The 118182-nt window shown below is 39.5% G+C and overlaps 3 protein-coding genes and 3 long non-coding RNA genes across 8 annotated transcripts; 3 read left to right on the top strand and 3 right to left on the bottom strand.

Moving 5' to 3' along the window:
- Positions 1-4173: 4173 nt before the first annotated feature.
- Positions 4174-10648, bottom strand: LOC306803100. Its single transcript, XR_013774554.1, has 4 exons — positions 10520-10648; positions 5898-5933; positions 5085-5177; positions 4174-4314 (listed from the first exon to the last, which is right to left on the bottom strand). It is a non-coding gene; the product is annotated as an uncharacterized lncRNA (long non-coding RNA).
- Positions 10649-12389: 1741 nt separating this feature from the next.
- CHP1 (calcineurin like EF-hand protein 1) lies at positions 12390-32184 on the bottom strand. The gene is made up of 7 exons (XM_079307997.1): positions 31934-32184; positions 25922-25994; positions 18991-19071; positions 17661-17788; positions 16707-16768; positions 15639-15761; positions 12390-14333 (listed from the first exon to the last, which is right to left on the bottom strand). Exons 1-7 carry the CDS (start codon positions 31998-32000, stop codon positions 14280-14282), a joined length of 588 nt encoding a protein of 195 aa, XP_079164123.1. The 5' UTR covers positions 32001-32184; the 3' UTR covers positions 12390-14279.
- A 171-nt stretch (positions 32185-32355) lies between these two features.
- Positions 32356-39035, top strand: LOC306803709. Of its 2 annotated transcripts, none has more exons than XR_013774665.1 (3): positions 32356-32465; positions 33580-33741; positions 38342-39035. It is a non-coding gene; the product is annotated as an uncharacterized lncRNA (long non-coding RNA). The 2 variants fall into 2 exon arrangements; XR_013774666.1 differs by lacking the exon at positions 32356-32465 and adding an exon at positions 33134-33221.
- Positions 39036-40169: 1134 nt separating this feature from the next.
- Positions 40170-43361, top strand: EXD1 (exonuclease 3'-5' domain containing 1; the record flags this gene model as incomplete). Its single annotated transcript, XM_079309093.1, has 2 exons — positions 40170-40712; positions 43177-43361. Coding segments are annotated over 2 exons (687 nt in total), but the record flags the coding sequence as incomplete, so codon positions are not given.
- A 1878-nt stretch (positions 43362-45239) lies between these two features.
- On the bottom strand, positions 45240-46066 carry LOC306803289. Its single transcript, XR_013774595.1, has 2 exons — positions 45948-46066; positions 45240-45506 (listed from the first exon to the last, which is right to left on the bottom strand). It is a non-coding gene; the product is annotated as an uncharacterized lncRNA (long non-coding RNA).
- A 428-nt stretch (positions 46067-46494) lies between these two features.
- On the top strand, positions 46495-108352 carry INO80 (INO80 complex ATPase subunit). Of its 2 annotated transcripts, none has more exons than XM_079308500.1 (36): positions 46495-46790; positions 52899-53084; positions 54335-54501; positions 54598-54665; positions 56165-56323; positions 58023-58143; positions 59378-59592; positions 60584-60637; positions 62069-62272; positions 63531-63726; positions 63920-63987; positions 64248-64457; positions 65037-65117; positions 66270-66365; positions 68889-68948; positions 69526-69668; positions 70731-70815; positions 71318-71435; positions 71813-71898; positions 72828-72995; positions 73453-73586; positions 74256-74323; positions 75435-75528; positions 76613-76790; positions 82145-82285; positions 87137-87362; positions 92512-92639; positions 96815-96909; positions 99047-99119; positions 100516-100674; positions 101887-101989; positions 102545-102633; positions 103399-103554; positions 104656-104815; positions 105560-105769; positions 106370-108352. In XM_079308500.1, exons 2-36 carry the CDS (start codon positions 52942-52944, stop codon positions 106585-106587), a joined length of 4674 nt encoding a protein of 1557 aa, XP_079164626.1. In that variant the 5' UTR covers positions 46495-46790; positions 52899-52941; the 3' UTR covers positions 106588-108352. The 2 variants fall into 2 exon arrangements, with proteins under 2 accessions (XP_079164626.1, XP_079164627.1); XM_079308501.1 differs by lacking the exon at positions 46495-46790 and adding an exon at positions 47163-47576.
- The last annotated feature ends 9830 nt before the right edge of the window (positions 108353-118182 follow it).

Genomic DNA, 118182 nt, shown 5'->3' with positions numbered 1-118182 from the left:
GTGCTATTTTGCATTCCAGTTTCAGAGGTATTTTTCAATTGATTCTCCCAAGCACTAAACTACTTTATTCAATGGTACAGCTACATCCATTTAGAATTGAGCCTGACTCTTAGCACAGGTCCCCCAGAGCTCTGCTGTAAATGGCCCATCTATCCAATTTTCTCAGAAATTTATTAGATGCAGAGGGTTGTTTGGTTGGTTTTGTTGGGGTTTTTTTTCCCTGTTACATACATTAACTCTGCCTGGATTACTATCATTGCACGGAAGTACATGCTTCTTGATTAATTAAAGATACATCGTACCAAAATTACAAAACCAAGCTACCCATTCCCTCCCTCCCCCTAATGGCCATTTACAGGCAGGTCTCAGGAAAAAAAATATGCAGTATCCTCTCTAAGCTAAAAGAGAGAAATGGGTGAAGAGCAGCACTGGCATCAAATACAAGACTTATTCCTAGGAAATCAGAGGATGCCATTCACAGAGCAATGCACATCTCAAGAATTATACCAGTCTCCTATTTGACCAGTCCAAGCTGCCCATTGAGTGCTAAATAAATTTCACTTCCCTGGTCTAAACTTTCCTTCTTGAAAAAAGCAGAGGGAGAGACAGAAATCATTAAATTTGAGCTTAAGAGCTGGAAAGCAAAACTGGAAGTTACCTAAAACACAAGATATCGAATTCTCAATAATACAGGGGTGGGGAATCTCTGATCCATTGGCTAGAGACAGCCTGCTGCACAGAACAGGCTGCAACATCTTTTTCCAACAGCTTTGACCTTATCATACTCTGTCCTATTAAGATGTATGTAAATGCAGGATCCACCAAAGTTATCTTAAGATTCAATAGGACTTCAGCCAAAAAAGGTTCCCCATTCCTGCAATAATGGATAAAAGTCTTTTACGTATAATAAGCATATCACATTTTGCAACTATTAACTTATCACACAATGGGGATAATGTTTTGCTAGCTATAATAATCACATAATCAGATCTGAAAAAGGAAGATTACTTAACAGAATTTGTAAATGATCTGAAGGTAAGAGATGTATAGTGAACGCACACAAACTCCTTAGCATATTCATACTTCTCTAGCACAGAATGGGTAATAAATGGTTCAATAAAATTGAAAATGGAAGAAAACACCAACAAAGATTAATAAGAATTGCACTGGTACAGGTGAGAATTATGGATGCTTGCATACCCTAGCTTACTACTACAGCTGGACAGACAGACAAATATCAAAAAGTCAACTATGATTCTATGAAGCCCATTAAGTGAATGAGTTTCATTTCTAAGGATAGCATTGCCATTGCCAAAGGGAGGATACTGCATGTTTAGACCATGTTTGTGACATTTCTATTGTATCCTTTCTAGTGTTAATTACATTATCATCACTGTTTACTAATAAATTTGTCACTCGGAAATTGTAAAAATACTACTAGGCTCATGCACTGATCCTAACATGGCACTACAGTTTGCTACAAAGCACTAATGCTTATGGAACTATACACATCTCAAAATGGAAGACATTGGTGATTTTGTTGTTTTCAAACAACTTGTAACATCATTTTGTCCACAAGTATTAAAATATATATATGTATATATATATATATATGAGCTATTGCACATGCCCCTTGTTTTTGTAATCTTTCACATGGGAAGATTTCCAACCAACATAAAGAAAAAGTGGAGCAGGGAAAAGTGAGTCAGATGAAGCAGCATTTCCAAACACAGCAGCTCTTTAAAGGTGCTGGCCAGGAAGGTACAGCAATGGGGGTCATCTGGGCATGTACTATTGCAGTGCTATTTCTATGAAAGCCACAGATCCTTACCCTAATAAAATCCTGATGTTCTAAAATTAAAATTGAAAACTAATGTTGCTACACTGTCATGAATAGGAGTCAAGGAAAAAAAAAACAGTAATTCTACTTTTTTGTTACAATGCCGGGTTACAAAACATTGAGGTTAAGGAATTTGGATTATCAGGTCTCTAGTCAAGACAAATTTGTGATTTTTTTTATATGTCTACAGAAAACAAAAATACCTTCCTGTCCCCCAATATTTTGTCATCAAGCTATGCAAGAAACACCTGCTACCTCTAACATCAGAGGGTTAAGTATGCACAGAAGGAAGAAAAGAAAATTCCCAGATCTAAAATCAGACATTTCTTATACCAAATACTTCCCACTCACTGTAATCCTGTGATATTGACAGTATTTTCCATCACTTAGAGATGGATCCTGCTTCTACAGACATCTCCATTAAATGCTATTGACTTCAAAGTAAGGAGGCCCTAAAATGAAGTGTGCTTCTCTAGTTGCCTCCAGTGCCAGAAAGTTCAGACCATATTCAGCAAAGAAATCTCAAGTCAGGCCAAGCTGGCAGTTGCCTCATCAAGCTCAATGTTAACTTCTATCACACAGCTCACCACAATATTACCATTTTAGAGCACCTCTGCTCATTAAAGTTGGCATTACTTTGATATGCAGCATCCTTCCCACCACTCTTAAGCTTACATGTCTGTTCTTTGCTACATGGAAACAAAAAATGGGTAAAGCTGTCATTAAATCCTAATTACAAAACAAGTCTAAACAGAAACAATACTTGGAGGATAAGGACCAATATCAACGCTTGTCCTCACTCTGCTATGGAACTTGGTCCCATAAAATGACACCACATTTTTGATATTACAATACTGCCCTGGCAATCTATCACCAAGATTTAAGAAGGATTTCAATTGTTTGCTTTTCCAGCCATTTTCAGGCTGTCTGGCTCTCTCCAGCAGTTTTCTAAAAGGAAAAACAGAACAAAACAAGAAATGTAGAACACCTCCCCAACCATTTTAGTATCTGCCATATTTTAAGCTAGCAAGTCACATTTTCTAAATCACAAGCTTAGAATAAGGTGCACTAAGAAGAGTTTCAGATTTGAGGTGGAATATAATACATATCCCAATTCTGGTAGTCTTTTGCCAAAAATCTTGTTATAGATAATCCCATAGCAGGGAGCATGTAAACAATATATGCTCCCATCTTAGAATGACAGAGAACATCCTATATAATCACAAATTACGTAGATGAAGAATCTTGTGTAAACATAAGAACCACCGGATTGTGCCTTAGTTTGGGAAGGAATAAGAAGAGGCAGAAAAAGGACTGTACTAAGTATTTCTGCTCTCAACTCACCCCTCTTATGTGGCTAACATTCCATTCTCTAGGGCCTATTTCTATCTAGCTGATGGAAACATACAGGTCCTTTCAGTTCTCAGTCATGGAAGAATCAAAAAGAAAGATTCCATCAGCAGTGGGGAAATCTGAAGTTGTGTCGAGGAAGCCAGGTGGATGATCTTCAGCTTTACAGCTCTGGTCTCTTCCATCTCATCAGAAGTTAATTTCTATAATAAAGAAAGATGTTCTGCCCATCTCTTCTACTGTAGACTGGTCTTGTTCCTTTTGATGCTAAGGATTCATAAAAAGCCTGAGGAAGGGAATGATTTAATGCAAACCTAGTCATTATGCTGTTACCCCAGAGGCCTTCAAAGCTTCCTTTTCTTTTCTAAAAATGAAATTATGCAGAGTAATTTCTTCTTTAGGTGAAAGCTCTTCATATCCTGCACTTACAGAGGTTCACACATGCAAATATACATTTTGATCACATACTGGGATACACAGTATAGACAAGATAATTCTGTATTTGTTCTTGTGCATTAGCTGCTTTATGTGAGTTGACATCTATCTACAAAGTCAAGCCTGGCACCTGGGCTAGAAAATACCTGTATGAGATGCCCCTAGTTGTTTGATAAGTTTCTTCCTCATGTCAGAGCAGAAGATGTTCTGGTTTTCCTGCTGCAACTTTTCAAATATATCAGGTCAGTCTCACACAGTAATACATGCAGACACTTTATCTGCTAGGAATTCCAATTTGACACAGCGAAGTACTTAACCTTCCTAAAATTAAGAAGGAAATATCAATGAAAAATACCAGCTTCCACTTGCATCTGATTACAAACTATTTTTCATTTTAAAATAGAATGCAGCAAACTGAATGAAGAGCTGGCACAGAAAACATTTTTTCAGGAAAACAAATGCTGATTTCTGTTACTCTGCTTTTGAGTTTTGATAAAACAGTGGGCTTCTTCTGTGGTTGAAGTCATCTGGTGAATCAAATGTTGGGCGAGATGATTCAAACAGAAGTGGAGAGATCTTTGTTCGTTCAGCTCCATGGAAGTGAAGGACAGGTTTTGCTTGCTAGAAGAGTGACATCCACATTTTATAGCCTTTGAGCAAGTAAGAGGGCCACCTTCTTAGAAGAGGATCTGGAATTTCAAATTAAAAAACAGGGAAAGCAGTTCAGGAATCCAAATAAAATACATTCAACATTAAAATGCCCAGCAGTTCACCACTTAGAAGGCTTGACTCTGATGGATATAATTATCTGGTTTCACAAATGCCAATAATCCCTTAGTCTGTAAGATTTTATATCTAGCTTTAGATTTCCATAAGCTGGCTAAGGAAACACTTCAGAAATGCTGAACTATACACTTACTCAGAAGTGATGCAGCTAAAAATACACCAGTGTTAATTAGCTGTGGGGCTTCAACTGTGTCTCCAACACAGAGCATGACAACAACGAGGTAGCAGCAGAGTGCACACAGCAGAGAGCACATGTACTCTGCTCTGGCAGGTCACAGTTCAAAGAGATGTCAAGAACTATCACCCAACTATGAAACTGCCAGTGCTGGAGAGGAAAAGAACACTTACAACAGTTTTAAGATCACATACATTAGGTTCCTACTTTTACTTGTTTCTCCCCAAGTATCCACAGCATAGGCAAATTTTAGTAACTCATCCTTCCACGACTTCCTGGCCTTCCATCAGTGATATTCACCTGGTACTACCTAGTCACAGCAGCTGTTAAGACATGGTATGTTTGCATTAAGTTGTAAACTAACATGGGTGCACTCCTGCCCAGCTATTGCCAGAAATATTTATTACCACTCCCTTGCACTAAAATAAGAGATCTAAAATAGAGGGAAAAAAGGGAAAAAAAAACCTTTTCATATACAAGAACATGAGAATAACTAACCTCTTCCTCTCTTCTCCCTGTCTTTATTTTAATGACCTTAACCATTCCGTTGACCAAGTTCAGGAATAGTCTTCTGGTGGCAATTTTCAGCTCCTATGGTAGAAGCAGAGAGTAGACCATGAAAATGGAAATATACTACATGTCACTATTGATACCTCTCTTGAATCATTCAAACATTTCAGCTGATGATTGAGGGACCATCGACACTCAAGACTGTTGGGAAAGTATTATTCTTATGAAGATGTGGAAAAACATACCTGGAGAGCTGCAATAAAACATGCCAAAGGTGTGTGACAAAGCTGAGAACAGAATACAGCCCTTTGTTGCAAACCTTAACTACCAGAATACCTTCATTTCATTCACTGGGAAAAAACAAATCAAAACTACAGAAGTTTATTGTAATCTCAGAAATTTTGAATGTACTTTTTTTCTATTTGATAATATACATTTGGATTCTTCCAATCCTATCATTTAACAAATAGCACTTTTAAGATAATTATTCCAAGTTAATACAACACAATTTTTCTCAGCAGAGCAAATGACATCACAGGACAGGGATTTTACAATTTTCAAAGCATTTAGTCTTGTTAGTCTATATACTAGTCAAATCAGTATTTCTTTAAGGTGAACTCCAAGCTGAAATCTTACACTGTGGCAACATTCCAGTTCTCTGAAAGCACACTACAAAAAATTAAAATCTCAATGACAGATTTCTTTGATCAGGGAAAAGGCAACTAAATCAGCCAACAAAGTTGATAAGCTTAATACCTTATATTTAGTACCTGGATTGGATAACCTTACAATTGTACTTACCATTATTTTTGATCACTCCACATCCTCTTCAGCGGGCTTAGAAAGAAAGAGATGAATAAACAAAATTAATTTTGCATCTAGGAACCAACTCAGATCATATTATCTGCAGAAGTCACAAAAGATTAGTCACACCTTCCATGAACCAGATAACATTTTAGACTCCCTACCTAAAACATGCTGATGCTATTTTTCAAGCTGGACCCAAATGTGGAAGAGCCAGGACGCACAAACTTTAAATAAGAGCATGCACACATTTCAGTTTCATGGGAACTGATATGGACACATATTCAGTCTCCAGTAAGGCAAAAAACTCTTTCACCTTAATAACAAACTATAGTAGTGAGGATGCTGAGATGACAACCTGACTGGGAGAATAATGGATTGCTACAAGCAGAACTATCTCATCACACAGAAACTATTTAAAATTCCTCAGCAAAGTACTATTAGCTTCCACATTCCTGCACAACACAGCATTTCTACAAGCACCATGCACCTCGACCTTCAGAAAAGCCCCAGTCATCAGACAACTCCTATTTCAGGGTTCCCATGCTATCAGTTCTGACCCTTTCTAATCAAATTTTCCCTCAAGAATCAGCTAAGCACTATGGGAATTTGAGACCTTGAGGAACCAACAGCAAATGCTTCACAAAAGAATTGACTTGAAAAGGAACAGTTACCAGGACTGGAAATTAATTGGTAATAATCCCAAATTGCCTTGTCATAAAGGAAACTACATAATAGAAACCAATCCAATCTTTGAAAAGCTGGGTCTTCTTTCACTAAGACTATGAATTAACTAAACTAAACAATAAAGCAAGTCTTATAAAAAAAGCAGCTGGTGAGATTTAAAGCAACTCAAGCAAACAAATGGTTCATCCAACACTGAAATTCAGTTAGCTTTAACCTACTTTTTTTAACAAGTTCACTGACTTTGAATGCCCCAGTTTTTAACTACTCTGCTTGATACACTGTCTAGCTGACTTTCATCAATTATGTGAGCATGGAATTCACAGCAGTCCAACAGAACTTGCAAATGCAACTGATATACATCAAGGTTATTGAAAATGAGCAGGCACAGAGACTGATGGTGACACTATCAACTCTTCAGAAAAACTAGTGAACATTACAAAGAAAAAAATGCTATTGTTCTTGTTTCATACCTTACTGAACATACAATCAATTGATGTGGAGCAAGAAAGAATTGTGAAAGCTCAACACTGCCTACATGACTCCTTATTTGTTAAAAATTCAGAAAGTATTATTTTCATTAAGTCTTGACCTATTGCACATTCATTTTTTTCTTGCTCAACCATAACTAAAGATTAGTTTCCATGAACTTTAGATCTCACATTCAGTATCCAAGAAGTTTGCTAACTCCAGGAATTCCAAAGCCAAAAAGAGATGAAGAAATACCTCACAAATTCACCAGCAAAACTGCAATACTTGTCTTCTCATATATATTAACATACTGTATTACCAATCCACCAGGAGGAAAAAAAAAACCCCATAAAAGTCCATGTTCTGACACAATCAGCACACTGGAATTGGAGACTACACTAATATAACAGTACACAGCTATACAATCAACTTTCACTCCATCCCACACGCTCTGTTTTAAGGTGCAACAAAAACTGAGATCCATCAGAACTGGCTTTCCAAAATACTATCTTTGCCTCTTACACAGACACAAATGCTCCAGGAGATGAGCAGAATTAAAAGGACTCAGAAGATGATTCCTCCTCTCTTGCGAAGAGCCTGAGAAGTATGAGGAAGTGAGGAAGGAAACACACAGAAACAGGTTTATCTAAAAAGACCAAAACACAAAAAATTGAAAGCATAGCAGAGACTTATGGAGATACAGAAAGCAAAATCAGCCCTACACATCGCAAGTCACGTAGGATTTTTCCCATGGCTTAAAAACTGACAAATTTAAGCTGGAAAATGCACAATGACAAATGCTTAAATTATAAACACAAATACGATAGAAAGTAGCTTACAGTCCCACAAAATAATTAGCTGCCTTCATGCTCTTTTCACTTTATAGGGAACTTTGAACTAGGCATCAATTTCAAGCTACAAGAGAACTTGTAAAAGACAGTCTAAGAGTGGAGAAAGAATGGGAGTGCCTGAGTGTGGAGGGACCAAACCTAACACTGAGCAGGATCTGGGCTCTAAGGGGTTTATGTTAGCAGCACCCAAGTTAGCAGCCACATCCCCCTGCCACTTCAGAAGACACCCAGATCTGGAGATAACCCACAGAGTCAGGACAATGTAGGGACACAGGCCAATGTCCCCTCCACAAGAGTACACAAAGGCACATCTGAATGGCTGCCAGCCTAGGAAGAGGCCAGGAGACAGTAAGGACCTGTCAGCTGATGTCCCCTGTCAACACAGGCTGCCAGACTGTTGGATCCATAGCATGCTGCTGTAGAGATATCTCAGGCACCACACATACTCCACATTATGTTTTTTTTTGTTTCACTCTGTACCTTTAAATAAAACCCCTTTCCTCTTTTACTAAGTTTCCTGCTTCATTGTTGGTACAATACTGTAATGGTATTTCCTACCATGCAGAGAAACCAAGGAAAACTGCTTAAAGATGAGCTTCCAATTCCATGATACACACACTGCAGGAATGTGCTCTAGGAATACTGTTCAGGCAAAAAAAACCAACCCTTCTTCCACATTCTATTCTAGAAAAATCCTCTTCTTATTTTTAATTGCCTGAAAACTGTGCAGGTTTTGCATCTTGCACTCACATAACCTCTGGCATTACCAGTCTGTCAGGACTGGTTTCAAACACTGCTCCTTTTTTAGTTTTTAAGAATGAACGTGGGAGGTGTTAAGTGATACTCCAGATTCTTCACAAACTTGGTTAGGACTTTTTAGCCTTGGCTGGCCCAGGACTTTTGACACCCCTGAATAAGAGGTGAGGTCCACCATGAGATGCATAGCCTGTTCATGGAAAATTTCACACTGCAGATTCACAGCACTGTGGGCAAGACTGTAAAGCAATGCATATTGATTTGACATATACCAGAGCAACAGGAAATTCTGATCTTATTTTTTAAGATACCACTTCTCACAGCTCTTGTGCATTGAAAGCAATTAAGAACAAATATTAATCCATATGAGTTTCTTACTGCTAAAGTAGTGTACAATTTCACACAAAAGCAAACTGACTGCTTATCCTCATCTCATGATAATATAAAACAGAATTATCTTTATGTGTAGTATGCCAAAGACAAATCCCCTGGCATATTTTAAAAGTTCATACACAGACATGTATAAGTAGGAATATTCATTAGTAGCAGCATATTGTGCCATGTTCTGTTGCTCCTAAGCTGCTATTTCTGTTACTACATGAGAAATGCTGCACACGAAAATCAGTAAAATGTTCCTCAGGAAATTTTTCTCCTAAGTAGCTACTGCTTTCAGAACTAATTAAGACAGAGATGCTTATATTTCATTTCGAGTTATTTTACCAGTTGCAAATAACTATTTCATTATTAGGCCATGCATGCTAACACACCATGTCTCCACAAAATCTGAAGCTGTATTTCTCATTTAACCACTTCAACTTTTTTCTTTTACCTGACATGCAGACTGAAAATGAAGTCACAATTCTATGACCAACTCGAGATTTTAAGTACTGCTATCAAACATAGAACGTGAGGAACCTCATGCTAGTGACACCAATTCTTTTGCTTTCACTAAGAAGTGCTCATGCCCTCATCTTTTTTTTCTTCAAATTTAAACTAAGTACCATTCTCTAGCACAAAATACCACGAACAATTTTGAACAAGTCAGGGCATACCTAGCCTGCATGGGACTAACTTGGAAAGTCACATGTTTCATGGTGTGTTAAATTCTTTTTACCATATTATCAACGAGCACACGAATTTACAAGGCTAAACGAAATATAATCTCTCCACTTTCCATAGAACTCGTTTTACATGGTAGATTATTTGTACCTTCTGGTTTCGTCAAACAGCTAGGAAGCCATCCCCTTTGTGCACTCCCTTGTCAGCACTACAGACATCATAAAAAGATAAAACCATTCAGATCAGCAGAATGCATCCAGCCCACAGATCGCATGAATAAGAACGCTGCCAGCAGCGTAGCTGCATTCAGCGCTGTGCTTGCAGCCAGAGACGCCAAGCCTCATTTCAATGACAAATTTCATTCTCGTTCGCCAGGTCGCTGCCGCCGCAGCTGTCCGCAGAGGGCAGCGGGGCTCGGCTGTGCAGGGTCAGGCTCCCCGCTCGGCCATCTGCTGCAGCCCGGGCCGGAGCTGCCGCACGCCCTCGTCCCCAGCGCCGAAGTTGCTGGGAGTTTTCAGGGCGGCGGGCGGGTCGGACGGGCTCGGTTGCAGCTCCGGCTCCGGCTCCGGTCCGTCCCCACACGGACACCAGCCGCTCCCCGCTCCGGGCTGGCGCGGCCGGGGCGCCCAGCCGCTCCCACTGCTCGGCCCGGCGCCGCGGGAACGAGCCCGAGCCCGGGCCCAGCCCAATCACGGGGCGGGACGGGGAGGCGGGTGCGCGGGCGCTCGGTCCCAGCCCAGTCAAGGGTCCGGCACCAGGCTCCAGGCTGGACGCGGCCGCTGCTCCCGCCGCACTCACCTGAGCGCGGCCGAGGCCGCGGGGACGCGGCCGGCCCGGCCCCTCCGCCTCCTCCGCCCCTCACTCCGCCATCTTCCCCTCCTTCCCCCGGCCTCCCGGCGGGGGCTCGCTGCGCCCGGGCCCGCCCACTCGGCCGCGAGCCTATTGGGTGCCGTGTCTGTGCATCAGTCCTGGACTTTCGGCGACGATTGGCCAGCGGCGCCGTCCATCACGGGGCCGGCCTCCCGCCTCCAAGGCGACTCCCTCTGATTGGCCCCGGGGAGGGCACAGGGACGGGATTGGCTCGGGCGGGCGAGCGGGACTGGTCGGGGCGAGTCCCCCGGTGACCTCCACGGGGATTTAAAGGGGCCGCGCCGCGAGGCGGCCGGGCTGGGATGCCCGCCCGCACCGGCCGCTCGGGCATTGAAGGGCAGCGGGGACGCGGGTCCCGGTCCGGCGGCCCTGCAGCACCTGCTGAGCTCACCGAGCATCGTGTCGGCCCGAAAGGCGGCCTTCAGTCGTTCTGCCTTCAGTCATTCTACGGGGTTTGTGTCATCCGCAAAAATAATTATTTTTTAAATGTTTTTTTAGCAGGGGTAATTTTGCGCTTCAAGCTGACAGGTGGATTTATTGAAGAGTGTGAAGAGGAGTACGTACCCATTCAGAAAACTCTCGAGAAACACCCCCGTCTCACCGTGATTCATCCCAGATTACTACGAGCCCTTTCGCTCGAAATCGTAACACGTGTGTTAAAACATTTAATACAACGCTTTTCTGCCGCGTCACGTTTTAGAGCAGACTGGAATAAAACACTTTGGCTAACTCCAATATTCTACACACATTCTATTTACAACCAAAGCTCCAGTTTCAAAGAACCAAAAGCAGGTTTTTATGTTCAATTGTAAAGTTACGGAAAATAACATGATTTTTACTCCTGCTCTTCATGAGTCAAATCCTGGATTTTAATTATTTTCTTTTCCCAGGGTTGTCAGGCTAACAGGGCTACAGGTTTCAGTACTGATTAGATATCAAACCTATTTCTGCTTTCTGCAGTCTCACAATCTGATAACCGGCTGCAACCAGGTATTTCTGCAGTCAAGCCTCCAGCCACTCTCAGCATAAATTCATGGCTGCAGATTTGAAAAGAGATTATCCCTCAGTAGACTGGAGCATGGTTCACCTGTATTTAAAATCCTATACCTTATACTACTTTTTTAAAGACAAAGATGAAATATTTAACTATGCCTCTGAGCTGCCAACACTTTGACCTTCAAGATGACCTGGTCTCAACACAAAATACTTCTAGAAGCAACCAGGTATACTAAAAATACTACTTTTGTGGGAATCTGCTTTTATCTGTACAGCTTAGTTTTGAACAATTTAAAATTTAATAAATTTAAGATCTCAGGTTTCTAAAACTCCTCTGTCTACTGCATTTTAAGCTAGATGTTACAGTTTTCAGAATATTGAGTAAAATACTTATTTAGATATGATTTATTCTGGTAATGGCAAAGTTTGATTCTGATAGTTGAGAATTTTTTATTGTAGGAAGGTTGGTTGTTCTTTGATTTGATTGTGTTTTGGGGGGTTTTTTTTCAGTACATTTGTTAAGACCACTTGTGTTCACCTTCAAGCACATTAGCAAAAATATCTGACATCTGAGGTGGGAGCTTGTAGGAACAAATGTCATAAACAAGCCCTGCCTGTCCTCTTCTGGAGTTCATGTTGTGCACTGGATTCTGCCAGCAGAATAAAGGAGTATCAATACTCTGAATACAATCTGTTATAAGAAACTGATCTGTAAGGCCTGCTAGCACCATTATTACTGGTATTTAGCTTTTCCAGTAATTGATGGATAGTTGGTTGCCATACAGGAAGAGCTGGGGGATGGTTTGGTTTTGTTTATACAGTGGAAGGTTTATTTATGGATTGATAAATACAATATCCAGTCTCACTGGGACAATAAGGCACAACTGTAGGTTACAACTATAGTGTTCAGAAGACAGCAACACCTACTTCTAAGCAAATCACAAAGCCTACAAGCACTTTTTACTTTTCATTGGCACTGTTACATTCCTATTTTACATGAGGTGGTTATAGAAGTCTAATGTTTCTTTCTCATACAGAGTAAAGGTTTTTGATTTACAATTCTTTCTGGAACTGTGCTGCACTCTGCAAAACTGTCAAGTGCAACATTTTACTTTTGAATTCCTTTATTTAAAACAAATAAAAAAATCCTTCAGAGACTTGCAAGTTATCCTTCAACAGAAGTGGCGATTAAAGGAACAGAGAAAAAAGGAAATGCACATTTGACAGTAATTTTGAGCCTGGTTAAGTATTTATAGAAACGTTAACACATGTGTCATTACAGAGAAGCAGCTATAACACCGATTCTTCAACAATGAAGCTCCCAGGGTTTTTTGGTTTTACTGGAAGGATCTCCCAGATTGTAGAATGCTTCAGCTGAACTACACAAGATCATTTGTCAATCTAGCCACAAAAAGTTGTTACTATTGAACCTTCAAGGATTCTAATCTCTTGAATTTATCAGCATTACATTAATAGTATTAATCATGTTACACTTGCAAAGAGATTTGTATAGAAATACATTCTGAAATATCTGGGATAATATGATCTTTCCCAATTTGTATTCTTATGCCAGAGCTTTCTTAAGTACAGCTACCATCCTCAAAACAAATATAACAGACCAGAACTTTCATACTGGAAAACATTAATAATTACTCATTATGCAGGCTACTATAATTGGGAAAGAATCCCTATGAAATCAGTTTCATGATTTCATGTTTCATGACACTATTACCAGGGAGCAGTTACAGAACTACAAATACAGATTTTGGCATGACTGGTTTTCTTGCATTTTGTACACTGGTAAACAAATTTACACTTTCAGAAGCAAAACCACCCTGACGAGGGGAGGGATCCTAGACAAAAACAATCTGTAGAGGACACTTCATGGTCTACTGCCTGACAATCCTGTGAGCTATGCAAATGAATAAAACAAGCTTCTGCCTCTGCTACTGGAACAGTTCAAGTGACATAGTGCAAATTTTCTATTCCTTTTGAGAACACCACAGCCTGTCCCCACCATAGATTCTACTATTGTCCCTGTGAATTCATTCCACAAAGAACAAAATCTATTCACAGTACTTTAAAGTACTCTAAGCTATCATCATGCATTTGTGCTAGTTGTACAAGGAAGCCATTGAAATTGAGAAGTTCTCAAGTAAAAGGCAGATTTAGAAGCACTGAAGAAACAAATCTGCACATAAAGAGCCAAATAGAAAAGGGGCAAAAATATTTTTTTTTTTAAAAAGGCAGCTGTAATATGGCAAAAGTGAATAATTATCAATGCAGCTAGTATTTGAGTAGATGCTTGTCTCCAAAATGTTTCAGAGGGCACTTTTGTGGCATGTTCCCATTTTTCCATTCTCAGATTCAGAGCTCAGAAGAATCAGTTTGTAGATTAAACAGTAGTGTATAAGGAGAGACATTTTTACTGAAACAGTAGTGCAGGAGGAGACAAGATAAAGGGCAAAAAACCCAGGATGGACAACATTTAAAAAGCTCCTTTTCCAAGTTGCATGGCAGCCATTTCCCTTTGTTCCTGTTGCACAGGGAATGTTCAGATTGGTAGAACAAATCAGGGAGGGGTTGGAGATGTATATGCACCAGTAGCAATGCTCTGGGGTATGGTGCTAAGGAGAAAATGAAGTTCTATTCATTACATAGTTGGAGTAGAAAGGAATAGGTTCTCCATCCATCAGTGAAGGAACCGAATGCTCATTTTCTGCTCTACATCCACCTTCTCCAAAACCTGGAAGAAAATTGAGAAACAACTACTTAAGTTGCAGTGCATATTTCCTACAAGGTTTTTCATTCTAGTATTGAGGAAATGGGCAGGAACATGGGATGTCTTCAATTCAGTATGCCAGTCCTTCATCAGATAGAGACTGCTGTTTCTCATTGTGGACTAAGGCCTGTCCAAGGGAAGGAACTTCAGCCATCAAAGCCACAAGAAGGCTGTCAATCAAAATGTAACTGATGTGGTTTTAGACTACCAACAGCACAGAAGGGCCTGGATTTCCAAAACTAGATTGTGTGGTAATTCCCAGCCAGGAAAAACAAGGGAGAACACAGTAGAGAAAGGGACATGAGCAATCATTGAAGAGCAAAAATCAAGACTAGAGTACTACTAATGTATATTATTATAAAACTGGGGTGGCCAGTTGATTCACTAAATTGCTATTAACACTGAGGCATGAAGACATTACTGTGCTGCAGGCTGTTTCAGACTTCAGTGTTCCAAAACAAGAGTAATTTATGATTGAAGATACCTCTGGAAATCTTTTAGTCCAATCCCTCCATTCCTATTTAAAGCAGGACCTGCTAAATCAGGTTGCTCAGGGCCTTGTCCTGGTTAAGCTTTAAATATTTCCAAGGAAGGGATTTCTACATCTTCCAGAAGCTATGACCATCCTCTTAACAAAAAGTTTTCCATAAAGCAAACCAGAGTTTCCCATGTTGCAACTTGTTTCTGTCATTTTTTTGTCATCTCCACGATAAGTCTAGTTCCTCTTGTCAATAGCATCCCATTAGGTAGCTGAAATTGTTCTGCTTTCTCCACTTACTATCCACTCGCTCCCTACTATTACCTATTTCAGACTATCAAAACATGTAATTCTAAGTACCAGAGCTAGGAACTTGAATACTAGTATTAGTTGTGTTGCTGACAGATGAAATCTACAAGTGAAAGCTGACCAATGCTACTACAGCAGAATAATGAATCTAACACTGCTGGTGAGGCTACTTGTGTAGAAAGAACCAGCTGCAAAACAAAAAGTGAAAATTCTTCAGTATATTCAGGGCTGTAGCTTTATATAAGAGTATAAAGAAAGATGAGGACTAATTATTAGTACCCTGACAGTATTAAAAAAAAAAAAAACAACAACAACAAACCAAAACATGACTAATAAAGGGATGAAAAAGTTAGCAGAAGGCTTTGCCCAAAGTCAGACACAACTATTTCATTGACTTCCTCTCTGTTCCCATTTGCATTTGTCTGAATGACTTGCTCACTACTGAACTGTTTCATTTAGTTATTAAAAAAATGTTTACAAACCTTTACAAATTCTGCAAAGGAGATGGCACTATCTCCATCTTGATCAGCCTCCTGGATTGTCCTGTCAGCAATGCTGCCCAGCTGTTCATCAGAAATATTTACACCAACCATCATCCGTAATACCTGTAGCATACAAAATAACCATCACTGACATAGGAACAGAAGTGTCCTTAGTGCTTTATTTTTGTGTGTACTGTGAAAATAACACCACACAGGATTTTCACTGAAGTAATTTCTAGCCATATATCTGTTGTCCTTTGTACATTAAGTCTTTCAGAAAATACAGGTATCTTTTGCAGCCACCATTGACAAAGAATCCTGCTTTTTCACTAGGTAGCAGGAAGAGGCAGAAGCAAGAGAAAACTTTTGGAAGTAGGAATGAGTAATTTTGTCCAATGCTTCTACTTTTTTCCTCAGAAAACATACCAGCATTTGATTGAGTATCTGCTGTTTGAGATATTTGCCTACAGGAATCTTGAAAGTACATGGTTCAGTGACAACTGCCGTGACCCTCCACATTCAGTAAAGCATTTTCTGAGCAGATAGAAGAGGGCAGTTCCAGTCAAAAGCAAACCTTTTTCTTACATCAGGAACCACAAATTGCCATGTGTACTTCCCAGGATTAGCAGCATGTAATTACTCCTAGCACAAGCCTAGTTCCATACAAATGCAGCACTGATGAACTTTGATTACCTTTGATGCCATTTCAGTAAGTTTTATTCTATAGAGAGGACGCACAGAGGATCAGGCAAACAACCTAATCTACCTCAGTGATTGTCCTTTTGAGATCCTTTTAGGGGCATCTTTGAAAGTTTTAGGAGGTAGTTCTTAAGGAGCTTAATGTATTTGTTGAATACTTAGGTGTCACTTCCAACAGGATCTGCCTAGCCTACCAAATAAGAATAAAGTCCCATACCATATAAAGCTTTAAGGCAGACGTAAGCAAAGCCACCACATTACTCCAGCAGTTCTTCTGAGAAAAGTGTTGCAACACCCCTCTTCTAAGTGAGTATGAAGCCACAGAGAACATCATGACTGAGTGATTCAAAGCAGCCCTGTGCTATTTACCTGGAGAAGCTCATCTCTGGAAATCTTGTCATCTTTATCTAGATCGTATAATCGAAAAGCAACTATAGGGAAGAAAGAAAGAAAGAGCAGTTGAATTCAAGTGCCATTGTCTTTCTTCATAACAACAGACTGATCTGAAACAAAAACAACAAAACTAAGTACTTGCAAATTACTTTAAGAGAATTAGCTTAGAATTTTAATTCACATAAAACTCATGCTCAGTTCTATATAGTGTTATTACCATACACAGGAACAGCATTTTTGCTAATAGTGGAAAAAAATTATATTCACAAGCACTCTGCTTGCAGGATGTTTCCTCAAAACCCCAAGTCATGAAAGAATAATTATCACTAAGATACATACAATCCTTTAATTTCAGAGCCATCCATTTTCACATTACCATTCATTCTCTTTGACTATAAATCTGGATAAGATAGGACAAAAATTTTAAGTACTCTGAGGACTGTTGCCAACTTTAATTAGCAAGAAGGAGCATTCTGCTCATACACTGCAGGAAGACATCCAAATACTTAAGAAAATGCTCAGCTGAAGGTGGGGAAAAATACTATTATATGAAAGAACTGGAGAAATAAGCAGAAAAGCTTGTTCATGTATCGGATGTGGCTTCTAAATCTGAAATAATTTTGAATACAAACCATTTTGAAACACTTTGTTATAAGACATTTTGCAAAGTATATATATTACAATTCCACCAAATTCTGATATAACAATGGCTCAACTGTTGACATTCTGAACAGATAAGCTTCCAAGTAAATGGAATTTTTTTTTTTTTTTAAATCAGGCTTTAGAAGAGATCATTCCACAGGAAATAACTGTGCAGAAGATCCCAAGCCCCTTTCCTCCATTCCTAAGGAGGAAAAAAAAAAAACCCCAACCCAACCAAAAAGAAGACAGAAAAATAATTAATTCTATGGGAAGGTTCACATTTCTTACAGTGGAGCTTGTTACTTCTGCTGTTCAGTGGTTCTGGTCCATTCTGGTCTTTGCTCTTTTCATTATCTTCTATGGGTCGGAAGTGGGCTAGTGTCCTCATGAATCCACGGAAATTCACCTGGTCCTCTCTGTGTAAGCATTTCAGCAGCTCAGTTTTTGGAATACCTTATACAGGCTCTTCATTTCAGTAAAGACTATTAATATTAGAAGCATCAAGACCATGTGAACTCTTCCATGCCCACCTCCCCAGGTTTGGCTGCCTATGCTGTTGCAAGCTGGGATCATGCTGTTATGAAGTATGATGTGTAAAAAAAAGAAGCTGTGAGAAGTCTTACTGTGGGCTTCCCTTCCCTGCAAAGTCTATTCAAGGTGAAGCCCTGACCCATGCTGCTGCTATGGCCAAATGTAGCAATATATCTTGCTGATCTGGACTCTGATTCCCTGATTGACTTGATACTAGTTTCAGCACTGTCAACACTGGACTGTTGGTTGACCTGACAACAGTCACTGGACATGCTCTGTTTTTTGTGTTTAGGATTGTACCCCTTATTTGGCAAGTACATCACCCTTTCCAGCTTTGCTGACACCCTTGGCTCCTGCCTGTGGGGCTGCTCACTGCTCTCTGACAAAGAACTCTCTTCTCTAATTTCTGTGGAAACTGGACATGTAAGCCCTGCCTGGTTTTAGCTGATATGACGACTTGATTAGACAATTCAATCTCCATCAATCAGTAATGACAACTGTGTTCAAGAAGAGAAGCAGATTCCAAAGAACAATCCAGAGATTATAATGAAGAGAGACAATACTGAAAATTTGATCATCTCTTTGGAATTGTGTTAGAAGTGTCATAATCCATATATTAAATGTAATAAAAACCTAAAATCAACCAACCAAAAGAGCCAATCTAATAACAATGGTACACTTAGTGTATCAGATACAGTAAGACCAAATTAGTTAATTGTAATGCTACTTTACACAGAATACTTGTTGATACAAGTTGGCTTTAAGAACCAAAGTCCATACACAGCCTGTAATTTCTTCAAAAGTGTTCAGTAGTTTAGGAAGAGGAGTGGAAAACTGACAGAAGCCTGAGTCTGTCAATAAATAAAGCACTAAAAAGTCTTGTAAAGTCAAAGCATTTCTTATTAGAGAATTAAAATATGCTGAGGAAACTATCACTAGTGCACACACACTGCAGGGCAAGTTTGAAGTGGTTGGTTATTAATAAATTTAAATGCTGTGCTTTACTTATCAGCATTTCACTCCCATGAAAACTCCTGACAAACTCATATTTTGTGCCTGCTCACAAATTGAGTTTGTTGAAACTCACCCTTCTGGAAAGAAGGCGTTGATAATCCTGTCTCCCAGTGGATTGATGGCAAGTTCTGGAATCCGCTGGAAGTCTTCACGGCTAAGTAAAGCAAGAACACAACAAGTCAGCTTAAAGGGGAAGTCAGAGAAGAAGCTGCTTAAAAAGAACTCACAGTAAAATATCCATGGAATTCCATTTCAGCAGCAAGAAACTAGGTGACTTTGAAAACACAACTTTTTAAATTATGTTTTCTTTATGACTAATGGCACAAAATAAAGCAGAAGACAATGCCAAACCTATATTGCATTACAAACTAGCAGTGCTCATTTATCATGTTAACAACACTTCTCAGACACTAACATGATTTGTGCTAGAAACCTTACTGTAATGATGCCAACTACAGTTTGCAATGTAAGTAAAGGAAAGTTTCTGAAGTTCCTTTGAAAGAAATTATGGCTCCAATATGAAAATATTGATTGGAGTTTTTTAATAATTACTTTGGTACTTAATCATATAAGTTATCATGACTTTTTCCAAACTGCCTCATTTCAGATTCTGAAAGAATACCATACTTCTCCATGCATACTATAGGTGATTAGCATGTTCTAATAGATTTTTTAGTTTGTTTATGCAACAAATCCATATTTATAATAAATGCCAAATTTCAGATTATTGCAGCTTCCTATTTTAAACTGGCAAATTTACACTTTTACAGGCACCTGTACACCAGCTATAATTTCACCAGTAGAGGCAAATACTCACTGCTCTTGCCAGCCATTCTCTTTTCTAGTCATGATTGTATGTACACAGCACAATATAAACACAGTTATTCTTACACTGTTATTCTTCTGATCTGAAAGACATCATGAGTTGTACTGCATACACATTTTAGAACAGTATGACATGAACACAGGCTTCATTTTCCTATTAGAATTGCAGTAGTATTTGTTCTTTTCTTTCAACCTAACAGACTGTCTGTCAGTGACAGGAAGGTGGGCAATCTTGGTGTGACGATGGCAGACACCAAATGTGTCTTAGTGAGCAGGTTTGGTTGATTTGTTTTTCCTTACAACACAGCAACTTATCAGGTAGTACAAGATGTACTTCATAATCATCTAGATTTTTAATTGCAAACAGCAAGGGGGCTAAGCTGTAAAAAATTCCCACCCTATTCTGACTGGATGCATAACTTGACATTTCCTGCCCAATCTCCAGAAATACTGGCAGTTCTTTTCAAGTCAAATGCAGTCCTGCTGGCTTTGAATTTGGGGTCAAAGTCTCAAACTAGCTTATTGTAGGTTTGCTACTTCTGAAAACTATGCTCACTAACTAAACAGGCAACAAGGTCTAACTCATCATGAAAAAATGACTTACTAAAATAAACACAAACAAATTTTGAGATCATTTAAACACATAAGCCTTTTATAAAGCTGTGATATCAAAGACAGGCTAAAAAATAAACTGGCTGACTTTATCACCAGTCTAGCTCAGGAAAGGTAGAAAAGCAAGATGTTCTAGTTTTAAAGCACTTTTTGCACCCAGTCACCACCACAGCACTGTTAAGATTCCTAATCACAGTGCACCCGTTACAACAGTTAAACTGTCTGACCTTCTAACAGAGCGACCAGACCTTATTTCTAAGGTATCCCAGCAAACTTCTGCTCTGACCAGGTCAGTGTTATTTTTAATAGGCAAAGTTAACATCTGTTTAGCATGATCAGCTTGTTACCAGACCCTTCAGGACTGCTGCATTTTAAGCTATTGCTGAAGGGCAAAGTATGCATTAGTGATTTAAGCAGGAGATGCAGTGATGTGGAAAGCCTATGTCCTAATAACAATATTTTAACAGCAGAACTTCAATGTCAATGAAGTTAACCTAAAAGCAGCAGCTGCCCTCTCTTCCATGTAGAGCAAAATCCTAATGCTTCAGAAATTTTTCTTGCATATCATGACTTTTTAGTATTCAGCCTCAGTAGACACTTGGCATTTCAGCCTCCAGTGATTCTGTTTTCTAACAGGAGATTAACAATTAACCACAAATAACTCCCTGGTTTCAAATCTATTTGTTCTGTCATTATCAGGGTTGCAGTAGAGCACTTTTGCTTATTAAGAGCACATTACTGAGTGAGTGTTATAACTGAAATAGCTGCAACTGCCATAAAAGCAAATAAATACAGGTAAGTTATTCTCCACTTTATAAAGCTAAGCTTTCCTGCAGTCATTAGTGACCAACTTCACCTGGCTGAAACTGGCACTTACAAGAAATTTAATACCCTCTACTTCTTATGTGTTCATGGGCAACAAGGCTCTTCTAAGGTATCTTCCCATGAACGTGGCTCTTATGAAATCTTTGCTTAAATGCAACAGGCAAAGCAATCTTTAAGTGTATGATAATATTATGCAGGCCAGCCATTTAATACATATGCCAGTGTATTCACAATAAGATGCAATATGCAGCAAAGAATTACTAGATTCTAAGAAGACAAGTATTCCTAAGTATGAGTATTCCTTCCTAGGCACAGAGCAGATCCCTACTGTAAAGATGGTTCTGCCTTATCCCAAAGCCTACAAGACCTTTTTTTCCCTTTCCATTTCTGGTTGTTCATTCTTCTATTACTTCTAGATAGTAGCAAAACATTATTCCCTCACCAGGGATGAGGAGAGGTATCTACAGCTGAGGGAAAGTAAATCAATGAAAAGGAAAAAAGCCCCACATATATGCACATCAGAAGTGGTAGAGGAAAGATGCCCAGAGGATACAGGTAACAAGAAATTACCTGAAGAAGGGAAATAATTAAAAGCAGTAAGGTGTATCATGCAAGTTTGTCAAAAAGATTTAAGAGGTTACTGCTGAAGAGGTTCCATTGCTCCCTTCCCTTGATAACATCAGCTTTGTCATTTATCTAACCTTTTGGTGTTCTAATGCATCCCCCATAAAAAACTCCCTACTTTCCTCCTCTCCAATTAGCTTTCTGTTGAATTCACAACTTAAGGCAGTTCAAAAACTTCAAAAAATCTAAAAGCACCACAGCTGACAATGAGGTGTTGGAAGCATGGAGAAGTTATGGGGAAAGAATACCAATATTTCCCATCTTCAGGATTGTGTCACCCATCTCATCTAACTCCATCCTTACACATGCTCTACGTGAATGTTAAAAGTTGCTTAACTATCACAGCACTAATTGGTTTATAAACATAAGGCCAAGAAGTATGCAAAAAGGTGATAATTAGATGAGCAATAAGGAAGGAAAGAAAAAAGGGCAGCATACAAAAAGTGTGGTTGAAGATGCAAGTATAGACTACTATTGTACCCTGTCTTTTCCAATCCAAACCCATATCCTTCCTGTCTTTTCTATTTTAGATAAAGCTAAAAATGCTTTGTATTTTCTTGAGCAAAAGTAAAGAATTCCACATTCAGAGAGCTATAGCTTTTATGTTTTGCAGTCTTGCAATATCCATTTGAACTAGTAAGAACAAGCCTGACACCTTTCCAGACCCAGATGGTTCAGTCAGCTGACAAAGACTGACAGATGGCCTGGCTGGCTCATGTTACCCTTCTCTCAGGATCACAGGCTTGCCGAAGTTCTCCAGCAGACACATGTGAATAGCTTTCATAAACATGAGACATGCATAAACAGCTCATTGTGTCTATTCTCTGCAGCTACCAACCAGCTTTCAGAACATTTTCCCTTCCTTCCTTCCTTCTTCCATGCTTGCCAGGCTATAACAACTACTGTGCAGTAAAAACTACTTCTCAAGGGTTTGACCTGTCTTTTCCCCAGTGCCCAAAAAACTACTGTTAAGTGGGAGGTTCCATACAAAAGTTACATGAGAAGATGTGCTTCCTTTTATAGCTCTCTACCTGTCTGTCTAGAGCTACTTACTAGCAGATAAACTTTGGAACAAAGGTATTCTTGTGTGGTGTACATTACAGTACCAGCCCAATAGGAAGACTCACTAAGCAATCACATACTTACCCTGTTCATGCTATACTATTTCCTCATACTGGAAATCAGCATGTAAGTAAGGAAACATGCACACTGTTTTCCTCCTGAGCTATAGTTAGGATGCAGACAGAACAAGTATGTTCCAGATTTCCTAACTTAGATGTAGCTATGGACAACCAAGGGTATCAATCTTTTGTTTTGGCAACTCAGTGTGTCACAATATTGAAATCAAAGTTGACAAAAGCATTTTCAGGAACAGTTTTGTCCTATCTTTTCCAACAGTTTTGTTCAGATGCAGCAAGTCTGAGGGAACTTACTCATTTTGTTTAGAAAAAGAGAAGCTAAGGAAAAACACAACAATTTTCTACACTTTTAAAGAAAAGCGAAGGTAAGCCTGATATTTTTACCTTTACAGGTAAAAATGGCCACAGTCTCTCAGAGAATAAGTATGTGAGAGGAAAAAAGAAGCAAAAAACCAAAAACTTTTTGAAGACCAAGTTTTATCTTTATCAATAACCACCTCTAATATTTATGTAACTCTTTAAAAACAAGGTGCCTTGAAATTGCACATAGGTACACTGAGTATAAACATCTGGCTATGAAAGATTTTGATTATAATTCCAGAGCTACCAGGATTAATTATCATCTACCAGATCTTCTGTACAAATTGCTCTTTTCTTGCTCTTCTTCAGAATGTGTACCACATTTAAAGATTTTTTTTCATGCCATAAAGAACTAACAAACATTTCCTAATCATGGTCACATGAGTGATTTTGTCATGTTTGATTTCCAAGTCAAAGGTGTAAGTCATCCTTATGGAAACAATAAATCTTGCTCACAGGAAACAAACAGAAGACATACCCTCTAAACTGGTGGTAGAAAGCAAGTGGTAACTTCTTCTTACTTAAAGCAGCAAGTTATCTTTCATCTGAATCTCAGAAACCAACATCTATGACCTTCCAAGCTGTACTTCTTACTCTCTCCTCCATCTTTATTTTCTAGGAAGTAGTTTTCCTTAAACTTAATAATGTCTGAATTTTGTGGGTACCAGAACAAGTTAAAAAATTGAATGCCTCTCTTAAGTCAGACATGTTTGAGAGTGGGCTATGCTTAGGGGCCAAGACTGCAAGTTAAGGGATCGTAATACGCACACTTGCTGGGATTTTCCAAACCACCTCCACTTCCTTTCCTAAGTACCACATGATTATCAGCAATGGAAGTCTACCTCCACCTGATGCATAATGCTGTGAAACTGAGCATTGTGCAACAGACATTCATAGCATATTTAATCAATTACTACTCCTCTTACATACACTGAGTACAATCACTCTGACATTTAATTCAGGATTCAATAAGTGAATTTAGTGTTGGAGGAGAACACAGAAGAGTTGAGGAAGAACATGTCCTAGGTTAAAATTGTGGTAGATTAATCCAGTAGTCATCACCCTTTATTCATCAATGAAGTTTGAAAAGGCTGTTTATGTTCCTCAGTAAATGTCTACATAAGAATTGCCAATGCTACAATTTATATAATGCATTTGTTTTAGTGTCAGAGTGAGCTTTTGGAAGTTCCTGCATATCCCATCCCAAGCCAATTTTTTAAATGCACAATCCATTTAGCTATAGCATCTAGACTTCAGCTATGCAAGTCTAAAAATTTACCGAACAGTTACAGTCCAAATCACTGGAGTCAATCAGCTTCAAAAACTACACAAGGCAAAAGGAGAGGAAGAGTATTTTTAACCCAAAATAATCACTCTGTAGTCCTGTGTACCACACAATTCCACATCCAATTACTTAAATGCTGAGAAGTCAGCAATTTGTGGCACCAGAAGGAACTGCACATTTCCTTCAGGAAAGGAAATTGCAGTAAGCCCAAAGTACTGCCAAAGACTATGTATCTTACAACTTGCCACTTTGATCTTTTAAGAGGTGATTCCAGCATTACAGTTAGGCTGGTTTACAGGTAGGCCTATAGTTTTTCTGGGTTTATAGTGCATCCTACAGTCATATTTTACAAGATCCCATACAAAACCTCAGGTGATGCCTGAATCCCTGAATTTGACTGGGATAGAGCTGCCCTGAAATAAATTAAGATGCTGTAGTGTAACATAAGATCTGGCTCCATAAGAGCTTTTCCCCTTCCTACTCTCTCCTGCATTCTTTTCCAGATTTCCTGTGCACTGTGGCTATATGGTGAATGGGAAACAAAATCCACAAGAGTAGGGAAGGCTACAGAATGACAGCAGGCAGAGACATATTTTAACAGGCCATCATCCCACCACAGTTTACCTTTTGGTTGAGAATACTCTTTCCAGCAGACTCGGCCCAAGAAAATGAAAAATATTTTGCATCTTTATTTGACTAAGGTGTAAGAAATCAGTTTACTTCTGTAGTTTTCAAATTGTAAAAAGGAAACAAACACTAAAGAACTTGGAATGTCCTGTACTGCCCTTTAAATAATAGAATGTTTGTTTAGCTACAGTGACTTGGTTCCAGCTCTTTTTTTGTTTTTGAGCATACTAATAGATATGGGTGCTCAACAAGAGGTGCAGAGTTAAGTACAGTAAATGGATTCAAGGTTCAAGTGTTTAAAGACATTGGATATCAGAAACAAGTAAGTATAGATCTTTTTTCTTATGAAAGCCAGGATAAAGATGACACAGCAGATCTATTCTTGTAACAAACAATAGAAGCATCATACAAAGAAAGGTAAAAAATAACGATCTAAAAGTGTTGCTTCAAAATTTTGAACATTTTTAAGACTTCGAATATCAAATCTGAACTTTCTCTTATTTACTACAAACCTTCAACACTACAGGAAAGACAGTTAGTACTTAGAGCACCTCCATTCAACAATTGAACCTCTCATGTAGACAGTAGGTATGAAAGAACTAGCTGCAATAGGCTCACTGATTTACCAATGAGAAAAACACACTGACATTCTGCAACAGCAAGCCACCAACACAGAATGTCAAAGCAAGTACAGCTGAATTACCCACCTAAGAGTGCCATTTTCTCCTTTGTCCAGGCTGGTGAAGCGACTGTACAGGCGGGTGATTTGACTGTGGGAGACTGAAGAAAAAAAGAAAGATGACAAATTAGCATGTCAATGATTCCTCATAGGAGCAGACCTCATTACACTGAACTGCGCTGTTGACAGAAGCTGTGTTCAAAAAAGAGTTCACACAGAACCAGTTACATTGGAAGCACATGATAATGAGATTTAGGGACTTTAAACTATAAATCACAGTTTAATATTCAAGAATCTTCAAATTAGCTCATTCTTCAAATATCTGTCTAACTCCCGTCTTCTACCCATTTCTATTTTTGATCTCTAAAAATTTTTTGTTATCTGATTCAGTAAATGTCAATTAAAAACTATCTGATTTACAGTTCCACTTTACTTCCTTTAATTCCTTTACAGCTAGAAATAATCTGGACAAAGCATACACTGATGACCTCTATATCACTCATGACACTAAAGACCCCTGCTATAGTACCTTTCCTTCTCTTTCGCTTACTTCTACTCCCACTGTCTTTTCTCCACCTAAAGATGGAAAGTGAACTCAGTTTCTCTGCATCTGGAAAGTGGTCAGAAAGGCTTTAATTTTTGCTTTACTTTTCTTGCTTTACAGGACTGCTGAAATCTGAACATTTTGAGGTTCACAGAGTAAGAGAATAACCTGACTTGGAAGGGACCCAGCTCCTTACCCTGCACAGCACCATCCCCAAGAATCACACCATGTGCCTGAGAACACTGTCCAAACATTTCATGAACTCTGTCAGGCTGGTGCCATGACCACTTTCTTGGGGAGCCTGTTCCAGCGCCCATTCACTCTCTGGGTAAAAAACCTTGTCCTAATATCCTGTCAGTTTCATGCTTTTCTCTCAGGCTCCTATCACTGGTGACCAGAGGGCAGAGATGAGGAAGGCTTTGTTCCAGAACTTGGAGTCAAAGATAGATTTATTATTTAATAGTATTTTTCAGCTCCTGCATTAAACCAGGAATACTTTGGTGCCTAGCCCTCTGTTAAGATCTCTCTGCCTTCGAGGGAGTTTACTGGCACTGGCAAACTTACTTCCTATGTCTTCAAGTCCTGCACCCAAGTTGTTTACAAAGGTGTTAAGGAGAACCAGCTCTGAAATGGAGCCCTGCAGAACCCTGCAGTGACTGGTGTTACCCCATTCACTGTAACCCTTTGCGCCCAACCTGGAAGCGAATTGCTCACAAAATTAATTTCCAGGCTTCTAGGACAGGAATTAAAAATTAAAAAGCTTCTTTCTAAAGAAAATTGAGAAGGAGTTGGGACACAAAGCAAGCAGAAAGTTATTGAAGACTTTAAATCTGCGGTTTGAAACACAAATTACAAAGGCAATATTAAGTTCAGCATAAGTGTGTCAACATTACCAAGGTACTAGACAACTCAAGATATTAGATAACTGGATCTTTAGTCTGCGATGTGAGTGGGATAAACCTACATGGAATAGCAAATCCTTTAACACTGAAAGAATGCTTGTCCTGGTTTCAGCTGGGACAGAGTTCATTTTCTTCTTAGTAACTGGTACAGTGCTGTGGTTTTTGGATTTCACAGGAGAATAATGTTGACAACACACTGTTGTTTTGACTGTTGCTAAGTAGTGCTTACCCTAAGCCAAGGGCTTCTCAGCTTCCCAGGCTCTCCCAGTGAGGAGGTGCACAAAAAGATGAGAGGGAGCACAGGCAGAACAGCTGATCCAAACTGGCCATAGGGATCTTCTGTACCACAGAACATCATGTCCAGTCTATACTGAGGGAATTGGAAAGGAGGGCCAATTGCTGCTTGGGGACAGGCTGGGGATTGGTCAACAGCAGTTGCTCTGTGTGCTTGTCTTTCTTGGGTTTTATTTCTCTTTCTATCCCCTTTTCATTATAATTAGTATTATCATTGTTATCAATAACATTTTTTAATTATTATTATATTTTACTTTATTTTGATTATTAAACTGTTCTTATCTGAACCCTTAGGTTTTACCTCCCCTCTCCCCCAGCTTCTCCCCCACCTAGAGAGGAGTAAGTAAGCATCTGTGTGGCACTTAGATGTCAGCTGAGGTTAAAGCACAACAAGGCCCAACAGGAGATCTTGGCTTTTCAGTCTCTTCTGATGAAGTTAATAAATATATGAAGTAAGACTGAGTTGAATATTAATGTTTACTCAGTAAAGCCATGATTGTCTACAATGTTAAACCAGGACTTAATGTAAGCTTCAGATTTAGTAGTTTAAAAAGTCTTCACCAGGATATGCACAATGCTTCTCTTACTTGCTCAAACTTATTTGGGAAGAGGTTGCACAGTACTTTTTTGATCTGTGACAAATGAGGCAAATTCTTTTCAGGTTTGTTCTTTCTCGAGGCTATTTGTTTAGGTTCCACAGCTCCTCCTTTTAGCATGACCTGCCAGCAACTGGGTTTGCACACACAATCCCCTCAGCCTTCCTGTCTCCTCAGTACCTTTCATTCTTTGCATAGGATTGGGCAATTTGCTCAGTTTCACCTAAGGCAACTTCTCTACAATCAGAGTGGGCAGCTTGCTCACTTTCAAGTTAAGCAACACACATACAGAAAACAAGTACCAGCACTCTAAAGACTTCAACCTTCTGCATTTCTGATTTAATGTTGCAGCGACCAAAACAACAACTGCTGATGAAAAAAAAGAAGGCTGAAGCTAGATCTCCTGTTAGAAGCCCCATACTCCCACTCTTCCCTGTAAACAAAGAAGGTGATGAGAATTCTACTCAGCTCCCATTCCCCAACTGATGTCAGCATCTCCATTTTTGGAACACCTCTGTAACAGTTAGCATGTGAGAAATAGTAGGTAGCTGTTGACAGGAGAAGTGACATTTTCATTAACGTCACCCTAGACAAAAAGCATATCATAGCTCTGTGAGAAAGGAGGATGATTCAGGTTCACCACTGTGCTCTGGCGTAATTTCCTTTTGGCTCTCATCCCTCACAAAAGCTGTGTCACTGGACATTTTTCAGTGCATTTGCAAACAAACAAAGATTCTCCTGAATACCACAGGAGAATTAAGATCTGCAATTTATGACTGCTTCTTGAAAATCCAAGGTTAAGCCTTAAAACTAGCTGAAACACCATTTTATCGATACTGCTACCCCACTAAGGTTCTTCTAAAAATTTAGGTTCAAGACCTCTAAATTAAGAGGTTTTTACTGACATTAAATAATTGTAACATTTTTACCAATTAGACAATCTTGTCTACAACAATGGCATAAACTCATATAAATATATTTATATACTTAGTAGATTTTTCTGATGGATATTTATATATTTTTCAATCTGCTACCATGCAAACATTTTTTTTCTCCTAAATTTAGGTACAAGCATTAGTGTACTATTAATCATTAGGTAGAGTGCCTCAAAGCATGGAAAAAAAAGGGTGTGAACCAAATATTTTGAATACTACTACATTCCAATGGCTCTCAAAAAGTTTGCAACAGAATGCAGATAAGCAACACCTTGGGCCTCTCATCTTTTTTCTTTTTAATAGTTGTGACTGAAATATCAAAGCAATTAGGATGACTTCAAGGTGTTTTCATGCTTTTCATTTCAAAATGCTTCTATGCAAAGCAAACAATTTCCAGACAACATCATGTGAGATTTAGGACTGTCAACTTCAGGCTTCATACCTGATGCTGAGAAACTGATGCAGATGTCTCTGAACCTATGCTACAAAGTGCTTTTCACTACCACAAAAAACTCCAGAATTTTAATCCAAGCAAATTTCATTCAAGAAATTGTATCATTGCATGGCTTTTGAAAAACTATGCTTCAAGTGCCCTAAAAGACATGTTCTTCATCTGTTCTGCTAAAGAACATTAACATACAGTTTCTCACTCATGTCAGTATCATTAGCTATTCAGATTTGTGGTACATGAAATTTAGCAAAAGTTACATAATTCCACAATTGAACGCAATCAAATTGCTTAACTATTCTACTCAGTGATGCACATTTACCCCAGATGAACTGTAGAAAACACATTTCACAATCAAGAGGCCAAAAAAGAATCCTTGGGAGCACTTATCAGACCACCAGTTCAAGATGGACTTGTAATGCTGCTAGATTTTTTCATGTCTACAAAGTCCCTTTCCCAAACTCTTCAGTAGCTAAAGTACCATCAGTATCAAGATTCCAACAGACCACAGCAGTCTATTCAGTAACACCTGAACACCTGCCTGTGAACTTTGATCCAGATAATCAGTGTTCAGTTTTTTTCCCCACCTTGTATAAATATTTTCACCTATATGAAGTGTGCAACAGTGCTAACAGCTTGGTGGAATTTTCCATCCATCTAGAGAAATATAAAAAGCAGAGAAAAATCATATTCCTAAACTGCAGTTACAGACTGAGGAGAAGGAGAAAATGATTGATAAAGTCAATGAGACACACTGTGATGACTTACAAACAAGCATGAGTCAGAGATTAGCAGTTGATTAACAAAGTGGTATTACTTAAAAACACAGGAAAATGAACGGACCTTGGGTCACAAAGCTGAAATCCACCAGTCACAGTTTTGATTACCCTCTGATGATACAAGAAAAGCATTTAGAGGCTAACTAGACTCAAGTAGATTTATTGCTTAGGATGCCTATACAGCCATCTTAATGGTATTTATTTAACTATCACATAAGTAAACTTCTAGGAATAAAATACCACAGACAATAAATCAAGTAGCAGCATGGGGAAAAATGTAAAAATACTCCAGATTTGGGGTTTGGGTTTTGAAGTTTCTTTATAAATCAGAAGAGGCTACCTTTACTCCATGATCTTTCTGATTAAAAAGAAAAAAATACACAGAAAATTATTGGTGGTTAAGCAGGCTTTGACATTCCTGCTTGTTTATCACAGTCTTCCTGTAGGTTTTCATGACAGATGGAAAAAGGACCATGGAAACTATGTTAACTCACCCAGCCTGCCACTACACTAGCACCAGTGCTGACTTAATCTACTCCTTTTCTGTAGCCACTAATTCTCCTGACACAAATAAACTAACACTTAAGAAGAATATATGATATCATTTATATTGGGAAGAAAACTGAAGAAAGAATTTTCAAGTAGCAAGAACAGATCAGAAAGCATATTCAGAAGAAAAACTGGGTCAGCTGGGCACAGCATGTTGACCTGAGAAGTTTCCTAAGGAAACAATCAGCAAAGTGATACCTGTGATATTATGACCTCTGCTCCCCGGCTAGTCAGGAGGGCATCCTCCATTTATTATCATTTAGTATTAGCTAGAACTCTCAGGCAATCACGCTATCAGGCAAATTAACAACACTGGAGTTTGAGTTTCTCTAAGATATTTTATATTTATGGAAAACAACTCGATCAAATACTGTAGGGTAAAGTATCTAAATATTAGAGTCCAGCTTAAATAACGCTCTCCAGTTGCTGACTAGTACAGGAATTTTCACTTCTTTTTAGTTAATAACACTTATCTCTCACAAGTTGCGTTACTTCCTTCATGGTTTAAATGCACTCAGCATTCATCCTGGATACCCTTACTGCAACTTTAGCACTAGCCCATGAAACAAATAACACTCAGGAAAAAATTACTATCCAACGACAGTTTCTTTGGGTTAAAACCTGAGAAACTCAGCACCAGACATGGAGACAGACAACTCTTCAAAACTCAAGGAGTTTCCTCCGACCGAATACAATACCGCACACACCAAGAGCACTGCTTCCCTTCTATCCCGCTGGGATCTCGCTGCTGCTACCGGCAGCGGAGCGGGGGAAGCGAGAGGCGCTTCCCAGGTTTCCGCGGGCCTGCCAGACACGTCCGGCCCCGGGGGCCGCGGGTGGACGGCACCGGGCGCTGCCCCGAGGCCGCGCCGGGCAGGGCAGCGCAGGGCACGGCCCCGCTCCGAGGGGCTGCGAGCGGCCCCGCTCCGGCCGCCGACGCCGCGGCGCGTCCCGCCCCGCTCCGCTCCGCCGCGCTCAGGCCCCCGCACTCACAGCCCGTCTCCTTCTTGATCTCCTCGATCTCCTCGTCCCGCAGCAGAGTGGACGCCCGGGAACCCATCGCCGCCGCTGGGCCCGAGGGGAAGGGAAGGGAGGGGCCGCGGGAAGAGTTACGCAGCCGAACAGCAGCGACGGCGGTGCCACAGCCGCCCCCGGCACAGGCCCGAGCGCGGCCGCCCCGCTGCTCCGAGGCGGAAGGCGAGCGCGCAGCGACTGCCGCGGCCCCGCCCGCCTCCCGCCCCTCACAGCCCGGCCCAGCCCGGCCCCGACCGCCCCTCACAGCCCAGCCCAGCCCGGCCCAGCCCGGCCCCGCCCGTCCCTCACAGCCCAGCCCAGCCCGGCCCCGCCCGCCTCCCGCCCCTCACAGCCCGGCCGCCCACGGCCCGCGCACGCGTGGGGCGAGCTCTGTGCGCGGCCTCAGAGCGGCCGCTGAAGGAAACTGCGCTGTTGTCTCTTTGCTGAGGTGGTCGCGGCGCCCGGTCCTACGGTCTAGCTTTGTTTTGCAAATCGCAGAATCACAGAACAGGTGAGGTTGGAAGGGACTGCAGTAGGTCAAGTGATCCAACCTCCCAGCTCAAGTAGAGTCATCCTACAGCGCACAGCACAGGATCCCATCCAGATGATTCTTGAGTATCTGCAGTGAGGGAGACCCCATAACCTCTCTGAGCAATCTGCTCCAGTGCATGGTCACCCACAAACTACAGAAGTTTCTCCTCACGTTCGGTTAGAACTTCCATGCATCCATTTTTGCACATTGCCTCTTGCCACTCATAGTTCATAATTTTTAATCCTTTTTTGGGTAGTCACATCTGAATTACCCAGTTTCATTTTTTTCTCCTAAAATCAGTAGGCATTAGAATGGTGTATAAATCACACAGCTTTTGTTCCCCAACTATTTATGAGTGAAATAAGAATAATAACTCACTTTGGAAAGGTCTTGAGACTTTATTGCACTAAAGCTTACTGGTTAAATAGCTATGGTTAATGTCCAATGAGACTGCTAATGAAAGTAACTACTCCAAAGGTAATCAGTTAAGATCAGAGTGCCCCCAGTTTACATCCTGAAGGCAAGTAAAACATTGTGTTTGTTATTGTACATGTGCAAGACTTTCCCTTATGGAGTGTGCTAGGAAGTTAAAATGCTTAAAGTTCATGTTAACTCGGTATTAGTTTTATTCACACAGACAAATGCATCTCTATTACATGATTTGTTTATCTGAGCCTTCTTCACTAATGGCATAAATATGGGATTATTTAAGAAAAACATTTCTAATGTATAAAGGTCTGTGCATTTTTATTGGCATCTGCTTTGCTTTGGGGATAGGAGCAAAGTGCAGAGAGGGACAACTAGCTAGAAGGCATCCACTGGACTTACCAAGTTATTAACTTCCTCCACTCTGCCTTTTTTTATGTATTTGCTTTATAGGTAACAGTCTGTAACTTAATTAGTTGTAGTTCAATATTGACTTTGTTTCTGATGAGATGCTTAAGTCATTAGACTTAACTAGTCTTTAACAAGTGTCCAAACGTTGCTTTTCAGCACTAGAATATAAATTGTTTCTGTCATTGAATTTACCAGATTCAGGGAAGGGAACAGCAATGCTGTTTGAGTGTACTGAAATGCTTCCTTCCTTTCGCAGGAGGAGAAGGCATGGGATGTACTTGCTGGGGGAACTACAACTTATAGTGAGTATCATTCTGATTTTCAAACTCAGTTGTGCCAAGTTTGTTTTCCTCAGCTCTGAAGAGGTGATCAAGGTGGTGGGCATAAGGCTTCTCCCAATGTAAAAGGCTCCTTTAAGGTATTGTTTAAAATTCTTCTCTCTCACATTTTTCTCTCTCTTTTTTGTCGGTTTGGTTTGGTTTTTTGTTGGTTGGCACATTGGTTATTTGGTTCATTGGTTTTGGTTTTGGTGGTGTTTTTTTCTTCCCAGTAGTGTTCCTTGGTAGAAGAATTTCCTTGGTTTATTTCCTTGTCAGCTTGTGGTTTCGGGGAGAATTTCCTATGAGCATTTCACCTACAGTGAACAGTTCCAGAACAATTGCACAGGGAAATTAGAGTTATATAGATGCTCTCAAAACATTTATAATTGTGTCTTCAGTAAGCTAGTAAAAATATATTTCAAGCTCCTGCAGACCCATGCTCCAAGATGGCTTTGCTTTGAGTCTTCTCACAAGACCACTATTTCAGTAGTTTATTCTTCCTTATGGTCCTGTGATGCTATCATTTTTTATTATTTTAATTACTTCTATTTGACTACAGTAAAGTTTCAGTGATGCAACTGATTTTTTCATATTGGTGAGCTTGTATAATTGCTCTCCAATTACCATACCTAACTAATGGAACAGATATTATTGATTCAGGGTAAAGACTTACAGATATTTAATTTGCATGGTTCTTGGGTTCTGGTTAGGTACTTCATTCTTTGTACCTTGAACTCTAGTTTACCTTAAGAGTTTTGCTGATCTTTGCAGTAAGTATCAGTTCAGGTTCTGTTTTCACCTTATATTTTCAGAATAAGTGTGAAATTTTATCTGAGATAAATGCTTTTTTTTTTTTTTTTTTTTTTTTTTAATAAGCTTATTGTTGGGCAGCTTCAGGATCTTCTATAAGAACTGTGCATGCTAAATTGAGTTCTGAACAGAGGCAGCGGGTATTGCATGAAATATTTCTCTTTCACATTTCACCAGCATGGACATCTTAATAATGTTTAATAACTTCTGTGTTAGGTTTGGTGGTCTTGCTTGCTCAGATGCACTTTAAGTTGTTGAAGTGAACAAACAAGGAGATACAGAACCAAGCAGATTGTGACCCATGGAGTTCTCCCTGTGTTCCCTTAGAGAGCCATCTCAGGGCCTCACATAGCTCAAAATACTCCCTCTGAGGTAATGTGGATATTAGCCAAGCAATGTACTTAGTCTTTGTCAGACAGCATTTTTCCCAGAGATTGTTATCTCTTGGTTTGTCTGTATCAGAACAGGATGTATTCTGAGAGAACAATGGTAACAGAAAGGTAAGTACAGAGCTTGTTATCTGCAGACATGGGAAGGAAACAGGCCCGCTTTCCAAAATGTTTATCCTGTAGCTCTTACCAGCTATGAAAGTGGCTGAGCAGCACAACTGATCTTTTGGAGAAATCAAAGTGCTTCAGCCAGTGAGCATTCCTCTTGGTGACTGTTTTAATCTTATACTTGTTCCTGCAATGTGCATGGTGTGATAGATAACTCAAAGCTCAGTGGACTATTGCCCTTTGGATTTGTGCTGGCTGTCAGGCACGGATCTGGTTGTGTGCTTCCTGCTCTGGCACGTATATACAGGTGTATACAGGCACAGATCCAAACCAGCTCATTCTGTTCACACAGAATTGTGATGTGAGTGCAAGGCCTGTATAGGCTAAAGAAAAGTTACCTGCATTTACCTGGGTAGTGGGAGAGAAAATAGAATCGTAGAATTGTTTGGGTAGGAAGGGACCTTAAAGATCATCTAATTCTAGAGACACCTTGCATTAGACCAGGTTGCTCAGAGCCCCACCCAGCCTAGCTTTGAACAATTTCAGGGACAGGATATCCACATCTCCTTTTGTATTAAATATATGGTTTGGTTATTTTACAATAGTCTGCTGTTTGTATATTCTCCACAGCTGATATGCCATTCACAAAACTAACTGTCTGTTAGTTTTGTCTTTGCAACAATCTTTTCATTTCCCTAGCTGAACCTGGAAATTATGGTGCACTTTGGTTTTGCTGCACATAATATTTTAAGCTGAAACCTTTTTGTTTCATTGTGCATCATAATGACAAAAAGTAGTGCTGCAGTTCACTTTTAAACAGCCAGGTTTTTGTCAAACAAGAGAGTTGGGGTCATGCTCTAGACTGTAGGCATTTAAACCAGACAGTTCATGCTTCAAGTCATGTATAGCTGCCACTGTGTCTCAGACTGTCTCTTTCACCAGCACAGTGTCCTTCAGTGCCTTGGATACACAGGTACCCTTCAAAGCTATTCTGGTTGGGAACAAAAATTTAACCAAGAGAAACTTCAGGGCATTCTCTCAGAGAAGGTAAACATTACTAAAATGTTCAACAACATGAACATTCTAGTTGTTGAACCGTGTAAATATTGTGGCTTTGTTCTAGCTAGAATGAAACTGCAGGCAAGACTGATGGACTCTTGTGTAGACCCATTTTAAAAGGTAGTTACTACCCAATAATAGCAGCAGGTTAATGTGCTTTTTTTTTAAGATGCACTGGTTGTTCTTGATCAAACTCGGAACAACCTGAGGCCACTGCAACTTAAGCAGGAGCCAGGTCAACTTGTGCATTATGTTCTTTGTTCTTTCTGCCCCTTGCACAAGTGTAGAAACAGATTCAAATACAGGCATCCAGCACTGCTGGGAAGCATCTGCGGGTAAAAGCAGAAGTGAAAATGAGGGAACAGGCCAAACTGTCACATAAATCTGATTTTGCTGGTGCTGGCCCTGGTAGTGTGGTGATTAATATGTGACCAACAGGAGAATTAAGAGCCTTTTGAAGAAAAGAAAGTAACACAATGGCTATGATCCTTCATAATGGGCATGGATATGTTATACATAGTTATGTATGACTTGTGCTTGCATACATACTAACTTTTCTTGTCATAGACAGGACTGCTTGTAGTAACTCCTCAAAACCCTAAACTAGGCTTATTTGTAATTTTTATGGCACAGGTTTCTCTCAGTTACTTTCTAATCTTAGTTTGGCCTTCTGACCTTAAAAATTATGTTATTTCATTACAGATCAAATATCAGTCGGCGTTAAGTCTTGAGTGTATGAAAAAGGTAGAGCTGAAAGTTCCCACTGGCACTCCCAAAGGTTAGAACATGTAACAGAAACAGTGGAAATAATTAACCAGAACCACCCACACTAGGATCCAAGGTACACAGAATTGCACTCATTGTTCTGTTGTCTTGGTATGAGCTGCCTGCCATGTCTGCTTTCCTCGCACTGATAGTTCTCTAGGCTTGGAGATTCAATTACTCTGATTCCTTGGCCTGAATCCTACTTCTAATGGAAGTAAGCAACTGACATAGTCTGATTTCGGGTACCCTGTGGTGTACCTGATATTGTGGAATTAAGCTGTCTTCTCTTCTACTCTGTACTGCTGGAAAAATAACTGGAGGTGCTTCTGAGCAAATTCTCACAGATGCTTTTTGTGAAGCACTTCCTAGAGACAGCTTCTCAGTGTTGTTAAAATGGGAACAGGCTGGGTGTACAAGTGAGACTCTGCATAAACAATGCAGCAATGGAATTAAGAACTCTGGTTTGCATGGAATCCTGCCTGCATAATCTGAAAAATATTATCCCTGGTTTTGGCCAGCGGCTGCAACTATTTATTCTTACAATAAGTAAACTAATATAATTAACACACAGAGTGTAGCAGTGTTCTGATATTCACTGTCTTCCCCACTGATGTTCTTATAATACTTAGAAAGTCACCTCTTGAAGTAACTTTTAATAAAGTTTGTGGAAGTTTGATACTGCTGTTTCACATTTGACTTCTTTGTGAACAGGGGCTGTGTACCTGTTGGGCTCCATCAGCCTGAAGAGCTGCATAGTGAGCAGGCAACTGGCTGTTGTCAGTGCTTACAACCCTAACCTTGCTTTCTGAAACTCCTGCCTATTGTAAAATGTGGGTTGCATATCTGTATACTACCAAAGTAAATACCACAGTTCTTCCTAAAGGTGTGTGCTGAAAAAATATGGAAAATTTGAGAACTTGAGAGAGACTTTCCTTAAAACAGAAGTCCATGAGTCCATGAATTAAGGTTTAACCACAAAATGTACAAGTGAAGAACTCACTGCTGCTATCTGATTCCATAGATCGATGCAAACAGGTAAAAAAGATGAAACCAAGAATAGAAACAAGCAAACACTATGCCACACAGTTGCTGCTGAAGGATGTTGCCTTGTTTCCTTCTGGTTCTATGTGTTGTCAAAGATGAGTCATCCTGGCAAAATCAGTTTATAGGCAAAAGGTTTATGACAACTTACCTATTCTTTCATTACATTTTCCTTATCTTGCATCGTTATTTTAGGTTTTGGATGAAAGGTAAAACTGTAAATATCCAGGGAAAGTGTCACTGTATCTTTACTCTCTTCTGATACTAATAATACTGGGTTAGAAGGAGTCATAGACAAATACAGCATAAAACTTACATAAGTCATTCTTAAAACCTAATCTACCCTTTTACATAACAGCTTTAAGGAGTCAGATTGCTAGCTCTGCAACTGCATGCAGTCAGAATGGTGATTAATTTGCTCGTAGCATACTTTACTTCTAATATGCAACCCCATTGTCAAACCTCCACATCCTTTGTCTTGGATTAATGGACATTGGTCATGGCATATTGATCCCTTCCATCACAGGTTGCTGATTCTCTGCAAGTGTTCTGCAGTTTTCAGTGACAGCTCATAGCTTCCTTCTGCACCATGTCTGCACATTGCAGGTGAAGATACCTTCCAGTGGGATGCCATCATGAAGTGCAGACAGCAGGTGACTTCACGGAGTGATTCAATGAGGCACCTTCTGAAGACTCACTGTTAGCTGTCCTTTGCCCATCTTGGGATGTTTCTGTGAGGTTCTTTTTTAAGAGCAAGGCGGTGAGCAGTGATTAAATTGCTGTAGTTAAGGACATTTTGTAACACTGCCTTGAGAGACAGGTGCAAGCATTAGTTGGCATCAGTGCTTATGCTGGGATTTCCTAATAGCTCATTTGAAATTCAGGTTTTGAAGAACCACAAAGATTGAACAATACAGGCTAAATATAACTTGGGTGGGAAAATGTTCTGGGTATCTAAGTATTCTTTACTAATTCTGAAACCTAGTTTCAACAGAGCAAATTGCTTAAAATGAATCCTCAGTCAAATGGGGAAAAGGGGAACTTTTATTGACAGCACTATTGGAACGAAATAATTCTTGTGCACTTCAGCATCCAAATTATCAATCCCTATTATCCTTGGTTTTGTTAATCTTTCAGATGGGAACAAGCAAGGGAAAACTCGATGGGTTATGAACTTCTAAGACTTGGGGAACATAAACTTGATAAAATAGACTATTTTATCTAGACTAAAATAGACTATTTCATATGGAAGAGACCTCCAGGCATGTAATCCAACTGCCTGACCAGGCTGTCCAGGAAAGTAATGTAGCACCATCCGTAAAGGTAAAGATGTGTGGATGTGGCACTTTGGGACATGGTTTAGAGGTGGGCTTGTCACTGATGGCTTAACAGTTGGACTTGATGATCTTTGAGGGTTTTTCCAAGCTAAATGATTCTATGGTTCTATCATTTTCCTGGGATTTTTAATCAGATTACCTTGCTTTTTTGTGCTGGGAAGGGGTTGAAGTGGGGTGAGAAGATTTCCAAAGAAGCTATTAAATAAGGATATTAGATAATTAATGAGACCTCACTGTATAGGCAAGATTTTTTATCGAATAGGAACAATCTCTTTCCTACAAGAACATTTTTTCTCATATAATTTTGGTCTTTTAACTTCCTCAGTAAATACAAGTGGGTTAGTGTTGCCAGTTCATAGACTTAAAAATCTTTTTCAAAAGCTTGGATTAAATGTTGATATTGCTATAAAAGCTACTCAGTAAAACCTCTAATTTGAACACAGCTTTATTTTTATGTAAGTTTTAGAATTCCAATAGTGCCTTTCAAAATTTCTGTTTTGAGAATTCTGCACAGCCAACCTAAGCCAAATGACAACATGCCTTAGTACCAGACCAAATAATTCTACTGCCCTGAAGACTAAAAGTGGAAAATGACCATGTAATGTACATGCAATAAGTATACCAGTGTAAACCACAGTTTTGCCCAGGGTATCATGGTCATGCTGTTCAACTGGGGCTTACTTTCATGCTCTTCTGGTTTCAGTTGTGATTGCTGATGATGTTCCTATCACTAGCTGCTACCCCAGCTCCCTTCTTGGGAGTCAGATTTTTTGCCTTTAGGTCTTTTATCTTAGCTCTTAAGAATCCAACCTAGTTTCAGAGATAGGTGAGAGAGGACCTAACATTAAATGCTGGAATAGGTGATTTTTTTGTTGTTGTTTTTTTTCCCAATTATTAAACTATTATTATCTCAACCCACAAGGTTTACGTTTTCTTTCCAGTTCTCCTCCCTACGATGATGGGGGTTGAGGGGAGTGGCCATACAGGTGCATGGTATTTAATTTGTGACTGGGATTAAACCACAACAGGAACTGGTTTCATCTGCATTGGTATACACAGGAGAATCCTGATATATGGTTCTTGAGACCCTTCCTAGCTTCTCTGCTTAAAGCATTTGTTCTGAAAGCTATGTACCTTCTGCTGCTGCACTCATGTCTAACAGATAATTTGATGTCTGACCTAGCATTTTATTTAAATGCTTTTTGGACTGGGTCTGGAGAGCACCTTGTGAGCACAAAGCTAGGTATGTCCTTGATTATTTCTCTGGTTAGTGTTGAATCTAAGGCTCTGATGGATAAACTCTGGAGGACCCAGTTACAGAAGCTTTCTTTTCTGCACTTGTGCACCCTGCTTTATGCTAAATACCTTGTTTCCTGTGTGCAGCAGCAGAAGTGCTGGTGTCCATATCTGCCTAGCTCCGTTTTCTGTTCAGTGCAGAACCCACCCCACATTTGCCTAGTAGATGGTGAGCTGCAGCTCTTAAGGCATGAGCACAGTCACCTGCACCTTCTGTTCACTCTCCTCATGAGCCTGAGAACCACTGGGCTCAACAGGGGCTGGGTACATGTCTGAGGATATGAAGAGTGACAGGCAGGTGTAAAGTGCTGGTACCTGGAGCTGACAGAGTTGCTTTGTTTTGGTGAGTGTTTGGTCCCCACATTTTGTTATATTTTTCTCCTCATCTATCAACTTGACTGCTGAGCATATACTGTCTGTTTCCCAGTAATGTTTGTTGACCAAAGATTTTTATTTCTATAAAAGAATGACTGAATTATCTGATTGTCCTTATTTATTCTCAAAATTGTTATCTAAAAAAAAAGAAATATTAAATAAAATAACATTTTTTACCTTGGAGTGGCCAGATAGTGGACAATTCTGTAATTGCTTGTTAATTTTTAAAGCAGAAAGTAGAAAATGCTTGAATTACTGTACTACTGGAAAGAACAGATCAGTGCAAACCAAACAAGCAGTGGTATTGCTGTGGTCTTTTTCTGTCTGCTCAGTGAAATAATCTTGTGAGGGCTTGCACTGTGTAAGATATTGTTGGTATTAAATTTGGGTGAAAAGTGCATTGTCAAACATCCTCATTCATCAGAAAGAGACTGAACTAACATGATTAAGTCCTTTTAGTGCCTCATTTTTGGAGTTGTAAATGTCTTTTAGTGTTTATTAGGAAAAGAGAATGGAGTTCTATCTTCATTTTAAAAAATAAATTTTTCTTTGCCCTGGTTTAATAAAGCACTGAAGCATAGACTTGAATCCTTTGGGAATTACTTAAGGACTCAGAGTCGTAAATCCCATTATTCAGGATTTAGGAGTAGATTAGATAACCACAAGAGGTCAGAGTTGCTTCACAGATACAAGAGAGGAGGTCATATTTGAAAATCTTTCTCTTTGGAGGAAAGTTGCCAAAAAAAGAAGGTTGCTCCTAGTTCATGGAGCAAAAAAAATGAGCTTAACATGTGAATTTCCAATGTGAAATGCATGTGAAAGTAGGCATGACACAAAAGAACAGTTTGTTAAAGGGAAGAAAGTACAAATTCTGCTTTGTATTGGGATACTTGTAAAATTTTTAAGTGTTTTTCAGCTTGCTGAAAGCAATCCTTTTGTAAATCCATCTGTTCCATAAGATTAGCAAAGAAATTAATTTGATCCTGGGTATTTCAAATGGTATTTTGAAGATCAATTTGCTCTCTCATCTGATTGTCATACTTCCTGCATTCTAAAGCAGTTGCTTCAGAAGGCTTTTTTAGCAATCTAGTGTGGGTAGTAAAAGTAGCCATTTTCACTGTCATTTCCCTGTTAATATATTATTTTCTGTTGATTCTATATTTTGTGAGCAGATCACACAAAAGTTTCTTCTTGTTTATTTGAAATCTGCTTGCAATACATATTTAAACTCCAAATGTGGAGTGGCAAAATACCAGAATCACTTTCTGACAAAATGTACAACTCCTACTATGGTCACACCATCCTTGTGGTTTTCAACATATTCAGGAATGCTTGATTTGAGACTTATGCATGATTGCATGTACCCATGTCCAATTTACTAGCAACAGTAAAGTATTGCCAGTGGTTCACAGCAGCCAAAAGAGATAATGCAACACTCTTGTTGATGTAGTACTGGCAGAAGAGGATGAAGAAGAAAATAGATTAAAAAAAATAAATAAGGAAGGAAATAATAAGAAAGGCATCTCATTGATCCTGATGGTTTTGGAAAGGTATGTTGACACTTTCTGTGGTTTCCTGTGTCATCACCTGCAAGTGGTAGTTGAGTTTTCCAAATGGTGGATGCTCCCTCCTAAGCTCCCTCCTCAGCTCCCTGAGTTTTTGCACACAAACCAGCTGCAAAGGAGTGACCTCTGATCCTCAGTGCTTCTTTATCGAAACCTTCAGCTTCCCTCTTCCATGTCTTTCAGAAACTGATAATCTTCCTTACTGCTGAGGGGGAGGAGTGAACACAAATTTCCCACCTTGAAAGTCTTGGTTGTTCCTGCATTTTCAATGTAACTGTCTGCCAGCAATAATTGTTCTTAAGCAGAGATCTATGAAAATGTTTTTCTGTTTCTCTGCAGCCTTGTTACTAGAAAAGAGCTAGTAAAGGAGCTGCTATATGTGCTACATTTTTAAACCCTGCTTGTGGATTCACATTGGTTGTTACGTACTTGGAAATGCAGACGTGTTCTCATGTTTAGGACTTAAATTCAAAGAAGCAGATGCCTGGGAACCTATTGGTGTACAGAAGCAAAAATCTTCCTAGAAGTGCAGAGTCCTCTTGTTTAAGAGGTGCCAGTTCACGTGCTCTGGTACCATAGAGCCATGTACCACACCCATGTGCACCACCATGTATCCCGAGTGCACTCAGGGTAAAGCTGCAGTAGATAAGGTGCTCTGCTGCATGTGATAGCAGGATTGTTGTGTTCTATTGGCCAGTTACAGAGGGAGCTCGTTCCTGGTTCTGACAAAACTATGCTTTTTCCTATGTATTGATTTGATTTCTTTTCTGTTTCTTTTTCCTTATTAGCCCATTTGCATGGAGCTGTGGCAGCTGGCAGACATGCAGAAACTGAGAAGGGAGAAAGCAATAGAGGACTACAGAATGAATGAGCATGGTCTTTTGATCAAACCAGCCATGGAATTTAATAGAAACGATTCACAGAAGGAATGAAACTACAGAGATTATAGGTATTGCTCTCCCACAAAAAAAAAAAACAAACCCAAAAATAAAAAGCGCAGGGTCTTACACAGGTGATTTGATGAGCTTAGACTGAGTGTTTGGAGACATCTAAGTGAAAAAAGGGCTATTCCCCTTGCAGAGGTGTCAAACAAAAGCTCCTGACCTTACAATGACAGGTAATTCAACATTCCATTGTTGAATGGCAACAATGATGGTCTGTCTTTTGGAGGAAATTCCTGCTGTGTCTGACTGTTCTTCTCTAGGTCTGTTTTTGAGATCCATTTTTCCAAGAGCTATTTTTTATTTCAAGAGTGACTTTTATTTTTCTTGCATTGTTAACAGACCACTATCTTAAACTGTGTTGGTTGCTTTGTCACCTATTGCAGGTATGTAAAGTTCTCATTAGAGCACCTTCCTGCTGGAAGTTGCAGACACCACCACCGTTGTTTGCCAGCACTGCTGCATCCAACTCATGAGGATAAGGCTGAAACACCACTGTGCTGTGTGGTGTGTGTAAAAAGCAGTTTAGGAGGCATAAGCAAAGTAAGGTGTTAAGACAAAACTACTGCTCTACCACAGGACAAAATTAATGTAGGCCATGCCTCAGTCTCAGAACAAGCTTTCTGACATATTGGTGAACACCAACGAATGTAGAATAAGGAAGAATGGAAAAGATCAAAGGTCACTGTACCAACCAGATTGCAGTCCAAGAACAATCTGGGCATTAGGCTGCAAAGGTGAGAATAATAATGACACCAGCTTGGAAGGGATGTGACATCTGCGTGTGAGTACATGCCACTACCTGTTTGAGTTGGTTTTCTTTGGATATAAATTGGTGTGACTATGTTTATGATGCAGATTTAAAAAAAATATTTTTAGGGGAAACGTTAGTTTTCTGGTGTGTTGGTTTTTTTTTACCTCTCCCCACAAAGTACTAGATTGGCAGTATTTAAATAGGTCTTTATTTGGAACTGTAAGTCAGACTTGCTCACTTTTCAGAGTGACAGAAAAACTGCCAAAGTTTTCTCTTTGTCATTTAACTGAAGATTTTTCCAAGCAGTGATGGGTACAACGTGAAACATGAAGGCACTTCTGTCAGAGAGATTAAGAGCACTTAGGTTATATTTCCACAACTAAAAACATCTGGGTCCAGGCAGTCCTATTACCAGACAGAAAATGGTGATACATCAGGTAAGGGAAGGAGGGAGGGAAGAGGAGCCGAGAGATGAAGGCAAGTCTGGGATATAGAAGAAGGGTTTGGAATGTCTCTACAGGATACAATGTGATTGCTGAGGTCACCCTTCTTGGTAAGAGACTAAGCTGCTTTCTCAGCCTCTTCCAAGGACTAAATCTCTGACTGAAATGACATTATCATGGAATAAGGATTTCCAGAGAGGGACTTCACAGTCTAATTGCATCTGTGCCACTATAATGATTCAAGTAGTAAAAGTTTCTTGGGTAAATATAAGTACTGCTTTCCCTTTGGTTCTCTTTTGGGAACAGCATAAAGGAAAGAAATATCTTGGAATAGAGTCATCACTCATTGATGTAAAGATTGAAAATAACTATTTTCTTAAGCAAAAAGAGCTTGTATTTTAATGGTCCATCTGCCACAATGATGCTGCTCAGTGTCAGCTATTTGTCTGAGCGTGGTACTAACATGGAACCAAATCATGCTCACTTCCTAAACAACACAATTCCCAGCTGTAGGGATTGTAGAGATTCAATTGGCATCACTAGTTAAGCACAACTCTAGTGACGTTTTACTGGAGCAGTAGCAATGGTCTTATTTTTATATCTTAGCAACTCTTTGTGGTGGTTTAAGCCCAGCTGGCAGCTAAGCACCACGAAGCTGTGGGAGGGATCCCGCCCTGCCCGAGTAGAATGAGGCACAGAATCAAACTTAAAACTTATAGTTTAAGTACAGTTTAGTAATTGAAAACAAAGTAAAATATAGTAATGAAGTAAATAATAAGAATTCTAAAAAGGGAAAGAAAAGCAAGTGATGCACAAAACAATTGCTCACCCCATGCTCAGATGCCCTTCCTGAATCCAGATGGGCCTCACTTCCAGGTAGCTGAGAGTCATACTGGGCATGATGTCCTATGGTATGGAATATTCCTCTGGTCACTTCAGGTCAGCTGTCCTGGCTGTGCACCCTCCCAAGATTTTTTTTCCTTCTCAGTGGCAGAGGATGAGACACAATTAAAAAAGTCTTTGACTCAGGATAAACACGACTTAGCAAAACTCAGAATATCAGTTTTTATTCTGAATGCAAAACTCAGCACTGTCCCAGCTACTGATGAATTAAGTCCATCCCAGCCAAAACCAGGACACAACTCAGTACCTACTGAGCGCTGGAGTGACACATCTTAGTAATGAAATACAGATTTTTATCGCTATGCAGTATCTGGATTAATAATCCACTTAAGGATTTGCTCGAAGTGTGCTAGTTAATGAGTTCTGGAAGGCAGTGGTGCTGAACAGCTGATGCCACACCGTGTTTAGGGTGCAAAGCATCCTCGCAATTAACCTTCAGGCCTATTTCGTCCAGAGCTGCCCTGATGCAACTCTTAGTGCATGACAAAGCGAAAGCGGTAGAACGCACGCAGTCTCACCAAATGCCCCCACGTGTTAACCCTGACGGCGCCCCGGTTCCAGCGCCGCCAGGCCCTCACGGCTCGCGGCAGCTGCGGGGGCTGCCAGGCCGGCACAAGCTCTCACGCACGCACGGCACCGGCTCTGCACCTGCCCCGGGCCCGCCCGTGACAACGAGCGGATCCCGGGCCCCGAGCGGGGCCGGGCCCACCCCGCGCCCCCCGCGGCGCCTCAAGGGCGAGCGCGCGTCACTTCCGCCACGCACCCGCCTCCCCGCGCCAGCATCGCGAGACCCCGCCCCGCCTCGCGCGAGACTCGCTGGCTCACCCGGCCGCCTGGCCGAGTCCCTTCGGCAATTTCCGTCACCGCCAGACCCTACCAATCGGCCCAAGGAGCGCATCGATGAGCGAGGGCCCCCCGCGGGGTCCCTGCGGGCCCGAGCCCCGCGGTGCGGGCGTGGGGTCCGTGCGGCGGCCACTGTGGCGCGGGCGGGGTGGCGGGGCCCATGCTCGGGGCCGGTGCGGCTGGGCGGCATGCGGGGTTCGATTGATCAGGCCTGGGCATGGCGCCTCTCCTCCCCCCCGCCATGGCTCCCCGTGTCCCTGCTCCTCTCCTCTCAGTGAGCGAAAGTGGCCGCCGCCACCGTCCCAGCGCCCGCAGCCGCCGCCTCCTCCTCAGCACCAGCGCGGGCGCCATCTTGGCGAGGCAGGAGCCGGGAGCGCCCCGCGGCAGGAGACAGGCAACGCCAGCCCCGGCAACGCGGGGCGAGAGGCCGGGTGGAGCAAGCGGGGGAGCGAGCCCGGGAGACACCCCCAGCCCCCCGCCGCCGCTGCCGCCGCGTCGCCGCCGGGCCCGCTACCCAGGTGAGCCACCGCGGCCACTGCGCAAGGGCCCGCCGGGCCGGGGCTACTGGAGGCGGCAGTGGGGGCGCCGGCTGGGCAGGCCGCGGCTTCACCCCCCGCGCCGACCGGCGGCCGCAGAAGCCGGGCCTCTTCTTAAAGAGACAGGCCCCTTCCCCGCCCTGCCCGCCGGATGCGCCTCGCGGTACCGGCGGCCGTGAAACTGCCGTTCGTCCTCCCCCCCAGCCCCCGTTCGGAGCGGCGGCCGGGCCCCGCCAAGCGCGGTGGGGGGGGGGGGGGGGGAGGTCGGCGGGGGGGGGGGCGCCGTCGCGCACCTGCGGGCGCACGTGCGGGCGGCGGCGCGTGCGCGGGGTGCGGGCGGGGGGTGCGGGGGGGGGCGCGCGGCGAGGGCGGCGGCGCGGCCGGGCGGGAGCGCCGCGTCACCGGCGGGAGCGCGCGCCCGCCGCCGCCCGCGGGGGCGCGCCCGCGGGAACGCGCCCGCCTCCCCCCCGGTGCCGTCAGAGCGCGGCCTCCGCCCCGGGAGCCGCGGCGGGGCCGGGCCGCCCCTGTGCGTGAGGCCGCGTGGCGCGGCGCTGCCCGCACAGCCGCGGGGCGGGGGCCGGGGCGGCCCCAGCGCGCCCGGAATAGCCACCGGCACCTGCAGCAAGGGGCCGCCTGCCAGACTCGTGGCGTTGTTGATGGAAAGTGACTCCCGGGCGCCCACGAAACGTAGTTCGGTGCTGTGTTCGCGCTGGTGAATGCGCACTTGTCTAAAGCTGCCCTGTAAAGTCGGCTCCTGTTTGCGAACAGGTAGCCTAGTGCGATTTCTCTGTGTGACTCAGTACAATTTCTGTTCACGATTTATTGTTATACTTTCTTAACGCTCTTGCTGGTCTTCTGTGGAAGATTTTTCCCATCTGCGTTGTTGCAGATAATAATAAATTGCTTCAGGCTTTTTTCCCCTTTCCATGAAGAAAATAGTGCAAGTCAAGTTAGTTTTTTGCAGTAAAATGTATATAATTCAGATTTTAGTTTCCTCTCGTACAAACAAATCTACTGCATGGATTTGTACAGCACATCTGATATGCCTGTATGTATGTGACCAACAAAATTTTTAACTTCCAAGAATCGTTTGTGTTGTCACTCCTTTAGTGAGTATGTATGAGAGTGTCGTGGCACCGAGAGGTTGGTAAGATAGTGAGGAGAAAGAGCAAGAAACAGAACTGTAGTTTGAACCTTTTCTAGGGCTAAGGGATATTGCCTGTAGTTCTTCTCTTGTGTATGTCTCACATGTATATTGTTGAAATTGCTGAAAATACTGCCTCCAAATTTGTGATGGCTCAAATGAGCAAATTTTGTTCCATTTGGGTATAACTCAATAAGCTGTAAATTCTGTAATAAGCATGCTCTTTGACAGGCTAGACTACATGCTAGAGATTGGTTTAGATGGAAAGTCCTCTTAGGGCTTTTTTTGAACATAGTTCCCTTTTCGTGGTCTGGGGTGGAGGGAGTAAAAACCGAACAAAACTGAAAATATCCATGCAGTTGTTATTTTGTGTGCACAGAATGGCAAAGTGTGAGGGTAACTTGGTGCTGCTGTGTAGAGCAGAGAGTATAAATACATTGTCAGAGGTCTCCATAAATAATAAATAAATAAATATTAACTGCTCTCTTGGGACAAGAGTTGCTCTAATTGAACAATTAAATAGTTAGGTTTGTTTTTCTGCTAGTTTAAATTTGGAAGCAGAGCTCTGGCGCGCCAACTTTTGTGTTCAGTACTTTTGAAGGTATTCTGCTGTTTACTCCATATATGCTTCTGATACTGCTGCATAGTTTTTCTTTTAAATAATAAATTAGGCCCTATCTGTAACTGGGGTTTTTTGGGAATTGGAAAATCCAGAGCCAGTGCCTCACTGGCTCTTCTCTGTATATAAAAGTGATTAAAAGGTGGAATACAGATCACTGAAATGCTGTCTCATTCTTTGGAAAACAATATGAAACCTTACCACAAAAGCAGAACATTGAAGTAAAGCATCTAGTTTACCTAGATTTCTTTATTCAGAAAAGCAATTTAAATGGGTTTTTTAAATTTCAAACTCAAATGGTGTGAATTCAGAGTTCACTTATATATGCATTAATTTTATTTGCTCAGTTTTAGGTTAGTGGAGGGCTTTAGGTTTGTATGAAATAGCATATTTGCTTTTTGAGAAACCATACTGTCTTGCAAATCCCAGTTATATTTAAGACACTGCCATAAAAATACCCCATATGGCAATTGTGTTTTGCTTTAAAACGTGGTCTATAGCTTTGGAAAATTGTTGTTAGTGTAACTATACATTTACCAAAGCAAGCTAAAATGTGAGTGGGGAAAGGAGAGGATGTAGTTCTTCTTCAAGCAAAATAGGTCTTGAAGTTTTTTATCCCACCACAATTTTCTCTATTGGAGATAATATCTGTATAAAGAAGTCTGACAAAAGTATGCCCAGCTGCTATTACTGTGCTAGTCTATGTTTTCCACACAGACCTTGACTGAGTGAATCTTCTGTTTGAATATATGTATATTTGTGTCAGGATTTATTCTGGAGGTACTACTACTGGAAAATCTCACAGCATTAAGTATTCTGCTGCTCCAATAAGACCTGTATGTCTCAATTCTAAATTTCTTCAAGAGGAAAAGTATTTTAGAGGTTTGCCTAAGTTTAGAAAATCTGTCTTAATAAGTTGGTGTCAAATTGCAAAGCATGAAATATCTATGTGTGGGGAAAACTCAGAAAACTGCTAAAATTGCAAGGCAACTAAGGTGGCATAGAAGATTGTATTTTTGCCCAGTTTTTAATCCTGCTATGAATAAAACCTTCAATGCAATAAATAAATGAGGAATACCTACTTTGTGTGATTTCAGGTTTTTGTCCACATGGGTGTTTTGTCTGTGTGCTTACAGTGATGGGGTGGAGTAGAGAAAAGAAGCTACTTCTGTGGGCTGAAGTACTGGAACAAGTGTTAGTGCTCACCTGCCAGCTGGTCACACTTTGTATACATGCACTTGGTGTGTGGCTGGTGAGACTGAATTGCTTTTACCTCCCTGGTTTGCCTTGCTAAGAAGAGGTACTGTGCATCAGCTGCAATCCAGTGCCTTTTACTTGCATGGCTGCTTGTGTTGGTGTGTGTGCCCTCAGCAGGAGTGGCTGTCATTATTTACTGTGGTGTTGATGTTAGTCATAAAGAGCAGAAAAACTAATCCTCTGGACCTTATCAGAAGTGTAGAGGTGGCAGCAGCTGAAGGGAAAAACCACAAGAAACTCATGGATGAAAAAGTACAGCTTTAAACAGCTCTGCAAAGCAAAGCCCATCCAGCTTGCAGTTAGGCACAAGAACCAGATTTTGCACTTAGCACTTCTGGGGGTCCTGCTTGATACCAGTAAGAAAAACTTGCTGGATGTCCATTCAGAAATACTCAGTGGATGTTTGTTTAAGTTGGGAGAATGTACTTTTAAAGCTAAGTTGCTTCAGGAGACCATGATTTTGCTGTTTGGTTGGTGCAGGTCAGTGGGCATAAAATTGAGAAACCTCGTTATAAAACCTAACTGCTCTCAGGAGATGTCCTTGGAGGATTCTTCTCCAGTGCAGGGTGTTTACTTACTGACTGGATGCTATAAATGGGCAGGCTTGAGAAAACGAGAGTGAGGAAAGAAATCCCACACCTACATTAACATTGAACTGAGCAATGTGATTTAAATCAGGTTAAGGCTCTTTCAGAACTGAACTTAGATATTAAAATAATACAATTATTATGAAGATTATTTGCATGAAGTTATTACATTCCTATTTTAACTGATATTTTAACTGTACTTTTAATAATTTAATGGTCCATATGATACAATTAAATGGCCTACATGTGAACTTCTGATTAAGAATGCTAGAAGATTCAAAGTGCCAGCCTGGCAGTTCAGAAGCTATTTATTTCTGAATGCTGGTTTTCTAAACTATTTGAACTTTGGGTGAGAGGAAGGGAGAAAGCAAATAGCTATTGAATTTGATACTGAAACTTAACATGAAATTGGTATATATCGGTAAGAAAGTCATGATGGCACAGAGATTACTCTGCAGCTTCTGCTCATTTTGCCCCTGTAACATGAGTATTTCCCTAAAGTTACCATTGATAACTAAATCTTTTTGAAAACCTGTTTTGTCCTGAGTAGGCAAAAGGATAGATTTGTTTGAAAAATGTCAAAGAAAGGTGGAATGAATGTCATCACCATGTAAATCCACTGAAGCAGTATGTGGGTGATGTCGTGAACAGTTGCATAGAGTAGTGGATCAGGCTGTGTGCCTTTGGTTTATTTGTTCCTATCCTTAGGAATACCTTACCCTTATCATAGGGAAAAGTGATGCTAAGTTCTGCTGGAAATGAGTATTTGGTGACAGAGATCAGTCATTCAATTGCTGTCAGGTATGGGAAGACATAATATGGAGAAAGCCTCAGTCTAAAAATAATTTTTATCACAGAGCTGTTACTTTGTCTAACAAATTCCTGGTGTATTATTGGTTATTCTCTGTGAGCAAGGATGTTAACTCAAGACAGTATTAAATAAGAAATAATACAATTTCCTCTTGTTCAAACACAGCCATTAGTCTTAAGAAGAGAATCACTTATCATAGTTTATTGTAACTTTGAAATTCTGAATCTATTCTGTAATTTTGGAGGATAAAAGGTGTAGAGAAGGTTAGATGCTGGCTTTTGGATCTCTATATGTGAAGAGAGAGCAACTTGAAGATTAGATACTCAATCTGTATCAATCTGTACTTACGTAAGCATAAAACAATTTAGTCACTGATTTAAAAGTTAAACAAATATAAAATGTCTTTCAATAACTTAATGTGAAGTTTGCTTTGGGTTTTGTAATATTTTTAAGAAGTCATAGAAACCAGAAGAATCCTTCAGAAGAAGAATTAATCTGAGTCTGACTGGTTTTAATTTGAGCAGTCTGTTCTAGTGAGAGTCGTCCCTGCCTATGGCCTTAGATGTTCTCTAAGGGCCATTCCAACCTAAACCATTCTTTGATTTTTTTGTCCTCCACCAGAAGTAAAAACTTGATATTTATTGATTTGTTTGTTTGTAAGTATTTAAGATCTTGACAGCACTTTCATTTGCACAGTAACAACTCTGATTTTGGAAATCACGTACTTTTCTCACTATTATTATAACAATGATAGTATCTTTTATAAAAAATCATTGTGAAATTTGAGTTGACAGAGCTACTATTATAACAGTTGTTATGACATCCTTTGTAGTTGAAAGAAGAGAAAACTGCAGTTGACAGAAATAAAGTGTTTTGATACCTTTGTTTCTATAGTGTGTAGTATACAAATATTGCAGGGGGTTGCATTTAGCTTTATGAAGAATCTTAAATGCAGAGAAAAAAATAAAATCAGGTGGACAGCTTTTACTAATTGAAAAACATAATGCTAGAATACGTTCTAAATTTGTAATTATTGAAAATATGTTTCAAATTGGTTTTTATGTGTTATTTTTCTTTGATAAAATAACACTTCAGAATGAAAGGGTTTTTGTTCAAGTATTTATACGTTGTTTGCCAGCAGGTAACAGCTATATTTTGAATGCTAAAAGAGTAGCATTGCTTTAAGGTAAAGGAGAAATATTACAGTTATTCAGTAGACTACAGCTGTGAACTGAATGGTGAAAACGACAGAGGAACAATATTTTTAGTAATTCTTCCTTTCTGGAGTCAGTTATTTTATATATACATATATACCCTCTGTTCACTGTGAAACATGTTATCTTTAATAGTGATGAAATCTTACTTTACATACTTGAGCACTGTCTTAATAATACTTTGAATTTCTATGTCGCCACTTGAACTATTATACTAGGTTGAAACAGTGCTTGTTCCTATCAAACAGCAACCACAGAATCATAAACCAGAAAACTAGGAATCTAGTTTTTGGCTGTGGTAGTACTGTGGTGGAAAGTTGAGTGGCAATTTCTGTTTACTGTACCTAATAACTGCAACCTAAGCTTTTGCCCAGAATTGCCTTGGTTGATCTGTGTCCTCCCCGGGTTTGTTCCTTGCAGAGGAGTTGTGGTGCTGATGGCCGTTGTTTCCTTTGCAGCTGCGTGTTCAGAGGCACCTGTGCATGAGGAGAAGTTTGTTCTATGGCCTCAGAGCAGAGTGCCAGGGAGGATGGCAGCTGCTCAGAGCTGGCAAAACCCCTTTATCTGCAATACCTGGAAAAAGCTCTGCAACTGGATCAGTTCCTGCGACAGACATCTGCCATCTTTAACAGGAGTATATCCAGGTACCAAAAGCTTTTTTACTATCCCTTGGGAGGGTCAAGGAAAGACAGGCATTTTTATTATATTGTTCCCAGCCAAGACTGTATTAAGAATTTATCAGTGAACTGTTTATTAGAAACTTTAGCTTCAATGGAAGGGAGGTCACTTAGGTTGTTCAGTGTAGAGGAAAGGAAATCTAAAAAGTACTATTAAACTTAATAATAATAAATCTAGCATTGGCTTTGAGTTCTGAAACAAATCCTTTCTGATTTCTTCTCTCTGGTGACCACTGACAGGACCTGAGGGAATGGCATGAAGTTTTGTTAGGGGAGATTTAGGTGGGATATTAGGGAAAGATTGTCTATCCACAGGATGGTTGGGCATTGGAACAGGCTCCTCAGGGAAGTGGTGACAGCACCAGCCTGACAGAGTTCAAGAAACATTTGGACAACACTCTCAGGCATATGGTGTGATTCTTGGGGACTGTTCTGTGCAGGGCCAGGAGTTGGGCTTAAAGATTTTTGTTACTCCCTTCCAACTCGAGATAGTCTATTATTGTATGAAAGATTTTGAACTGTTCTTCTCGCAGTTCATGGTGATAGTACAGTGTGTTACCAGCTTGTGTATGAATTAGTACCATGTTTTAAAGCTCTTTTTTGTAGTTAAGTGGCCAAAACTTTCTTTGTCTGCAAAAAATAGGGTGAGGAAGCTCTAAGTAGATTTTCAGGGATGCTTAGAGCCTTTAGTCATAAAGAAAATGGAAAGACTGTTAGATGCAAAATTTGTGTAAGTTGTAGTAATGAGGCATCAACAGTGTGTGTTTCTGTCCCAAAAATATTACATTTTAATTTCATCAGTGTTTTGGAATTGTAGGGTTGTAGGGAATGGGCAACACATAATAGATGTATTTACAAGCATGTAGTAAGACCCAGAACAAGATTAGAGAAGGTATATCTACATTTCTCACATGTCCCAATGGGTGTGACAATGTTGTGCTTCAGTTTGACTTGCATAGTTTGTACTTCTAGAACTAGATACCTAGTTAAAGACTAGAGGTGAGGTTGATAGCATACCCAGGCTGATCCCATGGTTAACTATTGCTAAGGGGTTAATGGGAAATTATTAACAGCAGTATTTCTAATGTGTAAAATTACAACTGAAGCTGTTTCAATTCTCAAATCTTTAGACAAATGCCCATATGTAAGAAAGCTGACTGGACATATCTTTTGAATATTTTCCTGTCATTATCACTGTATTATGGATCTTCTTGCAGTGATGAAAGTGAAGATGGATTGGATGACAATCCTTTGCTGCCTCAGCCTGGGGATTCCCTGATGCAAGTTAAGGAAGAGCCTCCAGACTCCTTCCTTGGAGAGTCTTCTGGAGCAGGAAATTCTGGAATGCTGAACACACATTCCCTGAATGGAGTACTCCAGCCAGGTAGGCATGTACTAGGTTGGATCTCTGTTTTCTTTGGGTTAGTCTGTAAAAGTATTATTTCTTAAGAACTTTGTTTTTTATTTTTTCTCTAAACAGAACCAAAGTCTGAAAAAGGGAGCTTGTATAATTTTTCCAAACTGAAGAAAAGCAGAAAGTGGCTGAAGGTAAGAATATTGGCAAGAAATGCAGCTATTGTGGAGTCTTTGAGCAGGGTTACCCACCTAGCCATTCTCAGTCTCTTGCAGACAAGTTGGGTGGGAATGTTAATCAGCTGGAGGGCAGAAATGCTCTGCAGAGGGATCTGGACAGGCTGGATCATGGGCCAAGGCCAATTATCCCATGCAGCACTACAGGCTGGGGGAAGAGTGGTTGGAAAGCTGCCCAGCAGAAAAGGACCTGGGGTGCTGGTCAACTGTAGCTGAGCATGATCCAGTGTGTGTCCAGGTGGCCAAGGCCAGTGGCATCCTGGCCTGTATCAGCAGTAGTGTGGCCAGCAGGACCAGAGCAGTGATTTTCTTCCTGTACTTGGGGTCCTAGTGAGACCACTCCTCAAACCTGTGTCCAGTTTGGTCTTTTCACTATGAGAAAGACATTGAGGTGCTGGGGCATGTCCAGAGAAGGGCAATGAAACTGGGGAAGGCTCTGGAGCACAAATCTTAGGAGCAGCTGAGGAAGCTGGGGGTATTAAGCTAGAGAAAAAGAGGTTTGGGGGGACTTTATTGCTCTCTACAGCTCCCTGAAGGGAGATTGCAGTGAGGTGAGGATGAGTCTTTTTTCCCAAGTAACAAGCAATAGAGCAAGAGAAATGGCCTGAAGTTGTGCCAGGGGAGGTTTAGATTGTATATTAGTAAAGTTTTTTTCACTGGGAAGGATGGTGATGCATTACAACAGGCTGCCCAGGGAAGTGTTGGAATCACCATCTCTGGAGGTGTCCAAAAGGCATGGGCATGTGGCACACGGGAATGCAGTTGAGTGGTGGACTTGGCAGTTAGTTAACATTCAGAATCTGAATTTTAGTACACTGTCCAAATTAAACTGAGCTACTATAAAATGTATTAAACTGAGATTTGGTACTCAGCTGTAAAGTTGTTTTTAAGTTGAACTCAGTACAAGGTCTCAGTGAGGATGGCAGAAGAAAGCAGAATGGTGGCTTTATGCCGCCTTTGCATTTTTACTGTATTGTAGCCATCTCAAGTTAGCAAAAACATGTTGCCAGTTGGTTGAACAAAAGCCAAACTTGCAGAAACTGATGCAGGTAGAAGTGGTAGAATAGCAGGACAAACTACAAATGGGGTAGGGAAGCACCTACAAACCACACATTGCAAAATACCCCAGCTGTTATCCTGGCTTTTCTCACTGCTGCTTTTCTGAGACTACATGCAGATAAAGTAGACTAAAATTATCTAACTACCACAAACTAACAGAAAACTACTTTCCTCCAAATCAGAGTATATGTATTGAATTCACTGCTACACAGGTATGCTCCTAAGAAAACTGATTTTCTATGAGGCATTTTAGATGGACACTTTGTAAGTGCTAAGTATCATTGTTGGGCCAGACCCACACCCCTTTATTAGGTAAAGGCTCAAGAGTGCTTTGCATAAATAAATAATTCAGCACAGGGACTTGGGATTATTAAATTGGTTCCATTTGTTCTTGTTAGAGTATCCTTCTGAGTGATGATTCCAGTGACACAGATTCACCAAGTGATGAGGATGGAGACGAGGAAGAATTTTCTCTTTCAAGGGAGGAACTTCATGATATGCTGCGATTACACAAGTATAAGAAATTGCATCAAAGTAAATATAGCAAAGACAAAGAGGTAAATACTCTGAATTTTTACATTTCCTTGACTTTGATTCTTTCCTTTAACAGCTTTATTTTAACTCCTCTCATGTTTTTATCAAAATTCATAATTTTGTGGACTGGGTAAAAGATTATTTAATCAATTACCTACATAGAATGAAAGATGCTGTGAATCTGTCAGTAATGTAAGTAACTAATACTGGCACATATTACATAAAGCTTCCACAGTGCTCTGTCCCAGTCACTAGAGCAAATAATGTGTGCTAGAATGCAGGATTTGGATGATATATATGCACTGTATATGGAAATGGAGATGCTGTGAGTTAAATTCTAATACAGGTAGTAGCTGCTATTTGAGTGCATTTATATCATCACCGAATTGATGAATAGTAAGGTGATGTTTACAATCTTGAAAGGGAGTGCCTAGTTTACTACCTTGTCATTTTCTGTCATGATTTGAGGTTTTACTTGGCTCTTTTTCTTTCTTTTTACCTTTTTTTTGTTTTAGATTTTCTTTTGATATTCTCTTTCTTTTCCTTAGAAAAAAATAGTCTGCTGCAATTTTGTGTTTTTCTTAATGTTAAACAAAATTCTATGGCTTAACAAATTCTGTGGCTTTTTTTATTCTAATAATATATTCAAATTATAAGGGCTTTTGCAGAAATGTTCACTGCTGATTTGAATTGCAGCAAAAAGTCTTAGATAAAGGTGGTTATCCTATTCTGTTATCTGAGAATGTGTCTGAAGTTAAAATTTGTCTTTCTGTTTTATATTCTTTTTTAATTTCTCCTGAAGAGTGAAGAAATATTTTCCCACACAAGTCTTTGCTTCTCTCTACTTCTTTCCTTTACTTGGGAAGCACTGAACCAATATTGTGTTAACTTCCTGAAGTACTGCATAGCAATATTTGTATACACCACATTTTTACACAGACCATAATTTTGTTAGATTTTACATAAATACTTATTTCCAGAGTTGTAAGAAATAATACCCAGTGAAAGTAACCAGTGAGTGTATTGTCAGATCAGCAGTTATGGAGGGAGGGGAACATACATCAGAAAAGTTTGTTTGTACTCATGATCTCACTTTTCAAAAATCTTCTATTTACTTAAAAGTAGGCTTAGGCTTTAAATAGTTAATTTCTGAGTGGTATTGCCTTTAGTTTGACTGTTTATGTGTAATCTGTGTGGTGTTCTTCAGTACTTCATTTGAGTAATGCTGGGAATATAATGGCATTTTTCATCATTTAGGGGAAAAAATGCTGAGGCAGCTATATTTTTACTTGACAATCTGAATGTTTAAGTTGTTTTTCCTTGTGGAAGTCTTTTAAATACCTTTTCTTTAAACCCATCCTTTTACATCCTTTGGAGCGATAAAGTAGAACATGTATGTAATTTGGGAATGCAAGCAAAACAATAATTGGACCTTTTCATGTAATGTGATGTTTTGCTGGGCAGCACCTGCATGGAGAAGACAGCAGTATGTTTTGAAAGTGCAGCCTTCACTGCCTGCTCTTCCCTCTTAACCAGGTGGGCTCAGTTCCCAGTGCAGAAGTTGGGAGCCCCCCTGGGAGCAGTGGTTTCACTTTAGACACTCATATAGTTGATAACAAATGCAAAGTATGGAGAAGTGCCTGCTTCCTGGTGACTTCTTTATGTTGAGCATCTGAGCTTGTTAGGGGCTGTCTCTGTTACCTGCTGACTTTGACCCTTCAGTTGCAGCAGTACCAGTACTACAGCACGGGGCTGCTCTCCACCTACGACCCCTACTACGAGCAGCAGCGCCACCTGCTAGGGCCCAAGAAAAAGAAGTTTAAAGAAGAGAAAAAAATAAAAGGTAAAGTCACTAACTTTATGCTTTTAAATGACTGCTGTGGTTTAACTTCTTTCCTACTGTGCTTCCTTTGATTAAACATAAATGTTCAAAACTTGCGAGTTTTTCAGGGAGATACCAAGTTCTGACAAAGAAAAATGTCTTCAGAAGACATTGTGCTTTATCATCTGGCTTCTAGAAAGCTAGGGTGGAAAAAAGGTGTGTGACTGGAGAGTTCATGGCTTAAGATTTTATTTGTGGACCTTATTCAGTGGTTTGGAATCCATAAACATTGTTTCATATTATGGTCATTTACTCAAGAGTGTTTTGAAAACATGATAGGTCCTTGAAAAGTGTAAGAACTTACCCAGTACCTGCTGCAGTTATTCCTGAATATGTAGTTTTAGTGATCAGGAAGTTACAGGGAGTGAGAGTGTTTTCTGGAAAATAGAGGGAACTCAGAGTTGATGTTTGATGTCAATTAGAATAGAATTATATCTCTGACGTAATGGCTGGAGTTTCTGAGATGCACATTTGCCAGGAAGTGGAATTTCCTTTCTTGGTTGGGCTGGCAGTGCTTGTAAATCTGTAAAGAAGCAGAGAAGGCTATGAACTGTCAGTGTAAGGTGAACTCCCTTAGTGTAAGTACTTAAGTTTGAGCTGTGTTTTAAAGGGGTTATTTCAGGCTGTCTTCCTTTCTTTTTGCAAGTTCCTTTAGCTGTGGTGGTTTTTTCTCCACTAATCTTTCGGCATCCATAATTTTGCATATTAACAGTGAACATTTTTAGTATCTGATAACAGTTATCTGTTTCCTCTGAAAGCTGGTATGACATGACAACATGCCAGTCTCTTTCATGCAATCTTCTCAGTGCTGAGAAGTTTGCTTTGAGACTTAATTGTACCAAATGATAATGTTGTCACATTTGAATGTCTTACCTTTTGTATCTTTAAGTAGAATTTTGCTGCAAAGCAAGAAACATTACATGGAGTCCTAGACATTTTAACTCTAAAGGCATGTTTCCTGAGTGGAAATAATTGCATTTCACCCCTCTGTTAAACAGGAAAATGTTTCCATTGTAAAGTAATGAAGAACTATCTAATAGTATAAATTAATTGTACCAGAATTGACAAACGTGGATTTGACTTTTTTGTTGCTTCCACATATAAATTGACTAGGAGAATTTACTCAGGAAAGGTGCCTATTTAAATGTGCCCCGAAAATAGAAGTGGTTTTTTAATGATTGTTATTGCCATACAGGCAAGTTGAAAAAAGTAAAGAAAAAGAGGAGACGGGATGAAGAGCTCTCTTCAGAGGAATCACCACGACGCCACCATCACCAGACCAAAGTGTTTGCCAAGTTTTCCCATGATACACCACCACCTGGGTCCAAGAAAAAGCATATGTCTATTGAGCAGCTTAATGCACGTCGGCGGAAAGTGTGGCTTAGTATTGTTAAGAAGGAGTTGCCAAAGGTGAGCTTGGCTAATGGCAGTAGATCAGTGATGATACAAGATAGTGAAATAGAAAATTTACTTAGTGGGGACTTGACACTTGAAAAACAGAGTAAATAAAGTAAGACCTGATTTTTCTGGTGGTCATTAATGGCATAACTGGAATTCTGTCATCCATAAGCAACGTGTAGTTGAAATATCACCTAGATGGATCATGCAATTCTTTACCATGGTTATTCAGTCCTCAGCAAGGAAAAGTGCAGTAAGCTCTAGCATGTACTCACACTGATCTACAGTATTGAGCAAACCAGTATCTAGGTTTACAATAAAGTTCAGAAAAAGGGTGTTTCAGTCTTGTTTTTCAAACCTTACCTCTACAGACTAGGGAGAAGTGTTTGTGTCATTTACAGGACAAGCTTCAGGTACATTTGAAACAGAAGGCTGGGTTCACTGTTGATAGTTTTCTGAGATGGTCAGAGTGGACCTGCTTTTTGAAGTTTACAGTTAACAGACTTTGAATTCTAGGAAAATACGACAAGTCATGACTGTAGCATCCTTTATGAACTTAAAAGCCAGACACAGGAAATGTGCAGTGAGAGAGACCATATTTTATCAAAAGATTCATTTTGATCATGCGAAGAACATGGGAGCTACATAAACTCTAAACATCTTTGGGAAACAGTGGAAAATACTCTTTACCTCAGTGATAAAAATGGAATAGGAGAACCCTGCTTTGCAACAGAAGTAATTAAAGAAACAATTGTGAAAAAGGAGGTATTTTGCATGCTTCCTTAAGGATTTAGAATATGTTTATGTATGCCTTCATTAATTTAAAGATGAAAAGTTGTTTCAGTCAAAATGAAGGGTACTTGCAGTACCTATTCTCAATTATACAGTAGTGTGCATGACTGAAGTTGGCACATGTACCTGCTGAAAACTAGATAGTGATTTTTTTAAAAATACTGTGAAGGCATTACCTTATAACTAATTTACAGGTTGTGTTCTTTTACAGGCATACAAACAGAAAGCTTCTGCCCGTAACCTCTTCCTAACCAACAGCAAAAAGGTAGGTGGTGTTTAATTTCTTACTGTTCATTGTACTGGATATAATAAGCAAACTGTAACCTCTTTATGTTTGTTCTGTGTTTTAAAATTCTGACAATACTAGCAGGGCAGTATAGGAGAAAGCACTTATACAAGTAATTGTGATTTATTAGAAAGCTTTTCATTTTTTGTTGTGTCGTTTTGTTTTGTTTCATAAGAAACAGATGAAACAGACAACATGAGTTCCTTTCATAAGATCTTCCTGGCTTTTGAAAGATTTAGTTTGTACATTTTAAGTTTATTGATCTTTGGTACATTCATGGCTTTGGTGCACTTCAACTTTTGAGTTGCCCATATATCCACTACTTAAAACTTGCTGGTATTAATCATGCTGGTTGAAATCAAAGAGGCTCTTGGAATATTAAGTGCTTTAATTTAGATAAATATGTAGAGGACCTGAGATTAAAAATAGAGCAGTTTTCAGCTTAAGTGATTGCAAAAGCAATCCACCTTCTCATCAGTCTTCTCTAAGAATTGGCATTGTTTCTACCTAGAGAACTTTGCTTACAAACACTGGGTTACAGCTTTCTGAGCACTTTTCAAGAGTTATGCTCAAGTGTCTGGTTCATTTATATGGCTAATGATGAAAAGGTAATCAAGTACTGAAAATTGTTAGAGACAAGGTGTTGCAGGTAATTTTGTATTCTGTATATACATTATCAAGAAAGAGAGCATTTTCCATGTAAGGGATGCAGAAAATGGAACTTGCTTGTGTTTGTTTAAGAAACTTGGCTGTAGGATTACAGGTTTTAAAGTTCCCCTTTTTTATGCCTTATTTTGTTTTATCATTTGAAATCTGTATGTTAAAATTGTTGATGTGCAGATTGTAGTGGAAGAAAGCACACACACACAAAAAACCCAGCAATTTTGATTGCTGTGACAATGACATCAATTCATTTATACAAAAAAATTATGTTGTCTTATGCTTCCTCGTGAAATAGTAGCAAAACTGTAGAATGCTCCCTCACTTTTCTGTGTATTAATGTGAACAGGATTGTTTTCTATCAATACTGCTATTGCAGTATTCTTAAGTATATTCTTGCTGAAAAGGGAGAAAATTACCCCAGAAAAGTGTCAAGTAAGTGAGTTAGAGTAGGCAAACCTTGAATTTTGTTCTTCTGAGTCCCTTTTAAGGACCTACACATCAGATCAGTCTTTTAAGTATTATGTTGTGCTGAAACTCTTCAGATTTTGTATTCTCCACTATCTCAGAATTTTTTTGGAAGATTGCATTATCTCATGTCATTTCAGAAACATTGCTGCTGAGTAAAGTATTGCAGTTTTTCTCTTCTGAAGTATCAGACTTGGTATAATTAAATCTGATATTGTTTATGCTAGCTTTCCTTACCATCTGCCCATTTTACCACTGTTCCTAAATCTTATCTCCCTCTAGCTTGCCCACCAGTGCATGAGGGAGGTACGTAGAGCTGCTATCCAAGCACAGAAAAACTGTAAGGAGACTCTACCACGAGCACGTCGCCTCACCAAGGAGATGCTTCTCTATTGGAAAAAGTATGAAAAGGTGGAAAAAGAGCATCGGAAACGAGCTGAGAAGGAGGCTCTGGAGCAACGCAAGCTGGATGAGGAGATGAGAGAGGTAGAGCCAGATCAAAGATTGCTGATATTTAATCTGCTGAGGAGACACAGAAGTGATTGGATAATTAGGGTTTCTAAATCCAAGCCATGAAATTCGGTTATTTGTTCTGTGTCAGCGCTATTCCACATATTTCTTCTGATATCTTATTTTTATTTACATAATTATTCTAATGTTAGCAAGAGGTGATTAAAAAAGCCCTTCAAACTGCTTGAATTCTTTATAATTGAGTGAAATTGAGGAAGCAATTAGAGAAGCAGTGCATGTTTCACAGACATACACAGCTCATTGTTGGTAAGGGCCAATGTTTTGTGATGGTTTGTGCATCTTTCTGGGTCCAGAAGTGAAGACACTTTTGTTGACATTGAATTCTTCTTCCTCTCTTTTTTTCCCCCTGCTGTAAGCTGATACTGTAATTGGTATATGGGGCACAGAATTTTTCTGTGCTTGCTTTTCTGTTGGCCAACTAGCAACTTCCTGAATTCCATTACAGAGTAAAACAGATTAAATTTAAGAAAGTTTCCTTGTAAAAGCACTCTAGTTAATCTGTGGTTGTTACTTTAGGTGTGTATAACCTTATATGAGGAAAGGTTGAATCTTTAGAATGCCTTATATTTAGTTTTATGCTTAAATTATACTTGTACTGTTTGTGTTCCTCTTTTTCTTGCAAATTCATAAGGATTTCTTGAAGTTTTCTGCTGACTTAGGTTAATAGGCATTTTTTGCCAGAGCCTAAGGGTAAACAGAGCTTCTGCAAGGTCTTGCTGAATGCTGAGTAATGATAATATCTCAGCTGCATGACCTATTGATGTATTTCTTGTGAACTACCATAATTCCCTTTACCACTAGGAAGTAACAGAATGTGGGAGTGAGGTTGCCATGAGAGCATTTCTTAACTGCTGAGTTCCTTTACTATAGACCACAAAAATCATGCTATTTTTTGTTAATATTTTCATTTTTCAGTATAAACAAAGCTTTTAAACTTTCTTTTATTAGATTATTCTGTTTTTTGTCATGATTACTGAATTTAAAAAGACTTTTCATTTACAACAATTTTATATTTTAATATAGATATTTAGGGAGTTGGTCAGTGTTCTTATGTACACACTAAGATTAGCAAAGTGATGTGCTTAACATAATCTAGATAGATTAGTTCTTGATGCGTTATTAGATACATTTTTTTGTTGTTTCATTATATTTTTAACATTGAACTCTTGTGCTGTCTCTTTTTCCCTTCTATTTTTCTCTTTTCTTCTCTTAGGCTAAGAGACAGCAACGAAAACTAAACTTCCTGATCACACAAACTGAATTATATGCCCACTTTATGAGTCGTAAACGAGATATTGGACATGATGGGATACAGGAGGAAATCCTGCGCAAACTGGAAGACAGCTCTACCCAAAGGCAGATTGATATTGGTGGAGGAGTAGTGGTCAACATCACCCAAGAAGATTATGGTAAGTGATTCATCTACAGTACTTTCCTTGCGCTCTTTTGAAATTTACTGTACTCTGTGAGTTATTGTGCAAAGTTAACAATTTCAAGCACATCATCCTTCTCTGCAAGAGGGAGTGCTGTAATTATTAGAATTTATCTGTGTGTTTGGGTGGTTACTGCTGCAGAGCTCTAATATGGATATGGTATTTTCAGATAGCAACTATTACAAGGCCCAAGCTCTGAAGAATGCTGAGGATGCTTACCAGATTCATCAAGCCCGGGTATGTAGTTTTTGGATCCATGAAATAAGAGAGCAAGCAAAATAATTGGCAGAGGCCCCAGTACCAGAATCTTTCATAGCAGCCGAGTCAAATAGGTTATGGATATAGATTATGGTTCCTATGGGCTATAGTAATAGGCTCATTTTCCCTTCATTTCTGGTATCATGTTTTAAGGTGAATTGTAAAGCCTTTTACACTACAGTTTCTTGGTAAGTTAATGTATTTCCCATCTTATGCATTACCTTGCTCTTCCTGTTCAGACCAGATCATTTGATGAAGATGCAAAGGAGAGCCGAGCAGCTGCTTTACGGGCTGCTAACAAGTCTGGTACTGGGTTTGGAGAGAGCTACAGCTTAGCAAATCCATCTATCCGAGCTGGAGAAGATATCCCACAGCCTACCATTTTCAATGGAAAACTGAAAGCTTATCAACTGAAAGGCATGAATTGGCTGGCCAACCTATATGAGCAGGTATGTTAGTACATCTTGCAAATTTTTATAACTTCTGGGATTATTTAAGTCATTAGAATAAAGCTGGACAAAAGAATCTACTGTTTTTAGAAAAGGCTGTGTATAGTTGGTCTTTAATGTATTTGGAAGAAAGAAAAATATTAGGTAGACCACTCACCAGTTCTTGATTATTTAGGACCTAACAGTTCGGATGGGGCATTGAGTTCAGTGTTCTTTGTGTGGTTTATACAGCTTTTTATCACTTAGATCATACATGGAGGAGGCTTCCTACTTGGAGTTGCATACTGTTTCAGGCTTGGGTCAGCTGATAAACTGCAGGCAGTCTTGTCCTTGTGAGTGTGCCCAGGTCACAATGGGATCATGAAGTGCAGAGACGTTTTGGGGGAAAATTAGAATGAGAGATCAATCAAATACAGTTGAGATCAGTTGTCTCTCAGGAGCAGATGTAAGAGATGATAAAGTTTCAGAGTGTCAGATTTGTTAAAGTGAGGCTGTTCTCACTCAGTAGCAACTGTTCTGCCAGTTTTTGTAGATGAAAAAGGAGTAAAGCAAAGGTGTTCATTTGTGGATTTTTTTCAGGGCATCAATGGAATCCTGGCAGATGAAATGGGTCTGGGTAAAACAGTACAAAGTATTGCTCTCCTTGCACATCTGGCTGAGGTAGGTAGATTGTAGCTTGTTCCTGGGTAGTATGCTTGATAGAAGATGCATACTTTTTACATGTTGGAAATGAACTTTGGATTATAAAGCTTAAATGTCTTAAAAGGTATTTTATACATTGTTTTCAAGTGAAGCCACTTGAAAGAGTTACAAATATGTATCTAATAGTTGCAAGTATGTAACTATATGTCTGTTTTTGTTTATATGGAGTTTCCATTTATTCACAGAGTAGTATCTTGTCATTTGCACTGAATGCAAAAGCCTCAGGAGAGAACAAGTTGTACCAGATGGTTCACTGAGTTTTACAGATCAAAGTGCTCAAATTCTGAGCTTCGTGGCAATTACCATTAATTTCCATATTCCAGTGGGGTTTTTAGGAAGCGTAGTGATTCCTCTGTGCCAGAGCAGGCAAACAAACATAATAAACAACAGGAGCTTACTTCTTAATGCAGAAATAGATACATTTGTTTAAAAAAATAAAGATCTTGATTGCAATCCAGTCACTTGCCCTAAACAGGAGATATCAGTGAAGTGATACTAGAAGCGAAATTAGCTGCATTAGTGACAAGTGACAATTGTGTGCATTTCTTTATGTTGCTGGTACCAGCCAAAGTATTGTAAAGGTGTGCAGAGCTAAAGGTTCTTCAGCTCATCTGTATGAAAGGAATAGCAAGATAACCTTGTCTTCCTGTGACACTGCACCTTGAGGTTTTTGGAAGGTCACACAGGGCTTTATTCTTCTGTCCCTCCCTTATAAGGAGCAGCTTGTAACTGCTAATATATTAATGGATCAACTCAGTTATTCACCAGAGAATACTGTGATTTGTGATGTGGCAGAACAGAGTGTTTCAATGCCACTTGAAGTTCTTTTCCTTATCAAAATGACTGGCTCTGTTAGTAATATGAAGGTGGCAACTCTCAGAAACAAAGGAATTTGTTCTGGGAACAACTTAGCTGTTATGAAATAAGTCTTGGTTAAATATTAGATCTGCTCTGTTCGATTGTTGTATCACCCTGCTGTACTTGGGAGAGTTTTGCTATGTTGCATACAGTTCCCATTTCATCTCACTGTCATTTAGTTACATCAAACCATCTCTGTATCATTTCCTTTCAATTATTTTTTTTAATTTAATTTTTATGTGTGTTTTCCAGAGAGAGAACATCTGGGGACCTTTTTTAATAATTTCACCTGCCTCTACTCTGAACAACTGGCACCAGGAGTTTGCCAGATTCGTACCTAAATTTAAGGTAATAAGCATGTCCGAGGAAGTTCTTTCTGTTTTCTCAGAACCAGAAAGAAGTAACCAGAAACAGTGTAAACCATTTTGTTATCCTGAGTTCTGTATCACATATGTGTGCTTACTGACCTTGGAATGTGAAACTCTAATGAGCCTGTTTCTGGTATTTTTTTCCATCATCCTGTTTTTTTTCTGGAGTGTTTAATTATCTGGCGCTTAAAAATATTCTTTCTTTAATCACGTGGCTTTCATTTTGCAGCGACTTAAAGACACCTTCTTAACTTAGTTTTATGTAATGTCTTTAGGGTGAGAGCTGTGTTTTCAGTAATTCATATGAATTTGAGTCAGATAAAGATTGTATGTGAACAAACGCTAAACAGATAAGGGGAAGCGAAGTGTAGTTATTACAGAAAAATAAAAGAATCATGGACATACAGTTAATAATCAATAAAAAGGAGACAAGTGAAGCAGATAAGAACAAAAAGATTGGAAGAAAACAAGTGGAGTTTTCCAGATATATTATGAATGTGAAACATAGTAAATTAGAAAACAAGGAGCTATCAGTTACTGAAAAACATGCTGCGTATCTGTCCCCCAGTAGAAAACATTGGAGTATTGCAAAGGAAAATTTGAAAGGAAATGTGTATTGCTGAAGCAGTGCTGGAATTTCAGAATTCAGGATACTGTCAAAAGCTTGCAGTTACATTTGCAAAAGAGAAACAGATCATAGTTTAAGTATTTGGGTTGTTGATATAGTAACTTTTGATATGGAGAAGTTTTCATTGGTTTTTTTTTTAAACATTGAATTTTCCTTTTTACAGAAAACAGTAGAAGACACTTAATTATTGAGTAATCAGTATACCAGTGACATCAGGCTAATTGTTTGAATGTCTTGGCTACTTTAAAAAGTACAGAAAAAGAACTTTGAATGTATTACTATAAGCGATACTTGTTTTTTTTTATCTATGGCAGGGCAAAATTAAAGAAGTTAGCTTTTATCAAATAGCTTGCTTTGGAGATCCATGACGGGACTGTGTGTTGGTTGTGGTGTTCTGTAGTTCGACGTATCTGTATGAGGAGAAGAGAGAATAGTTCAATTATGCTAGAGCATATCTCAGTACTGATTATTCAAGTGACTTGCATTTTGGAATAAATTGGCATTACCAAGCCTTTAAAGCAGCTGATGAAGAAATACAAACACTTGTTATTGAGGAGGTACTAGAAAAAAAAAAAAGCCAACACAACCTAAAAATAATCCATTTGTGTCTTTTCATAGCCCAAAAGTAATAGGGGGTCTTGATTAGAAAACTTGAGAGCTGTTGGCCATTCTGTTTTCTCTCACTTCCTTTAATCAGTTCATTGTATAGAATAGGCAGGCTACTGTTTATGCTTTCTCCTTCTCAGGAATAAAATACAGCAAATGTTTGAAAAATGCAGTCAGGATGCTTGTGAAAAGATAGTTTTGTCTTTTTTGACTTAAACCTCAAACTGTTTATATCATTGTATAGCTGTTCTTTGGGGTATTGGTCTTATGGCATGCTGATGTTTACCTCATCCGTGGAACAAAAAAAGTTTTAAAAAAAAGTTTTCTAAACTTACCGTCACATGTTTACAACTTCATCAGTCTTTTTCAACCATTTTGTTTCTGCCTCTAATCATACAGAAGTGTGCAGTCAGTTCTGCTTGTAGTAAATCACAGTGAATTTATGTCCATGGCAGAACATGTAAACTAAAAGACAAATCACTTTTCAATCAGTCTGGTTGTTTTACAAGCATCCTTATTTCAGAACAATAGGAAGAATAGTCAATTAAAGGCTTTTTGAACCTGTCAGTGGAAGTTGTAAGATTTTTCACCATCTCAGAAAGCAGCATTCTTCCTTCCTCCTAGACCTTCCAGTCTTAGCTGACTGTAAGTCCTTCCACCAGGCAGGAGATGGCAGTACAATATTATTAACCAGTGACAGGAGTCAGTGCACTGCAAAGGTCTGAGTAATAGGACCTGTGCCATTTTGAACTGTAGATTAACAGATTTCTCTGGCAGTAGTGCTTGCTTTTAAAGTTATTGTATTAAATATATACAGGCCAGACATTTTAACTTCATCTCAGGTTTTTGGGGTCAGTTCTGAATATAAAACCAGCAGGACCATAGGGTTTGTTAAAACAGGCAACAAGCCATCTAGTCCTCTAGGTTTATCTATAGCAGTTGAGTGCAGACCTCTTTCTGCCATAAGCAAAGTATAATTTTTAATTTTTAGAAAATCCTGACTAGATGGTTTGTGCTAAATGCTAATGGAGATTTTTAGATTCCCAGCATAGCTTGATCAGGCCAAGTTGCTTGATGTGCCTTTTCCTGCAGTGCTCTTTTTAAAAGTATTTTTAATGCTTTCTGATTTTTCTTGGTGGTAATAAAGATAATTTCCCTTTTGTTGTTCTGGAGAAAGAGGTATGCCATTTTGTGGACTACAGACTATAAAATTCCAGAGCTGGTGTCATTATTTGAAAATAATGTCTTTGTATTTTTTTACTGTTTCAGGTGCTACCTTATTGGGGAAATCCCCATGATAGAAAAGTGATCAGAAAGTTCTGGAGTCAGGTAATACCAGCATAAATGTGTTCTTTGACTTTCTTTGTGCAGAGTAAACCAGAAACTGTTGCTGCACATCACCAAACAAAACTAATGTGTGGATGCAGTTTCTTCATTCCTCTAGTACCATTTGCATTGAGAATAATGAGGTGGAACACTTCTCTTGTGCTGAAGAGCATTACCAGACAGAGCAATTCAATGCAGTGTGGAGCTCAGATAAAGAACTAGAGCTCTGTAAATAAAGCAAGAAGTTTCAGTGTCAAGGCCTTTTTTTTCTGTTTGGGTAACCTAACTCAGAATGCTCCAGTCCAGAATCCCTGCAGTTCTGTCAAGATTGTTCCTTATTTAACAATAGCATTTTGTAGGGTTCAGTACCCAGGTCTTGTCTTGCATGTTAAGAAGCGTGTGAAATTGTGCAAGGCGAAAGTCCAGGTCCACTGGTTGAGTAACTGTGATATAATTAATTTTAAAAGTCAGGTGGGGAAAATGCAATAGTAATGAGAAGATTGTAAAGCAGAAGTTTGAAATTACAGTGAACTCTTGACAGTATATTTACATTATGTGGACATTTGTTTCTTCTTTGTAGAAGACATTGTATACTCAGGATGCTCCTTTCCACGTGGTGATTACCAGTTACCAACTGGTAGTGCAAGATGTGAAGTATTTCCAGCGAGTGAAGTGGCAGTACATGGTTCTGGATGAAGCACAAGCACTCAAGAGTAGCTCCAGGTAATAAGCTAACTGGAAACAAATTTTTTTCTGTGGATCAGCCTCTTGGAGGAATATCAAGAGAGCATAAGTTGACAGAAGTTAAAATTTACACATGTAAGACCTCTCAAGTATTTAACCTAGTTAAATATCTATGTAACTCTTTAACACTGAATTCATCCATTAGGTTTTTTGCATTTTGATTTTTCCAAATATGTCATATGTAATTAAGAGGTAGCTCAGGAACAGAAACTTTTATGGAGCACAGGACAATTAAACAAAACAGTGTGAAATGCTGTTCACTCTCTCTTTCGACTACTCACAGAATTCTACCTGTTGAATGGCCTTTAGTCTTTAGCTTATATGGCTTATATTGGCTCCATTGAATGCATTATTTTGATTCCTTACTCAGTGGCATTTCCAGACATGAATGAAGGTCAGAACCCCATGAGTACTGTTGGCTGCAGTAAAGCCCAATCTGTGTCATGAGACTCTATGCCAGAAAGTTTTCTGTTTGTTTTCAAGTAATGGATTTGTCCGTCTTTACTTCTGTAATTGCTTTCCCATAACCTTTGTCCAAGTTGCCACTGTACTCAGTAAGTTGAGGATTGCTTTAGATGTAGCCTCATTCTGACAAAGTTTGTCTCTTCAGCATTCTTGGGAAACCACCCCTCTAAGAGGATTTTAATGTATAGCTTGGCACTCCTGATATAGTAGCCTATACATTTCCTCTTGTAAAGTCTCAAAAATACATGACATTCTGATTGTGTTTCTTTTGCAAAGTTAATTATTCTGATAATGAGATTTTATTAGTAAGAATTTGCTTTAAAATGAGTAAAAAATATACTTAGAAAAATAAAATAAATTATAGTCTTTTTTTTTTGTTTGTTTTAATTGGAAAGAGGCTACTTTTTCCTGTAGCTGTCTTTTGAAAGACTGGGGAACAACTGCAATAGTTTTGTCCATTGACTTCCAGAGATCATTTGGGAAACTCACTGAAAGCAATTGGCCTTGAAGTACCTTATGTTTCATATCATTCTACAGCTTTCTCTAGAAATGACTTTACTTGTTTTTATTCACCAGTGTTCGTTGGAAGATCCTACTACAGTTCCAGTGTCGAAACAGATTGTTGTTGACTGGGACCCCAATCCAGAACACAATGGCTGAGGTATTTGGGAGCTCACAAGAGTGGATTTTCTTTATAACAAGAATGGATACTAAATATATGTAAACAGTTGAGAAACCTCTTGTATTTGTGTGATTGTGAGATCTTGCTTGTAGGAAACCATTGGCAAACAAACATGGATCAGCCCTGGGACTGAAAAATATGAAAGCTTGCCACATATTCAAATAAAAGTGGAACTAAAGATAATTGAAGTAATAGATTACAAGATGAAATCTTAATTCTAGTGACTTTTCCTTTTGTTGACTGAAGCATTTATGCTGTGTTTCTCACTGCTTTCTAATGGGTTTTTTTTAAGTTGATAGCTGTGGCATTTTAGGGGGATGCAGGAAGATAATACAGTTGGAGTTTTGTTTAATTTTGCTATGTCTCAGGATCACTAGTAAAGTGATTTTGCTTGTAAAGAGCTGCAAGATTTTGGGATCCTTTATTATCTTGTCAGTAGGGTAACTTTTGCTAATCTAGTGTTTTCTCCTCTCCTTTTTAGCTGTGGGCTCTGCTGCATTTTATCATGCCAACACTGTTTGATTCCCATGAAGAGTTCAATGAGTGGTTTTCTAAGGACATAGAGAGCCATGCAGAGAACAAATCTGCCATTGATGAGAGTGAGTGCAGTGTGTAACTGCTGTCATTTTTGTATAAAGAATCTGTTGCCTTTTTGAACTAATAATGGCTAACCTTTCTGTGGGATATGTTATCTAAAGCAGAGGATGCATAATGGGATTTGATCATTGCTGGATTGTTGTCGATAGTTTATGTTGTAGTTTCTGACTGTAATATAGCATGTGTAATGAATAGAAAAACAGCATAGCACAGTACTCATTTAGAAAAAGAAAAATTAGCAGAGAAATATCAATTCAATGCTCAAGAACTCACATGGGGGGAAATGGCTGAGCAGTAAGGGATTTCATTTGTGGTAAAACGTCATGTAATTTTCTTTCTTGAAGTTATTGTTCTTTCTTTCCCCTTCCCTTTATTTCAGACCAACTGTCCCGCTTGCACATGATCCTAAAGCCTTTCATGTTGAGAAGAATCAAGAAGGATGTGGAAAATGAGCTGTCAGATAAGGTGAGAAAAAGTATTTCTATGGTATGAGTATTACAGCTGTATTGTCATAGCTCTGTTCTAGATTTGATTTTTGCAAACTCGTTTGTCGGTTTGCATACCTGAAATTTGACTGTAGGCTTCTCATGGAGCTTCACTTTCTTGCACCACATCCCAGCAATGTCATTAGATGTGAATGTAACTGAAGAACCTCTAATTAACAAATTTTTTTCCCAGGGAAAGCATTTTGTTACCAGTTTAAAATGAAATACCTTGACAGTGAGGGAGATTGATACAACAGTGACTGGGTGATGAGCATTTCAAGTTGCCTTTGTGAAGGATTTGGCATGGGTTTAGGATTTTTTTGCCTGCACAAGAGTGAGAAATACATAGTGGCAACATCAAATTCCTCTGTCTTGTCAGTCACATGGATATTAGCAATACTAGATACCTTGTCATCAGTCCCTGGATTTTGGCACCGTTGGCTGAGAGAGATCTGGTTTGTTTCTGAAGTGCTTATTAATTTCTTAGTCCTTGGACTTCCCACAGACACTGTTGTTATGTGATGTACCCGTCACTGTTGTGGGCTCCTGACACTCCTTATTGTTGTTCAAAGTGGGAAACTGTAGGATGGTAGAATTCAAGTCAGATTTTAAACTGATCAGCTGCAGGGGTGATGTCAGCTTCTTAAGAATGTCTGTTTACTTAGTTATGTTCATGTACTTTTAGAGGTCTGTCTCCTACATCCTTACGCAAGCTTTCCAAAACACATCTGTCAGCTAAGTCCTTTCCAGGTTAGATCCTGAAATGCAGATCTGAATGCAGCTGCCTGTAAATGTATTTTTTAAGAAAGTTATGTTTTCCTCAAGGTGTGTTTCAACTTTATGTGCATTGATGTCATCATCCTTCATTTTAGCGATAGAAATGGCTAAATCTTCATTTTCGTTTTGCAGATTGAAATTCTTATGTACTGCCAGCAGACAAGTCGACAGAAGCTCTTGTACCAAGCTCTGAAAAACAAAATCTCTATTGATGACCTCCTGCAGTCATCAATGGGCACTACTCAGCAAGCACAGACCACCACTAGTAGTCTCATGAATCTAGTCATGCAGTTTAGGAAGGTAAGGCTATTTTAAATAATAATTTTTGAAAAGTATGATCATTCATTAGCACAGAACTAAAATACGGGTTTCTAGAAAACACGGTATTAAAAAAAGTCTGGCACAGGTAAGCAAGTTTGCATGCAGTTCAGTTGTGTTTTGGATGTGGTGCAGGATGATATTGGGTGAAGAAGTGGTTTAGCCTTATAATGCATTCATCTGCTGACTGGTTTGGTTACAAAGGTTAGTTTGGTTGAAGGAAGCCATTCACTTGGGAAGAAGAGGTAATGGCTGTTATGTGAAGAGCAAAAGGTATGATGCCGTATTCAAATTTGTGCAGATACACTAAAATAACCATGCAAGATTAAGCAATACTGAAGTTTTAGTGATCATTGGTCATGGAATTGATTTGGGATGTAGATGCTGCATTGAACTAAGTTCATTCCTCCCAGCTTTTGACATACTCTCTGTCTTACAGGTGTGCAATCACCCAGAGCTGTTTGAGCGGCAAGAAACTTGGTCTCCATTTCACATCTCCCTAAAGCCATACCAGATTTCCAAGTTCATCTACCGTCATGGACAGATCAGGGTCTTTAACCACTCACGGGACAGGCAAGCCTATTCCACTTCCTATCCAGTTTTGCATATTTAGTACTATAATTTATTTTATTTTTGTAAGTCCTAATCACAGAATAGCCCTTTGATGGAGTAAGAAAGTCAGGAAAAGGAATTTAGAGTTGTTGCTGATGATATGAAGTAGAATTAAGTTTTAAGATTCTTAAAACAAAAAAACCCACCTGATTTCCCTTCAGTGAGTTTTCACATTCCAGGAAGCCATAGGTATCTGTCTGTTGCAACATGGTATAAGTGAGCATTTGCTACTGTCTTGACAGTTTTTGATGCTCATCTTGGATGAGGAGAATCTGCTCAAGTGCAGTTTACTATTTTCTCCAACCATGGCAATTCTTGATTAATTTTGTCTGCATTCAGTTATGAGAAGTGCTAAGGGAAGATGCCAGAGAGACATGTATGAAGACAAGATCAGCTTTTCTCGAAAATACTATGCAATTCCACAGTCAATTATGTATCTAAATGTCAAATTAGCACGAGTGCTTATAGACTGATGGCACTTTCCTTCTATTGCCCTGCAATTCCAGATATTCAGATACTTAGAGTGAAGAAGTGAATGCCTACTTTGTATCTTCTGCTGATAGTGTGACTGAACATGTTATGTGTTAACACTTCCTTAGTGATGTTTGGTTTTGTTCCTTTCATTTTCAGGTGGTTACGGGTTTTACTTTCGCCATTTGCACCAGATCACATCCAGCAGTCTCTCTTCCACAGGAAGGGTAGGTTTACAGTCTTGGGAAGCAAGTTGGATTTTGTTATGTTTTCTTCAGGGGGAAGGACTGAGAGGCCAGATTAGTTAGTTCTCTGAGATAATCTCATCAGAGTTTACTAGAATTTTGTTAGCTTTTGTGCATGCATTTCATTTGCTCAGAGAGGAAAGGATGGAAAGCAGCTGGAAGAATCTGTGGATAACTTGTCATTTAGTTACTGCTTAATCCTAGTGCTGTATCTTAATTCATTCTGTCTTGTTTTAACCTGCTTCAAGAGATTAGTGCTACCTTTTTAGTCTAATGCGAATTTTTCACAGATTCAATTCTAAGAAATCTTGGATTCATTTCAGTACATTCTGTGTTGTATCTTAAACTGCCAACCTACTTTCAGCTAGAAATTAGATGAGATGCAAGTGACCCAGAATCTGTCAATGAGCAAAAACCCCAGAAAAGCTGCTGGTATTGACAGATACAATTTATTATAGATGATTGAATGTTTTTCCTACAAGAGCTAATTAGATCACTCAGCTACTGGGATGGAAAAATCTTCAGAAGTCTAAAGCAAGAGAGATACTGGCTGCATTACAGTGTTGGAATCTGTTAGCATGGAACTCTTCAGCTAGTGTTGGGGCTATGCAATGCACATGGGTGAGCCTGCAAGGCTTTTCCCTTCCAATACCTGCATCTCCTTCTAACCCGTTTGACTTCCTGGGTGACAGAGAGCATGTGAGACAGGCATCCTGAGGTGTGCATGTGCTGATCAGCTGTCTGGAAGATAATTGTTCAAATTTGCAAGTATGCACACTGCCTGTTGATTCTTAAATGAAACAAATTCCTTACTGGCTGCCCTTGGGCTTAGAATGTATTTCTCTTTTTTGCTAAGTATCCTTCTCTTGCCCACACTTAAAAATGAACTGGAATGTGGAGTCAGGCAGCAGAGATTTAAATTGAATTTTCAGTATTTCTAAATGATCTAAGTTTAATTAGGATCTTCTGTTTACTCACCTAGATTTGTCATGTATCATAGAATGTGTATCCTAAATTGATGAAATAAATTTAGTTTGCAGCTATGAGTGTGTGTGAAATGTGTTGGCCTAACTTCAGTATTTCTGTGACCTAGGCATCAATGAAGAAAGCTGTTTTTCTTTCCTCCGGTTTATTGATGTCTCTCCAGCAGAAATGGCAAACCTTATGAATCAGGGACATTTAGCCAGGTGAGGCCAACTTTTTTTTTCTCTTCTAGTAATTACAGGAAAAGTACAGATGATGTCAGTCATTCCTGTCTAAATCTGCATTTGCTATGCCTCCCAATATTACAATTTCTCTATCATTCTCTAATACTAGAACAACTTTTAGAGTGTTCCTCCAGATATAGAGCACCATTACGTAATGCAATTTTTGTGCCTCTGTCACAAAATACCCTGTGTTACAAAGAGTTGACATTGCAAACACACGAGATGGTCAAAGGGCAAAAGGAGAGTTTGCTTAGGGTCATGCTGCAGGTTGTTGTCATTGTCAGGCACAGAATCCAGACTTTGGAAGGCCAGTTCAGTGCAATTCTTACCAGTTGCACTTGAGAGTGTGCTTTAAACACACTTGGAATACACTTGTGCTGTGGTTTTAGTTCTTCAGCCCTGAGCCATCTTACCTACATTCCACATCTTTTTTTTTAATGTGGAATTCTGAGTTGTAAGCTTAACACTGTGGATTTACAGTATCAACTGTATTATCTTGAAAGAGGAGGTGATCTTTAAGTTATAGTGTACTTTGTAAAGGACTCTCATTGAGGTTAATAGTAATTCTAAGGAATTTTATACTAACAGGAGGTCTTTATTAAAAATAAAGGTTATGCTTTAGGGCTTTGTAAGTGTAATATATTTTTGTTCTCGTTATTTTGAATTACTGTTTCTTGACTGCATTTCAGTAACGTAATTCAGATTTCTTTTGATAAATTCTGTATTCATTACACAGTTGTTATGAATAATTTATATGTAATTTATAGAGAAGTTGGTGCAATTTTAAACAGTAGTGGCTAACTGAGGCTTGACCATTTTAGATTAAGTGCTTCAAAGTATATCCTGATTTAATCACTTAGATTTGGTTAAGCCACCTTAGAAAAAATTGAAATTAGAATAATTTGAAGATGTCTAGCAGAAATAATTTTCTTTAAGGCAAGACCTTGTAAACCTGATATTCTGAAAAAAACCCCATTTCTGTCAAATAGAGTTATGCTGTAATATATTCAAGCCTTTCTTTCACAAAGCAGTGAGTAAATGCATCTCTTGTGTTTTGTTTCAGATGGTTAGCTCTTTTCCTGTCTCTGAAAGCATCATACAGGCTCCATCACATGCGTTCCTGGATGGAGACTGAAGAGGACAAAGAGCAGGGGTCATTTTTTCTGAGGAACAGGGATTTCTTGCTTGATGTAAATTTCCCACTGTCTTTCCCTAACTTGCACAGCTGCACTTTGCTGCAGGTAAGCAATATTTCTGTGATCTGGAGACAGTAGCAAATCCTCATGAGTGAGAAATGGTGAAAACCATTCTGTCCTTATAATATAGGGAAAACAAACTTAGAAATGGAATGATGATACTGTCTGCTTTTTTAGATAGTTAAGAGGCTTTAGAATGCTGAACAGAAAAATAGTTTAACTCCTATCTCCTTCCCTTTTGGTGTTACATTTCAAAACTTGCTGTAATGAATAAATCAGTTGACTTAGAAGATTTCAAAGTATAACTGGAGCATCAAAGGTAGATACAGGAGCAACAGAACTAGATTCATGATTTGTTATGTAGAGACTTAAGCTTAAGAGTTTCATAATGTTTGTTATGTGTAAAATGCTCATTTTCAGGCTGAAACTATTCTGTTTTTGATGAATTCAATTGTTGCAGCAGCTAGAGAAAGCAGAGACCAGCCTGACAGTGTTTTATATAGTTGGTGGACAATCATTTTCAGTGGTGCATTTCTACTATGAAATTTGCTTCTGCTGCTGTCTGGTAGATCCAGATGTATTCAAACTACTTTGTAATGCAAGATCATTTTTGTTAATCTTTGGCCTAGGATATGTGTGAAGATTTTGCCTTTTTATGACTAAATTGCAGTTTATTTCCTGAGTTAGATTAAGGCTCCATTGATTCAGTTCACTGGGAAATAAGTTCACAGAAGTGATAGCGTGGAGTCAGGAAAGCATCTAGGGCAGATATCAGATATGCAGTAAAAAAAAAATCTTTTCTGAAACAGTGAGATCATGCCAAATTTCTCTAGGGAATACTGCTTCTGCTCATGAGTCTGGAAGGGGAAAGGAGATAGCCAGAATTCAATTGAATAGTGTGTAGAGGAAGTTGAAACTGAAGACGCGTAAGCAGTAGGAAACCAACCTTGGACTTGGTGTCATGTTTTGCAGCGTTAACAGCAAAGCCAACAAAATGAGTCTTCCTAGTTATCAAACAAAGGGCCAGCCAAGTGAGTCTGTGTGCCTGTTAACTCTGGCTGTGCTGGTATTTCAATAGTCTGTGTTTCCGTGTCTAGCTTGATAAAATCTCTGTGCTATGTGTATTTGCTTTCAGTTACTTTTTTTGAGATTACAGTCAGCTGTTTTTATAGTGCCTACAGTGCTAATCTCTGAGACTGAAGTGTAGCTCTGTCCTTTTGTTGGTATGGTTAATTTGTGTGGTGGCATAAGTGTGGCAGTAAAGAAGATGGTATCAGAAGTTGTGTGCTCTTAGAGAAGGTAGCATTCATTTTTACATATGTAGAAAGACAGTCTAAATCCTTGCATAGCCCTTGGTTTGGTGTGTGTGAGTATCAAAATGAAAATCATTAAATTTTCTGAAGGACAGAAGGTGGATTAAGATTATGGATTTTAAATGTAAAATGTGGAATATCCATATGTAGGTTTTAATATTAGCAATTAAGTGTAAAGCATTTTGGATAGGCTACAGACCCACCTATACCACTGTCTAGCAAGATTGAAACTTGAATTTGTTTTCTCCAAATAATTTCTATTCTTTGAGGGTGTCAGTACTTGTGTCCTAGGGGTTCCCAGGGCTGTTGACTGTGTGTGACTAATGACTGTTGCAACTAATACATTCAATACAGAAAACAGCCAGCTAAGGAGCAGAGTTCTTCAGTGTGTGTGATACATTTGTGATAACCCCAGTAAATCTAAAGGAAGAATAGCCCTGCAGTTATGACAGATACTTTAAAGCTGTTTTCTAACCTGCCTATTAGACAAATTACCACCTGAAGTCACTTCAAAATAAGCTGTATTTTCAGAATGGTGTTTTCAGAGCTTGCATTTAAACACCTTTTAAAAAAAAAAGGGTGGTTGGGGAGTGCAAAAAAAAGGAGAGCTGAAAAACAAGCTGCCCTTTACATGCTTGTCTTTTAGCACTGCACATTATTGTGAGTGAAAATGAACTTTTTCCTTAGTCTAAACTGGAGAAGCTTTCAGTGTAACATCTCCAAGGCTTCCTCTTGGGCTTCATAAGATAGTAACATCTAGGGAGTGAGGAGGGTGAGAAAAGAGGAAAAAGGAAATGGTAAAAATCTGGAAAGGCTTTTCTTAACTGCTCAGATCAGCATTTCCGACGTAAGAGACAAATTATGAAAATAAGTCAGTAGAAAAAGAAACATGTTTATTTTTAATGGATATTTCTGAAACTGTAGTAACATCTGTCTAAAGATAGTATTATGTTTCATCGTGTAAATACAGAAATTGCTTGCAGAGTGTGAGGTTTCTTCATTGCCCCTGCTCAACGCCTCCACACAATATGGATCAATTTGTATGCATTTAATTAAATTAATTTAAAATCTGTTCTCTTTACATGAATCCTTCTCTCCTTTCCTAACTTTATTTCCATTAAAAAATTTAGGGGTGTTAATGCACTTAAGATGCTGGTAGCAGTCACCTATATCTATCTCCAGCTCTATTTGCAATATAGGAGAGCCTCTTTCATTACTTATTTTGGATTGCATAGCAGTAGTAGATATGCACATTCATGGGTCTTAGCAATTTTTATTTTTGGTTTCTGGCTTTGTTGTACCAAAGTATGTGAGCCATTTCAGAGCTGTGGCTGAGTTCAGTTCTGTAACTTTACCCAGTCTTTTCCATGTGTGTGGTTGATGGGAAGCTGATGGGTTGATGGGTTTCCACTGTCCCTATTATATCTGATGACTGCTCCATTCATGAATACTTAACAGCTGCATATGTCAGAATTCAGAGGGAAGTTTCTTATGTGACCTACTCATAATTTGTGCACAGGAATCTAGCACTCAAAGCCAGATTAATGCCCAGCTACAAATATTTTTCTCTTTATTTGAGATACCTTCTTGAAGCTTTATTTATGTTTCCTCCTAGGTACTTCTGTTGCCCTCAAGTCATCTTAAATAGGTCTTTGATATTGCTTTCCAAAAGAGAATTAAGTAACAAACTTGCATAGGTTTGGAATTACAGTTTGTTAATTTCCTCTCTATCCATTTCTTGTATTCTGACTTTCCAGGAAGTAATTACCAAACCCCTGTATTGACCAGGGCCACAACCAGTATGTCAGTGCTCCCTGTCATAAGGCTTATGGGAAAGCTCTTGTGACTGCCTGCAATGATGATGATTCTTCATAAAATCAGCTGTACTCCCAGTGTGGAGTCCAGGGGTGGGGCAGAGAGAGCCTTTGAGCTACAGCAGTTGTTCACTCTTCCCCCTCTAACTCTTGCTGTCCTTTCTTTATTCTCAGCTGTGAAACCCTGTGTCTGCTGATGCAGGCATACCCTGACACATCCTTGTATGAGCCAGCTGCAGAAAGCCTTGTGTTTTCATGGCTGTTGAATTTTTAGTTTGATTACTTGTGTATCTCAATAGGATTCTGGACAGGAGACACAACTAGCACAGGAAGTGGTACAAATATATCCTGGGAAAAGACTCACCCTTTTCAGCAGCAGTGTTGGTACTCTGTTGCCACTGTTTCTGGTTCTCAGATGAGTAAGCCAGCATTCATATTCATTGTCCACAGGCATGTATTCCTAGCCCTGTGATTCCCACCCTGCTTTTCAGCACATAGCCTGTTTTACCAGGTGGTGAACCATGTCACAAAACTCACTTGGAGTGGAGGGGCAGGGGTTTGTTTTCATCTTGATCAGTATCTTAATGAATACAGACAGCTAGGCAAGCAAGAAGGGGCTCTGTGGGGACTGGAGTAAACATGTGAAGCAGTTGTTGCTTAAGCCAGCATTACTGATTAAGAATTGTCAGCTGACTAAGAGCCTGGTTTTGGGATCACTTCACATTATCCAGCTTTGACCTGTGTTTTTTAGCTCTGATGACTGTCAGTGAAAGACTATTGTCAGCTTTAGGCTCTCACATTTTATATGTAGAGAGGGCAATGTTCAGTCATAGTATGAACTTGATTTTTGCCAGCTCCAACCCATATGAGTCTTGCTGGCAGCAGCCAAAAGACATGCTTAGGGGCTAGGGTTGAGTGCAGGTAATGCTGGCATGTATGTACAGTCAGACAGTTTTCCTCTCTGGTCAGCAGGTTCCAGATTATATGTGCTTGCCATCTGCATCTTGCACAGGGAATGGAAATAAAAAGGCCCAGAATGCATGATCCATAATGACTCCTGCTGTGGGTGTTTTCTAACATTTTTTGATATACATAGAAATGCATATATCCATCCAGTGTATGATCTGCTATTCAGGTGTCTGCTTCTATCATGTATCTAGATGTTTAACTTCAAATATTGGGATTTCATAAAATTGGGAGACTCTGTAAAGTAAAAGTAGCATGCCACTTTGGTGCCTTAGGAACTGGGGCAGAAAAATACAAAAAGTTGAGATCCTACCTTGTCTTAAGTGAGCTTAAATGCTGGAATTGCCAGAAGTGCACATCCTGTGGTCCTATGGCAGTGACAGGTGTACCTCTTAATGCTTCTAAAATTATTGCTAGTTTCCTATTGCATGCAGAATAATGCTCTGCATGCTAGAGGAAACAAATACAATCTAGAACTATTGATCTCTATGAATATAGAAGAGTCAGAATAAAAGCTATGTGACAGAAATGGCTTAGTCTATAAGCAGTTTATTTCATTGTTTAATGCAGATATTTGCAATAAAAAAGGAACTGTAACTTATGCAAGCAAAGAAAATCTAACTTTTTGTTATTTTTCTCTGTAGAGCTGAGCATCTAGAACCTTTCTTTTTCTAGACTGTACTGTCATCTGGATGTCCCCACTTCTGAGTCAGTGTATTTTTCTGTATCAAAAGGATATTTTGGCAAATTCCAGGCTTTAAACATGGGTTTGTTCATGTGTGTAACCCTACTAGCATGTTTAAAATCTTAAGGATAATATTTAGAGCGTTTTTGTACAGGAAAAAAGGAAAAAGTTGGAAAAGATGCAAGTCTAAAGATACCAATCCAGCCTTATTTCAGTCCTTAATTTTTTTTTCTCTCTGCAAGGTTTCACTTTAATTCATAATAGATAAATGAGTAGCTCGAAAACACCCTGAGGGTCAGACCTACTAGAATGTTCCTGCACTTCATTAGAAAAGCTAAGGTCAAAAAGTTCAAAGGTGGAAAAACTTGTTTCCATATCCAGCTGGGCATCAGGACAAGTATTGATGTGATCTATTCTGATTGCAAACATTTCCAGATTTGAATGTTCTGGTAATTACACAAGGATTCTTAACATATTCACTGCAGAAGATGTATAGAGTTTTCCTTATTCAAAGAGAAATATGTACAGAATGTGCTTTGGCTGTCTTCCTTGTGGGTGGATACAAGAGAGGGGTATTTCTTCATAGACATATTAACTTCTTAATTTTAATTTTGTTTTCAGAACCTGGTGTTCAGCAGCCACTGTAAAGCAGTTACTGGCTATTCAGACCATGTCATATACAGAAGGAGATCAGCTACCTCATGTGTACGATGCTGCCAGGTGACTGAGCTGCCATCCTTCCTGTGCATGGCCAGTCCACGGGTAAGTCCAAGTTCAGTTGTAAACTGTGTATTTTCCATTGTGTTTTCAACCTTGCTAGAATTGTGTCTTGGGAACACATATGTATGACTTTATTTTGGTTGAGTAAAACCATTGTGAGGATATCCTTTTGCTACTGTATTCAATAATGGGTTTTTCATAGGGGAAGTGACTGTAATGTGTGCTGAGGGGAAAAAGAAAGTTGTAAGATGCACTCAACAGGAGTCATTCTGAGATTTCACTTTCTCTCCTAGTACCTAAAGCAATTATAGAAGATATATTAAAATAAATTATTAATTGATAACCCAAGGGGGAGATTTAGGTGTAATATGAATAGAATTAAATGATTGGTCAACTCTGATGACAAAAGAGGGCTGGGAAGCCATTCTTTTTTGAAAAGGATGGTTTTTTTCTCTCTTATGCTTCAGAGAAGAAATAACAAATTGTGGTGTATAAGGATTACTCAAGTTGGCATTTTCTAGGTCTTTTGGATGTTAGGTGCTACTACATGGTGTTGTCCATCTTCTGTTAAATTAATTTTGAAATTATTTCCTAGGCTGTCGCATGAGACCTTCATTAGGTCTATGGCTATTGCATTCCATGTTGCTGGATCTTGACAAAACTGGGCAAAATACAATTTTATTGCCAGCCCATACAGATGTTATATTCTTTAGTTACTGTTGAAGTTATTCTGTAGGCCTCATCAAATGATGTCCAATTGTACTTCTGCATCTGGAGAAAGGTGGAGGGCAAGCAGGACCTCACAGATGCGAGCTCATTACCTACCTGCTGCTGCTCAAGCTGAATTTATTTGTGTCAGCACTTCTAGGGGCTGGGAATCCAGGTGAACTGCTGGAAGTCACATGTCACCTCCCTGTTACAATGTACTACCTCACTACAGAACGGGAGGTTATGCTGAGAGTAAATTGTGAAAACCACTTCACTTTCAGATTCCTTTAGTTTGTCCCTCTCTGTACCTGAATTCACATCATCAATGGAGAATATGCTGAATTGCTCCCCTACAGCAGAAAGGGTGGAGAGGGGCTTAAAAGGCTACAAATGAAGGGAAAGGCCAGAAGAAATAATATCAGACATTTATTCTAGTGAATAAAAGTTACTTGTTTTGGTTTGGCTGCTGTATCAAAATGATTAAGTGTAGACATGGCTTTTTGTTTCTAGGAGTACAAAGACTTAATTTTATGCTTGTTAGAAACCTCTGGCAAGACCAGAAAGAGCACATATGTTCTCAGAAACTATAGCTGCCTGTTGTTGTTTGACCTGTGATGAATTTTGGGAAGTTAATGGAGCAAATGATAGAAATAGGAGCGTATGTTTATGTAGTAGCTGGGGGAGGGGTCAGTCTTCTTTCTATGCAGGCAGTTTTTGTGAGTGCAGACAGGTCTCAGTCATAAAAAAGGTAACTTGGAGGATGGATCTTTTATTGTCATTAAGAAGGTAATTAATTAAATTTTGAGTAATACTGTTTGGTTTAATTTCAATAGATTTTCTTACACACTGGAATATCATATGAAGCAATTTTGGTCATATCACAAACTAAGTTGTTTAATTTAGGGTGGAAATGCATTCATGCATCCCTATCACTGTATTTTTGATGTATCTCTGAACCATGACTCTTACAATCAGTCAGTTTATCAATAATGTGTTAACAGAGAAGGGTTTAGTACTAAGGACTGCTCTACCTTTTATTAAACCACAAAAACAAACCTGTGGGGAAAAAAGTTTGAAAAAGCGTGCTGTGACAAAATAAAAGAGGACAGTGAATAAACTTGAATGAAAGATATTTTTTTTTTTTTTGTCTGTTTCTAATCTAGAAACATGTGCCTGTATTCTTAAAAAAAGGAACTGGTGGTAAAGATAATCTTAGGTTGTCAGAGGTCAGTTTTGCAGAAGATATGTAGGAAGATTAGTTCTTGTTAATGTAGAAATAGCACTGAGGCACAGAGAGTTTGTCTCAAGATTGTCTCCTACTAGTTCTTCCTTAGGTTGAGGTGTTACTGAAACATGACTTGTAGAATCTTCTGATTTTGTTTGTCTTGTAAAAATCCTGGTGTACAAATCTGTGTATTCTTTTCAGTAGATAAGGTATGTTCATGTGCCATAAGTGAGTCTGCTCTGTTTTGTGTGTATTGGCCATCTGTCCTAGGGATGGAAAATCTTGGTCCTGGAAATCACTATGGCAAGTTGTCTGTCCTTAAAAAGAGTGTTTGTTCCAGTCTGTTTGGTGTAGAAATATGAATGAAATGTGGTGGTGAATAGTGTCTCTTAACTTAAGTCTGTACCATCATTTCTGGTTCATAGCAGTGTTCAGGTGACAGAACTTGCTAGCATTTTGAATTTTTTGTATTTTGAATGAGGTTTTGCCCTTCCTCACAAAGGTCAAGCATATGCTTTGACTGCAGGTGGCAGTACAGGATAGCAGCAGCTCTTAAGAGTACCTTTTGTTGGAAATGTGTTCGAAGTCTTAACATAGCTCACTTCACAGTGTTTTATGTGGATTTTTGTAAGACCCATAGACAGACTTTAAAATTGGTCTTGGCATCTTGAAAAACAATGGCTTTACCATTATTGCAAAGACTGTATGCTTCTTCTTTAGTTTGTTTTTTTTGTTGTTGTTGTTGTTACGTACTACAGCTGTGCTCATTAATATGTTTAAACAATTATTTGGCCCCTGTAAAGAGAAGTCTCTATAAGATAAATTTATTCCTATGGGAAGAGCACCTGTAAGACTGGTATGGGCTACAGATCCAGCTAGGAAACCTTGCTTAAGGTTACTTAACCTGTTACTTTGACTTAGCTGACAAATTTTCAGAGAGGTACAGCCAACATCTTAAGATACCAGGCAGTCCTGAGGTATGGGTTGCTCTCTTTACCTTACAGTTCTAAAGTGCAGTGTTTAAAATCAGTGATGATTAAACTATCTATTGCTCATCATTTAGATAAACTGTTAAAATATATTTTCATTTGCATGATACAGTATTGTTTATATTATTCTCAATATGCTTCATCACACCAGAGTAAGCTGGAACAAAATTTAAACCCCCTTCAAATATAGATGTTTTTCATCTGCAATATATAGTTCTTTTATTGTGTTTAATGTTTCAAATGTCCCATTATCACCCTAATTCCCAACCCAGCTCAATTCTGCAGGAAGTTCACTGTTTACTGTTCACCAAGAAAACCTATAGGCTCCTGTACTGTTTCTTCCTATGCAGCCCCACTTTCCTCTTTTAAATGGGAAAACTCTCACAAGCTTTATTTTCTCTGTTGTTCATTTGTTGTGTTGCTTTGCATAGGCCTGGAGGGAATGTCATTTTGCACACTGTTAGGATTCGTGACAATATTTTTAACTTATATGACTGTAAATGGGGATTTTTTTCATTGTACTTCTGAAATAAAAGCAGCAGTAGCTTCTAAATTAATGGTACATTTGCTTCTTACATTGGTGAAGAAATTGTCACAGCATTTCTAATTTCTGTGTTACTAGCCTATACTGTAAGGTTATGTTAATAGTAAAATTTATTTTCACTTCTAGATATTTTCCTATCTATTTAATTTCTATTTTTATTTTCTATTTCTACTTTCATTTCTTACTTAAATAATTTACTTAAATTTATTTTCATTTCTATTTTCATTTCTACTCATAAAAATGGAAATAAATTTTAGCGCGTTATTCAGTCTTTAGAAAGCATGTAAAAGCTTCTATTAGCTTTTATAAACTTGGTTATAAGTAGTTTTTGTAAACACCCCAGAATGTTTTCCCAGAACAGACTTACATTCAAAGAAAGAAGCTGGTAATCTGCCTTTTGTGTTTTTGCTTGGTTTTTTTTTTTTGTGCTAGACATTGAATTGTTTTGCATTTATATTTGTGTTTAAGTGTTGTGATTGTGTTTACTTTAGATCATAGTATTTAACTCTTGGTGAAGTATCTGAAGTTAAATCCAGCAGAGCAGCCTGTCCTGCCATGTACCATGGCTCAGTTTTGTTTTTGGTTGTTGTCCTTTACTGTGGTGAGGGGGAGATAAGAGAAAGCTGCAAATTTTACAAAATCCAGCCTTGTCTGCTGGAACAGAGGTTTTTCTTGAGCACCTTGCAGCCATTGGCATTCAGCTGTTTGGCTCATGTGCACCTTCCACTCTGTACAGATTTGGGTGGATGGGGCAGAAAAGGGGGAGTTAAACTGATGGAGCCGTTCCAGAACGGCTCACATGGCATGAAATCACATTTCCTGTGTTTGCAACACTGGTCTCTCCAGCTGGGTTGTATATACTGAAACAGGTAATAGGGCATAGGATTCATAGAATGCCACAAGAAAAACAGGATTATTTCTGTGGCCCACTTCATTCAAAGCAGCTGTAAAGCCCCAGAAATATGCTGTTCCTTTTTTACCCCCTTTCTAATTTATGAATCTCCCTAACTTTGAATTATTGCATGAATTTCTGTTAAGGACAATACTTGTCATTTCTGCTAATAACATAAATTCTTGATTGCAAAGGGTGGGACTAAAAATAAATAAATAAATATTGGCAAAAGGAAAGGCAGAGCAAGGATATTACTCTTCTAGCTATGCTGTCAGTTGTGTATTAGTTGGCACAAGGCGTAGTTTATCAAAAGGCAAATTTTCTGTGCCTGGTTGTTCATACAGTGTTTTTTGTGATGTGGAGAGATGTTGCATGTCTGCTTGGTTTGAGTCCAACCAAAGATTGTTTTCTGCTCCTACATATCATAATGACTTGACTTGTAATATTGGATCCCGTGGTAAGGTACTTGAACTGGGAATTTGGGAACAGGGAGAAATGTGAACAAGAATATTGATTATTATTATTTTACTTGTAGGTAACAGCTGTGCCACTGGAGTTCTACTGCAATGACCGAAGTGCAGAATACGAGCGCAGGGCACTAAGGGAAGGAGGAAGTCTTGAAGCAAAGCAGTGTGTACTCCATGGATCCCCTGAGCTAGCAGCTGACTGGCTGAAGCAGTGCTCCCAGTTCTTCCCAGAGCACCCAGGAGGGCTGCTGGGGATCAGGCCTCAGAATGGCTGGTCTTTTATCAGGATACCAGGTAAGTTCCGAGGTTGTAGTGGAATGGAGATGAGATAAATAAGAATGTTTGTTATTTGGTGGTAATTTATGCTTGGTTGGGGATGGTTATGTGTTTGTTTTTCCTTTTGTGTGTAAGTTAATCCTGGTATCTTAAAATGCACCATGATTTTGTATCCTCTGTCTGAAGTAAATCTTTGATAGATGTCAAAAAAATCCAATGCAGTTTTTCCTAATGCTTAGAAACCTCTCTTTGCATGTCAGTCCTCCAAATGAGATAAAGAGATCAACTTACTTACTAGAGCACAGTCTGATCTCATGAGCAACTGCTGTCTTGAGGTTGGAGACAGGAAGATTGCATGAAAAGTTAGAGGCATACCTTGCCTCCTAAGGTGTTGAAAGAGCTTTATATTGTCCTAAAAGATCTTTTATTGTCTGCCTAGTGAGAAGGTTAAAATTACTTGTAGCAATCTACCATGAGAAGGATGAGTCTGAGGACCAAGTTCAGAGGAAATTTGCCTGGAAAATAAGGCATGAGAGATTTATTGAATTTCAAGTGAAATAAAGAAGTCTTATTCATATTTCCTTGTAAAGTGGGAAAAAGGTATCAGTGTACCAGTAAAATAAATCTACTTTGTTTTCTCTTAGAATTAGACTAAAGTAATCCAAGATCTCAATGCCAGTAGTGTGGTGATTTTTGTGGGCCAGACATGCTCTAGCTGTCAGAAGATAGTCCTGAGCAATAAGCAAAATTGTGCAGAAAGTACTAGAGATCTGATAGATAGCCAAGAGGAAAAACAGCTTACACTGCCAGATGCAAAGTTATTCCCAGACCCTTTTGGGTCAAGGATGTTTGGCAGGGGAAGTTAGTACAGTAAAAGGAAAATGGCCTTTTGCTTGCTATAGTCCAATTTAAGAAGGTACTTTCTTAAATGTTTGGAGTCATTTGAAGCACATTCACGTTTGTACCTAAAGAAACTGTTTTTCATGAGCTTGCACTGGATTAGTGCTCAGTCATAGATGATGATTTTATAATATCTTCAGGAATTCTCTTAATTGTTTGCCAATTATTTGGAAAAAGAAATTCTCTGTAGCAGAAAGGTGGGAAATATTGGAGAGATAAATTAAGATAGAGGACATGGATAGAGAAATGCAGAAAAAAAGCCAATGCAGAAAAGAGACAGGACTGCATTCTCTTGAAAGGCTTCCATTTTATGCTGGGGACTTTGTTCAGCAAAAAATTTTAGAGAAATAAGGTTAGGGTACAAGAAGCTTTCAGGTGTAAAAGAGCAGGTGCAAGGTTAGGCAAATTGTTGTCAAAGCACAACAGAATTTGGTTGAGAAGGAGGTTGGGGTGAATGTGTTACATAAAGCTGGCTTAATTTAGGAAGAGTTGAACCTAGAAGTGGGGTAAAAAAGTAGTTTTGTACAGTTGTTGTAATTAAGTGGAAAGTAGCATTCAAACCTAAACTTAGAATAAGAGGATAGGGTGCACACCACAAGACAGCTGTGTTCATAGGTGCAGAAACAGGCACAGTGCCTTACAGAAAGTGAGTGACGTGCTGAAGGAGGAAGCCATTTGCAAGGCTAAAGTCTAGCAAATGTCAAATGGTCTGTGGCAAATAGGTGACAAGAAGAAAAGAGGGACACCTCTCTCTCCTAAACACTGATCTATCCGCTCCCAGACTCAGCGTTCCCAGTGCCCTGGCAGCAAGCTCAGCTGTGATCACTGTGGGAATCTCTTGAGGTTTTTCCTGTTCTTTGAAAGAAAAATGGTCCTGGATTAAATGGCAGGAAGTGTCTGAGTCCTTTTAGTATCGATAAAAAGCACTGGCCTCACTGGCTGTTTACTGTGAGAGCCAGCTAGCTCCTCACTGACCCCATTGTGCCGTCAGGAGGGGAACCAGGGGTGTCAACTGGAACCCAGGCTTTATCTCTCTTTCCTCTGCTTTTTGCATGTCCAGAGGCACTTTTTCTCATTCTCCAGAGAGCGCTGAGCCCAGCTACAGTCGTGAGCCACAGCTCCTGACAAAGGTTATTCTGAGTCATAATCATTTCTAACTATTCTTCCCAGGCCCACTGTATCCCCTTGTAGATAATTTATGTCCATATCGTAGCGTGGCTGGAAGCAGTTGAGTTTGGGGTTTTTTTTCAGACTGAAAGCCATTTGATCTGGTTCATTTTTCTTGTTTATTTCATTCAGTGCTGAAGAACCCAAAAATTGTGTCCTAGGGAGAGCTCTTTGACAGTGCAGTATAGGATCTCTATTTCTTGACTGACTTAAAGTTTTAAAAGTTTCTTTTAAATAGAAAAAAAAAAATAAAATCCAAAGAATTTATCATTTGAAGTTGCTGCTGATCATTAAAAGTAAAAACATGTAGAACTGCAAATTTTGAAAATCCCCATTAAAAAAAAGTAATAGTTTGTCTTTTCCTTCTCCCAGATAAGAGAAAATTATAAGTGAGAGAAACTAGAGGTGGAAAACGCAGGGTTTTTGTTTTTTATTGTTTTGCTTAATTTTGGTATTTTTTTGGAGATGGTATGAATAAAGTACATTTTCTGGAATTTGTTGTTTGAAGCACTAGGTGGCAGGCTTTCAGCATGGATGAATGCTTGATCTTGGAAAACACAAAGGCATCAGGATGACATGCTTAAAGGTGCCAGATTAAGGACAAATTATTTTCTCTTCCAGAGACGATAAATCTTTTTTGGTAGTACTATTTTGCTCTCCTAGTAAAACCTCAAAAACTTTCTCACAAGAGCAGTCTGCTCTCCTACTGAAATGTTGGATGACTTATAAACGGTTAACAAGTTGCTAACTTTTCAGATCATCTGCAAATAAATTCTTTATTTGTAATTTGCATTTCATTGCGGTTTAAAAATAGTAACTTATACAATGGAGACCTCAGGAGCCAGCAGCAAAGGACACGCATCATTTCCAGTTAGCAAAGCTTAATTCTACCTATTCATGCCTCTCTGAGGAAAACGATAGCGTTTTGCTTTTGGAAACTTGCTCATTTGTTAACCTGATCCTGTCAACACTGATTTTTGAACAGACCCTGTTGATTCTCTGAGATAGCTTTTAGTTAATAATCTTGTTAGTTTGTCACATATATCTAGACTTTTCATGTAGCTTCATTCAATATATTTTTTTCTGAAATAGCAAGCTGGCCAATTAGAATGAAAACAGAATGTCATAGCAGTGTTTATAATTAAAGGAAAGAGTAACATTTTGTATAAAGGGTAAATATTGCTGTTGTACAGAGGTTTTTAGCTACCATAGGTATATTTTTAAACCAACTAGCTGTAAGTAATTTCCATTTTGCTTAATTGCCTAAGTTGAAAATTCATTTTTCCTTAGAAGAACACACAAAGCTATTAATGATTTATATGTAATTGAGACTGAATGCTGTTCTAGAGATGAGTGCATCATTATACATTATGTTGCACTTAGAACAAATGCAGCCTGGTGTGTTGGCTTGAGTTTTCCTTACAGTATTTCCTTAGCTTGGCTCTCCAGTTAATGCATTCCCTCAGGTAGTTGCTAGCAGTTCAAGCAAGGATGTGGTACTTGCTCTGGGCAGAGCAAGAGCATCACTGCCAAAAGGAAAAGAAAAAGGGGGAAAAACAGTCACTATCTAGATAGGCAGACAAACAAGAAAGAGCAGACTTGACTTGTCTTGTGTTCTCAGCTGGTGAATTGCAGGTGCATGGCTCTAAAATTACCAAAGGAGAGAGCATTGACAGTATTGATTTATAGAGCAAGTGGAATAGCTAATTATTTTAAACCGTATGGAAGCTCACAATTTTTTGAATTTCAGAAAGGAGACAGTGGGTTGCATTTTTTGATGTTCTGATGTAGATTCCATCATCAAGTCCATTACTGATATTTAAGCTAAAGATATTTTTGAAGGAGAGCAGCTTTTTTCCTGTGTTTCTCAGCAAGCTTGTAGCTGTACTTGCAGAAATTGCTTACTACTCTGCCACATCACTGTACATCTACCACATCACTTATGTACTCATGGACTATATTACCTGCTGTGCTTGTAAGATCTTTTAGGAGTGCTGTTATCTGCTAGTATGAACCTGCTTTGGGTTATGTTAAAATGCATGGTGGCCAGATGAAAGAATTATTTTTGAATGTAACTTTTTTTAATTGCGATATTGGGCAAGACAGTTAACTGCCTTACAGAAAACAAATTTTCTTCAGCCCATGAGTTAATTCATTCTATGAAGCAGGATGTGTGCAAAAGTGTTACCTGCTAGACATTAGAGAACATTACCTGCTAGACATGTTGAAAATACTTGGGTTCTGTACTAGCCTGCACCATCTGCAGCTGTCAGCTTTCCGTTTTGGCTGTAAACCTAAGTTCAGACATCCAGAAGAATAGAGAATCATCAATGGCCTTTCCAACAGATAATTTTTTGGAAGAAAATTTCTCTTCATCCTCTTTCAACAGTATTGTATTGTTTACTGAAGTTTATGTACAGAATGTACAAACAGGAAGATCTCCTTCCTGAAAAATACTTCATGAGCAGTGCTGAAGTAGAGAGGACATGAAGTATAAAATCTGAAGTGACTGAAAAGATTGCCATCTGGAAACATTTCTTAAACAAAACAAAAGAAAAAAAAAAAAAAGAAACAAAGAAAAGGCAGGGAAGAACCAGGCAGTGCTGTAATGGGATTGTTTTACAGTGACCTAGACAACTGTTCTTTTCTGGGGCCTGAGGGCTTTGGTCTGCAGAGGATAAGTCTAAAGCTCAGCAGAAGGTATCAGCAAATGTGCAAAGGACAGCATTTTCATGTGTGACGTGGCAAGTATTTCTTCAAGTGTCAAGGCATATAGTGATTGTTGATCTGGTCAGAATAAAACCTTAAATAAAGGGTATGGCTGTCCAGAAAAAGGATTGAGCACTTACTTGACATCAATCTGTAATGAGTTTTCGCCACATGTGGCATGTCCATGTGATCCCATCCCAGCAAACAAAAGTTATTGTTATCATTGTGATTTTAAGTGTCAGCCAGAAGGGATGTTGCAGTTTCTTCCATCCCACCTCCTTACTTCAGAGATTATAATGCAGTTAAGTGCTAGGAAAACTTAGAAGATAATTTATTGCATGTGTCTGGATTTGGTTTATTAGTTACCTGCTTTTCTTCTATTTCTTTTTAGATAAAGAGAGTCTGATCACTGACAGTGGAAAACTTCATGCTCTCGATCTTCTGTTGACACGGCTGAAATCTCAAGGACACAGGGTTCTCATTTACTCCCAGATGACTCGGATGATTGACTTACTGGAGGTAGGAGAGCTATAGCTGACAGAAGATAAATTATGAAGATGGAGATTTAGCAACACTGTTTTGGAGAAAGTACAATAACTTGGATGCAGCAAACAACATAAAATTACTATATCAGAGGATACCCAGTTTATGCATTATATGAGACCATAAGAACTGCCATACATAAGGACCAACCTAGTGTTCAGCACTGCTGTGTAACAGCAGGTGGTATGGGGAAGATGTACAAGAATAGTGATATTTCACCATTATTCACTCAATTTCCAGCAGTTTGTGGTTCAAGGGGTTTCTGAACCAATTATGCCTCCTATATGGGCAGTAGCCTGACATGGATTGTCCTTCTGTGAAGTTGTTCATTTGCATCTTGACACCTTGTTAAGTGTTGGTATTTGCACTGCCCTGTGGCAAGGGGTTTCATGGCTTAATTATCCTCCTTTGCTGGTTTCAACTGCTTCCTTCTTTTTTTTATTTGATACCTACTTGCCCTTCTATTGGAAGGAAAAGGAAGATCAGTGGTAAATTTTACAGTGTTTATGTTGCTTGTAATTTCACAGACTCTTACCATTTCCCTCTATTACCTGATTGCTCTGCAGAAGTTTCGTAAACAGTGAAGAGGTTCTCTGGCATAGGATAGGAAAAAAGTAAGGAATGAAGTAATAATTTAAAAACAGACATGCTGCAGACATGGTGCCTCTGAAGAAAAAAAGATAAATCTTTATTTGATGAGCAGCCATGCCATCAAAGAGCTAGGCTACTGGCTTCTCCACAATAAACTGAAGAGAAAAAGTGAGAAGCCTGAATCAATAGCTGCCTAAGTCATGAGTTCTGTATAAACAGGAGTGTATTTTAAAGTCAGCAGTTAATAGTTCAATAACAAATCACAGGCTGAATTTTGTTTTTGCTGCTGTGAGGAAAAACAGAACTTGCATGGTTGCAATTCTATATTTTGGCACTTTGCCTAGCATTGCTTTGTATGCCTCTTTTTTTGGCAAACGTTGGACATGGTGTAGGTTTGTTGATACCCTGCATTACACCATGAAGCTGTGTTTAGTACTTCTGTCTTTTCTCTTAGCATTCCATTTGAAAGACTAGTAAGCATACCATTTTGCTATTCCATCTCTTGAACATTCAACTTCACTTGTGTTTTATTATCCAAAGAAGCCACCTACAAAGTCCTCTGTTTTTCTTTCTCCCCACCCAAGTAACAGAAGCTGAAGTTAAGCAAGCTAAAAATCAAATAAGGACTCGATTAATAAGAAAATCCTTGCAAAAGCTGTGTATCTGTAGATATTTATTTTTTTTTCCTGATCTATCAAAATATATCTGCCTACTTGAATATGAAAAAACACAGGATGTCTTTTTAAACAGTATTTGGATTATATTGCGCTAACTTAATCTATGCAGGGCAGAGAGCACAAAGCACATTGTTTACAAAGTTATAAAACCCTGTTTGTTTTATGTAGCTTCAGCTGAAGAGTCACTGCGTAATTCAGCTATTATAAAATGGCAGATATAAATGCAATGAGGAAAATTGTTGTCTTTCAGCAGAAGAGGATAAATTATAATTTTGCTATTGTTTTCTCATGCAGATGTGTATTTCATATTTTTGAAATTTTTATTTCTTTTTCTCCATGTGATTGGTTTCTTCAGTAAGAATAATTGTCCACAGTTTCAGTGGGAATCAGATTATATTCATGAGATGAGGAGTCAAATTATGCTCTGCATGAAGTAAAATTTCTTGGTTATCCTCTACCAAAAGTTAATGAGTTGTGTGGAAACATAAGAGTACTCAATTTAGACTGTGAAATAATACGAAGGGAAAATATTTTCCTGAGAAAGTATCAGTGTGGAAGCCCAGAAGAGCACTGACTCTAGCAGCACTGCATTCTTACTATACTAAGGTCATTGTGTGTTGTTTGTTTCCTGTATAGGTGCTCTTGCAAGGGTTTTTCATTGTTGCCCTAGGCTGATGCTTCTGGTGGCTTGGTGACCTCTTACACTAACTGGCAGGTAGATTTTTCTAGCAGGTCCAATACAAGGATCTCTATACAAGGCTGAAGCCTCCCTGTTAGGCTTCCCCCACCCCACTGCATCCCTTGGGGGTAACTAGAAAAATGAGTCATCATTGAGTGCCTTCCACAGTTGCTGTAGAGACTAGGTATATTTACTTCTAAATATCTTCTCTCTTTAGCTAAAAGCATGCCATTTCTATGAGGGATCAGAACACTGAACTACTGAGAAGTGCAGTATGAATTGCAATGTGGAACTTTTTTTCTGAATTGAATGGGTGTACTGTTAATATTTGGGAAAGTACTGCACAAAACCAGTTCACAGCAAAAGGATGTTTCATATGAGCACTGTTACATTACTGTGAGATATCCACCTTGAGCAGAGGAAGGTGGATGGAGGCAGACCACAACCTGTTAAATGATTAGCTAAGGGCTAATGTACAAAGCTAGTTTGCAAACCTGGGGGAATAAATGCCAGTACTGCAGGTGTAGAATAACTTGTTCTTTTGCATTTTATGCCTTTGTGAAAATGTCTGAAATCTGGAATAAGGATGAATACACCTGATGGAATGAATGAAGTTGTTGTCTTGTTGTACCAAAGTTTGTTTAGAAGACAGATACTGAAAAGATGGTTACCAGATGAGGGAGGATTAAATCAAGATCAAAAGATTGAATCATCATAAAGACTGATAGAGACAGTAACAAAGAAATGAAAGGAAAAGTTTCTTGTGATAATAGTATAAGATTTTATTAAATCTAGAGAAAAGGTGGCATAGTGCCTAACTGGCAACTCTGTATCTCTGGTTTTAGTTGATAAACTAAACGTGTCATAGAAATTGAATAAATTAATAGTTAATTAGGATTTGTTTGTCTGTCTGGTGCAGTAGTTGTTCTCTGCTTTGAGCTTCTGTTGTTCTACTCCAGAAACCCTACTAGCCATGAGCTCTGTTTCATAGAGGTAGTTCAAATGTGGATTTGGCCATTTCCAAGCTGTTTTATTTACCTTATTTTCTCTTCCATCTACCTCACATTGAAGCCTGCTTCCCCTGCATCAGTCTTTTTCTCATTTTCCTTACAATATGGCTGTTCTTTCACTATTTCTGCAGAACACAAAGGGACCAGGAGCCCTGAAGGATAGGTGGAAAAGAGAACTGGACATGGTATTGTCAGAAGGTTCATTAAAGTGAACACAGCACATGAGTTCTGTGTCTGCTGAGCAAGATGAATCCAATAGTTCTTGCTGCTAAAGCACTATCTGTTCCTTTGTGTCTTCATTTGCACTCATGTCATCTCAAAAAGACTCATGCACACCAGTATGGTTAAACCTAACTCATGTAATCAGTGGGTGTTGTGTCTTGTCAGCCAAGCAAGGGTCCCATTGTTTAAGATACCCTCTGGGGTATCTTTCCAGAGAAACTCTGTGATTATTTGAGCTTTGTATGTAATTCAGATTTTATTGATAGTTGCACAGGTATCAGAAATTGCTGAGAACCTTAGAGCATGAAAAATGTGTCTCAAAGGAAAAAGCCTTTGCTTACATCATTCCTAGCTGATGCCATTTGATTTGTGCCTCAGGCAGTGGTTTCAATTCTGCTGCTTGGCAAGAGCTATGGGCTGACACACCAGTGTAATGTTCAGTGTTCTTGTATGCAAGAGATTCACAGGCTCTTCACTGCTGAGATGAAGCCTGGGCAGACATTATACAGAACCAGGTTTTTAAAACCAGCAGTCAAATGGTATAAAATCAACAGGGAGCAGGTGCAGTTGGTTTGTTTGGAAAGGTTTGCTTGCCCAGTAAAAACTTGGGGTTTAGTAAAAGTTTAGACTCTGTGAAAACAAACTTCCCATTGTAGTGATTTTTGTTTACCTGATTATTTATAGGAAAAGGCATGTACCAAGTCTATAGTACATCAAATGTATCCTCAACTCTGAACTGACTTTGTCACTTATCTTTTCTATGAAATGCAGAAGCCGATTGAGTATCTTTATATTCTGGATTGTATTATTATCAACTATTGCTTACAGAACATTTGCTGATGATGCTTATGGAACCTTGTTGTAATTAGCAATCCTGCTTTTATTGTGGGGGGGCGGGGGGAGTTCTGAATGAAACAGGATTTAACAGTTTCAAGAACAACTGTATTTTTTTTGTGTGTCTGTTCTTTGCAGGAATACATGGTTTATAGGAAACATACCTACATGAGACTGGATGGCTCTTCAAAGATTTCTGAACGAAGGGACATGGTTGCAGATTTTCAGAACAGGTAATGTATTCTGCAAGATGTGTTTGTGCTAAATACATGTACCTAGGAAATTGGTGTAAGATGTAGTGAAAATAAATGAAATCTGCACTTACATTTCCTTATAGCAAATTGACCTAATTTATCTGAAACAGTTTCTTGGTTGTTTGCTGACCAGTAGTCAGTGGTGTTGATATGAATCTATGAAAGAGTAAAGTAGCACATGTCCAATGGTCATTAAATGCTTTGACAATTGACACTGTAAAGATGAGATTGAAAATCTTGCATATGCTAGAGTACTGAAAGTGACCTAGTTTTCTGCAAAACAAACCATTTAACCATATTTTACTTAGAAACCTTAAACTAGTATACAAAAGATAAAATGGGGATTTTATTAGCTAGGAAGGTAGGGTAACTCTTCTCATTTAGTAAGCCAAAATGGATCCTGGCAATTTTAATAAGCAAATCAGGGCACATTCCTTATAATGATTGAATTTATGGTTATTGAGTCTCCTTTTAATCATGGGATACAGCTTGATAGGATGTCGTTTTGGTACGGTAGTTCACAGTAGGGTTGTCCTTCCTGTATGTTGACATGAGCTTGTAAGGAGGTCCCTTTCCTATTTCAATGGGGTTAGGTTCATAGATAGTTGTTTGCAGGGTAAAAGCAACATTCTATACCTGAGAAAATTCCTTATGTTATTGGTTCCAAAATATTGTAGCCAAAGATAGGAGTCAAGGTCTTTCAGGTCACTGGTTCATGAGACTGAAGGACCTGAAAGATTGTGTTGCAATGATGAGTTTTCTAGTGATCTTGAACATGTGCAGTGGGAGTATGAGTGGGAGGACCATGTAGTACTTTTCTTTCTGCTTGTTTCCAGGTGAAAGTTAAAAAGAAGTGAAAAAATGGTTTTATTAATGAATAGAATTTGTTTTTATTAATGGGTAGAACAACTGAAGAAAAATAATAATTTCAGCAGGAAATCCCTTTGAAATGTAGGTCAGCCAGTCTAAACAAGAATTCCTATTAAACATTAGTTGAGTTCCTCTTGTACATGATTTACTTATGAGAAATATTTCCAGGAAAAAAAGCATGACTGAGACTAAACTATTCTGCAGGATATCCTTGCAAGGTGCTGAAAATATACTGCTATGGGATGATAATTTGTTCATGTAGTCAGTGGCTCTCTCCACTTTCCTTCCCATATGGCATATCCAGAAGCATTTTACAGCTGGGTGTTGAGGTCTATACTCATATCCCAGTATTGTTAAAAGAGAACAGATTACCTGGCCAAGGATTACCTTCAGTGCAAACAGGCACCTGTTGACTCCTTTGGCTTTGTTACCTGCAAGATAAAGTCTGAAGATCCACAGCTTAGTTTTAGTTCCTTCCTGTTCATTCAGCAGGAGTTTCTGGTACTTTACTGATTTTACATCTGCTGAGTTGTTCAGACAGTGTAGTACCAAAAGGATGTGGCATCCCAGGCTGTCTTCTCTTAATCAGAGGAGGACAATGTGTCAATGTCTTTGGAGTCCTTACTAGTGTACTGTCTTCTTTGTTTGTGTCAGCCTGTTCACAGATCCATAAGATGTTGAACACTTCTAAATACTGCTGACCCTGCAGAGACACTGGTAAAACCTTAGCAGAAACTTCAATTTTGCTGTTATCACTTGAATTTTCATCAGTGCTTGGTCATGCTACGTATAGGCTTGTCTCCTTGTTTGTTCTGTTCAAAGCACCAAATTTAGAACAGAACTTGCATCGGCACAGTTCTGACTTTTTTTCTTTCTTTTTATCAGTTGAGCATCATTAAGGCAAGATTTCTTTAACATGGGGTCAGTTCTGTGAAACAATAGACTGTTCTTTGTTCTTTGCCTATATGAAATCTTAATTTCCAGTGTGGGCAAGATAAACAAGCCCTGGGGGTTTTTTTAATTCAAATTAATAAACTGCTATTCAGAATTGGGTGTTGACATGTTCAGACAGTTCTCATTTGTAGATTACCTTCTTCCACTCTTTCATATGTTTTTTTTCCTTGACTATGAATGAACAACACAAAGTGTTCTGAACTGTTCAAGTATTAGAAATAGCCCTGATTGCTTCTGTGGTTATTCCTTGTTCATGCACAAAATAAAGGGGTTTAATCTCTTTCCTTTACAGGAATGATATTTTTGTCTTCCTGTTAAGTACAAGAGCTGGAGGCTTGGGCATTAACCTTACAGCTGCAGATACGGTAGGTAAAATTTAGTAACAATTTACATGGGAAAATGGGTCATTCTGTGCAAAAGTTGTTACTCTCTTGCTCTTACTGATCAATATTTTTAGTACTGCTATTCACATTGTGAAATTGCATAGCCTGTTTACTTTGTTATTTGCAGTGTAATCTTGATGATAAAGTTGTAGAATATTGGACATTTTGGTACACAAGTTTTAGTTACAGTTGGAAATTTCTTCCTAATCCACACATACAGAGTCCAGGAAGGAGTTGGATTACTGAAGGGGTTTACAGGTGCAAATGACATTTAGATGAAATATTCACTATATGAATGACCCTTTGCTCCTAAGGTCAGTTGCAAAGGAACCAATGGCATAGTTTTGAGTTACCCTTTTTTCTGTGCCCAGAAGAATGAAACAATGCCTATAAAAGTAGGAAACCATTTGTCATTGAGGATCAGCTACTCAGGAAGGATAAATTTCTTCCCCTGAGGTGTAAAGACAGAATGATTTAGGTGAATTGCAAGGATTTGTACTCTGAGGCAGCTGCCACTAATCACTAGGGAAGGAATACTGATGAACCATTCATCTTTTCATTAACAGCTATTCTTGTGCTTCTAACCTGCCCCTGGTGTGCTTGCAGATTTGATCTCAAAGTCTGTAGCCACATAAACCCAAAGATCTCTGAATCAAAAATATCCTATCATATCTTGCTGTCAGTCACAAGAAATCAGAAGAAAACAAGTATGTGTAGGATTTTCAGGGTTTAAAAGAAGAAATAAACGGATGGAATCTCAGGCAGGCTCTTTACATGAGAACTTTTAGGCCTGTGTTTTTCTGTGTAATTTTCTTAATACTTCACTTTGCTGTCTAATATTTTTTAAATGCTTTTGGTTTCTATGCTTATTGTGCTTAAAGGACTATTAGAGTGATAGTGCAGTATTGATTTAATGTAGCATTTCAGTTTATAGTCAAAGTACTAAAAATGTTAGACTTGATCTAGGTTTTGAGTAAAAATTGGAGTATTACTTTTTGCATAAAATTTCGATGAGGGTAACACTAAAATCTATCCATGATGTGGTTAGTCTGTAATTAATTGCATGACAGTGATTTAATGTGATAACAAACTTAGGAATTTTGTGCCTCCCAGTCAGGTCTGTTTAAAAAGATATTAAAGATGTTCTGTGAAGTTGAAACATTCATAGTGTCAGTTAGTTTGAATTCACCTGAAATACAATGGAAGAGACTTCACAGGACTGGGCAAGGCTGGTGTAACAAAGTCTACAGCAGGGCTGTAATTCTGTGAAACACGATTGAACTTTCATTGTTACCAGTATATTGGATTTCTCTTTGTTTAATTGCCTGGTGCTCTAAACCTATGTTTTTATTTAATCCTTTGTGGTGTTGCCTTGCAGGTAATTTTCTATGACAGTGATTGGAACCCAACAGTGGACCAGCAAGCCATGGACCGGGCCCACAGGCTGGGTCAGACCAAGCAAGTCACCGTGTACCGCTTGATTTGTAAAGGCACCATTGAGGAGCGCATCCTGCAGCGGGCGAAGGAGAAGAGTGAGGTAGGAATGACAAGTTACAGAAATGGTATCATAAAGCACCTCTCAACATGAATAAAAAATGTCTGCTGGGAGACAGAAGAGAAGGCAAAAAGAAGTGTCTTTGTTCAAATATATGTCACTAACACAGCAGCAGTCCAGTGACTTTATATGAACTGAAAAGAAGCTAATTATTTACAGTATGACTTCATGAAAACTATTTCTTATGTTGCAGTGGAACTACTCAGGCTTCTTTAAGGCTAGAGCTTCTGTCTTTGCTGTGTCACAGTTACTGATTCCTCTCATGTTACACAACAGCTTTTACAGATTTTTTTAAAAGATGTTTGGAAGGTAATCAAGTGGAAATTATTTGAGGTGTGAGTGTTGCCAGAAAAACTCAATGTCCTGCAGTGTCAAGCAGTAAATGTGCTAGGAACTTTAAACCTCATGATACTTTATTGGCAAGAAAATAACTAAGGAGATTGATGTTTTTGGTAGCACTAGGTGCACTATATACAACATTCAGATGTTTTGTGTACTTGGAGTTTCTTCTAGATTTTGTCTTACTTGGATGCTGTTCATGATGTTGCAGCAACTGAATGCATTCACATTTCATTTGTTGAAACAGTTTTTTCTGAGATACTGCATTAGAGGTACCTGAAACCAGTCTACAGCTGGTGAAAAGCTTATTTTCTTCTATTAAGTCATGATTCTTCTTAGTTGATGGGTTTTTTTAAATATAGTTGTAGTAATAGAGGTTGAGTGAATTGCTTGAACTGCAACACTGACTCAGGATGGAGATGCAGTTTTCAGTCAAGGAGACTAAAAATGTTGCACCTTTAAGAATATGATCTTCATGATCCTCTGTGCAGTTACTTGAAAATTTGAATGGGCAAATTATACCTGAGAGGGCTGTTGCTGTATTTTTGTTTTGTTTTGTTCAACAGTGTATTAATTAATATTATTACAATTTGCAGTTTATTACATACTGCTTCATAAAAAAAACTTTCCATAAGGGATGGTAATTTTCTGCTTTTTTTCTCAGTTGCTTCTTGTATTTTGTACCCTGAAATTTTGCTACTAACTTTGGTATGATAGAGAAATTGGATCAAGTCTGACTTAGAGAGATGTACTTGCATAATTTTTGCAGCTGGCTTTCAGTCATGGGTAATGAGAAATGTTTCATGGCTAATTTGACTAATTTTAGCTTTTCTTCACTTGTCTTTTTCCTTCTAGATTCAACGGATGGTAATTTCAGGTGGAAATTTCAAACCTGACACCTTGAAGCCAAAAGAGGTGGTCAGCCTCCTGCTGGATGATGAGGAACTAGAAAAGAAATGTATGTGAAATTGGTGTTTCAGCAGTTCCTCCATTTTCCACTTCATTGCCTTGTGAAATCTGTGTTTTTATCTCTACAAACACATGTATTGCTGATAACAACTTCTGTTTCCTGTCTCTTTTTGTATTGCCAACTCTTGTTAGTACAAGCTGGTTTGATATCACTGCTGAGTTGAATGAAGTTGAGCAAAATGAGACATGATGATGTGATTAAGTTTTTATTGGCATTCATTCAGGATCATTACATTGTTCCTGAATGACAGAGCTTTGACAAGAACTATGTAGGTCACGACAAGAAAAGTAAAAGTGCTGCATTTCATAATATTTTTGAAGTTAGAGGCATACTCTTTCATGTTGCTTGAAAGAAGAATTTCCCTGTAAGACTTTTTAGTGACTTGGAAATAGTTTTAGTGGAGGAATGTTTTCAATGTATTTTAGTTTCAATACAATTGACTTTTCTTCTCAGTTCTGTTAGAATTAGAACTTCTTGTAAGATTCATAAAAGGATAGGAACTATCTTTCCAGTGCTGACAGCTTTGTATTTCTTTTCCAACAGTGCGTCAGCGTCAAGAAGAGAAGCGACAGCAAGAAGAAACAAATCGCGTGAAGGAACGTAAACGCAAAAGGGAAAAATATGCTGAGAAGGTACTTTGATACAGAGAGGCTGCCTGTGTCAGAGATAGAGCCAGAAGAGCTTCAGATCACTGTTAGGGAATGTGGAAATGTTTTATGCCAAGTCTTAATGAGTAAACCTTCTTGCCTTTGCTGTTGAAAGTCAGTCTGTGGCTGTTCCTTACACAGAAGAGGGATATTACAGAATAAGTAATGCATAGTTACATGTATTTTAGTCATTAGCAACTTCTGAAATAGGGAAGTACTGCCTATCCAAACAAACTTGACAATCAACTGATCGTTAAGTTGGAGACTTGATCAAGATTTTGTTCTGCAAGGACAAAAGGGGAAGCACCAAACAAGGATAAAATCCACATGCCTATGAGGCTTCTGCAGAACTAGGGAAGATCAGTTTGTTTAAAAAGCATCACTAAAACCAGTTTATGAAAATTCTGAGATTTTAAGACAGTGAGGCTTTGCATTGATTAATTGAAACTTTGTGTAATGGTAAAGAATCTCAAGCTCACTCCAAAAGGTACTAGAAATCAAAGTAATTTTTTATGGGTAATACTCCATCATTCCAGCTATTTTATGAAGAAAAAAAAACACTTCTGAAATCTAAAGAAAGAGCATTAAAGGGATCTGTTACCATCTGTTTCCTTCAGAAACTTGTTTTGGGAAATTCTTCATGTGGCATTCCTTGAATTAAAATACTGCACTAGATTTTGAGATTATGGGTTGTTCCCATTCTTCTGTTTTACTGCCTTTTCATTCCTGGTATTACTTAATTTATTTCAGAAGAAAAAGGAAGATGAATTGGATGGGAAGAGAAAGAAAGAGAACACAAACCTCGTGATCCCATTTGTTCCCTCAGCTGATAACTCCAACCTGTCTGCTGATGGGGATGACTCTTTTGTTAGTGTTGACTCTGCCATGCCCAGTCCTTTCAGTGAGGTAAGACTCACCACTGCTTTAACCACATACTGTTTCAGTTGTGACCCTACGTCTTGTAGGATTCTTGCTGTCTGTTACTTTACCTTTTGTAGAGCTTTGGGTGTGTGGGGAAGTGATATGTCTTAAAGGTGAACCATGCAAATGAAAATAGTTTATTGAAAATGCAACAGCTGCTAATAAGCACCCATACAACTCCTCATATTATTTTATATTCTATTATTCCCCTCTTTCTTTACTCTCTGCCTTCCTTTTCTTTCAGTGAATTTATTCCTTGGCTTTACTCCCTTCCAGTCCATAAAATTTTTCTACTCTTACCTGGAGTCCCACTTTCTTTCTTTTCCCTTTTTCCTGCCTTTCTGGTGCTCACATTTACAACCGTGTGCCCCCTCCCATACCAATATCTTCCATAGCAAGAACACTTGCTCCTGAGTCAAACAGTATCCCTCAAATAGTTCCTTGACATTCAGTGTCTTTGTAAGTACCCCTCACTAGTCTCATCTGTCTACATCTCTGCTTCCTCACTTGCATCTGAATTATTGTGGTTTTTCTCCTCTGGAATTTAAATTACAAATTCTCAGTGGACGCATCTTATTTTCCTTCATCTGTAGAATCTGAATCTATAGAATCTTCATCTGAAGAATCACAAACTGTTTTTGGCAGCAAATGTATTTTGTTCTGTGCCATGTCAGTTAAGATTTCTTATTGTACTGTATTGTACTGTTCCTTTATTGATCAGGATTTTTATTAGCAGTAGTAGTGGGTTAAGAATCGTATTTTCTCTTTTGCAGTTGAAAATGCAGAGTTGAACAGCAATTTACTTAATTTTTTGCTGAGCCAATTAGTCTTTTGCTTCATAACTTAACATGTATTTTCATTAATTGAAATTAAATAGTGGGTGGAGTTAAAATACTGCTGCTTGGCATGTAAATAAAGTGTGGTGTGATCAGGCAAATGATGTATCCTGCTCATGCTGCTATTGTAGAGGAAATGGGAAAGAATAAGTACCAATTACTTGTGATTGCATAGGTTTTGAAGATCTTACTATCTTTGTGCTCTTTCCTAACCTGAGAAGCTAATGGCTTTGTTTTCTGTCACATGTAGATATCCATCAGCAGTGAATTACATATGGGCTCTATCCCTCCCGATGAGAGCAGTAATGATATGCTGGTGATTGTGGATGATCCGGCTTCTTCAGCACCTCAGTCAAGGGCAACAAACTCTCCTGCTTCCATTACTGGCTCAGTTTCAGACACCGTGAATGGTAAGTACTCTTGCCTTGATTTATTACTAACATTTATTAAACCTTGACTTTGCATGGCTAAGTGATAGGTTTTCTGTATTTTACCCATGATGTATGATGGGTTGGCAAGATTTGGGGGAAAAATAATTGCCTTTATGATTCAAAGTTACATCTGATTTGATAGGAAATCTGTTTATAATCTGTCATTCACCATACCTCTTTTCTGTGTTAGTTACTTCCAAATGTTGTGTCCTTTGTTTCTATGTTATGCAGGGCTCTTCGTCCCTTAAGTTTGGTACCATAGTACAGACAACCACGGAATTATTAATCTCTAAGCTTTTCCTTGAATTTGCTGTTGGGTTAATAATAGTTTTCTGTCTCCAATGGGTGGTTGGAGCAATTTTTTTCAAGTGCAATGTAATTTTAAATACTGTCAAGTGGTTTTGACGAGTTTCTTCAGAGGTAGTAGATGGATGATAACTGCATCTCCATCTTCAAATAAGAAAATGCATCATCCTGAAGTAGAACTCAGAATCCTCCACCTCTTTGTAGGCTGGATTCATAGTAGCACAAGTAATAAGATACTGTTGCTGCAGAGTGAAGTTTTGTATACATAATTTCTTTCCATGAGACCGCTGCTCGTTTACAGTCTCCCTGTTACTGTAAATGCCACACAGGAGCAGTATTAATGTAACCGGTAGGCAGCTTTGATGCTGCGCTCCCTTGTGAGGCATGTGGAACACTGTGCATCCTTTCCTCCTTCAGGTGTTTCAATGCAAGATACATCTCTGGCCGCGAGAGGCCAGTCGAACCGGAACCGGGGTCGTCCCAAAGGTGGCTCCAAAGGCGGCACTGGGAAGGGCAGGAGCCGCAAGTCGATAGCGGGGAGCGCGGCGGCGATGGCGGGGGCCAAGGCGGGGGCAGCGGCCGCCTCTGCGGCGGCGTACGCAGCCTACGGCTACAACGTCTCCAAAGGTACGGCACAGAGCACAGCCAGCACAGCCTGCCTGCGCCTGTGGGACAGCTGCTCCCTGCCTGGCAGCACACGGGCTCAAAGTGCTGGCATCCATTATATCCTGAGATCCAGGCAGTACAAACTGGGACATGGTAAGGGTGTGAGAGGATAGCCAGTTTTACCTCAGGTGATCTTGAGTTTTGTCTGCCCCTTGAATTATCTCATACCTAGTGTTTTTCCTCTTTTTTTTTTTTTTTTCGTTTTTGTTTTTGTTTTGGGGATTTTTTTTATGTGGTGTTCAGGCAGATCAGATAGTGTTGTTTATGCCATGGCTATGGCTGTGGTTTTCCTGCATTGCATCATGTTGAAGTTAGACTATCGCATTCCAAAACCTGCTATACTGATGGTGATTGAGCTGCAGCTTTACTCCAGGTGAAGATAGCCCAGGGTATAACTGTAAGATGTTTTGCATCTTAAAGACATCCCTCTTCATTACACTGTCAAAAGTCGTGAACGCCAGAGTAGTCTTAGGACTGATTGTTAATATATTGTCTGCTGTTAAAGAACTACAGATGGAATAATATGCTTATGTAGAATGTGATTCTCTTTTCCATTGCTAGGCATGTCTGCAAGTAGTCCTCTACAAACAGCAATCATTCGGCCTTCTGGACTTGCAGATTTTGGACCTTCAAACGCCTCTTCTCCCTTGAGCTCCCCTTTGAGCAAAGGAAACAATGTCTGTGGGACCTCCAAAAGTTTAAACCTGACCAGCAGTCTCATATCAGAAACTTCAATTCGGAAGCAAAGCAAAGGTGCCCACACCTCAGGTGGTCGGTAGTAATTTTGAACCCCCAAAGCTTGTCAGAACTGTGTTGGCTTTCAGAGTAGACCACCCTGCCAGTCAAAGGCATGCTAAGAAATGCCTTGTTGCTGTCCAGCACATGTGTGCAAAGAAAATCAAAGCACAGTGGGAGTGGGTGGTTGATGTGAGCACTTTGATTATGTGTATTCCAAAAAACTATCTTTGCAGACTCTGCAAGAAGGAGGGAAGGGAGTCTGGGGTAAGAAAGCATCCAACTACTCCATGCAATATCCTGCAGCTGTGTGTGCTTGAAGTCACACCAATATACTTCCTCTCTTGGAGCCTGAGGTGGAGCCCAGCATTAGTTTTGTCCTATGAAATCAGTATTTGAACCCCAGGAGAATCCTGTAGAGTCACAAGACATTTCTGTCCTGGAAGCTAGTCAGTGAACATGCAGGAGTAATTGGAGGCTATGCTGAAGGTGATGTGTGATCAAAAAAGTTACTGGCTTCATCTGTTGTAGGACTCTGGGTTCTTTAAAGACTTGAAATTCAAAGGAAGGTTTCTCAGGTGGTTTCCAGGGAGCAGACTCTCTTCAGCAGCATTTGTCAGGAAGATGTTTAGAGCTGCAGAATACAGGGAGTGCTGTCAGGCCTCGTGAGAGCAGCAGCACAGCCTCTACTTCTAGCAGTGGAAGAAACCACAGGCCATTGATTGGTTTGCATTTCAGAGTTCTCATCAGCATGAACACTCACCATGTTCACAATGATTTCTCTCGGTTTTGAGGTGCGCAGAACTCCTAAAAGCTTAGAAACAGAATAATGCTCTATTTGTACAGATCTCAAGAAGGAGGAAAACTGAAGTGCTGAGGAGGAGTTTGTGCTGCTTCTCTCACTGTGCTTTAGCAGCACATGGATCTGCAGCTTGCAGTGCTGTGAGAGGAGCAATGAAAAAACAATCCTGAGTGAGAGAAGACTGTGCCATTCCCCCTTCCAGCCAAATTCTAGGAAAAAAACTGTCTCGTATCCCAGCCATCCCATTGACTGTTCTTGCAATGTGTTTTCCCTTCATCTTTGTGATCATCACACATACTGGCGTGGTTGAGTTCACTGCAGTGTGCGGGCAGTAGCCGTGTCCCAGGAGGCTGATAGAAGGCAGTGATGCCAGCACCCATCCATGTTCTTGTTCCCTGGTTGCTCCTTCCCCGTTCTTGGTGCACAAACCCTGCCCGTAGCCCCTTGCTTTGCTGTAAGCGTTGTCTGCATTGCACTGAGATTTAGGTTGGGACAGTTGTTCTGTCTCACACATTGAATTAAGAGGCTCTTCTGCCGGGGCACTTTCATCCCTTGAGAGAAGCAAATTGAGTTGCAGGTCTGGGCTGTGACAGTGGAAGATGATTTCTTTTTTTTACTATTATTATTTTTTTTCTGACCCCAAATCCTTTGCCTGGCGTCCTACAGTGTAGAGCAAGTGCTTCCTGTTGGTTCTGCCTCTAATTTGCACACCTGAAAATAGCAGAACTGAGCTTAGTTAGATTGATTTTTGAACAGATTTGCAGGGGATAATTGAGGGGGAAGTGATGTTTAATTAACTCATTAAGACTTCCCCCTTCCCCTTCTATTCACATGTATATATGATATTTAGAGGGAATCAGACAAATGCCAAGCCTTTTTTTCTCGTTGAATGTGCTGTCTATTTTTGTAACTGAACTTGTACATATGTATAAAGAGAGACACATCTTTCTTTTACTAACTGGAGGAGAAAATCTTAAATAAAATGGAGTGAGATAATTTTATGTAAATCAGTGTCTTTGTGGTTTTTATGCATGTAGCTGTATGAATGAGAGGATTAGGGAAGAGAGCATGGAGGGGTGTGCATCTGGAAGTGCTTCTGGAGACAAACACTGCTCCATGTAAAGCTCTAGAGTGTCTGTGCTCTGCCAAGTATCATGTTTGTAACCTTCTTCAGTTACAACTGTACCCTTATCACATGTTTGTATTCACTGATTACCTCATAAACTATTTTGGAGTAACTGTGCAGCAGGTCACAAGGAAACAGTAGTAACTGTAATATATGTAATTACACAGTACCTGAACTTCAGTGGTTGAATTCAGTACAGTTGATTGTTGACACATCATTCTCTTCTAGTTATTTCTTTTTTTTTCCCCTTTTTTTTCTTTCCAGCTGGAGTTAAAAGGACTTTTTTATGCACAGTCTTGATCTCCAAACTGCTAGACAGTTGCATTAAGTGCAACTTAATAAGTTAAGTGGAGAGAAAAAAAAGTACAATTTGAAAGGCTTGCAAAAATGTAACATGTACTATTGCATGAAATACTTTTGGAAGATTAAATTATTGATATTTAAAACACTGATAAGTATAAAAATAAAAATGTATTTAAGAGTATAAATATAGTTAGAATATATTTATAAAATAATTTTTTAAATATATTTAACTTAACATAAAATTTAAAAATATTAAAAATAATTTAATCTTCAAGAGAAACACCAAATGACATCACAAGTTGTGTCAAAAGCAGTAGTAGCTCATCTGCTTGCACAGTTTGTGTCAGGCTGAGAAGTTCAGGAAGATCTAACAGCTGTAAAATAAATGAACTGCTAGATCATATTCAGTTCAATTTCTATAAGACATTAAATTTCAACATTCTTGGTATTATGCATCATAGAAGAAAAGATTCTGTGACAGTAATCAAGAAATTGAGAAAAATCATGTGATGGCTGTCCTAGTCTAATTTCTTGGTTTGGGGAAGGAAGTAGTGCTATAAAGATGAAGACTGGGTATTCATTTAAGAAGGTAGAGGTAGTTTTGTAAGTAATATACCTGGGGAACACTTCTGTTGAAGTGAGCAAATGGGTGTGCACATTGAAGCTTTGTTCTTTATAATTTTCATCTGAGCATCTTTTCACTCCAACTGTGTGTTATGCACTCATATGGATTAATGGCAGAGAGAGTCACTTGACTCCAAGAGATGAAGGTATTTGCTGAAGGTGGATACAGTGCTTGAATGAACTGAGTTTGTGTATTGAGCTGGACTGGTGAAATAGCTCTCAGTATGGTTTGGAGGATGTTGGGAGTGCTGTGTGTTCATCATGCTGGGTGATTATAGCATGTTATTCACTGATTACTACAAAACTGTTAAATACAGTTCACTGATCAGTGCTACTATTGAAGACATTTAAAGGTGATAATTTTCTTAGCTCCTGAGAAGTTAGGACTTAATTTAAAAGTGCTGTAGTATCCCAGCCTCACACAGATTTTTTGTAGTTTAGCCTACAAGGATTGTATAGTTCAGAAGGGTCTCCAGAACACCCTTTGTCCCCTAGCCTGCATTTTCTCTTTTCTATTATATCTCAAGTATGCTGTCCTTTCCATTTAGTCAGACACTAAATTTCCTTTCCTTATTCTGCAAAGAGATGAACTGCAGGTTTCTGCAGCATGGTTTGAACCGGGAACTGCTTTAATTCTTCACTTCAGGATATTACTGCTGCACTGTCCAAATGTAGTGTTATTTCTGTGCCTACTCCCCTCTGTCGCATGCTTTCCCCACCACAGTGTCCCTGCTCTTCGCTGTCCTGTGTCCCCTTTGTAGAAAGCTGCCTGTCTGCCTAGAGCTGTATCTTGCTTTATTTCCATATCCCCAAAGTATTTCCTTCAGCATTTCCCAGTGGGGAAGGCACACAAGGCTCGGTGGGAAAAGCTCCATTAGCAGGAATAGGATCTGCCCTGCTTTGATTGTCGCTCAGGAATAGCCAAGATGCAGCTGAGAGGAGGAAGAGCACAATTGATAAAATCACTCTGGGGCAGGATGTAGGTCAGTGTAATTTGAGAAGTTCTGCCCTGTGACCACTGTACTGCATGTCCTGCTGGTCTCCTCAGTGGAGTGAGCTGCTACTGCTCCCAGATAGACTTACAGGCTCCTCAGCTTCTCACTTCTGCCTCCATCTTTCTTTTTTTGTTGACTGTCCAGTCTGAAACACACATTATAACTCTCAGGGAGCCTTACAGGCATGTCTTGTGTTCCTCTTCCTGCTCAAGGAGGGATGGTGGTGCACGCCCTGCTGTCGTCTGGAAGTTTCTGTTGGAGTGGCTGGAAAACAATTTGTAGCTCACTACCCAAAGGGATGCTGCTTGCATGTGAAATATAACTGAGACATATGTACTAAAATAAAGGTAATCATATCTTATACTCGTGGAATTGTGAAGGATTTCTCTTTTGTTTGCAGCCTGCACCAGTTGCTTAGCAGTGAATGAGAGGGGAAGGGATGATTCAGTCTTTCTCTCAGGAGCATCTATTAGGACAATACAGATAGCCCAGCTCTCAGATTCAGCCAGCAGATCTGTTGAGTAAACAAGTCGTTCTTGTAGCACTCACATTAGCATGTGCTCCTCTGAAAAGCATCCAACAAAAGCCTGTTGAGATGGAGGAATGCATGATAAGATGAGTTGGGTTTCCTCCAGCTTCAGCCTCCTCTTAGTTCCTGTCTACCCCATCAGAAAAGTGAAGTTACTCCAAAGCTAATGGGCCTTCTAGGCATTTTGTACTGTACTCTATTTATAGAATGTTCTAGGGGCATATGAGGGAATTCTTTTGCATCCTAAACATGAGGAAGTGTTTCAGTACTCAGGTATGAAACAATGACTCCTTCCTTCCTCAGCTGATGAGCATCCCTGATAGAATGAAAGCATTGAAACACTACTTCTGTGTCTCCTTGAGTTTCCCATGGACTGTCTCTTCCTTCTTTGTCAGTATTGCTGGTTCTGTTAGGTCTGCTGTACTTAACAGGCGACCGTATGAGCTTCTAAACATCCAAGCACTACAGTATCCCTTGTCATCTCTGTGACTTTCCTTTCAAGCAGTTGTTTTTTAACTCTTTGTCCTCAACTTTATCCAACTCTTTTTAGGACCCAGGTGTTGTCTTCAGTGGTTGGCAGGGGAAATGCTTCTGTCTAAAGTGTTAACTTTTAAATGCATGACCCTTATGCCTTGCACTTCTGTTGTGAGGACTGAATTAAGATAAAGTTAAGCATACAAGAAAAACTTGCTTAGAGATTAGAGTTTACTTGGAAATTTACTACTGCTTTGGATTGTCTCACAAAACTGACTTTTGGACTATTTGCTAAATTTATTCAAATTTTCTTATTCATAACAATAAACTAGCAGTGTTCTTCTCAAGGTATGTTTAAGAAATGCTCTCCTATTAGGTGGAGCAAATCCTGTTAATCTCACCTCTCATCTATTCCTGTGTTCCTCTGATGTATCCCTACATCTTAACTTCCCAACTGGGTCTTCCTCTAGGAAGAAATATATCACAGGTGGGAGCCCTCCCTCCATTCCATGATAAGATGTCATCTGTCTTTCAGGTGACTGTCCTTCAGGTTTCTTTTCAAGTGTGGTGTACAGTTTTCCTTGATCTTACCGTGGAGTTCAAACACAGAAATTCTCCTTTTTACTGAGTTTAGTGAGTACATTTTAGAATTCTGCAGCTGCTGCACAGACAAGTGATTTTGTGATGCTTTGTGATGCCTTTCGACAGTGTTCCCAAAGAACTCTCCCAGGTAAGCTCTTTGCTGAGGAAGAACATTGGTGTTTGCTGGGAACACCTATTCTCTTAATTCACAGCCTTTTGTAATTCAGGTACCTTTTCTCCATAGACAAGTCAAAACTTGTATCAGGATTGGTCCAACCCCATCTGGGTTCCTCACAGAAGTGCTTCCAAAGCAGTCACCTTTGGCAGCCCTTGCTATCCCCACAGTCAGAAGAAGCTGCACAGAGCTCCTGTCAGTATTTCACTCGGCCTGTGGAAGGCTGATGGGGTTTTTTTTAAGAATGGGAGAGTCATCGAATTTCACATGTAGTTGGCTGAATGTTGCTTTGGGGGTTTTTTTAAACTCCATTAAGCTTTGGGGTGTGACTGCAATTAGCTAAGTGCTGATCAGCGAGGTGCTGCTGCACAGTAAATGCCATGACACGTGCCAGACACACCCTTGAGTGACACCTCACTGTGGTGACACAGCTCCTGTGTGTTCCCTTTGCAAGCAGGGGAAACAAAGGGGTGTTCAGGCTATATGAACCTTCAGAGAGTTTTGAAAACTAACTGCCAAAAACCTGTTTTGGGGGGTTACTCCATTTATCTGCTGGGTGCTAATGGGAGGGCCCTTCTGAGTCTTGCTTTTCTTGCTGCACCTGGTCTTTCCATAGAGTTTCTGTGAACACTTTCTTGAACAATGTGTGCATTCCTGCAGACCTCCCTCTTCTTGCCATTTAATCTAGATTTTAATCTTATTTACAATCATAGAACTATGGTGTTTTGTAAGACTATAGAATGGTTTTGGTTGGAAGGGACCATGTAGCTCCAAACCCCCTGGTATGGGCAGGAACACCATTTTTGTTGAAGTGGATCTCGAAAAACTCTAAAGATGCGTAATGGGGCATTGCAGTCTCTGGATTCCAAGAGCCCCTGACAGAGTAATTCAGCTTCATAATGTCTGTTTGTCCAGATGACTGCAGTCTTTCAACATTGTCTGCAATTTCAGAGTTTGGAAGAAATTACTTTAACTAACTTGTAGTCATAATTTTACTGAGATATTTATTTAATCTGATCAGTTAAAAAAATAAATTTTGCTCAGTATTTTAGTAATTTGACACTCAGATCAATTCCAGTTGATCTTACTGACATTGTGATGCTGGATCTGTAATGCAGAAGGAGGTTTCTATAACAGTGTTGAATTGGGACTGGAAGTCCTGATACTTCCTTTTATTGGCTGCTTTGAAGTGCTTTATATGATTTTGAAACAACCAGTCATGAGCTTTGCAGCTTCCCTGGCTCTGATAACTCGCTGTTAGTGTATGCAATCAGGGGTATATATTGTGTAATTAATGTAATTTGATTTCACTGCAGCTTGCTGAACTTTGTATCATTGTGTCTGCCCGGAATCAAGTAACTAAATACTAAGAGTGAGAACTGGTTTGGTAGAATATTCACAGACAGATTAGAGAAGCCCAGCTCTGCCTTGCAGTCATATGATTGATAGCATATGAGAAAAGTAATGTTGTTTAAATTTCTAATTTAGACCAGATCTCATGTTTGAGATGTTACAGGACTTAACACAAGTAAGATGTTTAGAACTGTCAGCAGATAAAAGAGCTTGAGATGCTGCAAGAAATTTGAGTGATGCCAATAAAGCAAAACCACCCCAAGCTATATAAAAATGTTTCTCTGCTGAGCTTAAGTTTTAGTTGCTTTGGTATGTGAAAATTTGAGAATGCTGGGAGTAAATCACTAAACTTGCAACCACACAGATCCTCACTGTGCTACTGCAAACATAAGAGTATGAAAATATGAGATGACTCCTGCATGTTTGCGTCAGGATGTAGTGCTGATTACAGGAGCACACACTATCTCTTTTCCACTGTGGTATCTCTGAACACCCAATGTACAGTTCCAAGTACTCTCAAAAATATCATCCATCAATATTTCACAGTGTGCTTTGAAAGTCATTGTACACTTCTGAAATCATATTCTTGATGTCCCTACTCGCCATCTGTACAATAGAAATTGCACCTCTTCACAGAGGAATTTAAGCTTGCCACAGTGATATGCTGGTGTTGCTATAGTGATTTGCCAGAGAAAAGCCAAAGTGGGAACAGTCCCCCTGTGTTTGTGTGCATAAGGCATAAACAAATATAGGACCAGACAAGAGAAAAAGGAATTGAATTGCTGCTCATTTTGAACATCCTCCCATCATAAGAAATGAGGTAGCAATCCTCTGGGAAAAAATAGTGGATATTTATTCTGAATGAGCCTAGTCCCACAGTTACTTTTTTCTTTCAGTCCTGAACTCATCTGCCCTCAAATTATAGGATGTATTCCCAGGAATAGATTCAGAATATATGTAGTTTAGAGACAGAAATGCTGCCAGAATCAACTGTGTTATGCAGCAGCAAGAGACACTTTCATCTGGCTCCTGCCTAACATGTCCAGCAGTAATTGAGTCTAATAGTTGCTGTCAAAGGAAAGATGAAAAGCAGCATCTATCATAGCTGTGGGGAGCTGGGCACTCCTGCACTTTTACCTCTCTAAAAATGGGATTGTGTGTTTGTGGAGAGAAACTACTTGAAATAAAACACACTCCTATAAAGCAGAGCAAAGAACGAATGTATGTATAATCTAAAATGAATTTGTGTGTAATCAAATAACCTGCTAGCTGTTTGAAACATACTTTTGGCTCAATTTTGCTTAAAAGAAATGAGTACTTGACTGGAAAACAAGTGAGAGATTTCAGCCCGTGACAGCAGTAGAAGCACCCTGAGGACAGAGCTGCTGACCCCAGCTGTCGGTAACAGGATCTCCCAGCCCCGTGCACCTCCAGCACATCCAACAAGGAGTCAGCCGCGCTCCTGGGAGGTCACTTGCGGCGCTGGCTGTCGCTCGGTGCTGTGACACGTGGAAGAGCATGTGCACTCGGAGTTTGGAAAGGCTGCTGCACCGTCTAGACAAGGAGGGGATAAAAAGCTGCTTTTAAAAGTTTGTTTTCTAAATGTTTTCAACTGTCACATATGCTTTGTATAGACAGTTTAATAGCAGCAAGCTGGCTGTGGGTGCCCCTCAGGCGGTTCGGCTGTAACGAGGATGTAATGGCTGTAAGAGGGCTGGGTGTGCCTCAGTGAAATGACTTCCATACTGTCCGTGCTGCTGGTGTCTCAGTCCACAACCTCAGTTTAAGGCAAAGCAGAGAGCTGAGGCCAGAAGGCAGTGAGACCCAGGGCTGATGCCAGCCTGTTCCATTCCCTGGCCCCTCTCTGCCGTGGATGAGGGCCGTGGGGTGGGTGGGCAGAGATGGAGCCTGGGCAGGTGCCCATTGTGCCAGAGCTCTCTGCAGGACACAGGTGAGCTGCACATACCAACGTGTGCCCAGCCAGCTCAGATGTGGGTTCATTATGTTTCTGAAAGTCAGGCTCGCTAACCAGCACAGGTACATGAAGCCTCTCCCCTCCAAACTCTCCAAAAGTCACCCTCTGACTTGCCATTCTGTGAGTGAAACTCTTACAGATTTCCAGATGGCTCAATAGCTGATACCTGCTTGTGGACAAAGCAGCTTGTAAGCCAGCAGGGTTTGGGTAGTGGGATAAAAACTTCCCCTTTGCTTTGGTGACAGAGTTTTAAGTGCTGGTAGCTATCAAGTGTCTCTTCAGTTGTAGGCTTAGGCCAAATTGATCCCTGGTGATTTTAATTGAAGCTTCATGGAAATGAATCTTTTTAAAGCAGTGAGGTGAGGGTGGCAAAAAGCAGCGTAAACAGGAGGACATAAGAGAGAAGTCTTTGTTCTTGTGTTCCCAGAGCAGCCCAGCGTGGTCTGGGAACAGTGTGGTGTCCCCAGCTAGGAAAACAGCACCTCTGTCTTTGAACTTCCCTGACCTTTTACGTTATTTCAGTCTCATTCTCTAGAGTTCAAGGTACTGGCTGTGCTTCAGGAATTCGCAAGCATAAACACTCTTCAGTGTGGCTGGCACTAGGATGAGATGAAAAGGGAGTTGAGAAGGGATAAAACACATCCAAAAGCCAAACAAAAAGTGTACAGGGTTTGTAAACAAAGCATGTAGAGCTTCCCCAGTGCTGCCCAGAATGCCTACTTCCTTCCGCCCTCCCTCCTCGCCAGGGCTCAAGGCTCCCTCAAACCACAAGGGGCTTCTCTCATAATTTTAATACACCATATAAATCAGGAAAGTTTTCACCTAAGCCAAGGCAACTAGTCAGTAGGAAATTCTTAAGTCCTTTGAGTAGCAGCTAGTTTTGCTGCAGGTGTAGTTTTTCCACAGCCTGACTGTAAAACAATTTTGTTGATCCTTTTCCTGTTCCTCCCATGCACAGGGACTGATTTTGTACTGAGCTGGACTGCGTGCTGGTGGCACTGCTCAGTCATGCACTGGGACTGCACTTTTTTATCCTGCATCAGTCCTTGAGTTCTAAAAACATTTGGATTTGGTGCTACTGAACTTTGTGCCCTGTCATGAAAACTGGCAGCATCAAAGTGAAAAAGAAGTCTGACATGGGGAACATCTCCCACCCAAATTCTGCTCATTTGTTTTCCCTTCTGCCTTTGGGATGAAATTCCTGTACTGAATGTGATAATACCTGATTTAAAGTTTCAGCCCTAGGACTGACTACCAGGTTTTGGGACACGTCAGCTGTGTTCCCATTCTGGTGCTGAGCTATCTGGAATGTGTTACTTGGAGAAGTGTCAAAGCACACAGGTGACAATGTCTGGATCCTTTATGCAAAGCCTTGTCCTTGTGCAGGCTGTATACACCCAGTAGCTCCTCTTTCTTTCCCCTCTTTCTTTTCCCTCCAAGCTTTCCTGGTAGTGGGAGCAGAAGGACAGGCTGTTCCCAAGCCAGATGTGGTTCCTGGACATGCCCACGCTGTGCTCAGTGCACACACAGTGTCTCTGCTGCAGGGGAGTGCTGGCCAGCACAGCCTCTGCAGGCTCTGTCTCTCAGCAGTGTTTGCTCTCGCCTGCTCTGGCTGCAGGGACCAGCCTGCAGCAGTGATAGGCATTCTTTGGGATTTTATCTTTTCTATTCCTCTGCCTGTGAAACATCTACAAGTAATTAAATCTGTATTTCAGTGTGTCCCTTGATCAGCAAGCTGACACATATGGAATAACATGTGCTACATAAAACCAGCTGCAGTTTCTGTAACAGATGCTAAGTCCAGCTTGTGCCATTCCCTGTGACTTGCAGGCCAACTGCAAGACTCTCCCTGCCACACATGGCAGAGCCCCAGGGCATGCATGCAGAGCTCCACCTTCCCCCTTCAGCTCCTCCTGGGACTGAGATCCTGGGCTGGCTCCTCAGTAGCCTTAAAAGTTGGTGCTGGCCCCACTCTTGGGATGCTCAAATGTACATTTTCCTCAGGTAGACTTGACCAAGTCATTGGCTGCCTTCACACCCATTAGAGGAAATCTGGTCTGCTCCCACTCCTCTCCCCACTCCTACCACCTCCTTCCCTTGCCAAGTTGTATGCATACAAATATGAGTTTGGTCTCATTAATTTTCTGACTGGAGAAGTACATGAAGCACAGGTTCACGCTATATTTAAACTACATTTTTTACTAAAGCTGGAATCACTTTGGTAGATTTACCTGTATGGTCTCAACTATTCTGGACACTCCACTTTCAAACTGCAAAGATATTGTAGCATCTAAAACCAGAGATTTTTCCTCTTGGATTGGTCTTTGAATCCTTTTAACATTGCTGAGTTTGCTTATCCTTTCCCCTGCCTTTTAAGGGCTGTTTGCTCTCAGGAGTGCTTTAACATATGAAGGCTGGGGCTGGATTAACTGTTGTCATCTACATTATTTAGTTGGCTTGTGCCACTGCAAAGCATCTGGGTAGGTCCTGTCTTAAAATACTCAAGGAAATGGTTACTCAGGCCTGTGTTTCAAGACTGTGTGGGAACTGCTGGGCAGGAAAATGGAAAAGGCTGAAGGAGGAACTGAAAGCATATGAATTGTGCTGGTTTTTGGCTTGGGAAATATGCACTTGATTGTGCTTGTAAATGTGTTTCTATTGCAATCAGTTTCTAATGTGAGGTGACCTGATAGGCACAAGT

The sequence above is a fragment of the Erithacus rubecula genome (assembly GCF_903797595.1).
Source record: "Erithacus rubecula genome assembly, chromosome: 6".
In the NCBI taxonomy this organism is placed as follows: domain Eukaryota; kingdom Metazoa; phylum Chordata; class Aves; order Passeriformes; family Muscicapidae; genus Erithacus; species Erithacus rubecula.
This window is presented reverse-complemented; position numbering and strand designations above follow the sequence as displayed.

Excerpts from the sequence above, each read along its gene's own strand:
- CHP1 (XM_079307997.1), bottom strand. The coding sequence starts at position 32,000 with ATGGGTTCCCGGGCGTCCACTCTGCTGCGGGACGAGGAGATCGAGGAG. Across the intron at positions 25,995-31,933 it reads GATCAAGAAGGAGACGGGCT|TCTCCCACAGTCAAATCACC; the intron begins GTGAGTGCGGGG and ends TTTTTTCTTCAG. Across the intron at positions 17,789-18,990 it reads AACGCCTTCTTTCCAGAAGG|AGAGGACCAGGTGAATTTCC; the intron begins GTGAGTTTCAAC and ends ATGCTTACACAG.
- INO80 (XM_079308500.1), top strand. The coding sequence starts at position 52,942 with ATGGCCTCAGAGCAGAGTGCCAGGGAGGATGGCAGCTGCTCAGAGCTG. Across the intron at positions 64,458-65,036 it reads TGGCCAACCTATATGAGCAG|GGCATCAATGGAATCCTGGC; the intron begins GTATGTTAGTAC and ends GATTTTTTTCAG. Across the intron at positions 82,286-87,136 it reads TGTGCATGGCCAGTCCACGG|GTAACAGCTGTGCCACTGGA; the intron begins GTAAGTCCAAGT and ends TTTTACTTGTAG.